Below are 144,179 nucleotides of genomic sequence, written 5' to 3'. Positions count from 1 at the left end.
TTTGCCGCCCTGTTGACTAATGAGTTTGCGGACCACTGTCATATACTACCCTTTACCTCTTTGCACACAATATGCCACAATTGCCTAATCCTCACAGCTTCCAACTACACGGTAACATTTAGTCTAGTCCAGTGGTCGGCAAACTCATTAGTTAACAGAGTGGCAAACCGTGGCTCGCGGACCACTGGGCTAGGCCATATTGACTCAGCTCTAGTATGTCCAGGTTCCCTGCTTCTTCATATATGATGCCTGCTTTTTTATGTCAAGGTGCCAGGACATCAGGGCGTCCTGCAGACGACTTGGGGATGCCTTGAATTGTTTTTTACAAATGTCTGTTTTCTCCCTTATGAAGTGAAAATTACTTGAGAGAAGTAAACATATAAAAAAAAAGTAGAAAAAGAGAACAACAACAACAGAAAGGCAAAAACAGAGAAGTAAACATGATCTTTCTTCTCCCTTTTTATCCCATGAATCTCCAAAGGCAGTATTTGTACCTAGTAGACTAGATAAACTTTAGCAATTATTAATATTATAATGTATAATATCTATTAAAAGTTTGCTTTTCATTCAAATAGTTTATTTGTGAAATATTAGCCATCCTCCCCTCTGTGACAGATACACAGATTTCACCACTGAGCCCATTTCTTTTCAATGGTGTATCCCCCAGCCAGCACATCATGACGAGTCCCACAGCAGTCAGGAAGTTCCTGAGCATGGCTCCTTGCTGACAGGTTGCCCATGCCCATGACCCTTTTTTCTATAAACATGGTACATCTAATCTGCAATTATTCCATTTTTTCTTGCTTGCTTCTCCATTCTTCATAGTATTTCAAAACTAAATGTTCAACTTATTAAAAGGAGGAGAGACAGAAGGGAAGCATAATAGGTTAAAGTAGAATAGGTGAAGAAAAACAAATTAAATAAATGTCAGGATTTAAAACATTACTTGCATTGAAAATTAATTTGTGTGTCTTATCTTTAATGATTAGATTATCAGCTTATTCATAGACTAGAAGCTTAGGTGCGACCAGAATGTGGGAGCGAAATCCATTTTTATTGTTTATAAAGCTGCATCTGGTAACATAGGCTCTGCCTGGCTCTTGTTGTCATGCCAAGCTAGCTCTCTCTCCTGGCCTGATCTTTTTAGAAACCAGGTAGCAAGGGCTTCAAATGGTGTTGAGCTAAAATTGACCATACTGAGTCTGATGACTGCAAAAAGCCTTACTCGGTCGTTCTCAACCAGCAGGCTATAACAGAAACAGCTTGGGAGCTTTTCAAGCTATCCCGGCTCACTAATCCTCTCTTTAATGAGATATCAGAATGTCTAGTGAGGTGGTGTGTAAGATTTGAAAAAAACTCTCTAGTTGGTTTAACTCCTCATATTTAACAATTGCTGGCCTAGTGGTTAAGAACATGGTCTTTGGGTTCAGTCACTTTTGGGTTCAAGTCTTGGTTCAGCCTCTTGCTGTATGACCTTGGGTGAACTATATAATCTTCTTGATCATCTTGTTCTCTCACTTAAAAAATGTAGTTAATACTTTCTGAAATACTTAGACAAAATTTGCTAAAATATGTACAAGACCTGTATAGTGAGAAACAAAAGAACATTAAAGAAAATTAAAGAAAACCTAAATCCAGGCTAGCATATATCATATTCATAGACTGGAAGATTTAATATAGTTAAGAGTAATTCTTTATAAATGGATATATAGAATCAATCTAATGCCAATAAAAAATCTTAGTGTGAATGTGATTTTCAAAAAAATGACAAGTTGATTCTAAAATTATAAGGAGAGGCAAAGAATCTGGAATAGACAAAACAATTTTGAAAAAGAGAAATGAAGATAAAGAATGCATGCCACCTGATTTCATGATTTACTATAAAACTATCTTAATCAGTACAGTGTGAAATAGGCATAATAATTAATGGAACAGAATAGATTGACTATGTTCCTTGAGGTAGGCCTGTAGTGCTATAAACTTCTTCTCAGGAATGCTTTCGCTGGCAGCTCTACAAATGGGGGTACGTTAGATGTTGGCACAACTTATGGGGTTACTGGGCCACACATCTCAGGCTAGCCTGGGTCTGTTCTCACTGCAGAATCAGGTTAAAGAGAAAGAGCTGAATGCACAAGGCCTTCAGAGCCTAGGCTTAGAACTGGCATATCATTTTTTCACCAAACTCTTGACCAAAGCAAATCACAAGCCTAGCTCAGATTCAAGAGCTTTGGAAATAGATCCCACCTCTTCATGGGAAGATCTGCAAGTTTACATTGCAGTGAACACAGATATAAGGAGGCCAATAATAGGGGCCATCAGTGCAATCAATCTTTCATAAGATGCAATCATTAAATAGATGAGAAATGCTAATATAACCCTGTTATAGAGTGAGATCCTCTGCAAGACATTATAAGCGATTAACCACATTCCCTGTACAAAGTTTCTTGGAAGTAATGGAAAGGTGAGGCACACTGAGGCTCTGTCAGTCTGACTTTATTTTTAGTTAGTGTTCCCAACAGATGTCCAATAAGCTGATAAGTATATACAAATTTAAAAGCAGCAGATGATATCAGTTATAAAATTATAGTGTCCAGAGTAATTTAACCAAAGAGATCAGAGTAAATAGCCAGCAATATGAGTGTTCTAGAGGAATGAAGATTAATTACATAGCGTGAGAACCAGGGACTTTTGTTTACAGACAAGGAGTTAAACTCCCACAGCAGCTCCAAAGAAGACTTTTGAATTAATGGCTAATTTCAAACAAAGCATTTAATGTCACCACTTGAAATGTTTCAGCAATAAATTCAAATGGTTTAATTCTAAGCCACTTATGATTAAATTTCAAATATGCTAAGGTATTATTAGACATTTATGGGAAAAGTCATTTTCCCCCTTGCAAATTAAATGTTCTTCTTTGACAATGATTCAAGTTATGATGAGGGGTTCTTGTTTCCTTTTAATTATAGCCCCAACACTTATATGGATAAAGTGGCAATATGATCACTATTTCATTTTGGAGCCATTATTACCGAAATGCAAAATCTCTCAATCTCTAGTCCCTCCCCCTCCCCCTTCCCCAGGTTTTCTTTTTAATCCCATAAAAGCATCTGTCTTTGATTTCAAGTGGAGTACCTGCTGTGCAGGATGCAATGCAAATCCAATTTGTGTGTAACAAAACCAAATGGGCTGAAATGAACTCTGCATTTTAAAGATGTTTTTGTTTAATCATCGCCATCACTCGTCTTTAATGAATGCATAATCAAGTTAAACTTCAGGCAAGAAATGCAATGGCTCTTCTTAAGACAGAGAAAGCAAATTCCTGTGATATCCCTCATTGCTGATCTGCCTCCTATTCCTGTGTAGGCGGGATAAAAATGAGAACGATCTTCAAATGCACTTTATGGCAAACTGTTGAGAACCATGGCACAAGCAGCAGCACTGCTCATTTTTTCCCCATCCCCCCCCCAAAAAAATCATAATAATTACTGTTTAGAACAGGGAGTGAGAATGCAGGATTCCTGGGTTCTCTTTTCATCCTCCCTTCTGCATCTCATAGAATACAGGAGGTATAATAAAGTACTTTGGGAGTTTAGAGGAGGATACAATACAAGGCATTTCTGTGCCATATATCATCTAGCTTAATGTGAGTATATATATAATTGGCTAATACAGAGTGGTTTTGTTTGTTTTTTCTGCTAATGAAACGTCTATGGTTCTTTCTTTTAGAAGGAATCTTCTAAAATACCTCAAGGTGTCAGATGAGTTTAGTACAGTCATAATATTAGACAAATAGATACATGACAAACAAGGAAATGGGATGAGAGAATGTTTTATAATGACAGACCCTTAGAGGTTATCTGATTGACTTATTTTACAGATGAGAAAGCTGAATTTCAACTGTGTGCTGACTAGCGTGGGGTCAGATGGTTAATGAGTGGGAGAGTCAGAGCAGGAACGCTGGTCTCTTGATCCTCAGTCTTTCCAAAGCAATCCTGAAATATAACATTGTGTGCCCACAAAACAGAGATGGCAGACCTCAGAAAGGAAATCTATTCTAGAAGAATCATTAGATGAGCTATCTAAATGAGCTTTATATTCAATGTTGTCTTTCCTCACTGAATGATTTTAATTCCCAAATTACACTAGCTGGTCAATGAGACCTCTTGACCCCTCAGACTTTTTCATTTTCCTCTGTCCTGTCAAAAGGAAGACTCCTTTCAATATTGGTGTATCTTGCACACTCTGAGGCAGAAGTTCATCTGTATAAATGGACCAAGTTGAACAGTTTATTATGTTCAGCTTTTTAACAAAGAAGTTAATCTTATCATGTACTTTGGTTTAATGTGGTAGCTCACTTTGAGCAGTGGATTATGACCCAGTTATTCAAAAACATGATTTTGAGGGGAGATATACTTGCCAATTGAACTTTAAATACAAATAGCTGGCTGCCATAGGATCCCACTTACAATAATTTAAAAATTACCAAAACCAAAAGTGTTTTGAGACCCTTTGCAGCACAAGAATTTGTATCAAATCATCACATATCACTGTAGGGATATTTCAGTTGTTATCAACCTTCACAGCCACTGGATGTCCCCACTCTTCCTCAAATGCAGCCGAGGCATCACCTAACTGGCAGTTATAAAAACAATGCATTTTGCAGGGATCCTTTAGAAAGATTCTGTATGAGTTCTGGTGTGCCTGGCAGTACTGCCTGTACTTGGTGACTGCATGATGGACTAGAAATGGGCGACTTAAGAGATTGAATGCAGTGGAAGGAATTATTTGGGTCATGTCACCCTGTGTCATTGCATATTTAGTTCTATACTCCTCTCCAGTGACTAGTTTTTCTAAAAAGCTCTATAAAGGAAGAAAGTCTGAGGATATGGATATTATAATATCTGCAGGTGAAACAAACATGAATTGGGAAGAATGAGAATACGGGAGCATGCTAACCTTGCAAAATACATGAGAAACTACTACCTGAGAGTGAAGGATATAAAGTCTATGGGATTCTTTGGCATGGTAGAAGCTCTGAATTTTGATCACCTATTTATTCTCAGCAGTTGTACCTACCCAGGTATTAACTATAGGATAATTGACTCAATATCGAGCTTAGAATCAGGAGGCCAGGATTTGAATTTTATTTCTATTACTTGCTCCGTGACATTGGACAAGCCTGCTTGTTTCCCAGAACCTCAGGCCCTTGTTTGTAGAAGAGGGATAATAGTGCTGTCCCCAGATTTGTCAAGAAGCTTAAGTGATATGTTATTTATATGAAAGAGTCTAAGACTTGGTGGTTACAGAATAAATGTCCGATATATTAGGAATTGGGGAGGCAATTAAAAGTTAAGAAGGCATTTTAAATCTTCAAAACCTTTGGCCTAGTTAAAATGGAAAATAGGAAGATTTCATTTTAATCACAATACTGTATATTTTATTATCAATTCAGAGTTAATGAATATTTATTTAACCACATCAGCTCTTCCTTTTATTGGGAAGGAAGAAGGAAGGGAGGGAGGGAGGCTTTTCTGGGTGGGAGAATTATGCACAGCTACTAAATGCTTCACTTCAAAAAGAAAAAAAAGCCTTAGAAAATGGAACCCTCTGAAAAGAAAAGTGCTACACTTAGTTAGTTCTTAGGGTTTTGTAAAGAGGGAAGGAGAGTACAAATGAAACCGGTTTCTTTACTGATGTGAAGCTGGAGCACAGACTGCTGTGCAAGGTTGAGGAGAAGCGACTTGGCACCATCAGTCACAGGGCTGTGCAGAAGTCCAAGTGAGGACAAAGTGAGGCAGCATTCCTGCCGTCTGTTCTGGAACCGTGGTCGGAAACAGAGAATATGGAAAACAGAAAATTCCCTCTCTAAACCATTTCGATCAGGCTCCCGAGTGAAGTCTTGTTTCTCTAATTCCATTCTACCACCAGACTATTCTATTTTCATTTAGGGAAAACAATAAAACTTGCTTGTAACTAAGGAGCAGTCCCAGCATGCAGATCCTGCTGGGAAAACAGCATTGGAACCCATCAAATAGCAAAGTTTTGTGTTCACTTCGAAGCACTGAGGACCAGGCTATTAATTAGTATTTCTCAGAGGAGGAAGCCCATCTCTTTTTTGGGTTACGTATTCTCTACCATAGCACCAATATTTCTATACTAGAGGCCCAGTGCATGAAAATTCATGGACTGCAAGGGGGTCCCTCAGCCCAGCCTGCCCCTCTCACAGTCCAGGAGCCCTCAGGGGTGGGAGGTGACCCAGCGATCAGGGGAAGGCAACGCCCCCATCACACTTCTGCTGCTGCCACTGCCGGCAGCACAAGCCTCGGCCAGCCGAGCATCCACCATCTGAGGCTTGCCTGCGCCTCAGGCATCAGCTGGGCAGCTGCCATCTGTGGCTTGCCTGAGCCTCGGGCTGGCCCTGGGCAGCTGGCAGCTGCCATCCGAGGTTTGCCTGTGCCTTGGGCCAGCCCTGGACTGCTGGCAGGCTGAAGGGACTGGGGGACTCTGGAGGCAGGCGCCTGGGGGCGGGCCCGGCCATGCCACATGCCTGCCGCCCTGACGGGGCTGAGGGGACTGGGCGCCGCCATCTTTGAGGATGTTGCAGTCAATTATCATATTCCCTCCTTATTGGCTGTGGGTGCCGCCATCTTTGTGAGGGCGTGATGGTCAATTAGCATATTCCATCTTTATTAGATAGGATAGGTTAGCAAAAAAATCAGGTAGTCTTTATGGCATTGGCAGCTTAAATAAAAGTTAAATCAGATTCAGAGATATTGTCTGATCTGACTGACAGAGTAAGATTCAAAGGCTTTTATTAGCTTTGATTTGAGAATGAATCTAAACTGCTAAGATGTTAGGAAGTTCAGGAATTGGGTGGATGAAGAAATCACACTAATCAGGGTGCATGGCTGAGGTACAACTCTTATAAACGGGCTTTGGCTAGCCCATCGAGAGCCTTTGTTGACTATATTTTGTAAAAAAGACTCCACCCATAATGTACCCATGCAAGATGCTGCTCTGCTGCCCTTAAGATTTTTGGATCTAAGACACAGAAATAAGTTAACTAAGAATTGGGGTATATTTCACTGTTGGTTTACTTTTTTGGGTAACTAATACTGTATCTTGATTATAAGTTAGGTATGTTTACTCATTCAAGACATGCCAATGGAAAACTTATTGCCCGTTGTGAATAAAAATAATGCACTTGAAATTAGTTTCCCAGTTTGGCTAATAAGCTTGACTTTATTTATGCAGACTGTTTCTCCACATCCCCATGTTGTTTAACTGCCTGTACTTTGAAACCAATCCTATCTAATAAAAGAGTAATATGCAGATTGACCATCACTCCAACACACAAGATGGCTGCCCCCATGTGGTCAAAGATCCTGCCCCCATGTGGACACAAGATGGCCACCACAAGATGGCCAGCAAGGGAGGGCAGTTGGGAGGGACCAGGCCTGCAAAGGAGGGCAGTTGTGGGTGATCAAGCCTGCAGGGGAGGGCAGTTAGGGGTGACCAAGCCAGCAGAGGAGGAAAGTTGGGGGCGACCAGGCCTGCAGGGAAAGGCAGTTGGGAGGGACCCAGGCCTGCAGGGGAGGGCAATTAGAGGGGACCAGGCCTGCAGGGGAGGGCAGTTAGGGGAAAACAGGCTGGCAGTGGAGCAGTTAGGCATCAATCAGGTTGTCAGGGGAGTGGTTGGGGGTGATCAGGCTGGCAAGCAGAAGTGGTTAGGGGCAATCAGGAAGGCAGGCAGGCGAGCAGTTGGGAGCCAGCAGTCCTGGATTGTGAGAGGGATGTCCAACTGCCCGTTTAGGCCGGATCCCGGTGGGGCCTAAACGGGCAGTCGGACATCCCTCGAGGGGTTCCAGATTGGAGAGGGTGCAGGCTGGGCTGAGGGACCCCCACCCCCCCGTGCATGAATTTTGTGCACAGGGCCTCTAGTGAATAAATAAGGAAAGGGCAGGAGTAGAACTGCCAAGTTGACCCTTCTGTCTGAGAATTGAACTATAATTTAATTCGATCTAATTAGCTGAGCTAACCGATCACTAAGTCTAAATTGAGCTCAAAGTTTTTTTGTGAATCATAATTATCTAGGGGGATTGTTTACACAACAGTCTTGGGCATCATCCTCGGAGGGTTTAATTCAGTGAATCAATGGTGGAACCCAAGAATCTACATTTTAGTAAGTATTACTAGTGATATAGTCTCAGGTAGTTCTTGGCCCAAACTCAGAAACAATGATAAAATGATGCCTTAATTATTTGAATTCACTGGAGACTAATCAGGATGCTATGAGGAAACAAAGCTTCACCTTGCTCCTAAGGGAAGAGAAGCCATAGGGCAGGGAAACTGAGGGACAGAAGGGGACAGGGAGGAAATTAAGTTGGCTAAATGTCTGTGGTATTGACTGCTATAATCATGCGTCCTGGGAAATGTAATGAAAACTTTCTCTCTGTTAGAAAATATTATCCATTGTCTGTTTAGGACTGTGGACCTCACATGGTCTGCAGAGCAGAGGGGCCAAGAACATGCACACAGGGACCAGACTGTCTAGGTGTAACTCTTGGTTCTGCCACTTATTAGCTGTATGGTTTTGGGAAAGTTACTTAATCTCTAAGTGCCTCTGTTTCCTCTCTATAAAATAGGAACAATAATAGTACTTATCCCACAGAGTTATTGTGAGGATGACATGAGGGAATATAAGTAAAAGTGCTCAGAGCAGTGCCTGGCCCGGAGTAAGTGCTAGATAAAAGTTAGCTATTAGTACTTTTCCAATTCAGTGCTTTCCTGGGAAGGAAAGGGGATGTGGATAGAGCTGGAAAATGAAGCAATGGAATGAGGTTATTGAGAACAACAACAAAAGTAGAGCGTGTGAGCTCTTAAACTGTGCCAAGCCATTTTGTGATTAGACTTCAGTTATTTTAAGATGCCTCTATCTTGTAAACTTGTCTGTTTCAACTTCTACATTTTCAGTATTTGTCTTTTATTTTGCTTCTGCTTTGCTTCTTGGGAAAGTCCTGTATGAAAAATTACCACATTGACATAGAGGAATGAATGCCCTAGAACATTAATGAATTCTTGAACTTGAAGGGGTCCCTGAAATAAAAATTTGCCTGTATGTACTTAAATGCATTTGTGTGTAACAGGTAAAAAAAATTTCCAAACAAACTCTGTGAGAGTACTGAGCCACCATAAAGGTTAACAGTCATCCTCTGAAAGCCAGCTTACCCGTGGCCTCTTCCTGACCTCACTTTCTATGACCTAGGTAAGTGGTTCTCAACCAAGGGCAATTTTGCCCCCTCCTTCTCTGGGGGCATTTGGTAACATCTTGAAATGATATAGTTGTCACTACTGGAGGATGCTATTGAAATTTGGTAAATAGAGGCCAGGAAAGCTGCAAAAAAAAATCTACAATGCACAGGACAGCCACTTAAATAATTATCCAGTCTAAAATATCAACAGTGTTGAGGTTGAGAAACTTGAGGTTGAGAAACCCAGCCTTAGAGGAAATGTCAGTAGAAGGCCAGCTGGGGACTAGGGGCAGATCTGGTGAAGCCAGCACTCAGTGAGAAGTGGTAGAGTTGAGGACAAGGGAGACACGACTCCTTTCATGCTGAGCTGCTTCTTTAACAGTAGCCTGGACTTCCTGTACTGTAGTGCTATGCCAGATGCCAATGGCAGCTAATCTTTTATGTATAAAGATACTCCTACCAACACTGTCTTTGGCTCTTCATGACTTGGTGCTACTAGTATGGGGTTACACTTCTGTCATGCTGGGTCTTAACATTTACTCTACTCATAGGTCAGATATTAGACTCACTTAAAATTTGGATGTTTGAATCATAAACACAGGCAAATTTAAATTTCTTTTTTTATAGCACAGACTTTATCAGGGGAGACATTTCCTCACTTGGGTAATGGAGTCCCTATAATAATTAGCACTAATTGAGATCCAAGTAGGCTGTTTTAGTAAAAAGGCTGACAACTAAATCACTCAGGTGGTGACCTAGGGGACTAGTCTTGCGGGTCCTAGTTTTGTCAATTGAATGAAGAAGAGGGAGGCAGAATTGAATGAGATTATTGAGTTGGTTTTTAGGACGCATTAGATTTGTTTTAAATAGCAAACTATTTATTCAGGCTAGATGCCATGATCCAAACACATGCATGCACACAGACACACACATAAACCTCTCCAAGAGAATCTGATCTTTATAATTATAAATAGAGAGCAGAGGGTCAGCAAGATTATTCTGTAAATAATATAGGGTGTCCCAAAAATGTATGCACACACTTCGGGTAATTATAAAGGCAGTGTTTATTAAAATACATTTCATTTTCAAAATTGAGCTATCAACTGTTAAAGAGTGTACACATTTTTTGGGACACCCTCTATATAGGCTCTGTTTAGTAGTCTGGAAACAAAATCACACATGTCTCAGTCATGTCTGTAGAGTGTCTTTGTTTGACTCCTACTTAACTTTTCTTCAGTTTCTCCATTATGAAAATGACCTAAGTCTTTATTGTTTTCTGTTCTGTGAAAACTCTTCCATACCTCTGGAGAACTACTTTTGGAGGTGAGGTCAATGTCAGAGAGAGCTGTGAAATTTAAAGAGATGTGAGTTCATCAGTTTTCTAGAGTTATATCTTAGTTTTCAGAAAATAGAGTAAATGTGAGAGGAAGTTATTTAGATGAGAACTTTTCTTTTAGATAGATCACAGATGAGAAAAAAAATCAATGGAAAAACTGGAGGAGCCAGGGTACTTGCTATGGAAAATAAGTTGTAAGACTTTGGCTTTGTTATATTGACCTAAGGAGTAGGTGCCAATCAAAATTTGCAGGATTTTGACAGCTTCTCTCTAATATTTTTCATAGAGTACAGAGTAAGAAGTGATCTAATATTTCTCATGAGACTACAGAGTAAGGAGTGGATTGTATGAGGGCAAGTTTTCCATACTCCAGAACAAATGTGGCTAATGCCAAAGCTACAAGAGCATCAGTAATCTCTGCCCTGTTCTTGTGATTTTTCCATGAGCAGAAAAAACAAAGAATTATCTGAATTCTAGTTCCAAGTTTGCCTCTCACTAACTGCCAAGAGGAAGGCATTATACCAGATGACATCTAAGTTCTCATTCAGAGCTACGTTTCTATAAAACCCAACTTCAACACTTTTATGACAGAAGTTTCTATGAGAAATAGAGCAATATTTCTTAAATTTATATCCTTCTAACTCCCAGTTCTGAACAATATCTCAAGCTCAGACCTTTTTCTGCCCAAATTCATCATTAGAATTAAATTGCTGCTAGTGAATTCCAACCCTGAGTCTAAGCTGCTGTCACTGGAGACAGTTGGACATATCTCCTTTTGGTAAAACTAGGCCAGTGAGATCACTCATCGGGAGCCCATTTGCACAATAGACCCTTCAACTCTATGTATGCTCTGTCCAGAGAAGAAATTCTTGGAGTAGAGTGTTCTAGGCACCCAAACTTGGTCTAATCACTAGCCTTGGTAGTTGAAAGGGTTTTACATACATAAAACCTGTGTTTTTTTTATTTTATTACCATTTTCCCACAGACATTACCAAAAGACCTACAAGTGCCTGACTACTCTGCTTTGGTATTTGTGTGTCAGTGCAGAGTGCAAAATGGGTGAACTCTTTGGCAGGGCACAAAACTGTGGCTTTGGTAAATTAAAAGCTTCAGAATACAGACTCTAAAGGCTCTATAAGGAGCTGTGGAGATACCTAGAGGCTCCAACTAGGGTGTCTGGTAGTGATGGTATTTGCTTGGGGAGGCCTTGGGCACACTGCGAAGCTGGACCCTAACAGTTGGTGGCCTCACTGTGGGTACATACTGCATCTCTGCAGTGACATCCTCTTGAGTGGCTTTTAGGGAGTATGTGTGTGTGTGTGTGTGGGTGGGGGTGGGACACAATAATTGGTACTCCACATGGGTGGAGAAGGCTCTTCCATGAAAACACATTCACTTCTGCCTCCCTCTTCTTCATTTGACGAAACTAGGCCACCCAGGGTAGTGCAGATGCCCCAAGAATCAGAGGTCCAGGGGTGAGTTGGACAAACATGGTGTATAACTAGAAATGTGACTTCATTTCCCCCCTTGTTTTCACTCTCCCTCCACTACCTAACACCTCAACTTCCTCTCTCTGGCCACCCCCTGTCAGAGTGACATCTCATGGGAAGTCTGAACAGAACAGAGCTAAAACAGTTGCAGTGCTGGGTATTGCAATGTTTTTAAGTAATTCTTTCATAAAAGTTAGAAATAGAAATGATATTTTGGGGTCCTGGGTAATTTGATGATAAATTTGTGATGATAATGGTAACAATGCAGGGAAAATGCAAAAAGAAGCATTGGAATGGAATATTCTGGAACACGGAGGTGAGTAGGGACAGATAATGGGGAAAGAGACATTGAGTTCTGATGCTATGATGAGCTTTCCATAACATCACATTATGGGTCTAGGTCCTGTGCAGGTGCACAGGGCCCTGTGCTCAGACAGACCCTGCATTTGGTTTATTGCTCAGCTGCTGCAATCTTGAATATCTTAATACATTTATTTTTGAACTTGTGTTTATAAGTGAAGTTCAGTGGGACAATAGAGCATTCGCGTGAACAGAGGAGTGCACATAATACGTGTCTGCCATTCCTTGGCACCCCATTTGCATATAGCATTCACGATGAACCAGAAGCACAGAATTCTAGTGAGCCCCGGTGTATAGAGGTTCAGTGAGACTCAAAGCAAGTACAAGGCAAGCCTGTCATGTTTATGACCGAGTAAGCAGGGGTGCTGACAGTCCTGAGAGGTCATGCTTTCCCTTTGAATCAGAATCTGCTTTGAATGCGGAAGGAAGACAGTGGCATTCTAAGAAACACAACTGACCAAAGCACCCTGTCAGATCATCTCTTGCTTGTGTGTAACTCCCCTGTGTTAGTCAACCACTTATGCTGTCAATTCTGACACAGAAGAAAAGGGAAAGAAAGGACAACCTTTCAGTCCTTTTCCTTTCAGTCCTTCCATACTCATTGATAAATCTAGGGTAGCAAGTGTCGGTAGAATGCGTGTGTATCAAGAAGTGAAATGAAAACACTTGAGCTAGTTTCTGCAGTGTTTCCATTGTTCTGGTGAGAATGACATACATATGCATGTACCACAGGCTACGAAATATAATTGTGCAATTTTGATGATCCTGCATGTGAGTTAAATGATCTTACATTTGAATTTAAAACTGGCATTGTGCAAGATAGAGGTAATATAGAGGTAATATTCAGGTTCATGATTTAACTTTTTAATTTTCCTTTTCTTGGAATCACTTAACTAACAAAAACTGAAACAAAAACATTCAAAAAAACCCCAAACAACAAAACTACCATGACAAGTTAGAGGAAGGCCAGAGAAGAAGGAAATAAAAGCATAATGTTATAGTGTCTATAGTGGCAATTTTTTCCTGCTTTTTGAAGCAGGGGTGCCACATTATCATTTTTCATTGGGTTCTTCAAATAATATATTCAGCCCTGCAAGGGCCTTGTATTACTTTGCTAGGGCTGCTATAACAACATGCCAGACTGTGTGACTTAGGCAACAGAACATTTATTTTCTTGAGGCTAAAAGTTCAAGATCAAGGTGCTTTCAGGGTTGGTTTCCTCTGAGGCCTCTCTCCTTGGCTTGCAGATGGTTCCCCCTGGCTGCCTCTCCACCTAGTCCTCCCTCTGTGCATGTGCACCCCTGGTATCTCTTTGTGTGTCCCAATTCCCTCTTTTTATCAGGACACCAGTTAGATTGGATTAGGGTCCACCCATAGGACCTGATTTAATCTTAAACACGTCTTTAAAGCCCCCATCTCCACATGCAGTAACATCCTGAGATACTGGGGGTTAAGCCTTGAACATATGAATTTTGAGGTAATGCAATTCAATTTATAACTAGACTTTTCAATGACATGAGCCAATACATTCCTTTTTCTTTATGTCAAGTGTGTTGGAGGGCCTGCAGCTGGTGTATTAAGAGTATGCAGATTATGACCTGCTTGATTGAGGAGTTACAAACTGCCCACATGGAGTAGGTTGGTGTCTCCTTTAGCATCCAAGCTCTCATTTGGGGGAAGTGAAAACCCTTGGGTCATTTTGATTAAAGGTAGAGTTTCAATACACTCACTTAAAGGAAGTAAAGACACATGATTTATTAGCGATCCCAGAAACAGGGTGGGTAGGGTTGGTTGGTGCAATGTGCCAGGGAAGGGTAGTCCTTCATCCTAGGTCATGATTGAGCAGGCGATAGAAAGCAGGGTAGCAAGAACCTATTATAAGGGGATTGGGGTAGAAGTCACTAACTTTTATTGGGCCCAACTGTAAGTAGTTATTTTATTTTTTAAATATATTTTTATTGATTTCAGAGAGGAAGGGAGAGGGAGAGAGAGATAGAAACATCAATGATGAGAGAGAATCATTGATTGGCTGCCTCCTGCATGCCCCGTACTGGGGATCAAACCTGCAACCTGGGCATGTGCCCTTGACTGGAATCAAACCTGAGACCCTTCAGTCTGCAGGTCAACGCTCTATCCACTGAGCCAAACTGGCTAGGGTGTGGTTATTTTAAAAGAGTCAAAAATCTGTGCTACATATACACAATGGAATACTACTTGGCCATAAAGAGGAATGAAATCTTACCTTTTGTGACTGCATGTCTGGACCTAGAGGGTATTATGCTAAATGAAATGTCAGTCAGAGAAAGACAAATACCATATGATTTCACTTATATATGGAATCTAATGAACAAAATAAACTGACAAATAAAATAGAAACAGACTTATAGATATAAAGAGAACAGATTGACTATTGTCACAGTGGAGAGAGGGTTGGGGGGCTGGGTGAAAAAGTGAAGGGATTAAGAGGTACAAATTAGCAGTTACAGAATAGTCACAGAGGTGTGGGTTGCAGCATGGGGAATGTAGTCAGTAGTCATGGTGGCTACGTGTGGGGCCAGGTGGGTGCTTGAGGTATCAGCGGGGAAGCAAGGGGACCACATTGTGAAGTGCATGGTTCTCTGGCCACTCTGCTGTGCATCTGAAGTTGATGCAGAATAGTACTGAATGTGAACTGTAATTGAAAAAAAAAAGAATATGAAAATGGAACAAAAAACAACAGGTGCCTTGGGAAAACCAAAGCAGGAACTTGTGGTAGAATCCTAAACTGAGGTTCTTATCTAAATGTAGACTGTGGTGTGAGCAGTGTTGTTGTATTGTCAAATTCCCAGGCAGCAATTCAAAATAGCTGTTTTCTCATCACCTCAAGTTAGGCTGTTGGTTTATTTGTTGTTGTTGTTGTTTTGGGGGGTTTCATCACTTAGAATTTGGGTCTAATTGAGACTGCTTCCCAAGCGCAGCCTCTCAGCTCTCTCCTCAGTACTCTGCTCTCCATCACCAAATATTTGTCATGCTCTTAACAGACTTCAAAATGAGGGAAGAGGAACAGACAAAGTTGCCACGAAGTGCAACAGGTGCTTATGAAAATATACCTTCACACTTTGTGCTTGAAGCTCCAAAAATATCAGTGGCAGTGGAGATCAGGTGTCAGCCCCTTCATTTTCACAGATGACACAGCAGTATGGTGACTGCCAGAGGGAAGGGGGTCAGAGGAGGTAGAGGAGGGAAAAGGGGTGATAAATTGTGATAGAAGGAGGCTTGACTTGGATGGGAACACATAATGCAGTATACAGATGATGTATTATAGAATTGTACACCTGAAACCTATATAATTTTATTAACCAAGTCACCAAAATAAAGTCAACAAACAAACAAACAAATAAATAAAGCAAACTTGGGAAAGTCAAATTAAATCCAGATAGCTTGGGAAGCAAATATTAGAACACATTTTCCCGATGCTTAGAATTCTTTTCACACTACTCAATGGCATTTACCTCAATTGTCTATAGTACAGAAATGAAGGGTATAATTTTGATCCCTGAATTAACTTAAATGTTTGATAAAAAACACCTCTCCAGTAGTCTTTGATTACAATTTTTTTAAAAAAAACAAGAATCATTTGAATGAACTATGCACTGATATACCAAGATTCCTAGCTAAATTCAAACTAGCAAAATATGTGCTATAGGGGAGTGTTTCCTCATTTTTTTAAACAACTTTTTTAAAAAATATAGAAGTAATGCAAATAAGTGCATTTCTCATTCATGAAAAATCACCAATGCTACAGTCTAAACTGAGATCTTTGTAGATGTGACTTCAATTACAGTATGTGCAGAGTAATCAATAATTATAGATGGCAACTTCTCTAAGGCAATATTGGGCTTCTGAACCAGGACTGAGATTTGAATTTTAGAACACCCTCTACCCATCCCTGGAGTCAATTCCACATGCATGACATAGGCTTTGGTCTCAAGAACGAACAGGGAGCAGAAAAACACAACTTTACTTGCATAATTTTCTAACGAGGAATCACGTACAGGGTGGGTGGATATTTTTTATTTATTGAATGTTCTCAGCATTTCTCATTGGTGTCTCTAAGCAGTCGAACTAAGATCAATAGTAAGGTAGAAAGTTGCAAGATGGGAATGAAAAATGAGATTAAGAGTAATGCTTGTAAAAATGCAAAGATACCTGTACGAGAGAGACAGTGCAGGCTACGTGATCCAGACTCTCTCAAGCTATCCTCTCTTGTTGCACGACAGCACTTATGCTGTAGCTTCCTTGAAAGAGCTCTTTCCAGAGTGTGGAGAAATATAAGACATTCTGGAGATTGAGACAGTGACAGAGAGCATGTGATTTCAAGGGAAATAGCCATTTGGTCAAAGCTGAGATGTTTGTCACTGCCCTGAATACCCATCACTATAAAGAAATGTGGCCATTTTTGGATTGGTTCTTGTTTTTCACAAATATGTTAATTCAACCAAATGAATGTTTTCATTCAAAATAGTCACCTTGACAACACATGTATTACAAAACAGTAGTCATTGCTTAAAACAACTTTGGGATTGCTTTTATTCTTTGGGTATTATACCGAGCTAATAAATGTGACCTACTTGTTGAGTTTTGGAACTGGCCTGTGCCAAGTTTGGTGCATAAATCCATGATTTAAGCAAATAATTTCTCTCTTTTTCTCTCTCTGTCTCTTTTTACTTTCTTTTACAACTTATAATCAAACATAGAGAATCAATATAAACTAATGGGATTGATTTTCCTGTATGGTTTATAAAATGATGCTGAAGGCTTAAGAAAGTGTTTGAACAATGACAACATCATAAATAGAATCTTCCAAGGTGGCTATTCTGAAAGGTCCAATATTCAAGTACATATGGTTATGTTTCTAAACACACACACACACACACACACAGTTTGTATGTATACAGATTGCAGTATTTTCAAGTGCCTTGGGTGTATAAAAAAAGACCTTTATTTCATATAACTCAACTAAGTATATATTCAAAGACACCATTACTCCCTGCTGAAAAACAACACAATCTAAGTCAGTTCTGAGTTTCCTTTATTTCTGGTTTAAACTCCATTAAGCTATAATTTCTCCCTTTTCCTGGGACTGATCTAAGCTGTAATGCTTTCACAGTCTCACAGCAATAGTGAAGAGATAGTATCTACTCCTTGGTCTTTGCTTGTCCTGCACTGGTTTCTCCTGAAATACATATACAATTCACCCATTTGGTCCTTCATGCTGCTTCCTGCTTCTGTGGCCTTTATCATGACTGCAAGGCATACTGGGGCACTTGTTCTCTCTCTCTCTCTCTCTCTCTCTCTCTCTCTCTCTCTCTCTCTCTTTCTCTCTCTCTTTCTCTCTCTCTCTCTCCCCCCCCACCCCCACCCCCATACCCTCACTCCTTTCTCTTTTCAGAGGTAACGTCTGTAACCCCAAAAGATAGGAACGAGGGGAAAGGTCAGTGTCTCCAAGTCTCCAGCATATCATTTGAAGAAATCTTAGGACCTCTGCCCCAGAAATCCCATGAAGCCATTTGGCCCCACTGCTACCTTGCTTTAGTGGCATAAAAGAAAGGCCTATAAAGATATGCCTGGAATACAAGGATTCCTATGAGTCTTGTTGATTGCTGATTGAATGGATGCAAATGCTGTTTTCCAGGGTTCCAGAAGGGAGTCTGCTATCTTTTTTTTTTTTTTTGCATTCCCCAAATTATTCAAGAATTTTATTCTTTTTTCCACTCTCTTTGAAATACTCTCTTTGAAACTAATCCTGGAAATGGGAGTGGAGAGAAGAGGATGAGGCCCCTTCTAAGAGACCTTGCAAGAATAATTCTAGATTTCCAAGGACTTCCTATATCAATGTACTCACTTGAGGAGGCTGCCAAATGTCCCACCTTGTTTGGTTAAATTATACCCATCTTTTAAGGTTTATATGAGACTTATCCCTTGATTCTTTTCTGGACTGTGTGCCCCATGACAGGTCCTCCCTGTCTTCATCACATTTGTATTATTAGGTATCGAACTTGGTATGTCAGCAGTCAGTATATATCTTTGAAATAATGTGAATGTGAATAATTGAACTATTTGAATCTGGCTATTTTGACATTTCAGAGGGTTGCTGGTTTTTCTAGAGTTTCTTAGTTCAGTTATCTCAGAAGTCAGGAAGTATTGTTTTAGGCCTGGCTACATCTTTGCATATCTGAAGATAGCGGCTTAAGAGGGAAAGGCTACTATTCCCAAGTAAATGTCCCTTTTACAGCCAAACAAAGGGAGATGATCTGGTTTGAGGATGTTATTTATTTAACTTTTCTAATAGTTGGTCTCCCCCCAAATATTTTTTGCACACATTTAAGGTCCTAGTAGAGTGGTTTGGGACAATTGGAGATCTTACAAAGCCTGTAATCATATGTAAATTTTTAGTTTTATAACCAACAATCCATTTCTTAGAGTTCAGATTCCTCAGTGACCATAAATGACTTTGAAAGGAAAAATAATCCTCACCAACTAGTGCAGGGAAATCTCCAAAGGACACTTTGCACAGTGAAGATTAGGAATGGCTGGTAAATCTTTAATGGGCAATTGGCTCCACTCTTCATGGGTTTATGAGAACATCTGCACCAAACTTAGTAAATTGAAATGTTCTGCATTCTGCTGAGAAGGGTCAATTTTTTCTTCTTTCTTCTCTTCCTCCTTTCCTGTTATCCTCCTTCTCTCCCTCCATTCTTTATTTTCTTTATTTTTACTTTATTATACTTCTAGCCCCCATGTCTTTAATCTAAAGATTTGTGCATTTAAAGTAATTCTACTTATCATTGGCATGTGGGGGTAAGAAGAGTACTTATTTCCACTTGTTAAACCTCATCCATATCCAATTCAGCTATACATAGAAGTTAAATTTGTTTAGGAATGAAGAATAAAATCCAAGGAAGATACCAGTAGACTGGGATTTCCTCTGGACAGATGGAAAGGCAGAGATACCAAAGGCAGACAGTTACTACACATTCTCAGAGTCAAGACAAAAATTCATCATGTGCATGCAATATTTCCTCTTTATTATGTTGGGCTCAACACAATGTGGCAGTACAGCCAATAGGAAAGATGGGAATTAGAAGATGCTAGTCTTTTATTTTAGATTGGGGCATACTATTTAGCTATAGTTTTGAAATCTGGAGCTTCTTTCACTGGGGCAAACACGTACATTCAATACGGTTTTTATTTCCTATTTCCTTTCCCTTAGTTTTGACAGTGGATCTTCCAAACATTAGATGAAAACAAAATAACAAACAAACTGAATTATCAAGAATCATCTATTAATGGGGCAGAGGGTGGGGGCAGGCTAGAAAGGGTCAGTGGGGAAAAAAAGGGGACATATATAATACTTTTGAAATGCAAAAGTTGAACTGGAACCCGTGGTGTTCCCCTGGGCAGGGTGCAATGATGGCTCCCTGGGTTCTTGTCCAGGTGGATTCGAAGAATGAAGCCACGGACAAAAGGTGGTACAAGAAAAGGTGGAAATTTAATGAGAAACAAGCACAGACTCCCACGTGGGGAGGGAGAGAGTCCCACTAAGTCCTTTTTTTCTAAGGTTTATAAAGTTTGCAGTTCTGTGTGTCTTGATATCCCCTCTGATTGGTCACTATAGCAGATTCAGAGCTCAAACCTAGCGTGAGGTTCCTCTTTTCTTCTCCCTTATTGTTTTTCTATTCCCTCTGGCCTTTCTCTTCCCTCTCTGAATGAGTGGCTTCCTTTCCTTTATGCTGTGAATGTATACCTTCTGCAGCTCTGTTATTCTGTGAATGTATACATCTGGGCAGCTCCCAGCTTTGCAGCCCTGTGGTTCTCCCCCAAGGACTGCCTAATTCCTAAAACTTCCTAAACCAGCCTATTTTACCCCTAAAAATTCCTTCCACTTTCAACAATAAAGATTTTTTTTTTTAAAAAAAGAATCATCTATTAAACATCCAATTGCATATGTCACTGACATACTGATAGCTTTCATAACAAGCACACCTTAAACAAAAGTTTTTGGTATGGAATATTTCAAAGATACACAAAAATAGTGAGGATGGACCTAATCCCAACTTCAGTATTTATCCACTCATGGCCAAATTTGATTGATAAACTCTCACCACTGTCCATTACTCTAAATTATTTTGAAGCAAATAGATATCTCAGCATTGTATCCTCCAGTATTTCTATGTGAATAGCCAAAGGATAAGAATTCTCTTAAAACAACATAACTACTATGCCATTATTACAACTAAAAATTAACAATAATTTCTTAATATTACCAAATATTGTCAGTGTTCAAATTTACTCCAGTGTTTTATAGTTTTAAGTATACAAGTATTTCATCTCCTTAGTAAGTTTATTCTTATTTTATTCTTTTTGTTGCGATTGTAAATGGTATTGATTATCTAATTTTATTTTCAGAAAGTTTGTTTTTAGTATATAGAAATGCAACTAATTTTTACTTGCTAATTTTGTGAGCTAAACATTTACTAAATTTGTTTATTAGTTATAACAGTTTTTTATTGAGTCTTTGGGATTTTCCATGTATAAGATCTTGTCATCTGCAAACAAGGGTAATTTTATTTCTTCCTTTCTCATTTGGATGCCTTTTATTTCTTTATCTTGCCTACTAGCTGTGGGTAGGATTTCTAATACTATGTTGAATAGAAATGGCAAGAGTGACATCCTTGCCTTGTTCTTTTTTTAAAATCTATTTTTATTGATTTCAAAGACGAAGGGAGAGTGAGAGGGAGATAGCAACATCAATGATGAGAGAGAATTATTGTTTAGCTGCCTCCTGCATGCTCCACAATGGGGATCAAGCTCGCAGCCCAGGCATATGGCCTGACTGGGAATCGAATCATGACCTCCTGGTTCATTCGTCCATGCTTAACCACTGAGCCATGCCGGCCAGGCCCCTTGCCTTGTTCTTGGTCTTAGAGGAAAAGCTTTCAGTTTTTCACCACTGAGTTAGTATTAACTGGGGGCTTTCATATATTGCCTTTATTAGGTTGAGAATTTTTTTCACGGACGAGTGTTAAATTTGTCACATGTTTTTTTTGCATCCGTTGAGATAACCATGTGACTTTTATCCTTTATTCTGTTAATGTGCTGTATCAAATTAGTTCATTTTCATATATTGAGCTATCCTTGCACTCCAGGGATAAATCCCACTTGGTTTTAGTGATTCTTTTAATGTACTGCTGGATTAGTTTTGCTAGTATTTTGTTGAGGATTTTTGCATCTATATTCATGTGGCCATACAATCCTACCAGCATTTCCAATGTACAAAAAAGAAGACCAGTGTTGATAAGTGTTCTCTGAGTAAAATATTGTATGGCCACATGAATTTAGAAAACTCTGAGTAACAAATGTACTTTTTAGTGATTCCCAATGTACACAAAAAAGTTTCTGAGAAGTCCTAAACAAACCATACTAAATTGTTAGTTAAATCCAACATTTGACTATGGACACTTTTCTTTTTCCTAATAATTCTTTGGAGAATCCAAACTCTACTAAGCTAGATTTAGAGTCAGAAGTACTGAAAGCTTCACCAGTTAAATAGGCATTTATCTATGGACAAGTTGCCTCACCTCTGTGGGCACAGATTTCCTCATTTATAAAATAAAAATTTGGCTAGATGTTCCTTAAAGTTTGTTTTAAGTATAAATGCTTTATGACTCTGAAGATAGTAGTAATTTCAAGATCATAGAGTTAGTGAAAATTATATGAAATGATGAAATGCACAGTGGAAATTCAGTAAATGGTTTCTTCCTTTTATCTTACCTTTGAATCTCTTTATATTCTTCTGAACCTTTTCCGCATTCACAGTACCGTCATCCTAACTCAGACCACATTATCTCTTAACCAATATTCACTTCCAGATCATCACCAACCTGGGCTAACTCTTATCTAGTCCCTACCAATTTATCCTCTACTGTTTTGAGTGAGTATTGTGTTTGAAACACATCTGTCACATTATTCTGCCCTTGAATTATGTGCACCAAACAACTGCTCCAGTCAGAGGTCCAGATGACTTGCATTTCTCAGAATAAGCTGTGTTCTTGCACACTTTGCCATTTTGCTTATGTTACATTACTTATGCTACCATTAGGTACTTGAAATGCTCTTGCCACTGCCCTTTGTTTGTCTAACAGATATCTGTTCCTCTTTAAACTTAAAATGCCACAGCAACATTTCGGGTCCCAAGTGAATTTCTAGCATCTTGCTCCTTCTCCTGAAGAGATGGAACCTATTTCCTGGCTCTTTAGGTCTAGACAGGACTTTCTGATCGCCTCATCAAATAGAATACAGAAGTGATGCTGTGTAGCCCCTGAGGCTATGTCATAAAAGGCAATAGGGTTTCTGCCTGGATTTCTTTCTTTCTTGGAGGATATTTGCCCTGGGATACCGGCCACCAAGCTCCAAAGAAGCCCAAAATAGCCCATGTAGAAAGTCAACATGAAGAAGTCCATATGGAGAGGCACAGAGGTCCCAGCCAGCATCAATTATTGGTCAGAATTCTCTCTCTTGCTATATATGTATATGTTACATGTATATGTATATGTATAATCCAAATATGTGGAGATATAGAGGTCCACAAAAATCTCTATTTTGTGGACCACAAATCCTCTATAACCTTGTGGGTCATGTGTAGGAAATAAGGATGCTGTAGTAAAAGAGATGTTCTCAATGAGGCAAGTAGAGAGGAAAGTATACTTTAAGATTGACTTACTCATTAGTGTGAAAAACCATTTATAATTTAGCATAAATTAGAAAGGAAAGCTGGAAGGAGAGAAACCCTTAGACTTTTTCCACCTGCTCATCTAGCCAGTGAACTTCATGGACAGTTATGCATTCAAGCTTCTTTGTCATGTAAGCCCTCTCTGTGTGCTGCATATGGCGATCTGAGCTGGCCGTCTGGGATGTGGCTCCTGCTTCAAGAGTAATAATAAAGTTTCTAGCACTCACTGTGGTTGTGGGAAGCAGACTGTTGTTGAAGTGTTATTATTAATGAAAATTACTGCTGGACAGCTTGAACTAGAGGATAATTTATTCTCTGTGAACTTCTAATTGCAGTAAAATGGTTCATTCACAGCCACACTTGTCCATCTTGTTTGTTCCTGACGTTCAGACATGGTTGGCTACAATGAATTAAGGCAGAACTAACTACACAAGCTGCACCAGAAACAGAAGTCTGCGTTTTTGGAGACACTGTGGAAACTGGCCAGAAAGGTTTAAATCATATAAGAGAGGCTTGGGAAATGGTAAAATGCATTCCGGCATGCTCATGGGGTCATAATCAATTCATATAAAACGAGGCACCTACTGTGCGCAATGTAGTATGTCAAAATGGGAAGTCATTGTTTCCAGATGGCCTCTCACTACTCTCACTTATGAAGCTCACATTTTCTTTCCACATTTCTGATAGAGAGCTCTTTCCCTTATTTTTAAAATTTAGCATATTCTTTTCACTCTATCATCTTTCTTCAAGAGATTGCTTTGGGAACATGAAAATTGTCCATGATGATAAAATGTATGTTTTCTTAGTATATCTTTGATGTTACAGTGTCTTCCTCCTGACTTTTGCCACATTTCATCCTCACATTGATTCCATTTTCCTCCATCTTTTATGCCTGGCAGAATTGTTCCTTGTTCTTTGCATAAATGTCATTAAATGTGCTCCTGAATTGCTGCTACCATGGTAATAGGCACTTGTCATAGGCTATTGACTCATTACTGTATTTATATGAGGTTTGGTCACTTGTGGTTTAGCAGGCTTAAGAAACAACCTGATTCCCAGCCAGTAAATGGATTCAAACCTGTCTAAGATGGATGATAGATTAGGGTTTGGGTGCTGTCATTATTTAATACTTAGTACAGTCTCTGAGTGGAGTAGTGACAGTGTTATCACCTTGGAACGTGATCTTGGCTGTCAAATAGCATCCATTCTAGACAACCTTAGTGGGACACACAGTTAGAGAGAGAGAGAGAGAGAGAGAGAGAGAGAGAGAGAGAGAGAGAGGAATAGGCAGAGAGATACAGAAAAACCAAGTCTTGTCATCACAATCCTTGATGATCTTTGACAATTTTGCACTCACTGGAGAACAGGCCTGGAGGAATTCCAGGGGATGCCTGTGTAGATGCTAAGGAAGTGGAGAGCCTAGTTGACATCAGGTTCCCATCTTGATCCATTGATGACTGTTTTATTTGAGGAAAAGATGGTTTACATTGTGATTTAAAGAGCACGAAAAAAGTACCCATACAACAATTCTTCGATAAATGTACTCACTCCCACAGAACCAGAAATTCTGCCTTTAGAGTCATACCTTTGAGTTTAAGCAGAAGACAGTAATTATCCACAAAAGGGGAGGGCACACCATAGAAGTGTTAAGAATCACTATTGTTTCAATCCAGCAGTTACTGGATGGAGGGAGTTGTATTCTTGTTTGTTGGGACAGAAAAAGACTGAAATCCCCCTGAGAATATTATAAGTGTACTAGTGGCCTGGTGCACAAAATTCATGCACATCAAAAGGGGATTAATTAGAGGAAATAATTTAATATTGCTATTTGCCCTTTCTCTATAATAGAAGGGTCAGAGATGAAAGAAAATTAGTAAAATGTATATGAAAACCTTCTTCCTGTCAGAGTCTGGGACACACCATGGGACCCAGAGTCAAGTCCCCGCCCACCCACATGCACCTCAAAATCGCAGGAGACCCAGACCCAGCTGGCAACTCCCCCATTGGGCTAGATCCAGACCTGGCCAGTCCCACCCTTGTCAAACCCCACCGGGCAGTGGACGTAGCCTCAGGTCCCTTGGCCCGGTGCCAGGACAGGGGGCGTGGCCTGAGGTCCCCCAGCCCAGACCAGGGCAGAGGGCGTGCCTTGAGGTCCCCTGTCAAGCCCGGCCAGGTGGGGGACACAGCCTGAGATCCCCTGTCAAGCCCCACTGGGTGGGGGGCATGGCCTGAGGTCCCCTGTCAAGCCCCGCCAGGTGGTGGGGCACAGCCTCAGGTCCCATGGCCCGGCACCAGGAGGGGGGCACAGCCTCAGGTACCCCATTAAGCCCCACTGGCAGGGGGGTGCAGTCTCAGGTCCCCCATCAAGCTCCGCTGGGCAGGGGACGTGGCCTGAGTTCCCCTGACCCAGCACTGGGGTTGCACCTTGAGGTCTCCTGTCAAGCCTCACCAGGCAGGGGGGCGCAGCCTCAGGTCCCCCACCCGGGTGCTGGGGTGGGGGGCGTGGCCTGAAGTCCCCTGTCAAGCCCCACCTGGTGGGGGGCGCGACCTGAAGTCCCCCAGCCTGGCGCTGGGGCGGGGGGAGCAGCCTGAGGTCCCCTAGCCCAGCACCAGGACGGGAAGCGCACATTGAGGTCCCCTGTCAAGCACTGCCGGGTGTGAGGCGCTGCCTGATGTCCCCTGTCAAGCTCTGCTGGGTGGGGGGTGCGGTCTGAGATCCCCTGTCAAGCCCTGCTGGGTGGAAGACACGGCCTGACGTCCCCTGTCAAGCCCCATGGGGGTGGGAGAAGGCGTAGCCTCAGGTCCCTGCTGATTGCTCGTTAAGGCTCCTTATGGGAACTTGGCCTCAGCTGTGGGTGCAGCCATATTTGTGATGGAGTGATGGTCAATTAGCATATTCCCTCTTTATTATATAGGATTGTAGACAATAGCTGTACTTTAAGCAATTATGTAGAAAGGGCTAGCCCCTGGATTTGGTAGCCAGTTTCTTGGTCCAAATATTTACTGTGTCCATAGTGCCCATATAATCTTTGAAAACTGTTCATTGCTGGACTGGTTCAGGTAATAATGCCAAAGTTCTGTTCTCATATAACAAGGATACTTGACTGTTTTCAGAAGGGGTGATTCTCCTTCCTTCAATTTGTGAATCACACAATATTAACAGGGAACTTTTGGGAATCATGAGCTGTTTTTTTGTTTGTTTTTTGTGATACCATTAATCTGATAGTCAATAAAACACTTTCAGAAACCAAGAGAATTAGAAGTTGGTCAGGGAGGAATGAATGCTATAAATCAAGATTACCTGAAGGGGATATGAGAGATAAGGGATTAAGCCAAGTAAAGAGATAGCATGGGGAAATGTTCAAGAGCTTGGACAGATTTACCAATTTCTAGGAGCAAATTTCCGAGTGCTTTTCCAAAATAATAATAATAATAATAATAATAATAATAATAAAAACTGATGAAAACATTTTCATATAATAAGAATATGGTTTCCTTAATTTTGTATACAGGCTCAATGTAGGGACTTTTGGCTGCATTGGATTGCAGTGTTACAAGAAAAAAAGAGGAAAGAGATGTCCCGGTCAGTTGCGGACAGAATCAGATGGGGTCAGACCTGTGCTCTGCAGGTCACAGAAATCGTTCTCAAATCCCCTGTCTTTCAGGTCTTGACCATAGACAGAAATAGAGCTCAGAAGGCGCTTATTAGGGAAGGCTTCATTTTCCCAATCTTTCCCAAGTGAAAAATAGAGCAAATGAGTGGCTGGGTGCAGACCCTTGGCACTGAGTGCCTGGGAGTAAATGGAATGCTACAGGGACACAGAACCTTGCCCGCCACTGATCATATTACCAGGGAAGTACAGTACAGACCCAGCAGGCTTCTGCAAACAACGCATCCCTTTAAGTTAATTGGTGTTATAGAGAAGCTGAAATGCTCTGCTTATTTACAAAGCTACAGATTTATGTAAAGCAAAACCAATTACACTTAATGCCTAAACTATTCCAGGTGCTCAATGATAATGTTGCTAGGCACTAGAGAAGAAACTGCTGTGTGGATGCATCCCGTTCCGAATGGAAGCATGTGTAGTTACTGCAATTTAGCTAATCACGAGTGTCAACCCCAGTGTGAGAATTCTAAGCTCTTTGGGTGTTTGCTTTGGGTCCACTTTATAATTCTGCAGATCTCTTTTTATCTCTAAGGATGAGTGAAAGCAGAATGAGCACTTCTTTTTCTATCATGATGTAGAAATTAAGAGAGGAAGGCACATTTTTTGGGAAAAAAACAACAAAATAAGACCCTTTTTCTAATGATGAGAGAGACCGTTCGAGCATCTCATGTGTACTAAGGTGAGGTGTTTAAAGATGTTTTCATCTTTTGGGTGTTCATTAAACTCAAGTTGCAAACTTGGCATTTAACCCTCTGTAGCAAAGAAAGCGTCTACCGCATATCAGGGGTTGGCCTCACTGTTTTGTCAGAGAACAAATGCTAAAAGACGATTGGAAGAAATTATAGGGCAAGTATTGATGTCTGTAAGAGCTGGTTTTTTCTTTTTTTTCCCCCACTTGTCCTTAAAACAAGCCAATGAACAAAATATTGTTTGAGTAAGAGAAACACCCGGTGCTTTACAGCTGCTCTTTTGCAATAAAAAATGCATATCATACCTAATCAAGATGAATAAATCTTTTATTCTACAGATCTAAAACAATTTAGGTATACACAAGGGAGGGCGCTTAATTGCAGAATCATTTGCAATCGGCTGATAAACCCGCCTATCCTATCCAACATCAACAGTCCTGGAAGGCAGTGGTGCTTGCTCAAACTTTGGGAAGCTTACAAATAATTCAGGTGTGTTTGTTTAGACCACTGATTCTTGGAAAAAGATTGGAAATAAGGCAGTCTGTGGTGGGGGCTAGAAGGTTTGCCCAAAGCAGATGGTCTTCAATCAAACTTGGACATGCACTGCTACAAAGATATGTGGTGGTGGTTTTATTTACTTTTTTAGAAAACGAGTTTTCACATATTTTTGCCTTTAGGAAAAGTCTCTTCTGGAAGACAATTTTCTGAATGTGTTTGAATTGGTAGCAATGGTGACCCAAAGATGTCATTTGGGCTTGCCGCTCTGTTGACTAATGAGTTTGCCGACCACTGGACTAGACTAAATGTTATCGTGTAGTTGGAAGCTGTGAGGATTAGGCAATTGTGGCATATTGTGTGCAAAGAGGTAAAGGGTAGTATATGACAGTGGTCGGAAAACTCATTAGTCAACAGAGTGGCAAACCATGACTCATGAGCCGCATGTGGTTCACGAGCCGCGGTTTGCCGACCACTGGGTTAGGGGATCCCATAAGCATCTCTATCTGATTTGACCTGTTGCCCTCCTCTCAGAACTCATTTACCTTCCTTAATTTTTTTCTTTCCTTTAGTCCCAATATTTGCACCATTTACATTTATTTTACAACTTCTTCAGCATGTGGGTATCTGCTCTTTGTTAAGATCTTTTATTTTAGTAACATTGCTTTTCAATTCTGAGAAAATTTCCTTAGTTCACATATAGATAGTGTAACATTAAGATCCACTATAGTCAAATCATCAGTAGATTTAGTATTTTCTCAGACATAGTATACAATCACAATGCCTCGCATATAATAAATGCTCAATAAATATATTAGAAGAATATAAGGAACATACTGTTATTCTTACTCTAATGGCACATTTAAACTCCAAAAAATACCACATATGTTGCTTTTAATGGCTGAACCATTGTAAAAAGCTGTGAAATATTGTGATGTATAGGAAACTGTCATTTTGTTGTTGTATTCACTTAGACTTTGAAATCACTGTATTAATTCTTTTTTAAAAATATATTTTATTTATTTTTTACAGAGAGGAAGGGAGAGGAATAGAGAGTTAGAAACATTGATGAGAGGGAAACATCGATCAGCTGCCTCCTGCACACCCCCTACTGGGGATGTGCCCACAACCAAGGTATATGCCCTTGACCGGAATCAAACCTGGGACCTTTCAGTCCGCAGGCCGACGCTCTATCCACTGAGCCAAACCGGTTAGGGCAGTGGTCGGCAAACTCATTAGTCAACAGAGCCAAATATCAACAGTACAACGATTGAAATTTCTTTTGAGAGCCAAATTTTTTAAAATTAAACTTCTTCTAACGCCACTTCTTCAAAATAGACTCGCCCAGGCCGTGGTATTTTGTGGAAGAGCCACACTCAAGGGGCCAAAGAGCCACATGTGGCTCGCGAGCCGCAGTTTGCCAACCACTGGGTTAGGGCTACTGTATTTATTCTAATGCATAGCATATTAAAACAAAACCATACTAATTTATTAGAGTCACAGTTAGTCTTTGTAAATATACACAAATAGTATTCATAAAGGCACTCCATATGTCTCAGCTCAAACTAAAATGCATAAAGTGTTCGCTGAGAAAAACAATGAATACTTTGCTCATAAGACAGGTGGAGTCAAATACAGTTTCATAGGGCTGTCTCCCAGAGATCAATACTGGAAGAAAATTCCCGTGTACTGCCATAAAATTTCGGATACTTTTCATGGAGGAGAAGCGTTTCTTCAAGATGACTTCCACTGATGTTCTGGGCATTAAAATGATTTAGATTACAATATCTAAAAAATAAAGAAAGAAGGCTTTTTTTTTTAGGACCAGATGTAGATGACTTGATAAATCATTTGCTTTCCTCCTGTGCTTGTGTACCTTTTATTATGGGGCCATAGATACTGGCACAACAGTGATGATTATTTAAGAGCACTGCTCACCAAAAAGTCTTTTATAACCAACCAAAGGAGGTTTAGTGCATATGAAGGTGTCTCATAAGGACCTTTAGGTGGTGCTCTTTCACAACATGCTGTGAGTCTGACAGTGAGAAAGTGAAGTGTGAAACCCTGTCACCTTCACAGATTTGGAGGCAGCCAGGGTTCATGAGAAAGGTTCATCAGATGCAGTGGGGATTTGTAAAGTTGATGCTGAGACTATGTGGAAAACATCATTGTTGAAGAAGAAATCCATGAATATATTTCTAGAATGTGTGCCTTCTACCTTGACCCAAGAAAGACCTGGCTTTCCCGAGTGTCTTCGAAGTGCCAAGTACCATGCTAGGGTACTAACTATACTCACCCCCAACTTACTGAATTCTCCCGACAGCCCTGGAAAGATGGAATCATCCCATTTCACAGGTATGGAAACTGACGTTCTAAAAGGTGAGATAAACTTGCTTAGGGTTCATATGAATAGTAGTTGGCAGAGTCTGGATTTGGAATCAGAACACATTTCTACTTGGAGTCCAGGCCTTTTCCTTCTATGTCATGCTGCCTCTAAAGACAAACAATTTTCTTAAACACTTTTGAGTAAGCCTCAGGAGGATAGGAATCTAAGACTACTTTATTCACTGCTTTTTCCTAGTGCCTTGATCAGTGCCTGGTACATAGCAAATGTCCAATATATATTTATTGAATGAACAAGTGAATATGGATTATAAGTCCAATTTTATCAAGAGCATATCAACTTATGGGATAAGACATCTATTTTGACTTATGAAGGTTTCCAAAACTGATTTCACCTTCTTTTCCTTCCTAATATGTTGCTGAAAATAACTGTAAGAGAAGAATATTCATGGGCATTTATATCTGACTTATGTCACTTTCAATTGTTATAGGTTATACACAGAAGATTACTGGCATCATTGACAAAATAAGTGCAATGATAGACATAAACTTGATAAGATGTGTTTTACAACATCTTATATAATAAAAGGATAATATGCAAATCAACTGAATGGCAGAATGACCGGTCGCTATAATGCACAATGACCACCAGGGGGCAGATGCTGAAAGCAGGAGCTGCCCCCTGTGGTCAGTGCGCTCCCATAGGGGGAGCGCCACTCAGCCAGAAGCCAAGCCTAAGCCGTCAGTTGGACACCCCCCGAGGGCTCCCGGACTGCGAGAGGGTGCAGGCCAGGCTGAGGGACCCCCTTTTGCCACCTCCCCTGAGAACATCTATAATATCTGTTAATGTTAGCATCCAGTGAGGGATATGTATTGATATTAAGTACTATAGAAATGTTTATCTAATATTTTTCAGCAAGAAGAAGATTTTTTTTTTCTGTCTACTTATGTCACCCACAACCTGGAGAGCCTCAGGTATGACATGTCACTATTTCTCTATTTCAGATTTATTTGAGGAGACTCTATACAAAGTTAGAAAGCTCTTGTTTTTTGTTTGTTTATTGTTGTTTTTTGCTTTTGTTGTTGTTGTTTTGTACAAATTAAAGGTAAGTTTGGCCTGACATTCATGGGTAAATCATAACTGTAGTCAGGTGATATCTCAGTGACCCTGACAAGATTAGGATGGATTGCGGACTTACGCCAGGATGGCATCACACTAATATAAACTTGTTGGTGGGGGTGCCCTCTGGTGCTAACACAGACCTAATGACACCTGTATATTGATGAGGATGATGTTTCATAATTAATCCACTGTCCTAAAAATCTTGGGGGAAAAGAATAGGCCGGGACTGTCCTGTTCTTGATAGATGTGCCATTGCTGTTATCTGGCTCTGAACACCTTTGGGTTTGGTAAAAACTGAATTGTGATTGGATGTGTATTGTGATCAAACACTATCTGACTCATAAATAATGTTTCCACAATACTGTCCCTGAGACACCTGTGTTTACTCCTGTTTCTTTGCATACTTGTTGCTCGTTAGCATTTGACAATAAATATCAGTATAGAAATAAATCAGAGTCACGTACTTCTCCCTGAGGTCACTGATATTCCCACCTTAATTTCCATGCAGTTTCTTGCCTAGATCTTCTGAGTTGGTCCATTTTATCCCAATGGGCAACACATACCCAAGGCAATATGTGCCTTTGCTCTAATAGTTGGTTCTAGCTATTTAATCTATGTAGGCAAATTTTCCAGACTCTCTCTTCTTCTAATATGTGACACTCATTCTTTCCCTTTGGAGTGGCTGATTAACAGATGATGGTGGTTATAGTCACTTTAATGGAAGTGACTGGTTTCCTACCTACCTACGAGAGTGAAGGGGTTGTCAGAAAGAGAGAGAGAAAAAGGGAGAGAGGGAGAAAGGGAGGGAGGGAAAGAGAGAGAGAGAGAGAGAGAGAGAGAGAGTGAGAGAGAGAGAGAGAGAGAGAAATTGTTGTTCCACATAGTTATACAGTCATTGGTTGACTCTTGGATGTGCCCTGATAGGGGATTGAACCTGCAACCTTGGCATGTTGAAATGACGCTCTAACCAACCAAGTTACCTGGCCAGGGATCTTACTTTAGTTTTTTAAGTACAGTGTAACAGGGAAGTGGTAGATATAAAATGAGGTTATCTGTGTGTATCTAGCATGCTAAGACACAGGAATGCTCAACACATGGAAAATTATTTTATCCCCTTCCTGCTTGTTTTATCCTCTCTCTCTTTTTTTTCCTTCCCTTAAAAAGTATGCATTAGAGGAGAAACCAAGATGGCGGCATAGGTAAACACCTAAACTGCTGCCTCACACAACAATATCAAAACTGCAACTAAAAGACAAAACGGACACCATCCAGAACCACAGGAAAGCTGGCTGAGTGGAAATTCTACAACTAGAAGAAAAGAGGAAGCACATTGACACTCAGAGGAGCTTCAAAAGGCTGAGGTATGGAAACTCGCACATGGAGAGGAAGGGCGGCTGTATGCACAGGTGGCTGAGTGCACGGCTGACTTTCTAAAGCGGGAGGGAGAAGGAAGCTCCCAACTGCACTGAACTCCAGTCCCAGGCGAGACGCTGGGAAACCAGACTCATTCGGGGGGGATCTGGACTGTCAGGAAAAGAGAAAGCACACTGAGACTTGGGAGCTGCGGAAGGCAAAGGTCAGGAGGCACACACGTGCAGAGAGGACTGACTGCTGAATGCACGGGAGGCTGAGTGCACAGCTGGCTTTCTAAAGCAGGAGGGAGACGGAAGCTCCCGACTGTGCTGAACTCCAGTTCTGGGCAAGTTTCTGGGAACCCTGACTCATTTGGGGAGAAACTGGACTGTCTGGCAGCGGGCAAAACTCGAGGGCAGCTTTCTCTCAGAGGTGCTTGCAGTGATTACTGAGGGACACTGAGACCCAGTGGCCTCATAAGGCAGGGCTAACGGGAAACCAAGGCTGTCTGCTCCGCCCTGAAACTCCACCCCATCCAAGCTGAGCACAGAGGCTTTTGCAATTTTGCAAGTCTTGTCTCATAAGAGTGTCTCCAGCACAGAAGTTCTCCCAGCATAGACACAGCTGATTCACACAGCCAATTGGCCTGGAGGTCAATTCCTCCCAGTGATACCAACAACAATCAAGACTTAACTACAACAAGGCTGAGCACACAGTCCACAAAGGGGTGCACCAAGAGTGTCCACCTCAGGTAACTGGGGAGGCTGAGCCACTGGGCCATACAGGACACCTAGCACACAAAGTTACTCTACCAACTCAGGGAAGCAGTGAAAATGCAGAGACAAAGAAACATCACAAATTAAAGAAATGGAGGAAAACAAACGACTGGATATAGAGTTCAAAACCACGGTTATAAGGTTTTTTAAGAATTTCCTAGAAAAAGCCGATAAATTTAGCGAGAACCTCGAGGATATGAAAAAGGACCAACTAGAAATTAAACATACATTGACTGAAATAAAAAATATTATACAGAGACCTAACAGCAGACTAGAGGACTGCAAGAAATCAAGTCAAAGATTTGAAATACAAAGAAGCAAAAAACACTCAGCCGGAAAAGCAAAAAGAAAAAAGAATCCAAAAATTTGAAGATAGTGTAAGGAGCCTCTGGGACAACCTCAAGTGTACCAACATCAGAATTATGGGGGTGCCAGAAAAAGAGAGAGAGCAAGATACTGAAAACCTATTTGAAGAAATAATGACCGAAAACTTCCCCCATCTGGTGAAAGAAATAGACTTACAAGTTCAGGAAGCGCACAGAACCCCAAACAAGAGGAATCCAAAGAGGACAACACCAAGACACATCATAATTAAAATGACAAGAGCAAAAGACAAAGAGAGAATATTAAAAGCAGCAAGAGAAAAACAGTTAATTACCTACAAGGGAGCACCCATATGACTGTCAGCTGATTTCTCAACAGAAACTATGCAGGCCAGACGGGAGTGTCAAGAAATATTCAAAGTGATGAATAGCAAGAACCTACAACCAAGATTACTCTACCCAGCAAAGCTATCATTCAGAATTGAAGGGCAGATAAAGAGCTTCACAGATAAGAAAAAGCTAAAGGAGTTCATCAACACCAAACCAGTATTATATTAAATGCTGAAAGGTATTCTTTAAGAAGAGGAAGAAGAAGAAAAAGGTAAAGATAAAAATTATGAACAACAAATACATGTCTATCAACAAATGAATCTAAAAATCAAGTGAATAAAAAATCTGATGAACAGAATAAACCGGTGAATATAATAGAATCAGGGGCATAGAAAGGGAGTGGACTGACAATTCTTGGGGGGAAAGGGGTGTGGGAGGTGCGGGAAGAGACTGGACAAAAAGCGTACACCTATTGGTGAGGACAGTGGGATGGAGATAAGGGCAGAGGGTGGGGTGGGAACCAGGTGGAGGGGAGCTATGGGGGGAAAAAAGAGGAACAATTGTAATAATCTGAACAATAAAGATTTATTAAATTAAAAAAAAGTATGCATTAAAAGAGAAAAGAGATGAAGAAGATTTAGTAAGAATCAGATTCTTTCTAAGTAAACCCTATACTATCATTTAGTTCGTTCTCATCCTCGGTTCCTCTAATCTCTGGTGCTTTGTATATTTTTAGTTTTGCCTCCTCTGCATCCCACTTCTTTATGGTAACTCATTTGCTTGACAACCACAGAGAAAGAATCACACTTACATATTTTAATTTGAGCACTAGATGTTAGCTTCATGTAGACTGGTGCTTTGCTTTTTTCAATTCTATTTTTCTAGTTCCTGGAACAGTGCTTGGTATGTTGGTTGAATGAATGGATGAATGAATAATTGAGTAGCTCCCTGAGCTGATAGTCTCTGGTTCCAGGGCTAGTTCTACCTGAACTCAGCTCATAATCACGGTCATCTTGGCCACACATCAGCATGAGTCTAGAAGAATAAAAAGGAGGAAAAGGGGATCATAGAGCAGAGTATGAGGCCATTATTATTAATATTACTAACTTTCTGAGCACTTACTCATCCTTACAACTTTACAATTGCTATTCTTATTGTTTGCATTTTACAAAAGAAAAAACTGAGGTTTAGCAAGGTTAAACAGCTCGCTGAAGTTAGTACAGCTAAGTTGTGGGACTGAATTCAACTGGGCTGACCTTAGAGATTGCCTATTAAACTACTCCAAAATAGACAAGGGTCAAATCTTACAAGTGGGAGAAAAAGCAAAAATTGAGAAATAATACAGGCTTGTGAGAATTGGCAGATGGGCATCAGTTATGTGTTTGGAGCCAATGGATGGAGGGGAAAGAGACCTTGCTTCAACTTCAGTTTTTGTTGCTGAGTCTATTTTTATTACAAAGCTGAGGACATTCTTGCTGAATCCTTCTGCAAGACTGATTTTCTTATTTTATTTTTAATTTTAGAATGAAATAGGCATTTTAGGGAAATCATACATTGTGGAGGGTCAATTTGATAACATACACCGTGGAAGGAAAGAAATGATGAAACTCATGTAGCCATTCAGATTTTTTTCATTTGATTTTTGCCTCTTTATTTTATTTTTATTAAATATATTGGGGTGACATAGGTTAAGAATATTATATAAGTTTCAAGTGTACAGTTCTATGATACATCCTCTGTGTGATTTGACCACTAATCCCGCCTCTCTCATATACTGGACCAAATGCTCCATGAGAGCAGGATCATAGGTGGCACTCTGTATTATTGACTCACTGACTTTGTATCCTTCTAGTTGACCACAGTACCTATCACTGACTGATGTTCCAAAGGAAACTTACTAGATGGGTAAAAGGATGATTTAGGCAAGGGAGAAGTGATAATGGATGGGATAAACATGATTAAATGGATAAGTGAATGGAGGGAAGTGAGGAAAACAAAGATCTGTTTTATTCCCACTATGTGGCAGGTATTATGCTAGAACCTTTATAAGACTTTATGTCCCTAAAGCCCATAAGAGGTCATTATTATTGTCTTTATTTTTACATGTGTAGAGATGAGAGAGAGAGAGAGAGAGAGAGAGAGAGAGAGAGAGAGAGAGAGAGAGAGAGAGAGAGAGAGAGACACTGGCAATGGATGAATGGTAGATGAAACATATTAAGCCACTGAAGGGTCTCAGGTGACTGGCTAAATGATTTTCCCAGTTTGTTATTGACCTTGAAATGGTCACTGCTGATTCAAAGGCCTGAATGGAATTGGAATCTTAAGCATCATTAGATTTCTAGCTATTTATTTAATGATACTTGCTTTTAATGATAATGATTCATTCTCTTTTATTACCAATATAGTTATTTCTAATTCTAAAGTAGTACTACGTAATGGAGGAAAAAAGTTTTGCTTTAGAACATCTTGTAGAATCAACTAAAGAACGGTTTTTATTATAAGGATCGATGGAAAAAGTGAATTCTAAATGGCACAGTTCTGGCTCTGAATAATCTGTTAGATTTCTCTAATATGCTAATTGGTCCAGTCATGGCATACAGGATTCCCATTGGCTCAGTGATGGTTCCCAGGTCAATATTTCACGAACTCAGAAATCTTACCATACACATAGTTACCTTTGTGAAATACTCCAGAATCCCAGGACGTTCAACAATGTTAATGATGCCAAGAAGAAGAAGAAGCTCTCTAAATTGCCTTTGTTTAATGCGTTTGGAAACCAATTGCCTGTTTGGAATAAGTGTAATTGTTATTCAACAGCAGAGTTGTAAGTTTCTGTGAATATTTTATCATTCCACAATTCATAGAGTTTATTTGCTTCAATAATACCTACAAAGCAAAAAAGCTCATCTGAAACTCATTGTCAAAATTTATTTAATTCTGTAAATAACAGTAAAATGACAAGCAAAGCACCCAAGGTCAGAAAAACTTAATTTACATAACACAGCGTAAGTGCCAGAAGAACTGGGCTGTAAAAGTAACCCTGATTATCCTATTAATTTGCAGGAACCACATTTGTCTTATTCCTGTCTAGTATGTAGAACAGTGGCTGGCATGTAGGGATTGTTTAGTAAATATACATTAAATGAATGAAAAATATTTGCCAAGACCAGGTAGTTTGTTGCATATGCTAATTGTAAGGTTATCGAGATAATATGTATAGATGCCAGATGTTACATTATTTTGACAACTTAGATAAATCTAGTGTTATCTTATAATTACTTGCAATCTGGTTGTCAGGAAGATATTTTCTGAACTGGTGAGTATTCCTTCAATTTAATACTTCTAAATACTTCCTTCTGATCAAACTGGTATATATGAAACTATTAAATAAGTAAATATGAAATTATTTAGGATTCAAGGTAATTGTTTTTATTTTGCTTATAAATTTTGATTTTTGCTTTGGATCTTTGCTATAACTCTCTCTCTCATTCCATATCCAAATCTCTATCTCTATCCTTCTATCTTTATCTTTCTATCTCTGTTATCTCTATCTCTAGCTATACCTATATAATCTATTTACATCTATATCAATATCTCTATCTGTGTATCATCTTTTTCTCTACACAGTTTTTCTTCAGTGAGTTTGAGATATTATTTAATACATTGTATGAAATATACTATATTATATTATATATGCAATAGTTATTCTATGTAATGCCTTTAAAACAGCAATGGGATCCTAGTATTAACAAATACATTGCAGATATATAATATTTTAGAATGTTTAAAAGGGTGTTCAAAAGAGAGAGCTTCAATTCAATTGGGGTTCTGCATGTGCAGAATATTTTCAAATAACGAGAACAGAAATTGATCATCTTTGAAAAGTCAGATGTCAAGGTTTCTGGCATTTTATTATTATTTTTTTAATAGGAGCAGCTCCTACAATGGGTTGTGAAGAGGGTATAGGATCAGAGCAATCAGTCTATATGCCAATAGACTTGATTTTCAGTGCCATCATTGGCACATGGATTGTGGGTTGCTTCCTGAACTAGAAAATGGTTCTTGGCCTCTCCCTTGACAGTGCATACTTTTAAATGGGATTTGAATTAAATGCTCTGTTCAAGGTTGATAGTCAGCAAGTGCATAAGTATGACAGTTGTGATTAATTGTGCCACTTCCCATTTAAAGCTGTTTCTCCTCTGTCATTTAACTTCTCAATGACTATTATTATGGATCAACCATGAAAATTAGCTTTTGTCCATTATAGTCTTGGACCTATAAATGAAATGTGGTATTGAGTTTAAAGCTATTTTGTAAGTTCTACTTTCCCATTTTATTAATTTGTGTTCCATTACAATAGAAATTTATGGTTTTATTGCTATATTGACATGATGCCTTCATCTGATATTTAGGAGCAGTTTCACTGAATATTTTTCTCTATGTCTGGCCATTGAATATTTTGTAGCCCTCTTAGTGTGTGTGTGTGTGTGTGTGTGTGTGTGTGTGTGTGTGTGTATTTGTAGAAACTAAGCATTTGATTGTACTTAAATGAGGGGAGTTGGAGTGGAAGTCCATGTTGAGATAACATCACACATATTTCGAGAAAGAACTAATCCATCCTGCTAAGCCTATTTGAACAGTCTTATTTTCTTATTTCTCTTGAATTAATATCCCAATCATATTTCTGCCCTTTTCATTTCACATCAGCACTTTGCATGTCATTCGATTATATCATTTGATCACTGTGTTTCTCTGGCTAGAGTAAGAGGAGTTTGCACAGAGTATGCGATGCCTCAGAATTAACATGACATTAATTCTTCTTGGAGCATGAATTTTGGTCCATAGTTATAATTGGAAAGACTATCTTTACATTATAACAAAGTCAGATGAAAGAAAAGAGTATAAATTCTATAAGGTCTTTAAAGATAAAACAATACTTCTAAAATTGTGTAATTAGAGCAAATACTGGTTTATTGGGAGACAGCACCAGACCCTGGGACATGCCAGTATGCTTTTGTTTGTCACTGGGGATACTGAGGTGGCCATAGATGAGAAGCACTATGACTTGGTATTATGGGCATTTAGGGTGACAGAAGAATGTCTTACTAGAAAGGCTAGAGAAAGACAGTGGAAATTTTTGAGTAACACAAAATAATCTGTGAGTGGAGTTATTTAAAAATAAAATGAAAGGTTGCCCTATCACCTATCCAAAGTCCTGATAACACTCTTATATTCCTCCTTAAATATCATTTTTCAGAGTTCAGCTTTCTTCCTAATGCTGATCTTCACGCTAGCCCTATATTTTTGCCTTACTTAGCTATAATTTAACATTCTCTGTGTAGCTAATTTACATGCTGAGCTTCAAGGTAAAGGGAACCATCACCTGAATTGATAGCGTGGAACAAACATTAGCATCAAATTGGAAAGAGAGATTCTTTATAAAACCTAAAAGTTGCTTTATTTATATAGAGATTATCTATCTATACAAAGAGGTAGCATTTGGGTATAAAAAAAGCTATAGAAAGAGCATGGGCTTTGGAGTCAGAGGGTCTTTGGGTGTCAATATTGTCTATTATTTAACAGTTTTGTTGTTGGGCATTTTCCCAACTCGACCACTTTAGCCTCGATTTCTTTTTTCTAAAATGACAATAATAGCTCTCTCACTGAGCTGTTATGGGAAGTAAAAGAGATAATAGATGTCAGCAGTTGAACACAGAGGAGGCAGTCTGTAAACATTAGATTATCTCCTCCCCACCCTGACTTTTAAGATAGCTCATCCAAAATCAGGTAGCCTGAGCTTGATCTTGGGCCCATTTCCTGTCAGATATTTCTCCATCTTCTGTGTGCTACACTTTTTTCTTTTTATCATTATCCCAGGACTGGTTGTAAAATGTTCCATTTAACAGTGTCAGTTGACTCAGCTCTTAGGTACTATAATTTTATTTTAGTAGCTTATAAACTTTTATTGTCATAATTCACATTTGTGCCATTTTTCATCTGCCATTTCTAGTAGCTGATGGAAATCAGGAGTATCCTTGTAAAAGGAGATAAAGAGAACACTTTAGGTCTAGAATGGAACTAACCAAACTTCTTCAAATCTTAAGGTTGGTTGGATAGGAAGATTAACAACATGAGAAAAAATGTGCCCTATAAAGGGAACAGTAAGTGACATTTGTTAATGCTCACAGGGAACCCCAGTTAAACATTTTAATGTTATAACCAGCTAGTTAATAATGAGGTTAGATCACTGAAATAATACCACATACAAAATATTTGTTCAGAAGTCCCCCAAATATTTCTTGTTCAGTTATAGTTATTTGTTAATTTTAAAAGAAACCCCAAAAACTAATTTGAAAGAATATATGCACCTCTATGTTCACTGCAGCGTTATTTAATATAGCCAAGATTTGGAAGCAGCCCAAGTGCCCATCAGTTGATGAGTGGATATAAAAGTTGAGGTACATGTATACAATGGAATACTACTCAGCCATAAAAAAAGAGAAGGAAATCTTACCTTTTGCAAGAGCATTGATGGACCGGGAGAATATTATGCTAAGTGAAATAAGCCAGTCAGAGAAAGACAAGTATATGATTTTGCTTATGTGTGGAATCTAGTGAACAAAATAAACTAATTCATGCACTTGTGGTGGGGGAGGGAGTGGGCCTAAGCCAGCCGTGGGCAAACTACGGCCCGCGGGCCGGATCTGGCTGTTCTATCCGGTTCTCTTGCTCTCCCCTCCGCTCCTTTACTTTGAATTTATATTAGTTCACACAAACACTCCATCCATGCTTTTGTTCCGGCCCTCCGGTCCAGTTTAAGAACCCATTGTGGCCCTCAAGTCAAAAAGTTTGCCCACCCCTGGCCTAAGCCATCAGTTGGACATCCCCTGAGGGCTCCCGGACTGTGAGAGGGTTCAGGCTGGGCTGAAGGAACCCCCCCAAGTGCACAAATTTTGTGCACCAGGCCTCTAGTATATATATAAATTGATTTCAGAGAGGAAGAGAGAGGAAGAAAGAGATAGAAACATCAATGATGAGAAAGAATCATCTCCATGCACGTCCTTTATTGTGCCTCCTGCACACCCTTTATTGTGGATTGAGCCCAATTCCCTGACTGGGAATCCCCCTGACCTCTTGATACATAGGTCGATGCTCAACCACTGAGCCATACCAACCAGGCTCAGAGCACCTTTTTATCTACTAGATGGGATGCTGCCTGATTCACAAATCAAGCCAATTAGATCTTCAAATTTACTAGGTTGAGTTTTGTTTGTTAACAGATTGAAAATAAATGAAGTAAATATTAAACATAAGAAAATGACAAAACAAGTCTAAGGGAAGTAAAATGAAAGGAAATAAAGACGAGAGAAGAAAATCAATATATTAAAGTATAGTAGATTTAATGGTTCTAAGTGCTGATTCATTACTCAAAAAAATGTAACAACAAGAGCCCTTGACAAATCTGTTCAGAATATATAACAAAAAAAATCAGAGAAGACAACAATGTTCAGCGATGAGTATTCTAAATTAATGTAAAAAATCTCATAGAAATGGGATAATTACCTAGGAAAATATTAATTGCCAAAATTGAACCAAGAAGAAATGAAAAACATAATAGCAAGAAATAGTAGGGGAAAGTTACAAAGAATTATCTGCAAAACAGACATTAGGTCCTGAATGCACCTTTCAATTTTTATGGAAGAAATGAATCTTTCCTTTAGATCTTTCCAGAGTGTAGCAAAAAGATCATCAAGTATTGATGCTATCAAGTATTATTTATTTCTTGTAAGTAAAGGTGATTTAAAATTTAAAAATCTATTAATTAAATATACTATATCATCGCAGGAGCAGTAAGAAAATCAAAAGGCTATCTCAAGAGCTGTTTAAGAAGCATTCAATAAAATGTAACCTGATTTGTTTAAATATCAGAAAACAAGAAATAGAAATTTTCTTATACTAAAGAATTCCTTTAAAATTATCTTTATAGATCTACAAATATGCTTATTAGAAAAATAAGAGAGATTAATATTAAGATCATAAGCAAGATAAAATGTGATTCTCTTCTGGTATTAACATTGCCCTAGAAGTTCTATGTCCTGATAAAGACACAAAACATAAGAGCTAATGTTGGAAATATGGATAAAAATTATATTTAAGCCCTGGCTGGATAGCTCATTGGTTAGAGCATTGTCCTGATGTGCCAAGGCTATGGGTTCAATCCCGTCAGGGCACATACAAGAATCCACTAGTGAATACATAAATAAGTGGAAGAGCAAGTCAATTTCTCTCTCTCTCTCTCCCTCTCTCAAATAAATAAAATTTTTAAAAATGATATTTAAGATTAGATAATTTTGATTTAAACCTAAAAGTTCAACTAAAATTCTCTCATAAATTTAAAAAGTTCAGTGCAAGGTCTGGCCGGTGTGCTCAGTGGTTGAGCATCAACCTATGAACCAGAGGTCATGGTTCGATTCCCAGTTAGGTCATATGCCCGTTGTGGGCTCGATCCCCAGTGGGGGCATGCAGGAAGCAGCTGATCAATGATTCTCTCTTACCATTGATGTTTTTATCTCTCTCCCTCTCCCCTCCTCTCTGAAATCAATAAAAAATATTTTTAAAAGAAGTTCAGTGCAAGATGAAGACAAACATTAATATCTTATATAGTAGTGATTATCTCAGTGAGTTGTAATGAGGGGAAATGACTCAGTTCATAACAGCAAAAAGAAAATGAGCCTAAAATTCCTATAATAACTCTGACAAGAAATGTTCAGGATATATAAGGAAAGAAGAAAATTTTGCTAAACTGAATTTTTAAACATTGAATAAATAAAAAAGTTATGCTGTAGGTGTTGATGGGATATGAAATATTATAAAGGCTTTATATTTTTTTCTAAAAGTAACTTACCAAGTTTTACTTATTAAAAATAGGATTTGGAGAAAATTGATAAAATGATTCTGAAATTCATCTGGAATTATAAACCATAGGAAATATTATTATTTTTATTACTGAAGAATAAACCATAAGGAGAAGTATGATCAGTAATATCTGATATGTAATTTTAATCACCAAATTGTAATAATTACAAAGAAGATGATACTAAATCAAGAGATAGCTGAAACTGTTGGCAGCATATGGCATGGGTGAAATTCCTGTGATGCTAGTGGGAGTGAGGTTCTTGCAATATCTTGAGATAAAGAATTTTCTAAGACTTGCATTTCTGATTTCTTATAAAACAACAAAAAGGGAGGGTTTTTCATTACAACCAATGCTTCTTCAGCAATTGAAGACCTGGATAACAACCTCGACACTATAACTTGGAAGTCATATGCTATTTATGAAACTGTCCTAAGACATTGTTTTGGAAATCCTCATTCTCTAAGTAACGATAGTAGGCTATTCTGAACCCTAAGATTCACTCACCTCAAGCACACATGGTATTATTTTCAGTGCTACAGCATATTGCTTTCTATTCAAGGCAGATTTCTGCCATCATTTTTTAGAGGAAAAAACACAATATTTCCTCTTTTTTACTAATTACTGTTTAATTTTGAATGTAATGGAAGTTTTCAAATCTGAAAATGTGCCTTTTGGAATCTTTCAAATAATAGTTGAGCACAGTAAGCAATTATTTCCCTCAGACTTCGTTAGTTTTCTTTTTTTTAACGTTAGTTTTTCTAATGCTAGTATCTATCAATAATCCAAAGTTGTTGAGACAAAACTGAAATGGATTTTATACCTCAGTTTATTTTAGACACATCTATGCTTTTTGCTTGGGAGCGAAGAAGTATGCAATTAAAAAGATGTAGCAGTCTTTCTCCAGGAGGGATGTGCCGAGGTGCCGTGGGAAATAAACCCTGTGCAGTGAAAAGAGCTTTGGTATTGGGAAGCCACCATTGCTATGTGATTTAGGCAACTTATATAACCCTCTGAGCTCATTTTCTTCTTATATATGATGGGGCTACACATATCTACCACCAAAGGATTGTTGTAAAGATTTAATGAAATAATATCTTTGTGAAATGCATATAGCAAGGTCTGCATGTAACTGACACTTAATAAATGTTAATTTCTTCCCTTCCTCCTTTCAGTAACCTGATTTAAATGCTTCATTTGAGATTCATAGCTCTCCTACCTGAGTTAATTTTTAAAACACATTAATTTTCATGATACCTGAGGAAATAATACCTAACAACTATATTCTACTTTGACTTTTCTGTCTTTTTTTCATATTTATCTAGTAAGCACTCAAACGATCACCTTTATTTCACAGATGAGAAAACAGAGGCACAGGGAGTCTGAGCTGTATTTCAAAAGTCCTTTAAAGGAGATAGAACAAATGTGTTGGATAAAATGGGTGAGCTGAAATGGGGTCCCAAATCTGCAAGAGCTCAGTAGTTTGCTCTCATAACATTGTCGGCATGGACACTTTAATTTGCATTTCCACTTCTTGGGAATTGTAGATTAAAATGAAGTCAGTTTGCTGTTTTGGGGGATACTCTGCCTTTCAAAATTGTAGAGAATTCACGGTGCATTGTTCACCTGATCTGCACAGAGAACTGCATGGGTGATATTTGGGATAACAAGCTTTCTTATACTGTGAGTTTCTCCTCTTGGAAGAGCACTGGGAGGTAAAAACCCATCTAGATAGTGTGTTCTCATGATGATTTCAATGAATTATCATGGAAATGAGTTTTAGAAGAGAGGTAATGCTTTGTGATAATAGCCCGATAATGTCATTAGGCATGAACTGTAATTGTAATAGCATTAGTCAAATGAATATATCTGATATTAATTTCAGTGTCAACTATTTCTATAAGGCTCTTCTTATTAATTAAATATCGGACTTGGTATTATTAATTGAGTACTTACACATAGTAGGAACCCAGTATGTATTTGTGGACTGAATTAATAAGTCAATCTCTAAGTGGAGCTACTTAAAATAGTAAAATGTTTAATTTAAATCATTTTATGGATATAGCAGGAACTGACTTTGCCCAATATCTGCTTATTTGTAAAGTCTGTTCTCTTATTTGCAACTCCAGTTAGCTAATGGTGTAGACATATTAATTTCAGAATTTGAGAAGAAAGCTTTTCTCAATTTTTTTGCACATTTGAAAAGAAATAGCCTGTAAGATTTACCCCAAATTACTTTAACTCAAGAGTAGAGTTAGTGCCTTTCTTCCTGTATCTTGTAGTCTTTACACCATTTAAAAATCTACTGGGTAGCTTCATACCTGCCTAGAGCACCTGAATGTCACTGTGCAAAGTAATGCTTCAGGTAGTTTGGTTATCATTCTTTATCATCACCAATATTAACTGGGCCTTCAACACTGCCAATGATACCATTGTAATTAACTTAGTTATTAATAACAGGAAAGGAGTAGAGGGAAAGCCAGATATTATAGGCATGTCATTTAGGCAGCTTCACCAGGAAACTACAACTTTACACTCCTCAGGGGTCCAACAAAGGGAAGATGGATGCATGCCCAGTAAAGTTGAGGGGACTAGCAAAGGTGCTTATTGTCAGTCACACTTGGGAACAGAGATGGTTGGCCAGAATGGGTGTGGCCACTGCAAGTGCATGAAAATTTGGGATATTTAATCCCCTGAACAAAGCAATTTGCTCTCTTGTTGCTCTTGTGCTTTTGGGACCATTGGAACTCTTGCTGCTTGGGGTGTGCTCTCCTGCATTTGCTGTGGGCCATGGACCACCCCCTACACACACACACACACACACACACACACACACACACACACACACACACACACTGGACTGATGGACTGCAACTAGCCTGATGCTGTACTGGACCCAGCTCCAATATGGAAAGGAAACTCCTGATGCTGGTTTTGCTTCTAGCTGTACTGAAACCCTAGCTACACTTCTTCTATGACTGGACTAAGAGAAACGGACCCTGGAAACCCAGGGATGGGATTCCATACAAATAAAAATCACTCATTTTCTCATGCAAGTCTCAGAAAATTTACTGAGGAAAAGGACCCCCCCAAACTTCATCCATTATCACCAGCATCTTAACATTTATCTTCTAAATCAGCTTTGCTCACTCTTGCAATGAGTTCATATTCCCTTGTTCTTCATATTCATTCTCATCCTAATCCCCTTTTGCTCTCATGATTGACTTGCTGCTTTATAAAGAAAATTGGGAGCCTTGAAAGGAAGGCTCCAGCATCTTTCCAAAACCAGAGCTACACCCACTTGTACCAGCACCATCCTCTCCTTTCTCTCTGTTTCAGTGCAGGGGAGAAGTACCCACTCTTTGATAAGTCCATCTCTCTTCTTTCACTTGCATTTTTAACTTCTCCAGATATTTTTATCTGTTAAATATGCTCAAGATTTCTCAAATAAGAAAGTATCTTGAACCCACATCCAAGTTTCCCAGATAAAACATAGGGCTCATAGTTAAATTTGAATTTTAGAACAATAAATTATTTTATAGGATAAGCATGCCCTGAATATTGTACAAATAATTTTTTGTTTATAGTATACCTACAATATTTCATCAGACATTTATACTAAAAATTTATTCACTGTGCACCTGAAATTCAATGTAACTGGGTCTCCTATATTTTTATTTGCTAAATCTGGCAAATCCTTTTACATCTTCATCCAGCCACTGTTTTATTTAAATCTTCAGTGCCAACTTCTTCAAAAAAGGTGTTTAAGGCAATACCTTTATTACTTTCCTTACTAGGTATTTCTTTACTCCAACCAGGTTCTCATTCCCCTGTCACCACTGAAGTGACTCTTACTAAAGTTATTAGTGATCATAATTTTGTTAAATCTATGAATACTTTTCAGTCTTCATTCTACTTGATCTCACAGTAGCATTTAGTACAATTTACTAATTCCTGCTTGAAATAACCCTCTCTCTTATCTTCAGTGAAATATACATATGCATACACACATATGTATGTATATGAATATATATACACACACACATATGTGTATAGATCTACATTTTTTTTCTCCCACATCTCTGGCTGCTAATTTTCTTTCTTTGGCAGGCCATTTCTCCTCCATGTAACCTCTAATACTGAGGATTTTCAGGTCTAGGTCTCGGGCTCCTTTTTCTTCTCATTCTTAATACTCACACTAGGTAATTTCATTCACTTCTCTGGGTTCAAATGCTATTTTTGTGCTAAAGATTCTCATATTTATATATCTGACCCAGATCTTTTTTCTGAGCTCCAGATATTTCTATATGGATGTCAAACAAGTATGTCAAACTTAATGTGTTAAAAAAATGAATGGGTGACAAGTTTTTAAATCTATTCATCTTCTAGTGTTCTCCATTTAGAAAATGGAAGCTTTGCCTACCCAGTTTCTCTTGGCAGAATTTGGGATGCCTTCTTGATACCTCTCCTTTTTGTACCCTACTGCCCCCTGACTCTATGAAAACTATCACTAAGGATTATTGATTCTACTTTAAAAATCAAGCTTATATCCATTCATTTTTCTCCATCTTCTTACTTCCTCATTAATCCATCACTATCTAGATTTGCCTGGGTGACTTCAGTTGCACCCTTCTTACTACTTCCCAAACCATTCTTTTTCTCTTCCAAATTATATTGCATCCACAGTGATCTTAAAGCCAAATAGGTCATGCCGCTCACCTGATGCCTTTATGAATTCTTATTACCTTCAAATTAAATAAATCCCTGTAAGCCAAGGACCCTGCATGATTTTGTTTCTAACTTTATGTGATTCTCTCCTCATATTCTCTGAATATTCACTGAAAATATTTACTGAATATTTTTAGGTTACTGGTCTTCTTTGAGTTCCTCTGATGTACCTCTTGATTCTCTACTTCCAAGCCTTGGTATATGTGCTCCCTATCGGAAATACTTCACTCCTACGCTTACCAAGCCAAATACAACCCATCCTTCTAGTGTTAATTTTAATCACATTTCCAGGTACTCTTAGTGTGGACATGGATGTGATTCTAACTATCTAGATTTCTAAGTTTGCCATGCAAAGGGACCTCCACTAATGACATGGGTACAAGAGGCCAAGAAGAATCTCAGAGCACTGCTTTATTTTAGCTCATCCCAATCTAGACTTGGAATTGAAGTTGAATAGGACGACTAAGCTCTGCATTTATGGAATACACTCTTTTTGAATAATTATTAAAATGCCATACCAGAATATCATATCCATGACAATCCTAGCTCACTCTGAAAATGTTGAAATCTCACTCAAATTACAACAGCAACGACAACAAAATCATTTTTTTGTGCTTTGATTTATCTGGTGCTTTATATTTAGTTCCTCTTCTCCTCATAGAATTCTTGGAAGATATTAGTGACACCATGTTAGAGGAGGAGAAACTGAGTCTCAGAAAGTTAAATAATGTGCTCAAGATCTCACAACTCTTTTTTTTGTTTAAATTCAGGTTTATCTGACTCATAGTTGTGCCCTTTCTACCACTTGTGGGCCAATAGCCATGAACAGTTGCTTTCCATAGTCTGGAGGGTAATTTGGGCTCTGCCCTGATACTGTTATGAACCCTAAGGCCTCTGAGCAGCTCCAAGGGTTTCTGTAGAGATGAAGGTTGAGGGTGTAGAATAAATTGTTTCTGAAATGCATAACCCCATTGTGCAAGGAGGGCTCTGCATCTAATTCCGACTGAGGACCATAAGCAGGGTTTGCCCATGGGAACTGTTGGGGTCCTGCCTAGTTAGCCATAGGAACTCAGGCATTAAGCCAGTTGACAGGCAGTAGAGTTTGGCTGACTAAAGATAGATTATGGGGAAGCAGGCCACTTCTTTTCCCCCCTGGCTTTAAAAATCTGTCATCTCAAAACCCATGTGAAGTTGGACTAGAGGCTTTCATCTGAATTTGAAGAAACATATCTCTGGAAAAATAAGCATGGGCCTGTGAAACCCAGATGAACACCTTTCCAGATGCATAATAAATATGTTCTTCTTTCAAGTTTACTGTAACTGCAAACTCCTCTTTCAAGAGTGACTAGGTGATTCATGCTGACATGGCTGTCAGGGGCCTCAATAATCATAGATACTTAAATGAGAATTTTAAAAGATCATATTTTTTTTTTAATTTAAAATGATCTTGATGGGAATTAAACAGCTAAATTCTTTGTTCCTTTCCTGAATTCTGAGGAAGAAGGACTAGCAGGGACAAAAAGATGTATACCTTGACCTCTTGATTCTGTCCAATTATCCCCTTTCTCTTAGACATTTTGCTTTGGATCTTTCAATCACCTGCACGTCCATAACAAAGATGTCATTTTCCACTGACTGCTATTTTGTTATTTTTTGTCAAAAGGTAAGCTCGAACTCATGTGTGAGAAAATTGATCTGGTTGCTAATGGGATGTAGTTGAAATAAGCAGTTTGACTGACTTCTTCACTTCTTTATATTAGCATTGCTACTTTTAGATAAACTATTCCTGAAATGATTAGTGTAGGAGGATGGGTTTAGTCTTGTATCTTCTCCTTTAAAGCACTCAGAGTTAGAGATCCCAGAAGGATCAGTTTTCTCACTTGTACTGAAAATGTCACTCTAACAGCTATCTGTCTGCACAGTCAAGTTTTGAGAAATCTTTTGAATTTACCGCATTCACACCATTCTCCATCATGGTGCTAAAAATGACTAATGTAGCTTGGAGACTGGGAGACTGTGATAGCTGATTATCTTTTCCAATCATGTACTAACACTCACACACTCTCATATGCACACATGCTCAGCTGACATGAATCCGTAAAGGTTTAAAATATCCTATGTGCTAAATGGAATGTGGAGGCATGTGGGGTGCCTAAACATATTGTAATAGTGTTGGTTTTATTATGGTCAGCTCTGTCAAAAAATTGGTCTGGTTGTTTGACTAAACTGATTTTGTTTGTAGCCAAATGGGTCACTATAATATATGACTTAATTTTATATTTAAAATAATCTCTGACATTGAAATTTTCAAATGCCTTATTTAATTTTATCTTCTTATCATCTCTGAGAAAAGTGAAGTACAGCATTTCCTTTTTTAAATAAGAGGAAATAAGAGAGATGATGACTGACCCAAAGTCAGGCTAAGGTCAAAGGACCCCTCTTTTTTAAGGGCTCTAATTAGTCACTATAAGTCAGTATAAGGTCACTAGATCCAAATCATGTAAATGAACTTCATTTTTTTTTTCTTGATAAATGCTAAAGGAACTGTCATAAACAAAGCCATATACTATTCTGAGAAAAACATATGACAATGTGTCTTGTGATGTCATTCAGGGAATAATGGAGAAGTGTGGAGGCTAAATATAGTAATTAAATGAAGTGGGAGCTGATTAAGTCCCAAAGGGAAGGGTTAGTTGATTGTCATTAACTTGCAGTGAGGTCTTTAGGAATTTCCCATAGGCTCTATTTTTGGTTCTGTCCAATTCAACAATTTATCAATTACCTGGAAGAGTCTAGTTACTTGTTTCTAAATTGGCACATGATGCAAAGCTAATAAAGAAGTGAATGTTAGTAATTCAATGGATGACAGAATTAAGTTTTTAAAATGTGTTATTTAGGATGATGAGCTGACATTTATTAAGGATAAATATAAATTCATGTGTTTAATTAGAAAAAAATTGTGATAAGTGAAACTGAATGGGGAGAAGCTGCTAAAAATAGAAAATACTTTAGGTTTTAATTGACCATAAGCATGATGCACTACTGAAAAAGTCAAGACAATCCCTGTTGGAATTCAGAGAGAGAGAAAGGGAGAGAGAGAGAGAGAGAGAGAGAGAGAGAGAGAGAGAGAGAGAGAGAAAGAGAGAGAGAGAGAGAAGGTTAATCAACGTGACATATCTATCATCTTGAGTATTGTGTTTGATTCTGGAAACCATATTTTAAGAAAGATACTGACAAATCGTTGCTTGTTTAATTGATGGAGGGGTTTTTATAGTGAAAAAAAATCAGGTAATCATGCAATGTGAGAAAACTGGGGTAGTTTGTCTATAAAATAGAAGAGGATCATAACAGCTCTTTATTGAGCATTTACCATATGTATTAATTACTTAATCCTCAGAAAAACATGATGAATTATTTATTGTCATTATTGGCATGGAAACTGAGAAGGACACATAGCTAGACTATCTGGATCCAACTCCAGAAGCTACTTTCTTAAACCTGTTCCACACTATTTCTTTGAATGTTTATCAAATGCTTGAAGAGTTGCTATATGGACAGAAAATTAGACTTTTTTTCTGTGGAACATAATTCTCAACAGATAGGCAGACTCAGTTTGTCTGCTTTTCTGATCAAAGTCTCTATGGGGAAAATTTTCCAAGATTATTGGTTAATCAATGCACAATTTCTCTTTGGTTGCATAAACATGATTTCTGGTGAATTACAAGGAATAAAGGATCATCTAGATACCCCTATATACACAGGATTTACCTTTTCTGAAGATTATCTATGCGAGCTATGATGCATTATTAAATTTGGCCTCATTGAAAGATCTAATAAGAATATAATGACCAGTTTGTTTTAAAATACACTAAAGAAAGACAGCAGGCGGGGTCTCATGAGAAATTAAATTCTGTAATTACCTCTTCCTATCAAAAGAAAGACAATTCTCAGAAATTAATGAATACAGCAAGAGTTCTTTCCTATTTTAATTGCAAAAGTGGAGCAATTAAAGAAACGACACTGGCAAAACCCCTCTTCTTAAGGTTTTTGTCTTCCAATTTTCTAGTCATCAAATCAATGTAGATATAAACATATCATAGACCTATTTTTACCTTCTGAGATGAGATATACCAACTCCACCAGCAGTGCCCCCATGAAACAACCAAATCCATTGAACAGGGTCAAAAAATTCATCAAGGTTCTTCTGATGGTACTTGGAACAAATCTGTGTGATATTACAAAGACTAAGAGAAAAAGAGGTCAGAATTAGAACAGTATCTCTAACATACTTTCACAGATACTGTTCAAATTAGTGTTGATTATATCTCAAAGAAAGGTTACTGATAGAATTAAAATTACTACAGTAAGATATATTTTTGTCTTAAAATTTATAGATGTCTACAAGGAATAAAATATGGCTAAATATGTCCTTATACAGCTACAAGAAAAATTTGATCAGTTAGTGGTTGGGTGTGCCAATATACTACGCAGCCATAAAAAAGCATGAAAATTTGCCTGTGTTAACAATCTGCATGGCCTTGAGGGTATTATGCTAAGTCAGTGGTCTGCAAACTCATTAGTCAACAGAGCCAAATATCAACGTACAACGATTGAAATTTCTTTTGAGAACCAAATTTTTTAAACTTAAACTTCTTCTAACGCCACTTCTTCAAAATAGACTCGCCCAGGCCGTGGTATTTGGTGGAAGAGCCACACTCAAAGGGCCAAAGAGCCACATGTGGCTCGCGAGCCGCAGTTTGCCAACCACTGTGCTAAGTGAAATAAGTGAGATGGAGAAAGACTAATATGCTTTGATTTCACTTAATTGTAGAATCTAAACAAAACAAAACAAAACAAAACTCATAGATACAGAGAATAGAATGGTGGTTGCCAGAGGGGAGGGGTGACAGGCGGTAGGTAAAATTGGTGAAGGGTATTAAAAGGTACAAACTTTCAGTTATATAAGTAGCTGATGGGGATGTAATGTACAGCATGATGATTATAGTCAGTAATTTTATAGTGCATGTTTGAAAGTTGCTAAGACAGTAAATCTTATAAGTTCTCATCATACACACATACAAATAAACCCATCAAAATTCATAATTTTTCATGGTGACCTATGTTAACTAGACTTACTGTGTTGATCATTTTGCAGTGTATTCAAATATCTATTCATTAGGTCATACACCTGAAACTAATATAATGTTATATATCAATTATACATCAATAAAAAAAGAAAAAGTTAATTAAAATAATTTTTGATATTATAAATAGATGAAAATAAGTATGTATAATTTTGAACATACCATATTAACATAACTACTAAAATATGTATGAAAATCTAAGGCATATATGCTGAAATATTTATGATGTATATTATATCTGGGATGTAATTCAACATTATACAACAAGAAGGAACTTAGTATGCAAGTGAGGGTAGAGATAAAACAAGTTTGGCTGTGAGTTAAAAATTGTTGAAGCTGGAACATGGGTACAGAGAAATTTATTATACTAATCGCTCTCTTTGTACATGCATGGCAAAAAAATTGTAAGAAAATAGATTGAATAACAGGAACAGTTTTAACTTTGAGTGGTTGAATTATTGGATTTTTACTTTGTCTTCTCCTTGCTTTTTTGTACTTGGCAAATTTTATTACAATGAGAGATCATAAGTGAACGTTAAAGCTCATTTAAAAAAGAAAGATGGTGCCCTAGATTGTTTGGTTCAGTGGATAGAGCATTGACCTGCAAACTGAAGGGTCTCAGGTTTGATTCCGGTCAAGGGCACATGCCCAGGTTTCAGGCTCGATCCCCAGTAGGCAGTGTGCAGGAGGCAGCCAATCAATGATTCTCTCTCATCATTGATGTTGCTCTGTTTCCTTCCTCTCTGAAATCAATACAAAAATATATTTATATTAAAAAAAAGAAAAGTGGTGATAAATCAACATATTGTGAACATTAAACTTTTAGTTTCCTTCTCTATAAAAAGAAAAAGAACTTTCTTCTCTGAAAAATTTCACTCCTGGTTTAGCAGCTGCTCTTTATCCCAGTAAATGTACTTGTCCAGCTCTTTTACTTTTTTCATTATTTTTAAAAAATATATATTTTTATTGATTTCAGAGAGGAAGGGAGAGGGAGAGAGAGAGAAATAAAAACATCAATGATGAGAGACAATCATTGATTGGCTGTCTCCTGCATGCCCTACACTGGGGATTGAGCCCACAACCCAGGCATATGCCTTGACCAGGAATTGAACCGTGATCTCCTGGTTCATAGGTTGGCACTCAACCAATGAGCCATACCAGCTGGGCTGTCCAGCTCTTTTAAACCAACTTACTAATCCTATATAATAAAAGGGTTACATGCAAATTGACCCTAATAGTGGAACGACTGGGCATGACCAGTTGCTATGACACACACTGACCACTAGGGGACAGATGCTCAGTGCAGGAGCTGCCTCCTGGTGGTCAGTGCACTCTCACAGCGGGAGCGCCGCTCAGCCACAAGCCGGGCTGATGGCTGTGAGTGCAGCGGCGGTGGTGGGAGCCTCTCCAGCCTTCTCGGCAGCGCTAAGGATGTCCGACGGACAGCTTAGGCCCGCTCCCTGGGCCTAAGCCGGACATCCCCTGAGGGCACCTGGGCTGCTAGAATAATGTAAGACTTCCAGCTTAGGCATGTTCCCCTGGCAGCAGGCCTAAACTGTCAGGTGGACATCCTTGAGGGGTCCCGGACTGCGAGAGGGCACAGGCCGGGCTGAGGGACCCCTCAAGTGCACGAATTTTTGAGCACCGGGCCTCTAGTACATAATATAAATGTCAAATGTTTCTTTCTGCATTCAGTTAGCATTTCTCTTTTGTTTTCTGCATGTCCTCCACATGTTTTCATTTATCATCCAATAAACATTGAAAGGCATCCCTATCTGTGCCCTAGGAAATGTGCTGAGTACTGTGGCTGAGGGTGGGAAAAGGCATGGGTATTTCTTCCCTGGGTTTAAACTCTGAGAGGGCAGAGAGCAGAGATATGCACAGTACTAAGGGCAGTGCTAAACAGGCACTTAATACCACACATACTTATTGGAGATGAAGATAATGATGGTGATAAATAGAATACTGTGGAGAAGGACGTCAATATTGGTGGCAGGGGACTGTGGGTACCCCAGCTTTCTTGTGCAGTGCAAATCACCAGCAGGAGCCTAAGGACATGCTGCAAGTTTTTTTTTTTTTTTTTTTCAGGAAGATCCAAAGGACAGTATGAGAGAAATGTTGAAGAGGCATTGGGAAGAAAGGACTCACGGTTATAAAAAATATTTGGCTTATGAACTTTCCTCTCTATAAATATGAAGAGACAAACAGTGGGCAGAAAGACTAAGTTGGGTGATTTCTTTCACTGAGAAAAAGCAGAACGTACAAGCCCATTATTACTCTGCTAGTTAATTATTAATCCTATGCTTTTCTCTTGCTAGAACTTCTGGTGCGGTATATAATTCATGAACACACTTTGCCAGCCTCTGCCTGCTGGTTAATCTCTCTTTGGTGTCATTTTAGGCGTTTTGAAAGCCTCCAGTTTGCTTTTATGGGACTTAGCTTTTCAAGTCCTCGGGTGTCTATATTCAGGCATCTTCTTCATGTTCTGATCTTTTTCAACTTTAGTAATCATCAACTTGATTTTTTGGGCTCCATGGTACTCCTTTTTGTACACTATGCTATGGGTATTATCAATAAGTCTGTCACTGCTCTCAAATCCTCATTTACTATGAAGACACAGTAAAAACTATTCAAAGTGTATGTAAAAGCTGGTCTTCTTGCCAATGAGAGCTGAAATGTGCCTCCAGGTGGAGGCTGGTTAGTGTTTGTAAAAATGTCCCATCACAGAGCATGCAGAATCGACAAATTATGGGCCATCACCACTTTCCCGAGGCACCCGGTACTGGGGACTCATTGCTAGAAATTACCTTTACTCTGATGGTTTTTAAACAGTTAAAATGTGTTTATTGTGTTTGGTAAGAAGTTATTTTGACCATGTGGAGAATTGCCAATGTCCAGAAAATTGAACTTTATCTAATTACCACTTTCAGGTCATTATTGCTTTCTCATATCTAAAAAGCTTCCAATTTGAATCTCATATTATCCGATTATATGACCTAAGAGAACTTATGTGCTGTCATCTGCCAATTTTTAGGCCATTTCCCCCTATTATTCAGTTATCAGCTCCTTTCTCATCATCACACCCTCCAGTTCTACTCCTGCCTTAACTCTTGGCAGTTTTGACATACGTATAGATTATCCTTCCAACCTTCCATTTTGCCAAATCTTGGTTTTTCATTCCTTGTACTCCTTCCTTTTCAATATCATTGTCCTTCACTCTACTTTAGCCATTCACTGACTCTTATACCCCAGACTAGGGTTGGTGAACTATGGTCAGGTAAGGTCCAACTTGACACCTATCCTATATAATAAAAGGATAATATGCAAATAGACTGAATGGTGGAATGACCAGTCGCTATGATGTGCACTGACCACCAGGGGCAGATGCTTAACGCAGGAGCTGCCCCCTGGTGGTCAGTGTGCTCTCACAGGGGGAGCGCCGCTCAGCCAGAAGCTGGACTCACAGCTGGTGAGTGCAGCAGTGGTGGCGGGAGCCTCTCCCGCTTCTGCTGCAGGCGGGCAGTAAGGAGCGAGGGGTCCTGGACTGCGAGAGCCCTAGACTGTAAGAGGGATGTCTGACTGCCAGTTTAGGCCCGATCCCAATCCATGGGGCCTAAGCCAGCAGGCGGACATCCCCCAAGGGGTCCCGGACTGCAAGAGGGTGCAGGCCGTGTTGAGGGCCCCTCTTCCCCCGCAAGTGCACGAGTCTTATGCACCAGGCCTCTAGTTTATAAATAAAGTTTTATTGGAACACAGCCACATCCATTCTTATGACTGCTTGTATATGACCGAGTTGAGTAGTTGTACCAGACTGGTGTGCAAAACCTATTTGCTATCTGACACTTTAAAAGTTTATCAACCCATGTCTTAGACCAATAATTGTAACCACTCCATAATTTCAACTTTGTGTATGCTTCTTTGATTACCACCTTCCATCTTCTCAGCTTGATCTCTACTACTCAACCATACAAATATTTGTACACCTTCAAAACTCTACTCCATTGCTCCTGTTATTATTTTCACCTAATGTCTTCACTACTCTTTTTACCCAAGTTAAGTTTCATGGTCAATTGTTATAACCATATTCCTTCTCATAGTCTCCTTCCCTTGCCTACCTCGTGCTTTCTAGAACTTTATTGGCAAAACAATTCACTGTCTGCCATCTCTGCTCTTACATCCATGCAGCCTAATGTGGCTGAAGAAAAACCTGTAACCATGTTGTTCAAGTCACTTTAAATTCCTGCCCAAAAAACTCAAATGGCCTCCTAATACTTCCCAACAAACATTCTATATCTCTCTAGTTTGTTCACTCTCCCATTGTCCTAGAGAGTAATTTTATAATTCTGCACCCTATATCACTGAACAAATGGGATCTAGAATGACTTGTTTGAGAAAGACACAAATCTGCTCACACTAACGGGTTTCCTGGTGTTTGAGTTATGGTGATTGTGGTAGAAAGAGCTATGAGCTGTGCTTCAGCCTTAAATCTGAGTCTGGAACTCTAAATTTACGTAAAAGATGATAAAATGATGATAATAATAACAATGATAATAATAACAGCACATATTATAGTTGATAATTATTGAATGCCATCTACAAATCAGACACACTGCTTTTTCCTTTACATAAAATATTTCATTTAGTCCATACAACAACATTCCCCATTTTACAGATGATGAGAAAGACTCAGCAATACAGAATAATTTTGCCAAGGTCACACAACTACTCAGTGGCAAAACTGGGTTTTAATTCAGATCTGTCTTACTTTAAGACCATAGATATTAACCTTTACGTTGTACTATAAGAGCAATTCTTGATTTTACATTTCAAAACACCTTTCTACACTTTGGAATTTAACTCTCAAGGAGTAGTCTACATTCCCATTGATTGTTACACTGATGCTATGATATAAAGAAGAATTATAATTATTTCCATCTTAAAAATCAGAAAGGTGAAACTTAAAGGTTAAATTAATTCTCAAGGTCACACTTGTAATAAACGACAAAACTGGAAGTCCAAATAAAGTCTTTTAAAAAATATACCTATATATTTACTTAATTCAGAGAGGAAGGGAGAGGGAGAGAGAGATAGAAACATCAATGATAAGAGAGAATCATTGATTGGCTGCCTCCTTCATGTCCCCCACTGAGGATTGAGTATGAAACCTGGTGCCCTGACCCAGAATTGAACCTTGACTTTTTGCTCATAGGTCAATGCTCAACTGCTGCACCACACCGGCAAGGCCAAACAAAGTCTTGTGGTCCCTACCCCGTTACCTCTATAGTGGATAAGTCAATTGAATTAGTTGGACTTTAGTTTCCTGACAGGTAAATCAGGGAGGGTGAGCTAAGTGATTTATATCACATAATCTACCTTCTGTGTTTTGAACTGGTGTTGCTGCATTATCGGGAAATTTCCTGACTGTATTCACTCATCACCTTTATTCATTACCTTTCTTCCTATTTAGACTGCAAAATTTAGGCTCACTAGTTCCAACAGTTTTCTGTAAACAACATCAGGGAAGTCACAAACACTTGTGTGGTGGCCTCTTTATACTTTTTTTTTTTGGTATTCCTCATAGTGTCCAGTGATATCAACATCTTAGAATCTCATAAAATAATTTATTCATGCAAAATATATACAATGAGATAATTTAAAATTATATAGTAAAAGAAGTCTCACACAAAAATATGACTATAATTATACAAACTTGATTTTATTTTTTATTTTGACTTTTTGCAATGAAATGCTTTGGTGTGTATATATATGTGTGAGTGTATATATATATATATATATATATATATATATATATACACACACATATATATATGTGTGTGTGTGTGTGTGTGTGTGTGTGTGTATACACACACACACACACACACACACATATATATACACACTAGAGGCCTGATGCACGAAATTCATGTAAGAGTAGGCCTTCCTTCTTTCTGCTTCCAGCACCGGATTCCCTCTGGCACCCAGGACCCAGGCTTCCCTTGCAGCCCCAGCTTCGTCCGGTAGGTCATCTGGTCTAATTAGCATATTATGCTTTTATTATTATAAATATCTTTATTAAACATATATAGTTAAGAAATCTATACTCATAAAAGGGTAATGTGCTAATTAGACCAGATAGACCGGATGTCTTCCGGATGTCCTTCCGGACAAAGCCACAGTGGTGGTTAGGGACGATCAGGTTGGCAGGGGGGAGCAGTTAGGGGTGATCAGGCAGGCAGGCAGAGGCTGTCAGGGGCGATCAGGCAGGCAGGCAGGCAGAGGCAGTTAGAGGCGATCAGGCAGGCAGGGGAGCAGTTAGGGACATCAGGCAGGCAGGTAGAGTGGTTAGGGGTGATCAGGTGAGCGGTTAGGAGACAGTGGTCCCAGATTGTGAGAAGAATGTCTGGTAGTCCCCCGAGGGGTCCCGGATTGGAGAGGGTGCAGGCCGGGCTGAGGGACCCCCCCTCATGCACGAATTTTGTGCACTGGGCCTCTAGTTTAAAAATAATTCTGAAGATAATAGAGTAATTGAAGTTTTAGATACAATGAAATGATTAGAATTGCCATTTAGGATGATTACTCTAAAGGTTGTGTATTGAGTAGATAGAATGTGAGAGACATTAAAATGAGAAAGATAGGAAGTTATAAAAATAAGCTTGGTGAAGTATAATTGGGCTTGAGTTACAGAGTTCCCACTTCAAGGCAGTATAAGGAAGATAGAACATAAGACAATAGATTACACTGATAAATGTACACATACACACATTACTGTATTTCAAGAAGTCACTGAAATATTTTAATGAATTTTAAAGTGACTAGTTTAGTTAATAACAGCAATCTAGACAATCCAGAAAACCTGGATATTTAATAAGGTTATTTTGAACCTGTCTTATGAAATGCTAGTGATTACAATTTAATTTAAAGACATTGAGTTATCTGGAAAATTGCCTAATTTTAATTTCATTTGCATAGGCTCTCAAACTACATTATAAATGTTATTTTTTGGAGGGAGTATACATGTGAATTTATTTCTGAGTGAGAGGGAGGAAGATGAGAAGAGGCAAGATAGAAGAGTTTTCATCTGAGTGGAGTTTTCTTCTAAGTTTTAGCAAAGTTTTTTTCTACTTCCACGTATCTGACCAAATGGTTACTGTTTTGAATGAGGTTAGTAAAGTCTTTCATTTCATTTACATTCAGATAGAATTAATAATTGTTCTATAGATGAATGAAGAAAAATTAAACATTAAAAAAAGAGGGGGATAAATAGGCTTCTTCTGAAACATGGGGAATTTCCAGGCAGTGACTAGATTGCCAGCTACTTGAGGTGATGTGTTCTGTGTAGAAACTCAGTGTATCCTAACATGAGGTGATAAACTTGTTACTCACAGGCTGGGTTGACCAGTGTTTCAGCCACTCCAAGTAAAACATACTGAAGAACCAGGTGGAAACAGGGCATGGAGGAAACAGCGAGAATTTTGCCTGAACGAAGCTGCTCCACTGGAGGGAAGTGTTTCCTGTGTATTTCAAAGAAGCCAGCTACCGTCACAGACAATGCAGCAGAAAGTTGTCCAGCCACTGAAGGAGAGGAATGCAAAAGAAAACAATATTAAAGAAAGAGTCCAAGTCAGTGTACTAGTAAGTGGCCATACCATTTCTCACACATTAACTCTAGGGAATATTCCCTCAACATTTTTTTTTTTCCTCCTGAAAACATTCAGGTGCCGGTTAATTGTGCTGACTGTCCTTTGCGGAGGCTCCAGTAGGCTGTGGCTGCATTGCCTCCCTATTTCCTGACTTACTGGTCATATGGCCTTAGGAAAGTTATTTAACCTCATTATCACTTTCTTCAGCTCTAAGATAGGGTTGATGATGATTACTTATAGGGAGGCTATGAGATTTATTTATTTATTAAACTAGAGACCCAGTGAACAAAATTTGTGCACGGGTAGGGTCCCTAGGCCTGGCCAGCAATCAGGGTAAATCGGGGCCTTCCAGCTGCCAGCTGGGGCCTTCCTTCATTCTGCATCACCCCCCTGGTGCCCTGGTGGTCAGCACATGTCATACGGGTGATTGAACTACCGGTCTCCCGGTCAAACTCCTGAGGGGACAATTTGCATATTAGGCATATATATATATATATATATATATATATATATATATATATATATATATATATATTCATTCTATTTATTGATTTTTAGAGAGAGAGAGGAAGGGAGAGAGAGAGAGAGAGAGAGAGAGAGAGAGAGAGAGAGAGAGAGATTTGTTTTTCCACTTATTTATGCATCCATTGTTTCTTGTATGTACTCTGACTGGGGATCAAACTGGGAACCTTGGTATATCGGGATGATGCTCTAACCAACTCAGCAAGTGGACTATTTAAATAAGATAATGTACTGGTATTATTATAATAGTTCCTGGTAGCAATTAGTAGCAATTATTATTAAAGCTAAAGCAATAGTTTTGAACTTTTATCCTCAGGTAAGAGATGTCACGTTTGATAGCTATTTTAGCTATGTAGAAATAAAAAATGACTTGGGGTGCATTTAAAATAAAATGATCTCATAACTTTTTAAGAGTTATTTTTAAAATGGTTTTGAAATAATCTGTAAGCATTATCAGTCTTCAGTTGTCTGATATTTCTCTAATCTGCAGAGAAAGTAAAGCAGCTATTAGAGAATTAAAGACTAGAAACTTCTGTTTAGGGAAAAATATTAAAGGTGAATTAACTAGGTAAAGTGTATAAATGGAAACAGCTTTCTCTTTTACTTTTAAGGAATTGTCTAGGAAATTTTGATTGAAAATGAGTAGAGATTTTGTTACAGTTTTGTTACAGTTTATGGCTATTGCAACCATTCCATTTCTCAATTTATCATTCATATGACTGGACTTAATCCCATTGTTAAAGCATAGGCAAAATTTAGCTCAATGGAATTTCATTAAAAATTAGAGATAGTCACATCTTGCTAACTTGCATAAAATTTCAGGTAAGACAAAGTTTTCAATTCAGAAAAATCAACCTAGTGTTTGTTTTGTTTGATAGAGAAACTGGTAGGTAATTTTTAAAATTATATCTCAGCATTTGAATGTATCAATAATAGTCTGTTCTTTACTGAATTCCCAAGAAATAGAAGGCATAAAAAAGGGAGGAAATATGAATAAGTTAGAAAATTTGAGGGATTATTTATTTATTATTATTTTAAATTGTTTCATAAAGGCCCATTCATAATGAAGTAGAGATTTTGGTTTTGTAAATAGCTCATATAAAAAACATGAATTTCAATATGATCTACCTTTAAGCCCAAATTCATTGCATAATTGCATTTTTCTAGATTAATTGGCACATTACAGACTCATCAGAAAGAGAGCTAATAGGTCAATTCAATTTAATATTTGCTCTGTTGCTGTATGCAAGGCATTACATTAGGTACAGTTGGGGGATATAAGATGAGCAATATCTATTTTCAGTCATTGCAGACTTATGTTCTGTTAGGGAATATAAGAGGAAGAAATCATTTCTAGATGGAGAAGTGAGATGAATCATTTTATGCTTTAAAGGAAGAAGAGTTTCAATAGGAAGAGGTGAAGGCAGCACAAATCGCACAAGCAAAAGTTGTGAATCAAATTTTCAAAATGGTGAGAAACTCAAGTTGTTTGGAATCAGAGGAGAACATAAATTAGGGTCAGATCATAAGAGGCATTTAATATACTTTTAAGGAATTTTGAAATTACTCTGACAATGATGGAATCATTGAAGATATTAGACACAAGTGAAAAGATTAAAATTGTCATTTGAAATTATTACTCTAAAGGCCATGTGCTGGTTGATAGACTGGGAAAGATACTGAAGGTTGAAAGATAGTTAGGAGGTTAAAAATAATCTTGGTAAAGTACAATGGGGGCTTGAATTACAATCAGGACATTTACTTCCAGAAAATATAGAGAGTACAAACGCAAGATTCCACTGATAAAACCATAGCATCTGAAGCAAGGAACATGGAAGCAGCAGATGTCAGTGTTGACTGTAAGTCTAGGTGTTTAGGAAGATGGTGGTGACAACAATACAAATAAGACCCACAGTAGACATGGAGAAAATGAGTTTGGTTTAAAGTTGAGTTAGAGCTACAAAAGGGTAACCTAGAGAGCAGTGCTCAGAAAACAATTGAAAATGTGAATCATAGGTCAGAAGATTGGTTGAGTCAAGAGAGAAAGATAAATGAATCATCTACATAAAGTTGGAATTTAGGGTCAGGTGGAATTGAAAAATGATTCAGGAAGGAAAGAAAAGAACACCTAAGCAATGCCTTAAAAAATATTTGCATTTAGCCCGACTGTGCTCAGTGGTTAGTGTTGACCTATAAACCAGGAGGTCACTGTTCAATACCCAGTCAGGACATATTCCTAGATGTGGGCTTGATCCCCACTGGGGGGCCTGCAGGAGGCAGCCAATCAATGATTATCTCTCATCATTGATGTTTCTCTCTCTCTCTCTCTCCCCCTTCCTTTCTGAAAGTAATAAAAATATATTTTAAAAAATATTTGCATGTGGGGGCAAGAAAAAAAAAAGAAGTAAAATTACAGATAGACAATGTCTAAGGGAAGGTTTCAAAGAGGAGTATACACAAATGGATCTTTCCCCCTACTTTTTCTCTTTCACTCTTCTGCATCACCTCCTCCAGTACCTTTAGGTACTCAAGGCAGAAATCTGGGGTCCCTTTTCTTTTGCCCTATCTTCAAATATATTATTAAATTCTCTAGATTTTATTTCCAAAATTTTTTTGTAAATTACCTTGCTTCTCTCCATAGCTACTGCCATCATTCTAATCCAAATCATAATTTTTAAACAATACTATCTGTAACAACATATTAAATTCTGGTCTTCCTGTTTCCACTCTTGCCCATCTACAACCTGTTACATACCCAACAGTCAGGGTGATCTTATGTAAATGCAAATTCAATATTACTCTTCTGCTTAAATTTTTCCTAAGGGTTTCCATACAGTTAGGATGAAATCCAAAATCCTTAACATGACCTGTATGATCTTGCCAGTTCTTTTTACTTTACTCTAATTACTTGCTACTTTCTCTTCTCTGCTACTGTTCCTGGTACCTAATCCTTCACCATGGCACAATAACATGACATTTAGAGCATCGTAGAGAGAAGAGGGCTCCAGTTAGGAAAAGAGGTCATAAACACAGGAATGAGCATCAGAAGGGCACTGGGCTCCTCAAGTTCCTGGATGACATTAGAGCAATAATTTTAAAATTCTGAAGAAAAATGACTTTCAACCTAGAATTCTATGTACCCCAATTAATTAAGTGCAAGGATGAAAAGAAGACATTTCAATCATACAAGTTCTTGGAAAATATACTTCCTGGGTACTCTTTCTTAGGAAGTTGCTAAAATACCCTATCTAATGAGGAGAGACTATGCTAATTGACCCTCACTCCGCCGCAAAGATGGTGGGGCCCACAGCCAATAAGGAGGGAATATGCTAATTGACTGCCCCGCCCTCAAAGATGGCAGCACCCACAGCCACAAGATGGCAGCACCCATTCCCCTCAGCCCTGCCGGGGCAGCAGGTGCGTGGCAAGGCCGGGCCCGCCCCTGCCAAGCGCCTGCCTCCGGAGTCCCCCAGTCCCCTCAGCCCCCCAGCCGCCCAAGGCCGGCCCGAGGTGCAGGCAAGCGTTGGATGGTGGCTGCCCAGCCTCCCAGGGCCGCCTGAGGCTCAGGTAACCAGGGCAGGCCTAGGCTTGCACTGCTGGCAGTGGCAGCAGCAGAGGTGTGATGGGGGCATCGCCTTCCCCTGATCGCTGGGTTGCCTCCCGCCCCTGAGGGCTCCCAGACTGTGAGAGGGGGCAGGCTGGGCTGAGGGAACCCCCACCTCCAGTGCATGAATTTTCATGCACCAGACCTCTAGTAAATGATAATAGAGAAGAAGGGGTAAGTTAGAGATCTAACAGGAGAGCATCATACACCTGATTAGAGGGGCTGTAGTTGAGACAGAGAACACCATGCAGAGAACAAATGCATGGGAGTCTGCAAAGATCTCCAGAGAACAAGGAGCCTTGGGACATTGCCCTATTTGTGTTAGCACTGGGGAAGCTAGTGATGGTATGATAAAACTGGTGAAGCAGTTTGAAAATTTAAGGAAAACCATTTTTAAATAAATAAAAAATGAAAACTCAGATACTTTTTAAGTACAGAAAATAAAATTTTATATGAGAAAAGCGAATCAAATTCTTTGGTTTTGCCATAAGTTGTATGTATATAACTAATTACTGACTTAAATAAAAATATACTTAATAATTATATTATTTCTTAACTTAGACCCGTGGTCAGCAAACTGCAGCTTGCAAGCCACCTGCGGCTCTTTGGCCCCTTGAGTGTGGCTCTTCCACAAAATACCACGGCCTGGGCGAGTCTATTTTGTAGAAGTGGCGTTAGAAGAAGTTTAAGTTTAAAAAATGTGGCTCTCAAAAGAAATTTCAATTGTTGTACTGTTGATATTTGGCTCTGTTGACTAATGAGTTTGCCGACCACTGACTTAGACAAACAACACCTAAATATTTAAAAATGATTTGCCAACAGCAACTATGGGTGGTGGAGAAAGCTGGGGCTGGAGACTGTTACTTCTTGTTAGAAAGCTTTCAGCATTATTTGTTTTCTAAGCTACCATGTTTCCTTCAATCTAAGATGTATCCAACTATCAGAAGAAACATGTTTTTATATATCAGTGAGGGGGGAAAATGCTACCAATCCATTATAATATGTAACCCAATATTACAGGTGACTTTAAACATATGTATACTTCTTTGGACCTAATTGTATTCACTCGAAATTCATATGTTGAAATGCTGATCTGCAAGGTGACTTTGACGATGGGTCCTTTAAAGAGATAATTAAGGTTAAGTGAGGTCATAAGAATGGGGCCCAACTTTAGTATGACTGGTATCCTTAAAAGAATAAGAAAAGACACAAGGTCTGTGCATACACAGAGGAAAGGCCACATGAAGAACACAATAAAAAGTGACCACCTGCAAGTCAAGGAAGAGAGGCCTCCCTCAGGGAAAAGCAAACCTGCCCATACCTTGATCTGGGACTTTTACCATCCAGAATTGTGAGAAATACATTTCTGTTGTTTAAGCCCCTAATTTATGGTATCTTATTATGGCAGCCCTAGAAGACTAATACAGGTATGTTTTGGTATTATATAAAAATTAAGCTGCTCAAATTACAACAAATCATATTGTCCATGATAATCATATGAACTTTGAAGAAAGCATTGAGCTGCTTAGCAATAACTTTTCAAACTTTCTTTGCTTTTTTTATTTTAGAATTTGAATTCTACGAGAATCTGCTATAATACCTCTTATTCTAACTAATTTAAGGTAATCTAGATAAAAAACATCATGTCTAGCCTGGCCGGTGTGGCTCAGTGGTTGAGTGTTGACCTATGAACTAGGAGGTCATGGTTTGATTCCTGGTTAGGGGCACATGCCTGGGTTGAGGGCTTGATTTTAGCCAATCAATGTTTTTTCTCATCATGATGTTTCTGTCTCTCTCTCCCTCTCCCCTCCTCTCTGAAATAAATAAAATATATTTAAAGACAAAAACAAACAACATCATGTGTACTTACCCCCCCTCCCCCACTTTTTGTTTTGTTTTGTTATCACATGTTCTATGTAGCATCAGAGGCAATAGTTTAGACAAGAGATCAGCTATTATTTGCTGTAAAAGGCCAGTAATAAACATTTTAGTGTCTGTGGGACAAAGGCAAATTTTAAAGATATGTAGATACTTACCCAACAGGAAATAGAATACATTTCTACATTTTTTAAAAATGGAATTCAAAATAATTCTTTTAGGGAGTGATGTAATTTTATTTAATTGGTGCTCAAAGTTACTTTTTTTATTGTCAAATCAATTGCAATTGTTCATCTGTTAAAACAATTCTTAGCTTGCAGGCAGTACAAAAGCAAGTGGTGGGCCAGATTTGGCCCACGAGTGCACAGGTTAAGGCATCAGCTTTTGCTGCCTACTCCTGAATTTCAGCTCTGACCTCATGAGAAATTGTGGCATTTTTACCTGGGTCATGGCTGCCTGTACACGGGTATGAAATGTGAGAGAACAGTCTTTTGGCTTCTCTACTGTCCTTGATACAAAGTATAGTCCCTGACCAGTAGCATAAGGATCACCTGGGAGCTTGTTAGCTATGCAGACTTTCAAGCTGCACCGAGGAGGACTGAATCAGATCTGCATTTAAACAAAATCCCTAGGAGATTCACATTACACTCTGAGAAGTACTACTCCAGCATAGAGCACTCTGAGAACGGATCTAGCAAAATCCAGTGAAAGATAGTTCTCCAGACAATTTCAAGTGAAGCACAAATATTTAACTTATTTATCCAGACGTTTTCAGGCAAAGCATATTTTACCTGAAGGATCTAGATAACTACATTTGCTTTTTATTTGCTCCTGCACTCTGGTGCCAGTGAAAAATGACTTTTTTTTGAAATTCAAAACAAAGTTTGATTCCAACCTAAATTTAATCCACTCCATTTTTATTCTTAACTTCTATGAGATCATAACTCGTCCAAAGCAGAGTGCAGTTTATCAGAATGTACACATTTTAAACCTCTAGCGGGCCTGTATTTACAAGATAAAGCACATGGTTCCAAAGGAAATATTATACTCAGATAAATAATGTATATTTTAATATTGGCTACGTGGTTGTAGACAAATCCATAAGAGTATTGAAGCTCTTAAAGTTTATTCTATTATCCCACCATGTAATAATTTGTCAAATTAGACCACAATGAAATAAAAGAAAGTCAGAATTTATTCAAACATTAAGGTTGCACTTACCATTTTGTACTGAAGCAAAATCCCACACTGAGAAATAGAAATGTTAAGATTCTTCAGTTATTGGCTAAATTTACTCACTGAAAAAAAAACTATGGGTTTTTTATGGGTAGTCTGATGCATGAGTCTCTGATATATAACATAACCGTAAGTGTGAAATTCTATTGAGTTCTTGAGAAATTGTCTTTAGATCCATTATTTTGGCAAGTTTCCAAAATGGGAAATTTGCTCCTCTGAAAACATACTGGTAGTCCAAAAACCACTCTCACAGAGACACCTTTGTGGAAGACATTTCTCACCATTAGGTTGGCATGTCTTTTTTACTTTTGTTGTTTCTCCGATTAGTGATGTATTTCTTTGTTTGAATTGAGCTATCTGTGTTCTGTCTTTAGTTTCTCTTTAGATTACTGGAACTCATTTTAGGAGATTCAACTGCAGTTTGTGTTTTAATTTCTGAGAAAGGAACCGGTAACTCATTAGATACATACATGCACCTATAAAGCCATTAATTATTGCCTCAGATAGTATACTAGATTGTCTACTTCACCTCAGATATAATTCCAATATTGCTGTCAACTTTAAAAATAAGAACATTAATATATTTTTATTAAGCAAATGAGTTATTCAGACTAGATATTTACACATTCCTTTTTTTTAGTGTTCACAAATTTCCTCTTATCAGATATTTGCAATGGGTATACACTGTGATATTTCTCAGGAAAAACGATCAGTTCTGAAATTATAGTAGAGGAAAAGTAGTTTTGGCCAAGTAATCCTATTTTTGATGAAGATGATTGGATCCCTGACTCGATTTTTAATTTATCAATCACCTTGGTTCCAACCAAAAAAAAAAAAAACAAAAAAAAACAAAAAACCCCCCCCACAAAACTTTGTATCTCAACCAATTATTAGAACTGGTAGAAGTTACCAGTTATGTAAAAACCGACCAACACCTTGGCTCTACCTACATCAAACGAACTTTGAGTTAGAATTTAAATTTTCAAGTTTTTATTTTAAAGAGGAAGGTCTGGCAGATATTTCAATGTACTTCATCCACATTTCAATCTAAATGTCATTTAAAAGCCAAGATAATTGCTACCCACTGTGCTGTACACTTCTGCTTTGTGTAAGGCTTAATAACAATCTTAATTAGGCTAATTTTAGTCAGATTAATACTTGTGTGTGTCAGCACTAACTACTAAATGCCACATACTGCAGGATTTTAATTAATGCTAAACAAAGGAAATACTCATGATGCAAACATTTTTGAACTAGAAAAGGCTAAATGAAGTATGTCCAATTAACATACAGATAAATCACAATGATATCACTGATTCTAAATTTTTGGCAAATTAAGGTTGACTTTTAAATAGATAAACCCCCTCATATGTAATGTTAGGAAAAATAGTCTTGATGAAACACTCTGAGCATATCAAGCCTTTGTCTTTCACAGTTCTGGAAGTTTTGGAGATATTTTAAATAGATAGTACTGTGATATCCTTCTTGATTTCTTTAAGTGATAAACTCATGAATGTCATATATTGAGTCAGAAGCCCCTCTTTCGTTGCATTGCTTATAAGATAGACTTTACAAAGGTAAGTTTATTTTTTCCTTATTAAATTTTTAGTTTGACCAACTGACTGAGATTTCCCCATTCCTCACTCTTGTCCTGGGTTGTGATTATCCACATCCAACACTAGGCGTTGGCATTGTCTGCACCATCTGCCTTATTACACATGACAGTCCTGGGAAGAGAAGGACTGAATGTGGAAGGGAATGGGGGTCTAACGAGTAACTTTCCATTGTGGTAACAAAATAATTTTTTCATTCACTTAAGAGCCTTATTTGAAAATAACAGTAAGGATGCAAAATTAACACTGATAATTTAACTTATATAACCTAATAGCTATGCATAACTGGGAATTGGAATAATAATAATAATAATAATAATAATAATAATGGTGATGATGATGATGATGATGATGCAATGGTTTGAGAATTAGAATAAGTGAATTCAAATGACACATTAACTTTGAGATCCTTGACCTTTCACATGCTGGTTTATCATGAGTTTAAGTGGGATCCATATATGAAAGTGTCTAGTTTCAAATTAAGAACTAATAAAAATTTGTTTATTCATAATTTATACACATATGTCCCTCACATTTTTAAGGTATTGACTTCAAAGTGACAAGAAATTTTAATATTAGACTAATTCAGTTACATAAATTATGATCATAAAGTGCCATAGGTTTGTGCTTATTTGTCCTGATGAAACATCAGCTTTTATAATCATAAGCAGAATATGGAAAACTTAAACACCTGGTTTAAAGACAAATATTATCGTATTTTTTTATATTCCCATAGCAAAATATTATGCGAAAAAATGAATAAGCATGTAAATGAACAAATGAATGAAGTCCGGTTCAGAAACAACCGAGTTCAGTATTCTGTACTTAGTGGAACTTGGCTCAGGTTTTTCAAATGAGTCGAGTTTTTTCTTTTTACTGCCCAACAACTCTGTTACCAATCTTGTAGGGCAATGTTAACTCATTAACATCAAACAATATATCAGGTAACTGTCAGATATCAGGTTCCCTCTATCTAGAAAAATTTTCTATCTTTCTTTAAGAACAGACATGATTTCCACTATGTAAGATTGGAGAATTGTCCAAGAGAAAGTTGCTTATGTTTAAAGTGAATTTCAGATTTCCTATTCTCAGGAAGGATTTTTAATGTAGTTCTTTCAGCCATGTTGTGAAGCATATTTTTCCTAAAGTAGCCCAATTTAAGATATTCTATTTTTGTTTTTGTTTATTTTTTATATCTTTATTGTTGAAAGTATTACATAGGTCCTTCTTTTCCCCCATTAACCTCTTCCAGCCCGCTCAGTTCTCCCTCTCCCTCCAACCTCCCTCTCCCCCCCCCCCCGCCCCCGGCCCTCACCACCCCATTGTCTGTGTCCACGGGTTGTGCATATATGCATACAAGTTCATTGGTTGATCTCTTCCCAACCACCCTCCCCTCCTTCCCTCTGAGGTTCAACAGTCTGTTCATGCTTCTATGATTCTGGGTCTATGTTTGATCATCAGTTTATTTGGTTCATTAAATTCCACATATGAGTGAGATCATGTGATACTTATTTTTCTCTGACTGGCTTATTTTGCTCAGCATAATACTCTTCTTTTGTAATTAAGCAAAATTAGAAGTTCAAACTGGATTTTCATGGTACTAGATAAGACTGCAAATGCTTTGCCATTTTGCAATATGCATTTACCTCCATTTTGTCCTGCATTCATTCTTTTTTAATAGTGTGCTTGCTGAGGGTATGTACAATATCTTACTTTTCTTTTGTATCTTCAAATAATGCTGGGCATTCACTAAATACAGGTTTGGGGATTTCTACATTGTCATACACACAAAAAAAACCACTTTTTAAGATTTAAGGTTTGCCAAAACCTATTAATATTTATAATTTGCCTAACCCTGTTACAATAGATAATGCCAGGGTTTGGCTTAGGAAATAATTCAGAAAAGGTTATGTACTAAAGGCTTCTATAACTGAAGACAACAAAATAAGATAAACTAAGGTGAGGTTAGTCACTTTGAGTTCTTTCCAAAAATATATCTACTCTGTGATGGGATCTGGAGTAATCTTGTTGGTATTGTTAAGTAACAGGAAGCACACTAAAATGTAACTTCTATAAACAGAGAACCAGCAAAAAATATAAAAATGTGTTACTAGAAGATTGCATAGTCTCCACAGATCTCTGAAAAGGATGAATTAAGAATAAGAACAGATTAACAAAGAGAAAGGAGCCCTTAAAATGCCTGCCCTAACTATTTCAAGGGAATTATTTCTCAAGTAGACAATAAGACATCAGATTACCATTATATGATATTTCTCAAGAGTTTCCAACTCCCTTTGCTTTCTGTTTATGCCTACCAAACAATTGCAAATGATGACTCAATACTAGCTAACATTTGTAGAGTTTTCACAATATGTCAGGACTGTGTTCCAAGTACTGATGTCATCCTGAGTGATTTCAAAAGTCTTACAGAATAGAGGGTTTATCTAGGGTGTGCCCCTCATTGCCAATAATAAGTGAATCAGAAGACAAAAAAGGTTATGTGGCTTTTCAAAGTCACCCAGTAGCAGAGCAAGGGCTGAGATCCAGATCTCTGATTCTTAGATTGATCCTGGTTTTACTGTACCAGGACCTGTCTTCTTGCCCATGTCAGTGCCCAGGGAACACAGCTAGGGAGAAGAGAGTGTTATCAGAATGGGCTTCAGCTTCTTCTCTCCTATTTCAATCAGAAAAATATATCTTATGGTCCACTAATTGTGTTCTAAGTATAACATCCTAAATGTTTTTTTAATCCTTACCTGAGGATACTTTTCCATTGATTTTTAGAGAGAGGAAGAGAGAGGGAAAGACAGAAAGAAATATTGATGTAAGAGAAACACATTGATTGGTTGCCTTCTGCATGAGTCCCGATCAGGGCCCTGGCTGGGGAGAAACCTGCGACCGAGGTAAGTGCCCTTGACCGAAATCAAACCCAGGACCCTTCAGTCTGCAGGCTGACACTCTATCCACTGAGCCAAACCGGCTAGGGTGTCCTAAATGTTTTTTTTTTTACTAAAAAAACAAAAGTAGAGCTTTAATGTTCTTAAGCACCATAACAACAACAAAATGGTAATTATATGAGGCAAAGAATGTGCTAACTAACCCTATTGTGGGTAAACATTTCGAAATATGTGTACCAAATCATCACACCGTACACCTTAGACTTACACAATATTATATGTCAGTTATATCTCAATAAAGCCGGAAAAAAATGTTGATGTTGGAAAATTATTGCTATATACCTTACTATTTGAAAAAGTACTATACTGAAGCTTTGAATTAATGTACTAATTTTTCATAAATTTTGCTACTGGTTCAGAAGTTAACTCTTTAGGTTCATTACTTAAGTTAATTTTTAAAAACATACTCAACATTGACTTAGGAGTGAGGACTACTTTGCTTGAAGAAGGATAGGCCATTTGGTGGTACTGGAAGTTTTACCATGTCTTTCTATCAGGTGTGTCTAGTGAGAAGGCATAAAAGAATGAGAGGAAAATGGGGCAGACACTGATATCTGCATAGAGATTACCTGCTATCAATCTCAAATTCACCTTCTATCCAATTTGTCAAAATCAGACTTGCCTTGTAGAGCATATCTCCAGCTTAGATCTCAGTAGAGTATATTTTTATTTTAAAAAGTTGCAAATAATTTACTTGTAAATTGTACTTACAAATGCACGCCAGCAGAAATGGTCCATCTCTCTTAGAGGGAAATAGGCAGGTGCCGAAATATTCCATACAAGGAGCCAGAATTAATAGTGGCAGGATGCTGGTGACATTCATGACTGCAATTGGCAGAAGAAATCCATCCAAATTCAGGTTGGAATTCATGGTCTGCAGATAATATCCTGAAGGAATCTATAGTAGAGAGGGCAAAGGAGTCAAGCATTAACACAGTGGTTTAACTTTGGAGAAAGAATCCTGCAGCAGATGCCTTGTCTGTGACAGATGATCTGAATGTTCCCTTGGTCTTCAAGGTCCCAATTATGAGCCACCAAAGGGCAGTAAGAGCTCTGTGTAGTCTATTGACAATACTATTGATTCTTTATGAAGGAATCTTTTGTCAGCTAGTCTATCTTCTTAATTTTCCTATGAAAAGTAAAAATGGCCCCACTTTTGTGTTTAGGATGACACAAAAAATCAAATAACTTCAGTTTTACATATAGCTTTTCTTTGAACAGTAAAGCAAAAACGAGTAGAAAGTACTAAGTGTTTTGTTTTCACTCTGATGAAAAAAGCTTGGGGTTAGAATAGATCCTTTAAGAGCAGTTTAGTAGCATGATTTTTTCTCAAGAAGAAGGGCCCATGGAAAAACACATAACCTGTTAGAGGCTGTGTTTGTGGATTGGCCTCATTTCTAACATGAGCCAAGCAACATGAGAAAAAGAAGACATACTTGTGGCTCTACTCTCCTTTAAAAATTTTTTTAAATTTCTTTTTTTATTTTGTGTTCTCAGTTTTATTATATATTATCCTATATAATAAAGAGGTAATATGCAAATTGACTATCACATCCTTGCACAAAGATGGTCGCCTCCATGTGGTCAAAGATGGCCTCCCCCATGTGGTCACAAGATAGCCACCACAAGATGGCCGGCAGGGGAGGGCAGTTAGGGGTGACCAGGCCAGCAGGGGAGGGCAGTTAGGGGTGACCAGGCCAGCAGGGGAGGGCAGTTAGGGGCAAGTAGGCCTGCAGGGAAGGGCAGTTGGGGGCGACCGGGCTGACAGGGAAGGGCCATTGGGGCAATTGGGCCAGCAGGGGAGCAGTTAGACGTTGATCAGGCTGAAAGGGGAGTGGTTAGGGGGTGATCAGGTTGGCAGGCAGAAGCAGTTAGGGTCAATCAGGCAGGCAAGCAGGTGAGTGGTTGGGAGCCAGCAGTCCCAGATTGTGAGAGGGATGTCCGACTGTCAGTTTAGGTCCTGTGGGATCGGGCCTAAACTGGCAGTTGGACATCCCCTGGGGGGGTCCCAGATTGGAGAGGGTGCAGGCGGGGCTGAGGGACACCCCCCTCCAGTGCATGAATTTCCTGCACTGGGCCTCTAATATATATATTTCTCTTGGTGAGTTCCAGAACATTTCTTCCTTCCTTTCTTTCTTTTTTTAATCCTCACCTGAGGATATTTTCCCATTGATTTTTGGAGAGAGTGCAAGAAACGGGGATGGAATAGGGAGAGACAGAGAAATATCAGTATGAGAGAGACACATAGATTGGTTGCCTCCTGCACATGCCCCAACCAGGGCCGGTGATAGAGCTTGCAACAGAGATACGTTCCCTTGACCAGAATCAAACCCAGGACCCTTCAGTCCATAGGCCAACACTCTATCCACTGAGCCAAATGGGCTAGGGCTCTCCTCTCCTTTTAAATCAATATGTGGCACTAGAGAACCAGAAAGGGAACTACCTGAAAAAGTAGCAGATAAGGGGGGAAAAAAAAAAGAAAGAAAGAAAGAAAGAAAAAAGAAACGCTCTGCCTCACTCCAAGTCCTCTAAGTTGAGTTAGAATGTCTTTATTTTTAAAATAACTCAAATACGAACTAAAACTCTAAGCCTAACTTGGAACCTCTCATATTCCAAACCTGTTGTTAGGCTATAACACCAGAACTAAAGCACATTGTCATGGAAAAGGGGGCCCCTCTTCACTTTTCTAGTTTATGAGCTTTGTTGGAATAATCAAATCTTTATCATTATCATTAGGAGCAGAGAATTTCTTTAATTCTCAGTAGCACACAAAGCTACTAAGTGGATTGGAGGAAAAGTCAACCCAAGTCTTGCTCTTGAGGAGTGGATTCTCCAATTTTTCTTAATAGTGTGGGAACTACCTCAAGATTCCTATCTTTCCACCATCCTGGGAGGGCAGCCTTGCTCAAACATCCAGAAGATAACTTCCCATTTGAAACCTTCACTAACTTCTTCTCTATCATTAATTGTGCAATTTGAGAGGGTATATAAACAATGAGCCTATTGCTATGTAGGAATGGACCACATTTTCAAGGAGATTTTTTTTTCTATCTATATAAAATATATCCTGGTGATAATTTATTTATTTATTTTTTAAAAATATTTTTTATTGATTTTTTTTACAGAGAGGAAGGGAGTGGGATAGAGAGTTAGAAACATCAATGAGAGAGAAAATCGATCAGCCGCCTCTTGCACACCCCCTCCTGGGGATGTGCCCGCAACCAAGGTACATGCCCTTGACTGGAATCGAACCTGGGACCCTTCAGTTTGCAGGCCGACGTTCTATCCACTGAGCCAAACTGGTTAGGGCTGTCCTGGTGATAATTTATCTTTAATTTGACCCATGGGGTTGTAAACAAGGATTGTTTTGCTTGGGTACAGATGGCAAAGGTGAAGGGAACATTAGCTAGTTGAATAAACTTATTAGGCACATATCGCCCCATCAGAGGGCAATGAATGATATATATATATTTAAAAAAGTGCTGGCAGCAGAACCACTATAAGACTGAAAGGCTCCCCGCACAACCTGGAAGTTTCTGTTACTGATTTCAAGTGAGAATTATTGTTAATAGGAATAAAGTTATTATCAGCATGAATCACAGACACAGAAACCTGTTAACTTAGTAATGTGGCAAATGTACTATTAATCTTTAGTGAAGCAATATTAATATATTGCCTAATCTAAGAAAAGGCTCCAGTGTCTTAAAAGCTTGAAATCATTTTGCTTCTGCCTCAAGTTCTAAAATCATCCCCTTTTAAAATTTTAAATACTTTTACTTCAGACAAGCCTCCCAGTATTCAGAAATAATTGCTATCAATAGAGATTTATTTTCACCTTTGAATGGCCAAGGAATGTCAAATGGCAACATTATTGGCCTTCATATCAACATATTTTTAATGTATGTCTTGGAACTGAAGGTTAATAATGGCTACTAAATTTAAAATGTGAAATTCTATGATGTTTTATTCTTGGTTCTTTGATGATCTTTATACTGGTGATTATTTCTTCTGGAAGCAAAAATCTAATTCCAGCCTATCCCAATGGAAGTTTCCTTTGTGTCTCTTGAGTACATTCTAACTATTTTCTTTGAAGTTTCTGACAAACTTGACTGTATATAATGTGGAACCTATATAGTCTGTATTTTTAACCCAGCTGCAAGAAAGGCATTGTGGGTAATAGCAGAGTGTGGGAGTTGATATCAGCTCTGTGTTGGAATGGGTGCTATGCCACATACTAGTAAGGTGACCTTGAGCAAGTTACAAGACATTTAATGTCTCTTGAGCCTCAGATTTAGGATGACAGTATGAGCTATGTAGGCTTGCTGTGGGGATTAAATTAGATACTGTGAAATCATCTTTAAGAAGCTATGACACATATAGGTTGTCAATAAGTATCCATTTTGGTTCTTTGCAATAAAATGGGCCCCTAGATTTGGTGAAATGCTTACAAATTAGTTTATCAGAATTGTAATTTGTGTCAAATTAAAAAATATATGACATTTTTCAGAGAAGGCTCAGTCAAAAGAAATATCAGGTGTCACTACATTATGAAGACAAAGAATCAGTAATTTGTGTTACTTGTATAGAAAAGTCAAGGCCAGCTATAAATCACTTAGTGATTTTGTGCTCATTAATTTTTTCATTCTAAATCGTGTTTATGGTATTGATTATCATGTATATGGGTAATATTATTGGGTTTTTGTGCCAACTACTATTGTGGAGTCAAGAGGAAGTTTGAATCTACTCAGTCAGCCTAGCTTTCATGCGTGTTTAGAGTAAAGGTCACCAAAAGTGTCTGTAAAGGATCAGATAGAAATTATATCTACATACGGATTCGATTTCAGTTACTCAATTCTGCTGTTTTTATAAGTAGAACACAGTATGACAAACAAACAAGAATGGCTATGTTCCAAGAATGGCTGTGTCCCTCCAAAATCAATTTTTCTGAGCCTCAGTTTCCTTTTCAGCAAATGAAGTGGTTGAGTAAGTTAGTCTCTAAATTTCTTTTCAGCTCTGTGGGTCTATGATATATCAATACAACTCCCTCAGTAGCCATCTAAATTCCAAGTTGGGAGTTAGCGATAAAGACAGTCCCAAATTTCTTGAAGGATTTTTGTAATGATTTGATATATGAGAATATATTAAGAAATCATAATATTTCTTCACAAATATGTTAACCTTTGAGCATTACTACATCAAAAATTGTTTAAATAGCATACATTTATAAAAGATACTTTGGAATTAGTGTTTTTCCTCTGATTTCTCCACAGCATAGGGACTGACTAATTCATCAGGAACTGCGAGTGGGTAGGGAGAGAATCACTTGCTTATTAGTACTTATACTTAAGAGTACAGTGGGGGTGGTACTCAAATCAGTCAATTTAGCTACTTGTTAGTAGCAGTTTTTAAAGGCTTAATGAGGGAGGAAGGCAAAACCTTTGGCTAAAGGGAGGTTGGGTAATTGCTCATAGATCTCATATTTTTATTTGCTGCTCTTATGCACTCTGAAGTGTTGTCTGCACCTACCACCAGACATTTATAGTTCTGTGGTAGAAACATAACAAGATTCTCCTCAGGTATGCCTCTACCTGCCCCCACTTAGCTCTTGAAATTAGAGCCTGTAATAATTAGAAGCATTTACAGTTTAACTGCCTGATGAAATGTATGGGAAATGTTTGCTGGGATGAAAACAAGTGTTTATTTGTTATATGCAATTATTTTATTGGGTAGTACTAATTACCCTTCCTTACCTGCATAATGCACATTTTGTAAAGAAGCTGAAAAATGATGAGAGGGAGAAGGTTGAGGAAACATTTTGTCTCTTCCACGTGGAGCTCACTGTAACTGCCACCATTTTTTTCCTTAGCATGGTCTAACCAGCTCGTCAAATTTCCACGAAGATGGCAATATCGCAGACAGCATGTTTTCAGTGCATTAACCAACACCCCAAAGGTTGTCAGAAGGGAGCAACCTGCAAATAATTGGAGACAGTATGTATTAGTAAAGGAATTGTTCTTTCATTTCCCAAGATGTCAATCAGAAAGATGACAATTGTATGGATGAAGGACAGTAAAGTGATTGAGAAGGCTTTAGCACCCAAGGGGTTGAATTCAAAGAAACAAGCTCTGACAAGGGTTCTGGCATTTTGGTGACCAGCCCAAGGTGGTGCTTGACAGCTGATGTAAAACATGAAAAAGGTAAGATCAATGGGAACATATTAAAAAGGGGAAGAAAGGAGAACAAAAAACACCAAAGTAAAATTTTTAGAATCTCTCAGAAGTCTCTAACTTTAACTCATTAGTGGATAAGACAACCTGAACTTTCTTTTACAGTCTTAGAACTGGTACAAAGAACTGGTACAATTTTTTAATATAAAGTGTTATATAAATAATCTTCACATTACTTGTCATGTAGAAGGTGGTTTCTTATTTTGACATGGAGATGAAGGGAAATGTGTTCTCTGCTTTGACTTTATCCTTAAATTTCAGACATAAGGTTAAACTTTGAACTCTTTAGATGACTTTATTACATGTTGATAGTGTCACTAAAAGTTCAGATTGGATTAGTGGGTTTTTGACTTTTCCAGTAGTTTCCTCTGAGTTTATATGTCTGTCGCTTTAGTAGCAGAAGCATTGTAATGCTTTAGATGTTTGCAGTCCCTTACTGCTAATGATTTGCAACAGCATTGTTGCTTCTTTTATGATTCAGATTCCACCTTTTCTTTGACTCCCTTAGGATTTCCTGATACAGGACAGATAAAAGACCACTGTTTAGTTAACAATTCAGTTGTGTTATTATGATTGTTACAATTTTTTACAGAACCCCGTTGAGCAGATAAATCCTTCTGCAAATTACATTAGACACCAAACCATAGTTTCAGGGTAAATGGTAAAGTAGGTGTGAAAATTTCTGAGTTTCTCCAAAGAAGGCTGCTATAAAAACTCAAAGTAGAGTTTGGTTGTCATCTTGATAATGTTCAAGTTTCCTAGAATAAAATTCTAGATGAAATGCATTCTAACCAAGTTCATTTAAATACCATAGAGTTTTGAATTTTATATTTGAATAAAGAATATTAATATTTCTTTTTATGGTTAGAATGATTATATTGATTTGACCTGGTCTTTTCTTTGAGAGTTGTAATAGATCTATTATGTCAGTCTTTGATTAATTGTGGAAGCTGGGGCCTGGTAATTGAATATGGAGCCTTTTACCTCTTAGTCACTGAATCAAATCCAGTCCAAATTATTAGTGACCAAGAATTACTACAGCAGTGGCTCTTTGGTGGCCTCTGTGAAGTGTGTTGAGAGGTCAAGTGGAAGTATGTTGGGTAATTGCTGATGCAAGATGGGCTCATATGTGTAGTCACTATTACCTCTTTTTAGTCACTATTTCCAGACACAAATAAAAGGCCCAGGGACTGAGAAGGTCAAAGGGACAGAAGCACCTGTAAGTGGCTAAGGTTTGTATCTCTTAGGAAAAAAGTAATAGGGATATCTCTTTATTACTGCAGGAAGAATTGCTCTCTTATGAGACTTTCCTAGCTACTTCAATTAGTTTACTTAAGGTTTTAGTAGGATGAGAACTGAGAATGTCTTGATGAACAGACTAGAGACCAAATTTGAACAGGTCTGGGCTAGGAGGCTTACATTCCTGACATTTCCTTATGATTTTGTCTCCATTTCTTATCAACCTGTTCTCTGCTCAACTCTTGCAAAACAGTGCTGGGTAGATAGATAGAATTGATGCCAGGGTTATTACTGGCATCAATTCAACTTACTCTATACTTTCAAACAGGCTTTATTATTAAATGATAACCATTTGCAGGATGAAAGACTATTTCTAAAGATATTTTTCTCTATTTTTCTTTCTATATTTCAAATTTAAGTACTATATCAAATATTTGTTTTAAACTCACTCTTTATTTTTTATGTATAAACAAATATATCTGTTGCAAAGTCAATTTGGATCTGCTCTTATGCAAGATAAATTGATACCTATAATTTTATTAAACAGTTAAATATTGCTATATATTATTTATAAAGAGAGATAGCTTAGATTAGTACATCTTAAACTAGCTGTGTTAAAAGCTCAGTTTAAAAAAATTCTGAACTGTTATGGTCAATGCATCTGTGAAATACAATAAAAATGAACTACCAAACGAATAAAATAAGAAGCAAAGACATTCCAAATATAAGTCCTTATATTTTTATTATTAGATTCAGCAGACATAAAATGCAACTTCTCATAAATACTTCTACATCTTTTCTTTCATTGTCTGTATTTATTTTGTTGCAATAAACAGTTTATTGATCAGCACTGTTCCATGGATCAGGCTTTGAGTAACACTGTCTTCAACTGAATACATGCTTTGAAAAATGAATTTATTTAAACAAGTAAAATTATATCTGATGTGGTGATATGAAGCAATAAAAAACAAAATGGTTAAGAACAAGAAATGATTAAGCATGAATGAGGTCTAAAATTTGAGCCAGCACTGTGAGTGCTCATAATTGATGCCAAACAATTGTGAATGCACTTATTTATTCATTTAATATACTTATTAAGTACCTACTGTGTGCCAGGGTACTTTTCTAGGCCTTAAAATATAGCAGTAAGCAAAAGCTAAGTTTTACTGGGGATGACAGTAAGCAAGCAAGAAAATATTAGACAAATCCAATGATAAAAACAAAATAGGTAAGTTAGAGACCCATTGTAGGGTTTGGTGTAGAGGAGACTTTAAAAGTTGAAATTTGAACTGAGGTTGGAATAGATGGGAAGTAAGTGAAGAACTTTGCAGAAAGCATATACCAGGCACGTCATGAGCTGGGAGAAGTTCAGGAACAGTTAAAACCAATGAAGGAGTAGCTCAGTTAGTGAGAAAAAGATTGGGAGGAGATGTGGTCCAAGAGTTGGTCAGGGGTCAGATGTTACATCAAGGCAAGGAGCTTGGATTTATCTTCAGTGTTATGGGAGACCATTAAGATGTTTTATGCAGAGTAAAGATGTATATTTTTAAAAAATTTACTCTGAAACTCTGGTTGGATAATGGATTTTAGGAATCAGGAAGCTAGGAGACAGACAAAAGGTAATGATAACTTGGACATAATAGTTGCAATGAAGAGCAGTGAACAAGATGGGATGTGCTTTTGAACCATCAATAGCATTTTCTGATGTGAAAAGAGGTTGAAGAAATTAGAAAATTGAGGATGGCTACTTTTTCTATCCTGAATCACTGGGTATTGGTGACTTACACTGAGATGGAAAAGATGAAAAAGGAGTAAGTTTGAAGTTAGAAGAATCAAGAGTTGAATTTTGATCAGATTAACTTTGAGATTTAGATAACCAAGTCAAAATGTTGAATAGGGCCCTACCTGGTTTGGCTCAGTGGATAGAACATTGGCCTGTGGACTGAAGGATTCTAGTCAAGGACACATACCTTGGTTGCAGACTCTTGGCCTTGGTCTGGGGGATACCGGAAGCAACCAATGGATGTGTCTCTCCCACATCAGTGTTTCTCTCTGTCTCTCCCTCTCCCTTCCACTCTCTCTAAAAATCAATGGAAAAAATATCCTTGGGTGAGGATTAAAAAAAAGTTGAATAGGAAGTCAGGTACATGAGTTTCAAGGTAAGAAGAGAAGTTTCTATATGAAACTGAGCACTTGGTGTATAGTTGGCATTAAAAACTATGGGACTAGAGGTTACTTAAGGAAAGAGGGTGAGAAGAGAAGAGCCAGGGTCCCTGGAATGAATCCTAGGGCTCTGCATCAATTAGGAGGAGAAAACTTAGTCAAGGAGGTGGAGGAAGAGTAAACAATGTGCATTTTAAGTCAGAGGGCTGGAGAAGTAATAAACCTAAATTGATCAGCTGGACTGAAAGAGAGCCAATAAGCTAGATAGAGAGGGCAAGCAAAGAAACTGTATGGTAATCTGCCTGTCTTATCAAATCACAGAGTTATCACTGAAAATTAGGAGTTGAAAACATCTCCATCTACACATCACACTGCCTCCTTGGATTAATCCATTAGACTTAATAGAAAACTCATGCCTCAGTACAAATAATTTTGGGTGTCATGTAGACTCAGCCTTTAAAAAAAATCCATTGTCATTATAATTCCCAAATTGATTTTCTGTATCAGGAGCAGAAATGGGAAGTTGAAAAAAAAAAAAAAAACTGGAATGAAAATGCAACTGAGACTTCAAGCTCCAGTTTAAATGTGCAAGCACACCAGCCGTGCACATTTTAAAATAAAACAGATGAGCTATTTAAAGTGTTTTATTGCAAAACTTAAAGATTGTCACCATTACTATTTAAAAAAAAAACTTTAGAAAGCAATTTTTCTATTCTTTGTACCTTCAAGTCCTTGGCTCTGATGTTCTGCTCCTCTGACCTTCATCTAATCATGAATATCTATGCTAGTTAATTATAATAAAAAAGCCTACATTGCACTCTAGATGGTAGATGCACATTTTTTCTTCTTTGGTCACCTGCCAGTTCTCAAAATTATAGCAGTGGGAAGAAATGCAAATGAAGGCCGTGCTTGACAGCTAAACATAATGGAATGCACGGTCCACATTTGAAAAGTTACCTTAAAATAAAAGGTAGCATATAAAAAATCATTTCTTTAAGGTCACCTATGGCTTTGAATTACAGCTTTGAGGAATTTCCAATTTAGTCATCAGAGAGGAAGAAGCCAAAATAAAGATTATATACTTTGCAAGAGGGAAGAGTTTTACTTCATCAGAGTTGGGTGATCTTATAACTTGGCAACACAAAACAAAATGAAAAAAACTCCAAAATATTCACTTTATAGAGTATTGTGTATAGTAAACCAGTGACAAACATTTCCTGTTAAACTTTTACTAGCAGCTAATAAATTTTTTGGTCAATGTCCAAAGCAAGCTTACTTTATTGCATGTTAAAAAATTTAACATGTGAATCACAATAGGCTGGCAGTTAATGACATATATCTGTATAACTTGAATAATTTTATTTCTTTATTTAGATGAATATTTTTTCAAATATGAGATTGAAAAGCAAATGGATGGATACTAAATAGTTATTTAGAAATTTTGAATCTACACATTATATACATATATAGCATGCACACACACACAAACACAAAGATAATTATTTGATAACTAGTGGCCCGGTACATGAAATTCATGCACGTGAGGGGGATGTCCCTCAGCCCGGCCTGTACTCTCTCCAATCTGGGACCCCTCGGGGGATGTCTGTCACAATCCGGGACCACTGGCTCCTAACGGCTCACCTGCCTGCCTGCCTGATCACCCCTAACCACTTTGCCTGCTGGCCTGCTCGCCTCCAACTGCCCCCTCCCCCCCCCACGCCGGGCTGCTTGCCCCCAACTCCCCCCCCCACTGGCCCGATCACCCCCAACTGCCCTCCCCTCCTGGCCTGATCGCTCCTAACCGCCTCTGCCTCGGCCCCGCCACCATGGCTTTGTCTGGAAGGACATCCAGAAGGTCTCCTGGTCTAATTAGCATATTACCCTTTTATTAGTATAGTTTATATACTCCAGCAAATGTCAGAGTGGTTTTTCGATAAAAGCTCACACTTTAATTTTCCTCTTTTTTGTTATTTGGGGCTGACAGAGAAGATCTCTCAGACGCTTTTTGGCTTGTTGAACCCATTTCACAGACTAACAGGAGGGCGTGTACTGCTTAGCTGTGATCCACAGACCACGGACCTCTGAGAGACAGGGTCAGAGACTTCTGTGGATGCTGTTTTCTATGCTTCATGCTTCAGTATGTGCTGTAATAAAATGAGTACAATATATAGCAAAAGTAAGGCCTGGGTTTTGGTTCCCTTTTAGCCATTTTGGGAGGCCTTGGGTAAGTCATTTAATAAATTATGTATCTGTCCCTACACTCAGTTTAACAATAACAAGCACTGATTGAGCATTTACCATATTCTAAGCATGTAAGACATAGGAATTTCTAATTGTATTCATAAATAGGTCATTTCAGTATAATGTGATATGATAAAGATATGTAGGTGCTACAGTAGCAGAGGCAAATTATATAAAGTTTCCCCTGTAAAAGGATAGACAGTGCTCTTCCTACCTACCTCACAGGTATATAGTGAAAATGAAGTGACACTGGTGAAGGCACTTAATTTTTAAAAATACAACTGATTGCCTTATTATTAGTGGTATTGTGTAGATTAGTAGTAGAGACAGTGGTAGTAGTAAAAGTATTACCAAAAGTAAAATATGTTTAATTAAGGTCATTGTTAAACAAGATAGATAAATAGATCAAGGAAGGGAAAAGAATAGAAACTCCAGAAATGTAAATGGCAGTATACAGTGAAGGTGATATCTCAAATGAGTGGGGAAAATATAGACTTTTTAGTAAATCAGGTTGATAACTTTACAGTCATATGGAAAAAAGATAAATTCACTTAAAACCTATCCTATCTAATAAAGATGGAATATGCAAATTGACCATGACTCCATGACAAAGATGGCGGCACCCACAGCCAATATGGAGGGAATATGCAAATTGACACGACAAGGCAAGAGGTGGAAGGCAGCTCTGGGCCGGAGCGAAAGCAGAAAGGTGGCTCCGGGCTGGAGCAAAGGCAGTGCCGGCAGCCAGGGGAAGGAAGACCTATTCTTGCATGAATCTTTGTGCATTGGGCCTCAAGTTCTAATATAATTTCCAAATGCATCAGAGTTGTAGAGGTTAAAAAAATAATATGAGCACCACAAGAAAATATGAATGAATTCCTTTATAATATGGGAGTGAGGAAAACTTTTCACCATGGTTCAAACTCAGGAAACAATGAAGGAGAAGATTGATAAGTCTATATATATATAAAAACCTAAGCGAACCTTACAACCAAACAAGCAGAACGACTGGTTGACCAGTTGCTATGATGTGCACTGACCACTAGGGGGCAGATGCTCAACGCAGGAGCTGGCACCTGGTGGTCAGTGTGCTCCCACAGCCAACCTCCCACGGCCAGCCAACCTCCCGCGGCACCTCCCCCAGACTGGCCGGCCAACCTCCCATGGTCCCTCCCCCCTGCCTGTTGGCCCCCCAATAAGCCCTGATCAGGGGGATAGCTGGCCAACCTCTTGGGGTCCCTCCCCGACACTGGCCAGCCCCCTGATAGACCTTGATCGCTGGCCAGGCCGAGGGACCCCACAAGTGCACAAATTTGTGCACCGGGCCTCTAGTTTAATTATAAACCTTAATGCCCCTCAAAAGCAAAGCAAATAAACAAACTTAATAAGTCTTTCCTATGGATGATAACAGAAGAAGCAAAGTTAAAAGATTTATGACAAATGGAATATAATATTTGCAACTATTGTATGCAGGGGGTTAACATCTTTAATATATAAAATTTTTCTAAAAATTAAATGAAAAATTCCACAACCCCATAGGAGAACAGCACTAGATATATGAAGTAAAAATGGCACTAGATATATAGTTCAGTAAAAAAAAATTCAAATTACAGTAATGAAAAGATGTTCAACTTTTCTCATAATAAGAGAGATGTCAACTATTTAACAAGGGAAAACTAAAAGAAGATAGAGATGATACTTCAGTGAAATACCATTTCCCACCCTCAAATTGGCAAAAATTAAAAGTGACAGTATACTGTGTGTTGGAAAGACCATGGGGAAACAGTCATTCTCATACATTTTTGGTGAAAACATACAGAATGGTATAACCACTTTAGAAGGGAATTTGGCAATATACAGCAAAGTCACCTATGGGTTTACTTTTAGATTTAGTAATCCTACTTGTAGGAATCTATCCTAAAGACATCTGGGAAACATGCAAAGGGAGATATACTTCAAGTTATTCATTAGAACCTACTTAGCAGGAAAAGTAGAGAAACAATCCAAATGTGTATCAATATAAGACTGGTAAAATAGGCAATGGTTTACCACACAATGGAATACTATGCAGCGATACAAAGGAATGGGGAATATTTTTATGTATAGTTATAAAGCAACCCCTAGGTTATATTAAATGAAAAATGCAGGCGAGAAAAGGTGAATAATGTGCTACTGCTTATATAAGAAGGAGGAAATACATATACATAGAGACACATACACACACATATAACATTTTAGTGTTTTCTTTCATTAAAAAAGGAATGATAATTCTTTAAAAATATGTAAATTGACACCCTAAAGCAATAGGATAGAATATAGGAATATATAGACCTTGTTTTGGACATAAATTTTACATAATTAGAAACAAAATTAAAAAAAAACAACACCTAAAAGTATAAAGAAAAATGGAACAAATGCACTTAATTGTATATAAAGTTAGTGGTTTAACAAGATAGAAAGGAACTATACCAAATGACTTTAAAACATAATCATTTTAGTGAACATTCTTAGGGGTTATACCATAAAGAAATAAAACCTGCAAGAAAAACCTTGAAACGCTTTTCAAACAATCATGTTGCTGGTGGTAGTGTTAGTCTAAGACTATTGAATGTGTCTTTTGAGATAAAGCAAAAGTGCAAATATATTGCTGTTATTGAGAACTGGGATTTGGGGCATGAGAAGAAGTAGAAAAAGATCTAAGTTTGATAAGGTTAGGTAAAAATCCCATAGCACTGCTTTTGACTAGGGCATTAGTATAATCCAAATGGTTATTCTCTTAGAAAGGAAGGAAAAAAAAAAGAACATTTTCTAGCTTTGTGCACTGAAAGACCTAGAAACTGTGATAGACTAAGTAGCAATGAGCATCCCTATTGCCAAGACTGTAGTCTCTAAATAGCATTATATAGGAAAAGAAAACACAGGTGTTTATTTATTTATTTATTTTTTTTTAGAAAGAGTAGATTTAAAGTTCAGGGAAGGAAATGATGATCCTATTCTATCTTACACAAGGAAGCATGGGAGCAGTCAAAGACAACAGAGGCTTGCCTTGGCCAGTGTGGATCAGTTCATGCACCAAGAGGTTGCAAGTTAAATCCCTAGTCAGTGCACATGCCCGGGTTGTGGGCTTGATCCCAGTAGGGGACTTGAAGGAGGCAGCTGATTGATGTTTCTCTCTCTCCCCCTCTCCCTTCCTTTCTCAAATCAATAAAAACATTAAAAAAAAAAACCACCTGAGGTTTGTCTGAAGGACTCAGGCACTAACATGAAGGGGACCTCACTGCCTAACTATGGAACAATTTGACCATCAGTAATTGTAGTAGATTGGAACACATTAAAATTTTTATGCCATGAATGAACAATAATATATTTTTTAAAAGGCAACTAATAGGTTACCTTTGGAAAATATTGAAGCTCAACTCATGAACTTGAAAATCTAAAAACAGAGGGAAAGAAATAGATGTCTTTTTCTTATATAAACTGTATATCCATATAAGTAAGTAGTTGTTAAAACATTATCCTATCTAATAAAAGAGTAATATGCAAATTGACTGTCACTCCAACACGCAAGATGGCTGCCACCATGTGGTCAAAGATGGGAGGGACCCAGGCCTGCAGGGGAGGGCAGTTTGGGGGGGCCCAGGCCTGCAGGGGAGGGCAGTTGGTGGGGACCAGGCTGGCAGGGGAGAGCAGTTAGGGGTGACCAGGCTGGCAGGGGAGGGCAGTTAGGGGTGACCAGGCTGGCAGGGGAGGGCAGTTAGGGGCAATCGGGCTGGCAGGGGAGCAGTTAGGCATTAATCAGGCTGGCAAGGGAGTGGTTAGGGGGTGATCAGGCTGGAAGGCAGAAGCAGTTAGGGGCAATCAGGAAGGCAGGCAGGTGAGCAGTTGGGAGCCAGCAGTCCTGGATTGTGAGAGGGATGTCTGACTGCCCTACCTGGATCGGGCCTAAACGGGCAGTCAGACATCCCTCAAGGGGTCCCAGATTGGAGAGGGTGCAGGCTGGGCTGAGGGACAACCCCTCCCCCTCCCCCCCGGTGCATGAATTTCATGCACTGGGCCTCTAGTTTCAGGTAATAAAAGCAAAGAAATATAAAATATCACCACCTTGTAATTCCCAGTGCAGTGGTTGATTTGGGTAAAAATCACCAATAGGTGCTGGTCCTGAGAAAACAGAGATAATCAGACATTCTGCCTCTTGATTGGAGTTCATAACACCATCTATGAAGGCATTTTGCCAAAAGAAATATCTGAATCTGATTAAGTGTCTAGGTCTATCAGATAACTTATGGGAAATGATGAGGAGAAAAACCTGTTGAATGTAATCAGCAAAATCTACTGTATTAAATGTTCAGATTTTTTAAGCAATTTTTTTTGAAAAGACAGGGGCGAAGGTGTGATACAGTTGGTTGTACTAGTAAGTAGTCCCATGCATTGGGAGAATATATGTGGTTCAAGAGACATGTCTACCATTTAGGCTATCTGAGCCTTGTTTGCATTTGATTTGAATGAAGTATAAAACAAAACAAATTTGAAAAATGGGAACAATTAAAGACATTTTACAGTGACCAGGCATTTCATCCTAATATATAAAAACCCTGGGTCTGTCATGACCGGAGGCTTGACCAACTGGAAGTCAGTCATGCAGTCAGCACTGGGTTGCCATGGCGACCCGGAACTGACTGCTGAGGGGGTTGCAAATCAGGCCTGGAGAGAGGCCTGAAGAGAGAAACAGGGTCTGATCCATAGCCTGTGTGGCAGCTGTTGATCAGCACTTGCCTCTCTCTTTCTTTCCAAGCCGGGCCAGCAGCCATGCCTCCATTTTTCTCCAGGCATCCACCAGGGCTGCTGATCAGCCCTGCCTTTCTGATCAGACCTTGTTGATAGGCCCAGAGACGCTGACTGGCATAGAAACTGACCAATCAGAATCAAATCTGGGTGAAGTGTGAGGAGCCAATGGCTATCTAGGAGGCGGAGCTTTTGATGCTGACTGGCATAGAAACCGACTAATCAGAACCAAATTGGCTGGCAGAGGAGGGCAATTGGGGGCAAGATCAGGCAGGCAGAGGCAGTTAGGCACGATCAGGATGGCAGGGAAGGGCAGTTGGGGGCGATCAGTCCGGCTGGGGAGAGCAGTTGGGGGCAAGACCAGGCTGGCAGGGGAGGGTAGTTAGGGGCGATCAGGCAGGCAGGCAGAGAGGTTAGCGGCGATCAGGCAGGCAGGCAGAGGCAGTTAGGGGTGATCAGGCAGGCAGGCAGGTGAGTGGTTAGGAGCCAGAGGTCCCAGGTTGTGAGAGGGATGTCCAATTCTAGAGGGTGCAGGCTGGGCTGAGGGAACCCCCCCTCTGTGCATGAATTTTGTGCACCAGGCCACTAGTGTTATTAATAAATGCTCAATTTAATAAATAAATATTAGAATTTTTTTATTGTGTGTGTAATGACATTTTGATTATTTTTTTAAAATAACATATATAATATGTATGTTATATACACACATACGTAAGTTAAATTCTATAATATTTATTTTTTGCTTGAAAATTGCCAGGAGGGATGAGAAAAAAGTGAGTAAAGATAAGTTGGTAATTGCTGAAGCTCAAAACTAGATAGATGGGACTCATATATTATTTTTTCTACTTTTGTTTATGTTTAAAACATTCCATTATTAAAACTATTTAACAAGGGAAAACTAAATGAAGATAGAGATTATTGATATTGTAGCAGACTCTGTTGCTCCCAAGTGTAATATCTAGTGGAATCTACAAATTCTATTGAAAGAGAAGTTACAGGGAATCAAGGAGGAAGGAGATATGTCAAGGAAACCATAAAAACCAGAAAGTTAATATAAAATGTGATTTACTTACATTTTTCTGGCTGATAAATCAGGTTACAATGCATCATATGAAGAGTTATCAGAGCCATAAGTATAGACATAAAGGGAATAAGTAAAACCAGGACCCAAGCCCCTGAGTGCTGAATGTAAGATATTCCCAGAAAGACAACAGTCACATTTAGGTTCATGATCCAATAAAACCTGAGGTACACAGACAGACAAAAATAAAAATACCATTGAGTTACTTCAGATAGCAAATTCTTATTTTAATGCTTTTATATAAATGTAAGCTATAAAATTGTGGCATGTTAGCTCAAGTACATTTTGCAAATATTATTGGATTTCTAAATAAGTTTATAGTTATCAGCTGTCTTATAGTTTCATTATCTTTGTTTCTATTTAGAAGATGTGTAGAAAGTGTATTCTCTTTTATCTAATTAGAAGTTGACAGGTATTTTCTATACAGGGCTGGGCATAAATAGATTAGTCTTTGCGGGTCATATGGTCTCTGCAGCACCTGCACAACAGGGTTGTGGAGCTAAAGAAGCCATAGACACCTGAATACACCCAATGAACCTGGAAAGCTACATGGTTAAAGAGTTGAATCTTCTTATTTATTCCTAGGAAAACACAGGAATCTTCAGGTTATGCGTATACTATGCATTAAATCAAAGGAATGCGTGTTATTTGAATAAACTTTTAGTGTCTCCTCCTTGTGAACAGGATTTGCAAGTTTGGGGAAATCATCTATCTCTCAACCTTTCATTGGGTCTAAATCCTGCCCTTAGAATCTCATTGCAGAGGGGTCCTTAATATTAACTTAAAAAGATTATTAAGGTAAAATTAAATATAATAAAATTTACCTATTTATATATATATGGTTTTATGAGCTATTATAAATGTTTTAGTTGTCCAAACCCTAATATACATCAGTTTTAGAGCTCTTACATTATCACTAAAATTTAAAGGGCTTACCTGATTAGACCAGGCCCACTGAGGTACCAAGACTATCTCCCCTTCGATGATCTCAAAAGTAACTGAGTAGACCTTAATTTCATTGCAAAATCCCTTCACTTTGCCATACAATAAAAGCCTAAAATGCTAAGTGTCTGGTCATCTGGTCATTCGTTCAACCGATCAAAGAATAATATGCTAATGATATGCTAAGGCCGCTAAACCACTCACTATGACGTGCACTGACCACCAAGGGGCAGACGCTCCGACTGGTAGGTTAGCTTGCTGCTGGGGTCTGGCTGATTCAGAGTAAGCAAGATGGGCCGGACATGCCCTGGAGCCCTCCCGTGACCCCTCCCCACCAGGGGACAGACACAGAGAGCCGAGCAGTAAGGAGCAGCGAGCAGGCGGGCAGTAAGGAGCAAGGGATCCCGGACTGCGAGAGTGATGTCCGACTGCTGGCTTAGGCCCGATCCCCGGCAGGTGGACATCCCCTGAGGGGTCCCGGACTGCGAGGGTGCACAGGCCAGGCTGAGGGACCCCTCCAGTGCACAAATTTCATGTACTGGGCCTCTAGTATAACATAACATAATCATAGGGTGTTATCTGGTCAATGTCATATTCTATTGGGTGGAGTCAGATTACAGGTTATTCCCCCATTCAGAGGGGTGGGTCTATCAAGAGTGTGACCCATTGGGAGTCATCCTATGGCATTTCCTGTACATCTAATTGAAGGAGAGAGGAAATGAGGATGCCGAACTAGGTTGTTAATTAATTAAATACCAGCCTCCTTATCCTACCTCATTTCTCTAGCTGGCTGAGGATGGAGGCTTGGCTCCCTGCTGTGCCCAGCTGGCACTACCCAGGAGGATGAATTGGAGCACTGCCAGTTTCTGCTGGGCAGGGGATAGAAGATCATTTCCTCTCAAAGCCTCACTAACACCCCCAGGCTGGGAATCAGTGTGCCCCTGCCTGCTTCTGCTCGTGTGTGTATGTGTATGTGTGTGTGTGTGTGTGTGTGTGTGTGTGTGTGTGAGAGAGAGAGAGAGAGAGAGAGAGAGAGAGAGAGAGAGAGAGAGAGAGAGAGAGAGAGAGAGAGATCAGATTCCTGTTTTCTGCTGATACTATGGGGCCAGCGGAGGTGAGGGGACAGTTTTTCCATAGTGCTCAGCTGAAGTAGGGCAGGTATTGTCAACAAGATTTTCTTTTCTTTCTTTATTTAGTAGTTTCGTGGTTTTAGATCTTATGTAAGATCGATAAAACACTTTGAATTAATTTTTCAGTAGAGTGTTATGGGGTTTTTTGTATATGATATATAATTATTCTAATAAATTTATTGAAAAGATGACCTTTTCCCACTGAATTTTTTGGCACCTTTGTTGAAAATCAATTGACCACATAAATGTGATGCTTTGTCCTGATTCTCAATTCTGTTCCACTAATCTATCCTTATGCCAATACCATATTGTCTTTATTACCATTGTTTTCTACTTATTTGTTTTTTAAAAATGACTATTGATATAACTGACATACAATAGACTGCATGTGTTTAAAGTGTACAATTTGATAAGTTTTGAAAATGTATGTACCCATGAAATGATTACCACATTCAACAGAATGAACATATCCATCACTCCCCAAAGTTTCCGTATGTTTCTTTGTAATCCTAACCTACTGCCACTCCCCCCACTATGTCTAGGAACTACTGATCTTTTTTTCTGTTGCTACAGATTTGTTTTCAATTGATAGATTTTTTTTTTTGGTAAGTAGAATAATCAAAGAGCTGTTCTGTATCTGGATCCTTTTACTTGGCATAATTATTTGGAGATTCTTCTATGTTGTTATGTTTCTCAGTAGTTGGTTCCTTTTTATTCCCAAGGAGTATTCCTTAATATAAATACTAGAGGCCCAGTGCACGAAATTCGTGCATGAGTGTGTGTGTCCCTCAGCCCAGCCTGCACCCTCTCCAATCTGGGACCCCTCAAGGGATGTCCGACTGCACGTTTAGGCCTGATCCTACTGGGATTGGGCCTAAACGGGCAGTCGGACATCCCTCTCACAATCCAGGACTGCTGGCTCCCAACTGCTCGCCTGCCTGTATTCCTGATTGCCCCTAACCACTTCTGCCTGCCAGCCTGATCACCCCCATCCACTCCTCTGCCAGCCTGATTGATGCCTAACTGCTCCCCTGCCAGCCTGTTTGCCCCTAACTGCCCTCCCCTGCAGGCCTGGTCACCCCTAACTGCCCTCCCCTGCAGGCCTTGTCACCCTTAACTGCCCTCCCCTGCAGGCCTGGGTCCCCTGCAACTGCTCTTCCCTAGAGGCCTGGTTCCCCCCCAACTGCCTTCCCCTGCAGGCTTGATCACCCCCAACTGCCCTCCCTTGTAGGCCTGGTCCCTCCCAACTGCCCTCCCCTGCTGGCCATCTTGTGGTGGCCATCTTGTGTCCACATGGGGGCAGCCACCTTGTGTGTTGGAGTGATGGTCAATTTGCATATTACTCTTTTATTAGATAGGATACCACATTTTATTTATCCATTTATCTGTTGATAGACACTTTCCCTGGCTTATAGCTAATTACAAATAATGATGTTTTGAATATTCATGTACAAGTGTCTGTATAGACATTGACTGTCATTTCTCTTGGATAAAATGTAAGAGTAGAATAGCAGGGTGATAATGCTAGATGTATATTTAGCATTTAAAAAATTTCCAAATGATTTTCAAGTAGCTGTAACATATTTATATCACCACCACCAATATATCAGAGTTCTAATACCTCCATATCTTGGGCAACACTTGGTATGGTCTATCTTTATTTTAGTTATTTTAATAGATGTGTGGTTTTATTTTGCATTTCCCTAATAACTGGTGATATTGAGCATCTTTTTATGTGTTAATTGGCCATCTGTATATCTTGTTTGGTAAAGTTTTTGTTCAAATAATTTGTCCATTTTAAAAAACAGGTTATCTTCTTATTATTGAGGTTTTTTTTTCATGTAATAAATATATTTAATGTTTTGGTTAACAAGCACTATCTCAAGAGCAGAAAAGTGGTTTTTTATAACCAATAAATAAATTACATTCAGGAAAACAAGGTGTTTATATCTGAAGTATCAGATCGCCTTAAATGTTTTTCTTAATATAGCACCCAAACTTCCAAACTGTCTAGAAAGTATCTCCCAAAATATAACTCATACCTTAAGTCATAAAAATAAAGGCCAAGAAAAAAATAAATTTAAGACAAAATTTACAATTTATATTAATTCCCCATTTAATAAAATACCAACTGCCAATTGTTAAAAGTAAATGAACTGTATATATGCAATCCATTAGTGCTGAAAATTTGAAATATATATTTTTAAAAGTCATTCTTTCTCAAAGTATTTAAAATATTGCATCTCTGGTGGCAAACCTGAAAATTATCAAGCATTTTATTTTTCTAGTTTTCATACTTTTGCCCCTGTCCCTACCCCTTTAACCTTTAACAGTCATCCCGCTTTTTTCTTTCTTTCTTTCTTTCTTTCTTTCTTTCTTTCTTTCTTTCTTTCTTTCTTTCCTTTTTTTTTTTTTTTGTAAATACACTTACTTTTACCCCAAACACAAAACACTGACAATACTCCTTGAGAACCAAGGAAACCCCAGAACAACCCCAGCCTACAGCTTTGCTCCCAAGCATGGCACAGGGGCAGTGACAGAGGAAGCCATCATCGGCCCTTCCTGATGCCTCAGAATGCTCCCGAGAGTCCATAGCTATTTGAGACCTTGCTGATGCAATCCTGAAGAAAGAGTCTACACATTCTCTTTCTTCCTTGTGTTTTCTGGCAGATGCACTTTTAGGTCTTCCTCTTCCTTGCCTGCTATGATCTGAATGTGAAGCATAGTAAATCCTCCTTTGGAAAACTGCTGTCTGAAACACTCTGTTATTTTTAGATAGTCTCTTATTCTGTAAAACTAGAGGCCTGGTGAACGAAATCCATGCACTGGAGGGGGTTGTCCCTCAGCCCAGCCTGCACCCTCTCCAATCTGGGACCCCTAGAAGGATGTCTGACTGCTCCTTTAAAAGTTTTCTGCTAATAAATATGTAACCACAGGGACATGATTTACATGCAACAGGAACCTGTTGGTCGCCCTCGGGGCATGATTTGGTGGCCATCCCACCGGGATCGGGCCTAAACGGGCAGTTGGACATCCCTCTCACAATCCAGGACTGCTGGCTCCCAACCGCTCACCTGCCTGCCTGCCTGATAGCCCCTAACCACTTCTGCCTGCAAGCCTGATCACCGCCTAACCACTCCCCTGCCAGCCTGATTAATGCCTAACTGCTCCCCTGCCAGCCCAATTGCCCCTAACTGCCCTCCCCTGCTGGCCTGGTCACCCCCAACTGCCCTCCCCTGCTGGCCTGGTTGCCCCCAACTGCCCTCCCCTGCAGGCCTGGTCGCCCCCAACTGCCCTCCCCTGCAGGCCTGGTCCCTCCCAACTGCCCTCCCCTGCAGGCCTGGTCCCCCACAACTGCCTTCCCCTGAAGGCCTGGTCCCTCCTAACTGCCCTTCCCTGCTGGCCTGATCACCCACAACTGCTCTCCCCTGCTGGCCATCTTGTGGCAGCCATCATGTGTCCACATGGGGCAGCCATCTTTGACCACATGGAGGTGGCCATCTTGTGTGTTGGAGTGATGGTCAATTTGCATATTACCTCTTTATTATATAGGATAACTGTTTTAGTTTGAATAATAGAAAACGATAAAAACTTAGCTGTCTGACCTTGCAAGCTAGCCATCTGACGTAACAGGCTAATACTGATACTGATAATAATTCCTATATTCTTATGCCAAGTGTTGGTTCATTATGCATTCAAGGTTACAAACTGTCAGTAACAATAACCTCCACAGAGCTCTTTGTGAAATCTGCAGACAAAGAAGCTCGGTAGGTATAAATACGGGAAACTTCCTGTATGTGTTTGCTCAGAGATTTGGGAAACACCTCCTTCTGTGCCCACGAGAATAAAGACTCCTAATTAATTGGCTCATTAAGGCATCTCGTATCTATCTCATTGATTCACAATACAACAAATGGCTGTTACTCCGAGACCTCTTTCTGTTTTCTGATTCCTTATTTCCTGTTGGATGCATCTTCTCTCTCTGAGCTCTCTCTGTGTGCCTCCTCTTGACCTCAAGCTTGTTTTCTGTGGAAGGTGGTGATTTCTCTGGGTGCTTTGCATTTAAAAGTTTTCTGCTAATAAATATGTAACCACAGGGACATGATTTACATGCAACAGGAACCTGTTGGTCGCCCTCGGGGCATGATTTGGTGGCCATCTTCACTTTCTTGGCTGGACTCATGGACATGCTCCCCTCCTGCAGCGGCAGCGGTGGCAACTTATTATTGAGTTTTGAGAGTTCTTTATATAACCTGGATATGTTCTTTATCAAACATGTGGTTTACAAATATTTCTTCCAGCCTGTATTTTGTCTTTTTATTTTCTTAACACTGTCTTTGAAGAGGAAGAATTCTTAATTTTAATGAAGTCAAATTCTCCTACAGATCATGATTTTGGTGTTATATCTAGGAAATCCTTGCTTAACTCAAGGCCCCTCTTCTTCAGAGAAGAAATCTGAGCATTGGAGACTGATTCATCCCAATTCTCACAGCTGCATTGTTGCAGAGCCATGAGTAGAAGCCACCTCCTCTGTGCAGCCTCTAAGGAGAGGCTACCTGGGCTCGGTCTTTCTTATACTTCTTTTCAGGTCTTTCAAGTTACAGATTTTGTGACACCACCATTTCCTTATTAACCCAGGGTTTAACATTCAAATTACCTTTCACTCATGACTCTTAACATGTTTTATATAGCATTAATTATAAATATTGTCCTTTCTCTTTGGAATGGTTGTCAGTAGACTTGAGTTTGAATTACAACTCTCTGACAATCACATTATCTGTGATCTGAGTCTCTCTAGAATTCTGCATTCTCTAGAATCTTTCTCTTTAAAATATAGGGGTTATACCTTATGCACAGAATTTTTGTAAAGATTCATTGAAGAACACAGACAGTAGCTGTATAAGTACCAAGCAAATGTAGTTGCTGTTCATTTTCTCCAATCTTGATTTCAGGAACAAAAAGAGCAGTGAAATTAGAGCATAGTGACAGGAACAGAGTTAGAAAAGAAGACGAAGCAGTTAACTGTGGTCCACACCTTTTAGGTCCTTGAAGTTTGTGGTAAGGTGTTTGGATTTTAGGTCTAGTGCAAAAGGGAGCCTTTTGAAGGGAATTTAGCAGGGAGCTGAAATGATCTGATTTCAGATGGAAAAAAAAAGGATTATTGTGTCAGCTCTCTGAATTGTAAATAGGGCTTGGTAAGGAGACCAGTTGTAGCTATTATAATCATCTGGATGAGAGCTAAGTGTGAACTGGACCAGAGTGGTAGCAAAGGAAAGGGAGAGTAGATAGATAGGTGATATCTATTTGGAAGGATGGTCCAATTAGGCTAGTCTCCTCCCTATCCTATAAACATGCCTGCTCATTCCATCCCTGTGACTTTTCATGTTCTTTGGCTTGCCCTGTCTCACTTTCAAAGTCCCATATCAAATGTCTTTTTCTTCATTCATTTTTCTCATGAATATTCTACTTCTTTTTTTCTGAAGTTCTAAAGCAAACATGCACTGTCCATTTTTCACTTTTGTCAGTTTTGTGTTCTCACTTCTAGATCAGTGAGCATCCTGACAGCAACACCGTATTCTTTATATCCATGTCTTCATGGGACCTAGCACGGTTCTAGTTCCACAATAAATGGATAATAAATAACCAATTGGTGAATAACATGGCACCTCTGATAAAAATTCAAACAAATGACAACATTAACAAATCCAAATCTTTAATAATTGATCTAGGAAAGTAATTACATATCAAACATGGCCATGCTGAGGAAACTGACTTGCTGTAATTCACTAATAGAAACATTGCAATGTAAGTGAGGTACAAAGTGAGAATTTTCTAGGACAACGGGATAGAGTCCCTAGGCTCAGCCTCGGGTCATCCTTTCATGCTGTTGCAAGCTGCACATTTGAGTTGTGACTGTAGCAACGGAGAGAAGCTGGAGCTGAAAGCAATGCTATATTTCTTTCAATCTTTACGAAATTCTTTTTTTTTTAAATGTTAAGTATTGCTGAGAAAATCCAAGAGGACACCGTGTGTCTCTTCAGTACACTACATGGTGATGTAAGCTGAATTCTCTAAAGAGGATCAAGGAAAATTACAATTATTGCAAGACTTAAATCTTGTGAAAGGTAGTCAGAAACCAAAGAATTATAGGCTGAATATCTATGTATAGAAAGAGATTTCACATAAAGTACTAAATGTGTTTGAACAAATGCCACCCAACCTATTTGATTGTGTAATTTTCTGAAAGAATTACCTAGTACAGGCATGTTTTATATATGTCTTTGTTGATCCATGAACAGGACAAGCCATAGATAATTAAGGCTGAAATTGTATATATATCAATTGTAAAAAAATAAAAGAAATAAAAATCCACAGTCTTCAAACTCACCATTAAGACTCCTTTCATCTCATAGTTCACTAGCAAATTGAATATATAAAGCACCTTTCACACAGAAAGCCAGAGAGCAAAGCACTAAAGCAAAACAAATACTAGTGATTAAGGAAAATTGAAAGCAGCAGTAAAAATATGTTTCTTTAGTCTACTTTTAAATACAGACTGTGAACTGCAAATAACTCAGAGTATATATAAGTGGTAATTTTTTTTTGTCTTCATGATTTTATGGTGTTGAATACAAATAAGGGGAAAAACATTGTTAATGTAAAAGTAGCAAAAATATTTTGAGATTATTTATTTTAAATATTTACCTGAATTTGTTTAGTAATAATTTTAAAACTCACTCAATTGTTCTTAGGCTGAACAATTTTGATGTGCTTTAGACTGACTTTAAGTGATTTTAGGAGAAATGGTTTAAAATGTTCTTTCCTAGCCCGAGAAGTACCAAACATTCAGATCGTTATAGCATTAGTGGACAATGTAAAGAGTTCAGAGTGAATATTTTATTCTGCAGTGAACAGTATTTAGATAATTCATCAGGGGATTTACAGCTCTTCAAAGGGATAAAGTTGAACTGTTTTGAAGAGTCAGTGAAACACTTGGGTGCTGATTTCATGGTGAATGGCTGTTGTCAATCATTGCTTCTTTTAGCATAACCATTGGCCCATTGAAATGTTTCAAAGAATACTCTGGCAGCCATGAATTTGGAGAAAGAAGGATAAAATGGAAATTGTAGAGTTCTTACTTTTTATATATAAATTGTTTCAACAATCTGTTAAAGAAATGGCAGTTTAATACAGGAAGATCATTGGTTTTGGTGAATACACAGCAAGATTAAAGTAAAATATATATTTCTAATTAAGAAATTTGAGGGAATGCTACATTCTCTTCCCCCTGCTCTCACTAATTCTCTTACTCTTTTAATGCTCTCATTCTCTCTCTCTCTTTTTAAATTCTTGCATTATTATTTATTAATTATTATATTATTTTCTTTTGAATTTTTTAAAATTAAATTTATTGGGGTGACATTGGTTCACAAAACCATACGGGTTTCAAGTGTACAACTCAACAGAACATCATCTGCACACTGCATTGTGCCCTCGTAGCCCCAAGGAAAGTCTCTTTCTGTCTCCATTTGCCCCCTTTGCTCACCTCCACTTTATCCTCTCACCCGCTTCCCCTCTGGCCAAAGCCACACTATTGTCTGTATCCATGGGCTATGCATATATGATTTTTTGCTTAATCCCTTTACCTTCTTTCATCCAGCCCCAACACCCTCCTCTTCTCTGATAGCTGCCAGTCTGTTTCATGTATCCATGCCTCTGGTTCTATTTTTTCCATTAGATTCCACATTTAAGTAAGATCATATGGTATTTGTCTTTCTCTGTCTGGCTTATTTCACTTAGCATAATAATCTCCAGGTCCATCCATGCTGTTGCAACAGCTGATTTCCTTTTTTTTTTTTTTTTTTTTTTTAACAGCTGAGCAAGTAGTCCACAGTGTAAATGTACCACAGCTTTTTTTATACACTCATCTTCCAATGGGCACTTGCGCTATTTCCAGATCTTGGCTATTGTAAATAATGCTACAATGAACATAGGATAGGATGCCAACATACTCATGTTAACAGTTGTTTACGTATATCATTTTCTCATTTCTGAATTCAAGACCTTTGAGCCACCTCATGTTTACTGATGAACATAAGTCCCTACTCATGCATCTACCAAACTTAAAAGCTACCAAGCAGAGCTTAAGAAAAGCAGGAGGCAGCAGGAGCAGTAAGAAATATAAGGAATTGTCCTCCTCCCCCCGCGCACCCCCCCACCCCGCCCAATATTCTTTGGTTTCCACAGTTAAATGTTGGAGAGAAATTCTGGGTGTTTTTCCTGAGAGCTTACAATGTTGGTAGAGGTAAAGAAGGAGGTGCCTTTTGTTATTAGGGTGAGTGAGAAGCATTTGTTAAACTTGGATAGAGCCCATGCAAATAGACTTTTGGAAGGTCTAGTAATTTTTTAAAAGCTATTTATAGGTTACTCCTCATTATGCAACTCAGGATATTTTGAGTATTAATGAGTCTGCAGGATTATTCCATGAACTGCTTTGATTTTGTTGGCTGAAGTGTACTTTATAAATAATAACTTACTATTGTGGAATGTATGCAGATTCATATTTTGTGGTTTTTTTCCTCAAGGATTATGTAGAATTTCTCAATCAGGTAGATTTTGAAATGTGAAAAATAACTATGAATTGTCAAAATTTACAAAGAAGTCTGGCACACATTAGATATGTTAAATCACTATTTAGTTCCATTTCTTTTTAAAGATATTGCTACTTTTGGAGTCCCCATTCCTTATGTCTCTGGAACTATTTTCAAAATCCTAAAGCATTTGCTGAAAATGTACATTCCTTAGTGATGCTCCCCAAAAATTCTGATTTATGAGGTTGGGGGTGAAGCTGTCAAACAACACTCAAGTGAATATTAACACAGCTTCTGGAAAAATGCTGTAGGATAATAAAATTTTGCCTCTAGTGTTTCCCTAAGATAAAATATATTACATTTGAGTAAGTAAGTATTTAAAATCAGAACATTTTAATAGGAGACAGATATCATGTAGGGTCAATTTGAGCACTAGATATTCAAACTTTCTGGACTTTTTCAAGAACTTTATCAATATTCTATTTGGCCCTTTAAATCATGTATAATTCACTCTGGTAACTAGACTATGTTACCAATAGACAATGTTAAGCAGACGTAATGTAAGTTACCAGGTAAAGTAAGTAGAGAAATGTGGAGGTAACGTTTGAGGTTAACTGTAGTAGAATTAAAAAATAATGGTCATGCCCAGAGACATAGAAGCATGAAACAGACTGTGGACTCTCGGAAGGTGGAGGTGGGTGAGAAGAGATCAACTAAAGAACTTGTATGCATATATGCATAACCCATGGACACAGACAAAAAAGCCTGGGGCATGGGATGGGGGCCAGCTAGAAGGGGTCAATGGGGGGAAAAAGGTGACATATATAATACTTTCAACAGTAAAGATTTAATTAAAAAATGATGGTCATGAATAGACTTAATTATCCACCTTCTTTTGTTTCTAGAAAAGATTCTGGCAAACAAAATAAAAACAGACTCGTAGACACAGAGAACAAACTGACAGCTGCCAGAGGGGAGGGAGTTGGGGGCTGGGTGGGGTGACGGGATTAAGCAACAAACAAACAAAAAACCCTCGTAGACAGATAACAGTACAGTATAGTGATTACCAGAGGGAAAGGGTGTGGGAGGAGGTAGGAGAAGGTAAAAGAGGAATAAATGGTGATGGAAGGAGACTTGGCTTGGGGCAGTGAACACACAATACAACATACAGATGATGTATCATAGAATTGTACACCTGAAACCTATATAATTTTATCAACCAATGTCACCCTAATAGGTTCAATTAAAAAAAAAAGATTTTGCGCAAGTGTATTTACCTAGATGATCTCCGTGTGGTGACTCTTAATTGTACACCTCAGATTTTGGAAAATGCTGAAAGAGCCAAGTTCTGCTCTGGATAATGGTGCAAGAATGTTGGCAGATCATTATGCTTCTTGATTTTATGGAGGTTCATTTCATTCTTTCAATGAGGTACACAGTTGAGGAAGATCTAGTACCAGATGGTAATGTTGGCTGGGAGTGGTTTTACTCACCTACATTTGGCAGCTCTACTTGGAAGTGGTACTTTCAACACCTGAAACTTCCAGTCTGCACCACTTAACATGATCATTGGGAAGCTTTAGGTGGTGCATATACAATAACTCATCTCATTAAAGGTCTTGTAACTATGAACATCTGATATCTGTGCTGAAGACAGAACTGGATGCAGCCTTCAAGTAGTTACAGATTCCAGCGGTATGTTGTTTTTTAAAGACACTACTGACATTCGTTATATTAACCAGACTTGTAATTTCTGGAGGCATTTTTCACTTGGAGAAATAGATTATAAGTGAATGGGCTGCCCATTTGAAAGATAGCCTCCTCTTAAATGGGTTCCCTCTTTTCCAGATTTTAGGCAATGTTTTAGCCGATAACTTATTTGTCATTTAGTAATAATAGTAATAGCTGTCCTGATTTGAATACCTATAATGTGCTAGGATACTTTATATATAAGCTGTAAATATATAAATGGCCCTCCGAGGTATTCCCATTTTGTGGATGAGAGACCTGGGTCTCTGAGAGGCTAAGGAACTTGCTGAAAACCAAGAAAACTCCAAAGTGACGGAGCCAGGATCATGCCAGCTGTGTGGCTGCTCAATAGGGGTCTCTGCAGTCACCAGTCCCTGCAGTATGTACAGGAATAGTTAACATTCATTTCTATAAACTGCAACAAGCAGCTGCTCCTAAAAATTTCTTTAGTTAGTGTTTAAACTGAAAAAAAAATTTTTTTAAAGCAACCAGATTTAGCATTTAAGGAGTTTATTATTCAAATAATTCTTTTACACATTAATGAATTACACCCTGATTCTTTATACACATTTTTAGGTGCTTTAACTTAGGTTTTAAAAATACCTAATGACTCTTCTTGGTAGAGATTTTAATGAAATTAGGAAATAATAGGTAACCAAATCAGAGTTCCTTCTTCCTAAATTTGGCCTGCTCCTCACAGCTGCAAAAATTCATTTTTACCCAATTCCCCATCCCCCTTTGCAAAGTCCTAAAGCACAAACCCACTGGGAGTCCCCTCCAGCTCCCAGAGGAAATATTTCATTCATATAATGTCTCCTTTGTAATCAGCACGGAGAAATGTCACTTTGATTAAACACAACTCAATGACTAAGACCACAGCACAATATATTCTCCAGAGCTATCTTCCAGAACAACCGATTGCTCGCCAGTTTTCATCCTCCAGAGTCTTATTTAATCAAAATGATGTTGCTAATTAAGGATTAAAACTTCTGAATAGAATTAAAAAAAAGATTTTTCTTTCTCTTTGGGCAGGTCAAGGAGGCAGAATTTGCTATAAAGAAGTGAGGAGTTCCTTCCACCTTGGGTGAAACTTCATCATTCTCTGACATTTGGACTTAATCCAAAATAGGCCTGAGTGCTCTATAATATTAATATAATTGGGGGGGGAGAGAGAGGGAGAGAGGGAGAGAGGGAGAGACGGAGAGAGAGAGAGAGAGAGAGAGAGAGAGAGAGAGAGAGAGAGAGAGAGAGAGAGAGAGACTGCCTTGGATAACTACATGTACCTAGCTAACATTTTTTCATTTAATGATTTTAATGTAAATTTCCTGAAAACATTTTGTCTGATGCTCTCTGGGCATTGCTTTATCTATTGCTAACATTATTCATTGTTAACCTTGGAAAGACAGACCATTTTAGAAAAATGTTGGCAACCCATTTCACAGAAAAGTGTGAACAAAAGACTTAATGTATCTCAGATCTGTTTGGCATCCACTGACGAATAATAAAAAATACAACAAAATTCTCTATGAAATGCTGAAATGCTCTACCTTAAAATAAAAATTTCCATTGTTTTTGAATTCATATCTATAATAATAAAAGCATAATATGCTAATTAGACTGGACAACCTTCCGGACGAACCCGGGCTGTGAGGGCTGAGGGGGCAGGCCGGGCTGAGGGACCCCCACTCCAGTGCATGAATTTTCATGCACCAGGCCTCTAGTAAGTCATAATAATAGCTACTGCTTATTGATCACCTACTATGTGCCAGGTTCTCTGCCGGTAGTATATACATTATTACCTCTAATAAAAGCCAAGAAGAGGCATTATTATATCTCTTTAGGAATGATTACACTGAAGCTTATAAAGAATACATGACTTGACCAAGGTCAGGCAGTTGTGTCAAATGGAGGTGAGACTTCCCTCTAGGCCTGCTTGGCTCCAAAGCCACATTCTCTGCACTGTGCCTAGCCACTTCACACTTGCTTAATTGAGGGTAAAAGTATCAGTGTGTTTCCAGAAGGTGCTGGGAAGTTGTGTTGCTCCGTACCCGACTCATATGTTCCTGTTATTACAACCTGAATCATTGTCAGGGGTATCATCACATTGTGATTCCCCTAGCCCAGTGGTCGGCAAACTGCGGCTCACGAGCCACATGCGGTTCTTTGGCCCCTTGAGTGTTCTAACACCACTTCTTCAAAATAGACTCGCCCAGGCCGAAAACCGACTTCTGTGCATGGGCCACGAAGTTTCAATCGCACTGTACGTGCGCGCCCGCACGTGGTATTTTGTGGAAGAGCCACACTCAAGGGGCCAAAGAGCCGCATGTGGCTCGCGAGCCGCGGTTTGCTGACCACGGCCCTAGCCCAATCAGTGATGAAGACTGGGCTACTATCCTCAAAAGGGCACCACAGAACAAACAACGAGAAATCCCAAAAGAGAGAGGAATGCCATACACTTGGTTTCTCTCCCAACCAGTGCTACCTACCAGTTACAGAAAGACACTCGTTCCTGTGATCCAGGCTCCTGGAGGCTGTAAGCGCCCAGTGGGCAAACGACGGCTCTTACTCCTCCCGAGCCGAGGCAGAGGGCCAGCAGAGCGACGTGAAACAGCCTGTTCTGCTCCTGTTTTGGTATGCGGTTGGTCATATGGTGACCACCTACATAGAAATCTTCCAAAGGAAAGGCAACCACAGACAACAAAGCAGTGCCTGTGGACAGGGGGAAAGGAGAATAAATAAACGAACTGAATCACCAAATCACATCATAAATAAGGTTTTTCCTCTGAAAGTATTAAGATAATATGTTAACCATGGCCATTTTGGAGACAGCAGGATTTTTCTAAATGTGAAAATGTCCTTCAATATGTATTTTAACTAGTCTTAGAGTCCTCGTTTTTCCCCCTTAAACTTGAACTATTGTTTTTCTCAGAATGTATAAGCAAATCATGCCCATTTTAACAAAATCAAAGTAATTCAGAAATATATCCTGTAAGAAATTAAAGATGCCTGTAATCTCACCCCCAGGAAAAAAAAAAACACTGTTAACAAGGTTTATTTGTTCTTAATCAATAGAGTGATAAAAAAAGTGGTGATCTCAGACATCTCAGAAGCCTGCTAAGTAAAGCATTTTAAGAATAACATTGTAGTTAGAGGAGAGCATAGCCTCTTTTCCTTTTCTGCTTCTCTTTCTCCTTTTAATGCCCTTCTTTCTCTCATTCCTCACCCAGTGCGGGGCCGGGGGCGGGGGGGGGGGGCGGGGAGGGGAGTGGATGACTCACTGCTACACAGAGAGGTGAGAAGTGATGGTGAAGTAAGAGAAAGCTGCCTTTCTGAGCTCAGGTTTTAGAAATTCAGACCGAAGACACATTTTTAATAGAACCTCTTCTGATACTCAGTGACGGGTTGGAAATTGATGGCAGCCGTGAGTGGGGGACACAAACCAAGAACTTAAATGCATATCTGTATGCCACATGGACACAGGCAATAGGGTGGTGAAGGCCTGGGGCTAGGCTAGAAGGGGTCAATGGGGGAAAAAAAGAGGGCGTATGTAGTACTTTCAACAAAAGATTTAATTTTTAAATAAGGAAATACTTTTTAGTAAAATCAATTAAAATGAAAGGACATGGAGTTTGATTTAAGTGTTTTGTTTGCCAAATTACAAAGCTTGAAGTTCAGTCCTAGTCTGATGATTTGCACAGGAATTTAGACTAATAGAAATTACCATGTTAAGTAGTTACCAATTGCTACTGCTACGGCCTGTTACCAGGTTAAGAGCAAATCATTCAGGCCTTTGCTTAAATGTCTCCTTATCAGAAAACATTCCCTGATACAGAACAGCGAACCTTGTGACTGTAGTCCATCCTGTCCCCCTACCTGGCATATTTTTCATCATGACACTCATTAACACCTGTCATAGTATAAGTTTACTTGCTTTCTCACTCCCTGCACCAGAAAGTCAACTTGGGCTTTCTTCTCTGTTGCATTTGCAGATTCTAGAACAGTGCCTGGGACAGAGTATTGATGTCAGTGAGAAATATTTGTTGAATGTTGAATGAATATTTGCCATGCAGTGGCTTAGTTTTGATTTCACAGACGGAAGCAGTAAAGAAGCTTATATGGCCCTAGCCAGTTTGGCTCAGTGGATAGAGTGTCGGCCTACGGACTGAAGGGTCCCAGGTTTGATTCTGGTCAAGGGCACATGCCCGGGTTGCAGACTCGATCCCCAGTGGGGAGCATGCAGAAGGCAGTCGATCAATGATTCTCTCTCATCATTGATGTTTCTATCTCTCTCTTCCTCTCCCTTCCTCTCTGAAATCAATTAAAAAATACTTTTAAGAAGCTTATATGTTTGTATCACACTCTAATTGATTCAGCAAGTGATCATTTACCACCTGCCTGAAATTGTGTGATATGTTGCTTGTCTTATAACCATCCCTTCCTCATTCATCTCACCCACTGTGCCCCAAATCTACATTTCTGCTGCACTTCTTCATATTGGTGAACAGCATACACGTTCTAAGTTCCTCAGCTCAGAAACTTGGAGCTGATTTGTATTCCTACATCATATTTATGTCATAATTTAGTTGACTAGTTTTTATGTGTTTTTTTTTTTTCTTTCACGTTCTCTCCTAAATTAACACGTCTCTATTTCTTAGACCATCATCCTGAGATTTTCTGGTCTCCCTCTATCTCTCTATTTTAACCTCTCACTGTGGTTGCGCCTAACTTTTATTGAAGAAAAGCATTTTCCAAATGTTTTCGTCATATCATCAGTGAGTCTTTGTTGGACAACTTGAACTTTTCAGGCCAAAATTCTAGACTGTTTATCAACTTGCTCTCTAGACCTCAAACAATTTTGATATTTCCCAAACATTTCTCACAATCACCTTACTCCCAAACTTCAGACATATTTATTTCTCTCTATGTAAAGAGGCACAGGGAAGTGTTTGAATTCATTCATTTTTTTTTAGCATACAGCCATATTTCACGATACAGAAAAAACATCTTCATATGCAATCTTAATTACTGTGTGACTAATTAAAAGACCACCACTTGATGAAAACATTTCTCAATTACTCTACATGAACTTCAGAAACCTTTATAGCACATTTTATTTCAGTTGTGGAGTAAATGAACTACATGTTTCACATAGTATTTGTCATAAATTTGGATTTGGGATAGGACAGGGGAAAGGAGACATTCTAAGGAGCACAAAAGACAGAAATGTAAAGAGGTAATTGTTATAAGACATAATCAGTGCAATGATTTAGGTACCAAAACATCCTCCAACACACACACTTACTAGCATCCCTCAAATAATACGGAAAATGAAATAAATCGAAAAAAACATTCTTCTTCACTGATCACATTTTACCCTAAGAGCAAGGCAGAAATAATATAAACTGTAAATTCTAACGACAATCCATGCAATTAAGTTGCAAAACAATCCAGTCAGAAGCGGACACTCACCTAGAAAATGTAGAAATAAGCAAACATATACCAGTTTGTTTCTTCCTAGACAGACATCAGCAAACCATCCCGCAAACACAGGGCTAAGGATTGAAGCTCCGAAAAAACTCAAGTTCAGAATGGCTGCCTGGTGACTGCGGTAGCCAAGCCTGACAGTGCAGAAAGGGATCATGTTGCAGACGACTTCGAAGAACGTGAACCTCTCGCACAGCTCCACCAGGAGCCAACAGATTCCAACCCGAGTTTTCCCCACACAGTGTGATGAAGAGAAGTAACCACTCTGTCTTATATTTTTCTCCTCAATGCTATGATTTAAGAGTACTTTCTCCTCAGTTATTTTAAAGTCTACAACAGACATGACTACCCTCCTTGAATACGACTAATGTTAGTGGCTTGAACTTGGATATTTTTTTACCCCTACCTCGCTAATGAAAAAATAAGTAAGGTCTTGGCTTTGAATTTCACAACTCCATGCTAAGGTTTCATAGGATTTTTTGCACGCGAATGTTGTTCATTTTTGATGACCCAGGCACGTAGGAGAGGAGACGTGAGTATCTGATGTTCATGGTGGCCCATGGTACCCAAATCAAATGTGTTTGTTAATTACTCAGAGGCTAAATTAGGCTCTTCCTCCCAAATTATATCGAACTGCCTGAATCTGGTTGCATATGTGTGGGAAACTCATCTGCCTCACACTGATAAAGGTTTAAATACTGAAGCAGAAGAAGCTGATTTTTTTTTTTCCAGGAGAATTTGAGCACTAGATCAAGAAATAATTTGAGTCTAATAATTTCTGATACTTTAATTAAACAAGCCAGAACAGTACCAAGAGATAAAGTGCGCAAGGAAATCTGTTTTGAGGGGGCAGGATACCTTATCGTTATTACATTTCTTGTTATTTTTGGTTGGGATTCTGATAAGAAAGCTAATTAGGTAACAAAAGTGCTAGTACATTTAGGTAACAAGCAGAGTTTGCAAGAAAGTAATTTAAGTGCACGAATGAAAGGAGAAAATATTACACAAAATCCCTCTTCCTTTAAGTTGACCCCATGCTTGTAGAGCAGCTTCTCGGAGGAAATCAGAATCAAAAGGCGCTATTTGACTCTTTATTACTAGTCAGCAGCAGGGGGGCAGCCACCATCCTGTACATGCTTTGGGGAATATTGGATCTGGGATCACCCTGACCCTCCAGCTGGGTGAATGGATGTTAGCATTCTATTTTGGAAAGCAGGAGGGCACCAATTAAGCTAAAAAAGCAGCGGTAAAAGAGAACACTTTTAACATTCAGGGGTTTAGCTGCAAGGACATACAAAGACAAGGCAATGCAACTATTGGGTCAAAGTCATAATAATTCAACACATAGGGAGTGAGGCTGCAAATGTTATTTTCACGTGGGAGTCAAAAGCAAAAGACTGGTAAGGGCTTTTGACTCTGATTCTTATCTTTTGACCTGAGAGATTGGGAGCAAAACACTTTGTTTTGACCCCTGCTAATAGTCTCATTGTAATGGTAGCTATTTTCATCTGCTCAGCATCACTTTCCCGTCTTTGGTAACAATGCCCTCTTTTTCCTTTGTGTAGAGTGATAATGCAATTTATTATCCAAACTTGGACACTTTTGTGAGTAAAAGTGAGACTATTTATAGTTATTCCTGAAAAACAGTTATAAATTGGGACTGTCTAGGGCAAATCCCAACATGTGGTCATCCTACCTTTGGGACTGATTTCCATCTATTACATGAGATCCCGAATTACTGTTAATTGGGGCATCTCTTTTCTTCTAGCCAAGGAGATTAGCACATGGTTAAAGCAATCCTTTCACTTTTTCTCCCCAGGAATTTTAATCATGAGTGGAGCACTTAATACGGGCCCTGGTGGAATCTGAGTCATCTGATGGCAGCACTCAAAAAGGAATTGCCCATGAGGCTCTGGGGGAGAATGCAGTGCCACCTCGGTTCTTACACTCCAAGGGGCAGGATTCATTTTTCCTTCTGTAAAGGACTCAATTTCCAGTCAACTTGGATTTGATTAAGTTAGCCACATTTGGTTTCTGTGGCTTACAAGGAACCCTAAGTGAGAGTTTATGTTGTTGCCCCAGATGCAAGAGACAGTTTTCCTGCAGCCACTGGCTATGTTTAGGCAGCAGCTGACAAGGGATTCCTGGAATGTTGTTTTACAATCTGGACTGTGCTGCCCCTCCCAGGGCCCAGTGGTGGTCGTGTGTGAATTCTTTGGCTCCTCTGTGTAGTCTTGCCCAAGAACAGGCCACAGGTGGTGGGAAGCTGTGGTTTTGGGGTGGTCAAGTTAGGGAGAGTAACAGCATTTGCGGAGTAGAGTTGAAGCGATAGGGAAACACCAGTTTCTTATTGTTTTTTCTCAATACCAAGCTTAGAGTGAGCTTAAAGGACAAATACCAACTCCACTGAGAACACTTGGCTGAGAATCTTGAATGTCATCATCTTTATCTGCAAGCTTGAGACCTTGAGTGGGGACTTAGCATCCTTCAGTTTTATGCAACTCTCCCCACCCTCAGGCTTATTTTCTGTTCCTCTCCTTCCCCCGCCTGACCTCCCTGAATAAAGTGATGTTTTTCTTCCATTTTAGAAGCAATGTATGTACATAAGATGCAATTTGGAAAATACCTAAAGATAAATATAAAGCAAAAAAACAAATAGTGAACGTTTTGAAGCGTGTGTGTGTGTGTGTGTGTGTGTGTGTGTGTGTTAATCCTCACCCAAGGATATTTTCCAATTGATTTTAGAAAGAGTGGAAAGGAGGGATGGTGGGGGGGAAGAGAGAGAGAGAGAGAGGAAGGGAGAGAAATATGTCAATGTGAGAGAGAGATACATCGATCGGTTGCCTCCTTCATGTGCCATGACATGGGCCGGGAATCGAGCCTGCAACTCAGAGACATACCCTTGACTGGGAATCAAACCAGAGACCCTTGGTGGGCTGGCCAATGCTGTAACCACTGTAAACAACACTGGCCAGGGCTTGGAGCATTTGTTTTCATATTTTTCCCTTTTTTTCATAGTAGGTTTTAAATTATATAATTTTATACAATTGGTGTATAATACATTTTCCACTGCTGTTGCAGGTTATTTTGTAAGCACTTTAACATGCCATTATGAACTCTTTGTAAACATGAATTTTTATGGTTGCATTAATAGACACATTATTCACTTAACTATTCTTCCACTTTTGGTAGCATTTGTCTCAGATCAGTTATAAGCAGTCTTTCTTTAACTTTTGACCATGAACCCACATTTCAAAGAAAAAGCACCTTTATCAACAATACTGGGATGAATATATGTACGTAAAGCTACTCCCATGCACACACTATATTTTTAGGCTAGTTTATCAGAAACAATTTTACTGGGTTAAAGTGTGGGAAGGGTTTTAGGTGTCTTAAAACATAATGTCAAATTACAATATAAATTTCAGACTTTTTTTAAAATTGAAAAGTCCATATTGTTTTTGAACACAGAGACTCCACTTGAAAGCATGCTCTCTAAAATACAGAACATATTACTGTTGGAGGACATAAAGAAGTTGTTTTTACTGGTTCAAGGTAGGAGCAGATTCAGAAGGCCTGCACCAGGGGGTGAGAAGAAATGAGTGATGAAGCTGAAAAGCAAAGAAAAAGCCAGATCACAAATGGCTCCATAAGACAGAATTTTGATTGGTTGTTGAAGTCATTCCTCTGTTATAACCTGACCTGTCTAACTAAATTGAATTCTAAAAAAAGGCAGGGTATAAAGGATTAAAGTCTTTCATAACAAATCGTTTTTTTCTACTCAAGATCAGAAGTATGAGCAACAGCGAAGAGGTATTGACAAGACAATAATCCTTAGCTAGTTGTTTTACTACAACCATCACCTAGAGTACTAGTGTAGCAGTCTACACAAAAAGGAATTAAAAAAAGGAAGTACCAAGATTTGGAAGAAAATTGGAGGCAGGAATTTTAGGACTAATAGGATGTGTGGCATGAGGAAGAGGACATCAAGGATGATGTTCCTAGCATAGACATCACAGTGGACAGTGGTGATATTATGTACAAAGGGACAGATTTGGGGTAAAGTAAGATGACTCTACTGTTTGACAGATTGAGTTTGAGACACCTGTGACATATCCCATAGGTTATAAAAGAGAGGACTCAAATTCCCTTTCTTGTGTGTGTGGGAAGAGTTACTTCTTGCTCTGAGTGGAGGTGAAGCATAACCTCCAGTGACACTTTGTGTGACAATGTTAAACATTTTCAAGGCAAAAGCATCTTTAGAACATTACTATTTAATCACTTCTACTGAATACCATTAGAATTTCATGAGAAATTATGGGGACACTGTGCCATTCCTATGCAAAGCACCCAGAAAAGGCTATAGGAGACTACAGCCAATGCTAAAAATACATGATAGGACAACAGTAGACATTTTGGAGAAAAAGTTAGTTTTCATTAAAACAAGAAAATAACTGTTTTAGTTGTTTTGAAATTAAATACTAACCTGATTCCATTTTGAACTTCAAGTCACTTCCTTTTTTATTTGTTAGAGTAAACTAAACAATTTGGCTGTGACTTTAACACTAGATTATATTTCCAGAAAAGAAAAATGTAAGCATTTGGATCATATGTTATGTTAATGTGAAGGTAAAATTATTTCCTTGTCATTCATTTAATATTTGGGGTTTGCCTGCACCAATTTTAGAGAAGATGTGTAGGAGTAAGTAATTAACCTCTATAGTACTGGTCTTAAAACTTAAAGCATTGATGAATATTGAAGCCCCCATTTTTAAGCCAATCATTTCCTTAGACTATGATCTTGACCAGTTCAGGGACAAGGAATAGTGGCTTCCTTAAGAAAGGCATCTTACTATAGGGGAAGAGAGGGCTAGAGATGGTGGATACAGAGGTAGAAGGCACCTGTCCATTAATTTCAAAATGATACAATCTTACAAACCCCATTTACAATGGAAGATCTGAGAGTTGAGGTGATTGGTCTAAGCTAACTTAGCTAATAGCTTCTCTTACAATAAAATTTATGCCCCTTTGCTGCCATCCAATTTTATTTCTATAGCACTGTAGTTGAGGAAAAATCTGCCTTAGAGCTTTTAAGTTTGAGTATCTTGAAAATTAGAAATTGACCAGGACCAATAGAATTTATGCTTAATCAAATCCAAATATTGCAGAAAATGCTTTTAGACTCAGGTCTTCTACTATTGCCACAAATTTGTATAATGAACTTAACTCATTAGGACCTCAGCCATCTTATACAGTGAATAAGGACTTTAGATTAGGCAATATTTAAGGCCCTTTCAAGTTTTCTGATTCTAATTTTCTTTTCTAAAGGCCTGGAAATTTACAAGAAATATAACATTTTCACAGTAGTAATAGAATTGTCTTCCTATATATTTTGCTTTTTGTATATATAAACTATGCAGAGGGCACAAGTAAGATGTAAGTATTTTAAAAGTTGCAATTACCATGTTTATGGCTAGATTTCTATCTGTGTAGTACTGTCCCTGTGGATCCAATATGAGAGGTGGAAAAGGTAGAAAGCAGAGGAAGAGCTAATGTATTATTCTCCCTGCCTGGACCCCTGAGTTAAAAAATTATCCCTGGCCTTTAAAAATTTATGCAGGAGGCAAAATAAAAAATTTTAAAAATATGGTTATAAATAGCACATTGGTTCTTGATTTCATTGTTTCTTCAAACTCTGCAAATTTTATTCTGGGGACGTTATTCAAACACATGTAATTACCTAAGCTAAGCAGTTTTTCATACTTTCAAGGTTCTTGCATTATTGCACCTGCACGACGGCTTTGTAATTCAGTAGTAATTGAACAGCAATTATTTTTCATGATGCATGTACATTTTTATATCAGATTGTTGGCAGATATTCTTTATGATGATGTCGTTTTCACTAATGAGGAAATTAGAGTGAGTTATCTCAGGATAAGATGTCTCTTTCTGACTCATTTCCTAGCTCTTGACTTGGATTTTAGAAAAGTTTTTGTATTGTAAAACAGCATAATCTAATGGGAACAATGTTATCTCTGAATTCATGGCAGGTAGGGCAAGTGGTAAACTATTTTATAAGCCTAATAAGACCCCGCCTGTCTCATCCATATGATGGACTCTGATATTAAACGTACGTATGTATCTAAGTATTTATTTAGATTATAAAATTTCAGGAGAACAAAGACCAGACTCTTTAAGCTTTTCATAGTACTCTGCCCAATGTATGTTCTTAAATAACAGAGACTAATTTACTTAAAGGTTTGGCATAGGACAAGAGAACAGAGGATTGGCATGGTTTTCCAACGAATCATGCTCCAAATAAACTCCATCCAACTTAGGAACAATAAAAATTCAACATTTATTGAACACCTTTTGTATGCCAGGCACTCTGCTTGATGCTCAGGATTCAGTGGTGAATAAGATCTGATCTTTAACTTCCTTTTTTCTCCAATAAGTATATTATGTATTTTAGATATGCCATATTTATACATATAACTATGATGAGATTACCTCTTTCAATCAAGAAATATTTATTTGTTCTGTGCTAGAAAATTGTAATAAGTAAGAAGGACCTAAGATTTCAAGGAACTTATAGTCTGACAGTAGAGACCAAAATAAAAATATAATTAGAGAACAGTGACAGTTCTCATAGAAGTACCCACAGGCCACTCTGGGCTAACAGATGAAGTGCACCTTAATGAGACAGTACAGAAAAGACTTGCTAGAGGAGGTAGTGCCTGAGTGAAATCTTGATGAGGAGCAAAGGGTTTTCCAGGCCAAGAAGGAATGGAGGTGCATTCTGGGAAGAGGGAGAAGTGGGCCACAGGCAATGATGTGTGAAAGCGAAGAGAGCTTGAGAACTGCAGATATTTTGTTAGTACTAGAACAAATACGAAGAGAAGGAGTGGTGAGAGGAGTTAAATGGTGCAAAATTGTGGAGAGTCTTGTGTTAAGATAAAAAGTTTAGATTTTATTCTGAACTCAGTAGAAAGTCAGCTAATGTATTCCATGGATTGATGGAGGAAGAATTATATTCAAAATAAAGAAAATAAAAAAAGAATTATATTCGAAGAGCAGTGAGAATCCTTTTTCTAGAAGCAATGGGAAGAATGGACAGGGGCCCATAGAAAATGGCTAGGATGAGAGTCTGTTTACAGGTGTTTTAATGGGAATAGTAAACAGGGTACAGATTAGTGAGGCATTAAAGAAGGAACATTTACAAAAGTTTCTGACTGATCTAAATATTTGTGATGGGGTAGAAGAAATCAAGGTTTTCTGGCTGGAGAAATTTCACAGTTCCTTGAGACACAGGTTGGTGGAGGGGGTTTGCCGTTGGAGACTAGATAGGGGTGAAGGAAATAATGAACTAAGTTTTGATTTTGAGAAGCCTGTGGGACATACACAAAGAAACGTTCAGAATATTCATATCTGAAAATGAGGAGACCAACCCGGACCAGAGCTATAGATTAACTCCTTTGTTTACTGATGTGAGATGAAACCATAAGAGTGGTTGAAGCCATTCAAGGATGCAGAGAGAATAAAACAAAGGAAAAACAAGGCATCTGGGAGGATTTCAATATTTAAGACAAAAAATAAAAAAGATTGTGTATGTGGAAATGTGGAAAGAAAATGGGAGTGACAGCGAGGGTAGGATTTCCTGGGAGATATAGGAAGAACTGAATAATCAAATGTCAAGTTATGTAAGAAATAAAATGTACCTTTGTGATTTAATAATAAACAAACAAGATATTAATAAACATTTTGAACAAAACCTGGCAGCTTGAAAAACACGGAGTTTTGGGGTCCCTGTGTGACTGGGAATAGCCTGACCTTCCCTCTTCTTGGCCTCCAGTTTCACACATGTCCTCCCATTCTCCCCCATCTCTCATTGATCAAATTTAAGTAAAAACCAATTGGCAAGGGAGTTTTAGAAACAATTTTTCAGAGGTCGGCTTTCAGTAATGTAGAGCAAAGTAGGTGGAAGGCTGGGAATGGACTTGAAAGAAGTGATACTTGAAATGGACAGAAAAATATAAACTCCATAGACATGTCATAGGTATTGATACCTATATATGCTGATTGGAATAGTGCAGGGATACTGGCCATAGGCGGATGTATAAAAGGTGACCTAATCCCTCCTCCCCCAGGTCCTTACACACATTTGAGTGGCCTTTAATTAAGATGGAGTCAGGTATTTAGCTTGAATTTAGGCATATAGTTAAAGTTACCAGGACACATACAAACATTGATAGAATTTGGGCAGGGGCACAAGAATATGAGCCATAATAATATTGATTTGGGAATCATCAGTGTATAATCATTAGAGCCAATAGAATAGATGAGGTCATCTAGGAAAAGTGTGTATGGTAAGAAAAGATCACCAAGGACACAAATCTGTGGGGATTCAGCAATTCTGAATTGGATATTGATCATGTCTGTTTTCATCAATCACCCTTCCAGATTCTGAAATTGTCACTAAATTGTCCCTGATAATTAGGTAAATGAAATAGAAAATTGAGATTATTCTAATATTGCTAAGACTTCTATTATTTCTTTTGAAAAAGAATTACTATTGAGAGAAAGTAATGTTTGAATTGTTTAATTATTATTGTCTTATATTTTTATTCTTTTTAACAAAATAATCACACTAATGATTTGGGTTTGTTATTGGTGGAAGCAGAGTTCTTGTGGTGCCTTGAGAAAAATTTTCTGAGGCGCCCACAGGAAGATGGGGTTTTGTGGAAAGCTTTATTAATGATATAAAATTAAGGGGGTTCCCCTCCAAGGTCCCATCTCTGTCCTTCCTGCCATGGAAAAAGTCCAACCATGTCTTCAGCAGGACCAGAATTAAGGCTAATGCCCAGAATTTCTGTTCCATATTAAAGTGCAGTCCAGTCCAGCATCTGGCTAGCTTAGCTTGTGTTCCTAGCTGCAGTCCATTGTACTTGGGGTCCTCACAGCCTTAGGCCATGTGGCTGCTTAAAGCCACGTAGCTATGAAGAGAGAACATGTGAATACATGGGTGACGGCAGGTCACAGAGCAAGAGAAAGCAAATGAACAAGGGCAAGCAAGAGAGAGGAGGCTCTTGGGCATTTTAACTCTCCAAGATTTCATGGGCTTGCATTGGGGTTCATTCCCTGGCCAATCTGTTGTTCCCCAGGCTAGACTGACAGGTAAACACCTTCCCTATGCCACCCCCTCCCCAACTTCACTGCATATATGCTTCTCTCCTCCTTGGTTTGATCCCTTTCCCAAGTGATCTGCAGGTAGTGGACTGGTGGTTCCCTGGGGAATGTGAAGCTGCCAGATGACCATGCTTATAATTTCTAGCCTCCCCTTTGCTCTCTTTCTATTACTGATATTAATAAACTAGCTAATTACAATGATTACAGGTTGACTCACTTCATTTCATCATCTAATTTCCAAACACCTCCTTTTATTTTGGCTTTTGTCCTTATAATAAGACCCAGTTAATCTGCTTAAAAAAAAGTCTACTTTGTGCCTTATGTCGGCCACCTCTACTGAGAGAAATCGATGACGATTTCCTTCATCTTTTTTGTGCTGTGCTGACAGTCTCCATTTAACACCCAGAGAGCACAGAGCATTTAGTTGTTGCATTCCCTTACATTTGCAATTCATTTTCTGTGTCAATTCATGTGGTTGATATTATAAAAATCATTTTAAACCTAGTTTAACTTTTCTTTTTTAACGTTTGGCTTATTCATAATTTTATGAGCTATAAATTTTATTGCATTGTGAATTGCCTTTCCCATCTGCAGATAACTCTGAGGAAGTCCTTGGAGGAATTGCTTAGGATGTAGTGAAAATGAAAGAAAGGGACTTCTGTTGTGATTTGGTGCATGTTAGGCCAAAATATATCCTTGAGCAGAAAATGACCAGGGAGGAAAGATTTGGAGCTCTGTAAGTCTGTTTTTATTTGAAGTATTCACTCTAGCTGAACAGGTAAAAACTTTTCGTGATGTGCAGAATGAACATGAAATTTAATTGCATGGTTTGCTGAAACAATAGTTGTAATTAATTTATATAAAAACCTTCTCTGCTAGAATCTTTTCACTGAATTATCCAGATAAGCTGTCAACAATAAGTAAAATAATAAGAAAATGGAAGTTTCTGGTTTTGTTTTCTCTCTCTCTCTCTCTCTCTCTCTCTCTCTCTCTCTCTCTCTCTCTCTGTGTGTGTGTGTGTGTGTGTGTGTGTGAGAGAGAGAGAGAGAGAGAGAGAGAGAGAGAGAGAGAGAGAGAGAGGGAGGGAGAGAGAGAGAGAGAGAAATGTTTACTTAGTCTTGGTAAGGATAAAGATTGGGGTTATTATGGTCATACCAAATATTTATTGAATGTATTAGGATTTGCACACCCATATTTTATTGTTAGGGCAAAAGGCAGAAATATGCAGAAGAAAAATTACATTGATTGGTTTCATGATGGGTTTATTTATATTGGCAAAGTCTAAATCACTCAAAGGATATTAAAGAACAGCTACAATGAATTTTGAGTCCAAGTTCTTTGGGTTTGTTGATTCAGCACAAATATAATTTTATCCATTCACTATTTAAAACTACTGTTTTTATATTTCTAATAATGTATAATTATTCCCCTAGAGAGTTTAGAGAGGTCCAACATCAGAGTATTAAGAAGTAGGAGATCCTGGATTTAAATGCAGCTCTTCTGATTTAAACCTTACTCTTTTAATTTTGCTGCCTTGTAGGCAGTCTGTCATTTTCACTATGTCCATATACACCAAACATGCCCCTCTTATAGAGCCATTTCCTATGCTCTTTCCTCTGCCTTGAATGCTTCCCCCCTGATAAACTCAAGTCCAACTTCTTCACCTCCTTTAAGATTCTACTTAGACACCATCTTCTCAATTAGGTTACTGAGCTTCCTCTTTAAAATTGTTTACTGTGTCCCTGCATCACACTCTACCAGGGGTGGGCAAACTTTTTGACTCGAGGGCCACAATGGGTTCTTAAACTGGACCGGAGGGCCGGAACAAAAGCATGGATGGAGTGTTTGTGTGAACTAATATAAATTCAAAGTAAAGGAGCAGAGGGGAGAGCAAGAGAACCCTCTGCTCTTTCGGCTCTGCAGGCCAGATAGAACAGCTGAATGGGCCGGATCCGGCCCGTGGGCCGTAGTTTGCCCACGGCTGCGTCTAGACTGACCAACTTGTCCTGGTTTTCATAAGACTTTCCTGGTTTTAATCCTGTAAGTGCCACATGCCAGGAAACTTCTCGGTCCAATATCCCTAACTCTGACCAAGTTCATTGTCTATCATCAATCTATAATCTATCTATCTATCTATCTATCTATCTATCTATCTATCTATCATCTATCCATTTATACATATATACCCCTTTCCATACACACATTTAATTGAACATTGCTCTGTAGTTGAATTAAATTCCATAATAGCAGAAATTTTTACTGTTTTTTTCTTCCCACAGAAACATTTAAGGGCTTCAAAATAGTGCCCAATGAATACTTGCTAAATGAATAAAAAAATGTACATGTCCTGGCAGAGTAGTAAAAATCAGAATAGAAAGGCCATGTTGATGTTCCATCTGTCCAAATAGCTACCAAAATTATGTTTTGATTTTTATCATTTCCTAACCCATACTTACAGGTCAACTCTGAATGAGTCAGAGATTTGAAATGGCAGGAAATATAATGCCTTATATACTCATAGCTTGAGCTGAAAATTGAGATTTATGTAATGAAAATGCTGATTCATATCAGAATTGTGCTGCAGGAATATCAGATTGAATGGAAACTTTCAGTTGTGCCTCAGTCCATTGGAGACACTGATAGAAAAATGAAGAGAAGAGAAGGAAATGATGTGCCTAGAAGAGCATTATAAAACCAGCTTGGCATGTGACATAAAGAAGGCAGAGCACAGTAAATACAAGCAGATTTAGATTCAAATTCAATCAATCAAAAGTGCTCAGGCACTTTTATATGTAGCATACAGATATATATGAAACAGTAAACAAAACAAAACAAAACAAAAACCCAACACCCCCCAGAAAACAAATATAATAGACATGGGTATGATATTAGATGGCCTCATACCAAGTACTCCAAGTAAAAATGAGGACATTTGTTCAGGAAATGGTGTGATTTACCAGAATTACTCAGATAGTCTCTCTCTCTACATGTCTTTAACGTGGTTTCTTTTAGCTTATTTCCTGGACCCATGGGTCAGTGTTGTTATCTTTCATTATCCCCTTCCCCATTCTCATTTAAAATTGGGAGGTTTTGGATATTCCTTCTCTTTCACTATCCTCCACATCCAATCATTTATCAGGCTGTACCATTTTTATCTTAAGATATTTTTTCAGATTGTCTTCTCCTTTCTATCCTTTGTGTTCCTTATTCAGTCCCTCATTATCCCTTGCCATATTATTGTAAGAGATTTCCTACTGATTACCCAGTCTCCACTTGGGTGACATTCCAATCGCTTCTCTATTCATCTGCCATAGTCCTCTGTTTACCATGTCACTCTCCAGAATGAAGCCCTTGCTCCTTGAGGAGACTCCCATTGCTCTCCTAATCTGGCCTCTGTTTTTCATTCTTCAGTACTCTCTCTTCTTTAGCACTGAACTACTTTTAGTTCTCAACACACCTCTGGCCTTAGGTTTTCTCCTTTGGCCTGTGCTGCCTCTTATTTCATGAATACCATCATTTCTAGCTGGCTAAGTTTTACTCATGTTTCAAAAATTATTTCGGGTTTCCTGTCTTGTAGGCAGATGTCTCCAGGCTTTAGTCCATGGCAGGTGATGTGTTCTTTGTCCATGCTTCTCTAACACCGTGCTTCAAGGAATTAAATGTAATTGTCTACTTACATCTCTTTCCCCCAGTTTGTCCTTCAATCCTGCACATGTGGGTGGAGTCTTATTCTTCTTCACATTGACAACATCTGGCAAAGTGCTGTTTGTTAAATGACCGAGTAAATGAATGAATGGTTATATGACTTTTCTGTTATCAGCATTACATTGATGGGCACATTCAAGTCACTCATTGGTCAGCAAAGGACTTCAATTCTCTTTTAAAAAGTTTCTCTTTTGTTTCTCTTATGGAGAATCATCTTTTACTCCATAGCTGACAAATGAGTCACACCTCAGTTGTAATGAAATTTTCCTCCTATAGCCATTTCTCTGTTCTTGATGGAAGGATCCATGTTAAAAATGTTTATTTTACTACCTTCAGGCTATTGTAATGGTCTTTTGGTGATGTCCCAGCACACATAATCAACAGACCTCAGTTGGTCTGAAATGTTGCTGCTAGAATCCAATCCAACACTAGATCAAATAAGCATATAAACACTGGTTTTCATGTCATCAAAATTAGAGATGGGAACTTATTATTACTTCCACATATACCCTGTTCCTCTGGGGAGTTAAGGCAAAATTGTTCCCCTCTGGTGTTGTGTCCATTGAGTTTAAGTGAATCAAGCAAAATTTCCCTTGGGAGAGTTTTCACTGTCAAATAGAAGTGATTAAAACAAAAGAAGAAAAAAAAAACCCTTCAATTCATATCAAGTTTTCTTTGTTTGCTCCACCTCCTTCCATCAATAAGTTCATCATCGGTGCATATTCTAGCCTCTGCTCAGTTGAATTTTGAAGCATCTACACTTGACATAGTCTATCCTTTGGCCTTTTGGTTTATTTTCCTTTGTGATACTCCTCGAAGGCACTGCCTTTATAGTGACCTATTTAATCCCAGTCACTTGGAAATGAGTTAAATACTACCTCCTTCACACAATCTAAGTTGGTCTAACATCTTTCCATGCAATTTATTTGTGTTAATTCCCTGCACATGCTAAAGTATATATCTCAATCTGACTACATAGACATCAGGTCCAAACAAATGATTTCAGCCCCCCCCACCCCACGAGTGAATTGTTGTATTGATCTATTAAATAGACCTAAAATGCTTGTTTGGATTCGGAAGTCACTTGCAATCAGCAGCATTTTACTCAAAGGCTTAGGCTGTGCATGACCTAGTAGTAGGAGGCAAAGCCATGTTGCCTAACTAACTAAAGGGATTGGTATTCCAAGGAAGGCTTTCACTAATAGGCTTTGCTATGAGGCTTGATGTCCATTTTCTCCATTAAGATAATCCTGGAAATTAGATTATGGACAAACAGGAAATCCCCCTCCCCACCCCCCACCCCCGCCCCGCTGCTAACGCTTCACAGTTACAAACTACATTTATTAGGGAGGAATTTAACACAAGGGAAAGAAAGCTTGCTGGGATTTGAAGCCAAATGGACTTATATTCAAATACTGATTCTTTCACCTTCTACCTGTGAAACATTAAAAAAGTTATTTGCTTTTCTAAATACCTAATTTTGATTTATAAGTTAGGATTAATAGTATAATACTTATATGATTGTTGTGGGGATTAAATGAAATAATGAATGTAATATGCCTTGGAGCATGGCAGGCACTCAATAAAATTTTTTATTTCTTTCTCTTGTCCCTTTTGCTAAGGAGACTATTCTACCACACAAATCAGTGAGGGTGTGTTGGAAAACGTAGATGAACATCTGGGATGAATTTAACATGCATTTTATAGAGATAGGAAATCAAGGTATACTTTATATTTAATTATTAATAAATCGTTACAACTGACATTAAATAGAAAGTTTCATATAAACTCAAGATTTTACTGCCATTGCTAATATTATTATCTACTTAGTGATCAGTCACATCTCCTTAATAATTCCCTCTTGATCTATAAAGCCCTTTGAACTTTTTTTTCAATGTATTTTTCTATCCTGGAATATTATTTGGTGCATCTCAGTCTTGCTTGTTTGTGTCAACAGCATGTAAATGCTACATAAAAAGTTATTTCATACATTCTGAAAGATGTTTTCCTCTGTCATTTACAATGAATTGTTCAATAATATTCATTAAGTTCTTAGAGCAAGCAAAGTGTGTGTGTGTGTGTGTGTGTGTGTGTGTGTGTGTGTGTGTGTGTTGGGGGTGAGAAAGAAAATTGAGCAAAAAGTGAAAGAAGCATTATGCCTTTGACTTGATCCTATCTCCCAAGCTTTCATGATCCTCCAGCCTGATTTTTTATGTCCTCAAAGTTTTTGTATTTGTTTTGTTTTACTCTATATCCTCCTTTATTGCCTAATTAATAAGAGCAGTGGAATCTTTGGATTTAGGGTGTGGGTGTGGTATGGGGATCAAGCAAGAGGATTCCAGCCTCACACCACAGGATGGATTTCTTGCTAGTCTTCCCTAAGCCCACAGGAAACCAACTTGATCAAATCCTATAGGAAAGCCAGGAGAGGACGAACTTCTACGTGGATTATAGTATTGAGTAGATTAGTTGTAAAAAAGCTAGTGGTAACAAAATTTCTAGGTTGTTTCCAGCTAAGTTATAATTTAGTGAAAATAACCCAAACTTTTTTTACTCTCTAATTTGTTTTTCCAGAAGCTTTTTGGTTGTCCTAGCATTTAAGTTGCATATATCTTATTTTATTTTATTTTTTCATCACCATTTATCCCCTCTATGCCCTCTTCTACCTCCCCTCTTCCACAATCAGCATACTGCTGTCCATGTCCATGGACAACATAATGATTCGACATTTTTATACCTTATGATGTGATCACCATAATGTCTAGTAACCATCTGTCACCATACAAAGCTATTACAATATTGACTATATTTCTTGTGCTGTACATGACATTCCCATGGCTTATTTATTTCATAACTTGAAGTTTGTACCTCTTTATTTCTCTTTGCCTTTTTCACCTGTCCCTCCAACCCCCTTCTGTCTGGCAACCATTCATTTGTGCTTTGTATCTATGAGTGTTTTGTTTTGTTCAGTTTTTTTGTGTTTTTTTTTTTTTTAGATTCCATTTTTAAATAAAGATGTTTTTAAGATTCTGCTTTTCGAGAAAGGGCACTAATCACTCTACCCTCCTGATCTAATTACCTCATAAAGGCCCCATTTCCTAATACCATGGGGTTTAGGTTTCAACGTATAAATTTGGGGGGATACAACATTTAGATTATAGCACATGTGGTTAGGAATGGAACTGCTGAATCATAGGATGTGTTTATGCTTAGTTTTCCTCAGCATTCTCAGGATAAACAACTTTTTTTGCAAATGGCTGTAACAATTTAAATCATTACCAGCAGTGTGTTAGAGACTCTTACCTTGCTTTCCATTGAATTTTTTTATCATTTTAATTTTCAAAAATTATTTATTTATTTCTCACTGTGGTTTTAATTTACATCTTTCTGATTACCAGTGAGGGTAGGCATCTTTTCACATGCTTAGGGCTAGTGTTGCTTTTGCTGTGAAATGCCCATTCACATTTTTCTAATTTTTCTATTGTATTGTCTTTTTCATATTGATTCTGCGTATAAAAACATGTATAACAAAAACCTCCCACTCTGTGATTTGTCTTTTTAAATCCTTATGTCTTTTGATGGATGCAAGATTTTAGTTTTAATATAGTGATATACCTATCTTTTACTTTATGGAGTGCAGGTTTTAATTATCATTTAAGAAATTCTCTGCTCTCTGAGGTTGCAAAGATACTCTATATTTTATTCTATAATTTCTATATTTTTACCTTTCCCAATTGTCTTAAATCTACAGTAGTAACTGATTTTTGAATATTATGTGGGTTAAGAAACTAACTTAATTGATTACCTTATAGATAACCAATTCTCCCAGTACCACTGATTGAATAACTATTATCTCCCCCCTTCTCACCTAACTGATCTCTAATTCCTAGTCCATACTATTAGTGTGAGATTATTTTAGGATCCTATCTTTTCCATTACTCTGTTTATCTAATCCCATGTGAATGCCACATTGTCCTATTATCGCATTAACAAAAATGTCAGTGTCAGATAGGACTACTGTCCCACCCTCCTTGTTCTTATGGAAGATTACCTTGGGTAGTCTTTCTTTGTTATTCCATCTCACCTTCAGAATGAGATCACCATGTTGTTCTATTGTATTTGTAGATTTCATTGTGGTTCTTTTTATAGATTAATCTAGGGGAAATTTTGGGATCTAGTTCATTTGTTTTATTTATTCTTTTACATTCACTTAAACACATTTTTTGTGTGTGTGTGTGTGTGTATAAGTTTGTCATAAGCCTGACTTTGATACTTTTGTGCTTTATATGGGTTGTAATTTCAGGTCAAAATTAAAGAGGCAGTAAAGAGGTAACTGGTAAATAATTATTTTTAGAAAGAAGAAAAAAAGAGAGTTTTGTTGTTGATTAAAGAATAAAGATCACATTCAGAAAAAGACAAAAACACCCTTACGTGGAAACAATGAAAGTACAAGTCATAAAATAAACATGAGGAGCCAGGCATGTGCCTGATCTTGAAGAGCAAAGCAAGGCAGTGAAGGCCCCATTGGCTACCAGCGGGCCTCCGTTGGCTCAGGATGGCTAACTGAATTCTGGAGCACTCCCCGAGGGAGAGAGCAGAGGGTTCTGAGGTAAATACTGAGGGTGGAAAAGAATGAGTTCATTATGTAAATAGTAGTTGCAAGCCAGATGTTCATAGCTTGGGTATACCTTACTTGCCTAAGGCAGTTGTACAATGCATTTTGAGTGAGTTTTCATATCCTCAGGGGCCTTGCTATCAAATTCCAAAATTACTCCTTCTCCTCCGACAGCTTTTCCTCACAACTGCTGAAAAAAGAAACAGTTAGGAAGGTCTCACATTGGGGAAGTTTTGGTAAAGTGTCTTATACGCAGGCAGGAAGATAGCAGGAAGTAAGCAATTCAGATAATTACTGTCATGAATGCTGGACCATGTGAGAAAGAGAAAAGATTTTTCTTTTTAATGTTTACACTGAAGTACATAAAATGAAAAAGAGAATGCCATGGAGCTAATTTTTAAAAAACTAAGCAGGCTTTTACCTGTTCAGATCTCATAAAAATCAAAAAGACTAATGTGACTTAAACTTGCTTTACTGAAGCAAATTTTCACAACCTGGCATTTAAATTAAGCTTTGGGGCACTCAAGTAATCCCACAGGCATGTAAAAGCTGATACTATATCTGCATCTAAGTATTCTGTTCTGGGATTTGGAATCCCAATTGGCAACCTGGGAAAACCATATTACTTACACTTGCTCAAATAGTCTCTAATTAGTTCTTCTGACCCTCTTGTATACTAATAAATGGCCCATTACAAAACATTAAAACTGAATTCCTTCTATTAAAAATGATTTCCTTACTAATGGACATGAGCTAGGTTTAATATACAATGTTGATTAACATTAGATTGTTTTAAAAGTACAGTGAATGCTTTCCAGTATGAAGTGATTGTAGCACTAATTAGACTTTCTGGTTCAGTCAGTTAGCTGAGAGGGGGATGAGTCTTCCAACAGTGGTCTAAATATTGCTTATATTCTTAGTTTGTTTTTGGTCTATTAATTTTTGATGTAAAGAGCTGAAAACTCTAATGTGAAATTGTATAATGAGCCTTGTAAAATTATGAGCCTAAAGAGACTTCTAGATCACCTCATCAGGTCAATTTTCAAGTTTTATTTGGCTAGTGGTGTGAGTAGGCTGCAGCAATTAGAACTTCTTTTGGGATTCTGACAGCTTCGCAGACCATCCAAGGCTCTCACACATAGTAGATGTCCAATGATGACATGTTACATTAATATTGTGAAGTGGTTCTGAGTGACTGGTAATTAATATTTCTGAAATGCTTATCTAAAAATCAATAAACACATGTTTATTGAGCACCTACATGTGACCAGAATTGTTCATGGCAAGCCGCAGAGAAAATTTTTGAAATGCATTAAATATGGCTCTATGAAATAGTATCATAGGGACTGGATTTTTAAATTTATTTGAGATAAGTATAAACTATCTTAGATTGGGAGTTTTCCACAAAACATGGGCCATAGGCTAGGTAACTGCATGCTATTCCAACTGTGGAATAGGAGGCCAGGGAAAGTTTTACACAACAACTAAGTTTTCGTTCTGTTGCTTTTCCCCCGAGTGGATATGGTGAGAATTTTACTCACTGAACTAATATTTATGAAACACTAGGGAGTGCCAGGTGTCCTGCGATGCCCGAGGCACATGGACAAAGCATTCTGACTGCCTTTCAGAAGGCGCGGTCAGATGGGAAAGAGGGAGACATGCTAACAAATATTACAGTAAAATGGAGGAAGCGTCCCTAAAGCTGTTCTTACAAGTTTAGCCTGACTGACCTCATTGCCCTGCTGAGCTGGGCTTTGCCTATTCAGATGGAGAAGCAAGAATCCTATGACCAGACAGGGTTATCAGGTGAGATCAAAGGAACTGGTCAAGGATGTTGAATAAATAGAAACGTACAGGAGGTAGGAAGCAGGACAGAGGATATATTTATTGAATGGCCTGAAGTCTGGTGGAGCTTTGGGGACTTGGTTGGGATCAAATTTTGCAAGAGCTTCCCAATGGCTCTTTCTATTTCCAGCCTGGACTCATAATTATTAAGTAAATCTTCTTCAAAATATAGCACATTTGTGTGCTCCTCTTAAAGGTGTCTCAGACTCCTTATTTTATTTTTGCATTATTCCTTTTCTAATTTTATTTTTCAATTGCAGTTGACATTCAATATAATTTGTATTAGTGTCAGGTGTTCAGCATAGTGGTTAGACAGTCATATAGTTTACAAACTGATCCCTTGATTTTTCCAGTACCCACCTGGTACCATACATAGCAATGACAATATCATTGATTACATTCCCTATGATGTACTTTACTTCCCCATGACTATTTTGTTCCTATGAATCTGTACTGTTCAGTTCCTTCACCTCTTTCACCCAGTCCCCAGCCCCCTCCCATCTGGCAATAATCAGTCTATTCTCTGCATCTACACAGATGACATTTGAGATCTACTACAGGTTGGCCCCAACATATAATTTCAACCTACAAAAATAGCATTTTGGTATGTTTTAACCATGTAACTTTGTTTCCCTGCTCCACAAATCAAGTTTAGTCAAGCTTGATTCCTTTATTGTTACTGTGTCTTTTGAAAAAATGCTGCTTGTTGTTAAAAGCCCTTTTCTAATATTGCTCCTCTAGGAGGCACTTCCTGGTCCTCTTTCACCCCCATCCACAGTAGGATTTCTTTCTCACCTCAGTACACACTGTAACTTATTTCTCTCTATAGTGTCTTATAATTATTTATGTACATATATGTCTTATAATTATTTATGTACATACTAGAGACCCAAGTGCATGAAATTTGTGCATGGGGGGAGGTGTGTCCCTCAGACCAGCCTGCACCCTCTTCAATTTGGGACATCCCTCTCACAATCCAGGACTGCTGGCTCCCAACCGCTCACCTGCCTGGCTGCCTGATTGCCCTTAACTGCTTCTGCCTGCCAGCCTGATCACCCCCTAACCACTCCCCTGCCAGCCTGATCGATGCCTAACTGCTCCCCTGCCAGCCCAATTGCCCCTAACTGCCCTCCCCTGCAGGCCTGGTCCCCCCCAACTGCCCTCCCCTGCAAGCCTGGTCCCCCCAATTGCCCTCCCCTGCAGGCCTGGTCCCCCCCAAACTGCCCTCCCCTGCAGGTCTGGGTCCCCCCTAACTCTCTTCCCCTGAAGGCCTGGTCTCCCTCAACTGCCCTTCCCTGCTGGCCTGGTCCCCCCCCCAACTGACCTCCCCTGCAGGCCTGGTCCCCCCCAACTAGTCCCCTCTGCTGACCTGATCGCCCACAACTGCCCTCCTCTGCTGGCCATCTTGTGGTGGTGGCCATCTTGTGTCCACATGGGGGCAGCCATCTTTGACCACATGGGGGTGGCCATCTTGTGTTGGAGTGATGGTCAATTTGCGTATTACTCTTTTATTAGATAGGATATGTTTTTAACCTCCTTAGTTATAAGAGATTCTTATTGTATTCAACAGCCAGGCAGGTTAGCGGTTGGGAGCCAGCAGTCCCCCACAGCAACTAGCGTAATGTAAGACCATAAATAACAGTGATCAAAAACAAAATTAAATGCTTGATGGAGTTGATAGTGAGAAACTTGAAAATCCAAGCAGAAGTGAAGTGTAGGAGAGATGTTGAGTTTCTCTGCTGCAGGACTGATTAAAGAATCTTCCTCTCTCTTACTTTCTCTGTTGCGTGTGTGTATGTGTTCTGTATGTGTGTGTGTGTGGTGCGTTGTCTTTGAAGGTATTAAGATTAGGAAGTCTCTGCTAAAAGCATTTATAGCTGTGCCTATGCAAAACCATTATACCCTCCTTAGTTATAGTATAATTAGAGTCCCAGTGCATGGATTTGTGCACGGTAGGGGGGCATGGCCTGCAGGGATTGGCCCACTGTGGGAGCGCCACTCATCCTGGTCCACCGAGCAGCTGTGGACCAGCCCTCTGAGCAGCTGCTCCCGCTCTGGAAGCGCACTGTGGGAGCACACTGACCACCAGGGGGCAGCTCCTGCATTGAGTGTCTGCCCCCTGGTGGTCAGTATGCGTCATAGTGACTGGTCGACTGGTTGTTCTGGTCGTTCCACCATTTGGTCACTGCTGGGCTTTAATTATATAGGACAACCTAATTTAAAACCTTGTGAATACTGCCCTCCCCTGCAGGCCTGGGTCCCCCCTAACTGTCTTCCCCTGAAGGCCTGGTCTCCCCCAACTGCCCTTCCCTGCTGGCCTGGTCCCCCCCACCCAAATGCTTTGTTGGGGATTCCAATGTACAACTTTCCAACAGTTTCGATGGATGAATACAAGAAATGTATTTAGGAATGGAGCAAAGTATCTATGGATATAGGTAGAAAATTTGAATTCAGGAAGGAAAGATAAGTATGAAAAAAGTGAAAGGCAACACGAGTTTGAGACACACAGCCCATACATTCTAAGTGGTGCTAATCTAGATTTGCTAACATGTTTCTGCTAAGGGTGCTTTTCTCATACCTATAAGTAGGAGACTAAGCATCTTTTCCAATGTGGAAACAGAGTCCTAGAAAGATCATGTAATATGCTCTAGCTTTTTCTATCCTTTGTGCTCTAGCTTTTGCTCTTTCTCCCTTCACCATTTAAAGAGAAACTCCTTGGGAATTAGGAACTCATTACTCTATACTCTTCATATATTTCATACTCTTGCTCTATTCTATTTGCTGGCCAACCTTATAATTCCAAATCCTACTCTAAAATAGTGAGTTGTTCAGATGCAGATTATTTTATGTAATAGACAAAATTCCTCTTGTTTTGATCCCTTGTCTTTCTCTGCTATTTCATCTAGAAACTTTATAATATTACTATTGATCTCCAGTTAAACTAGGCCTATATCTGTATCATTATTACTGTTTTTCTGAGAAGAAGAATGGGGCCCAGAAAATTTATGAGACATTCCCAAAGTCACTGGGATTTTGGGATTATGGGTTGAAATGTGCCCCCACTCCCACACTCAAATTCATGGCCATTAGTCCTAACTTTCAGCACTTCAGAAGGGAATGAACAATAGATGCAATGACCTTATTTGGAATTATAAGGTCATTGCAGATGTCATGAGTTGAGATGAGCTAAGTTGATGGGCTCATAATCCAATATGACTGGCCTTCTTATTAAAATAGGAAATTGGGAGACAGACTCACATACATGGAAAATGCCATGTGAAGATAAAGGCAGAGTTCAGAGTGATATTTCTATAAACTATAAAATTCCAAAGATTATCAGCAAACACCCCAGAAGCAAGGGGAGAGGTATGGCATTTATTCTACATCACAGTATTCAGAAGGAACCAACATCTTGATTTTGGACTTCTAGCTTCCAGAATTGTGAGACAATAAATTTCTGTCTTTCAAGCCACCCAGTTGATGGCACTACATTATAGCATCCCTGGCAAACTAATACAGATTCCAACTGAAGCACTCAGATACTGTGTTCTTTCCACTATATCACAGCTGCATTTTCTGAATAGATGTCACTTTGACTTGGGTCTTTCAAGGTCTAGGTTTTTTATGCAAGGTTATTGGGAAACAGAAGAGGAACTGACTTCTGCCTGCATATTTCTTCTTGTCTGCCTCACTTGTCCTTTCCCCTCACTCTTGCTTTGCTTTAACTCTGATTTTTAGAGAACCTGGGCTAAGATATTGCACTTGGGATATGTTGAAGACTTGAACTACACGAGCCACATTGCAGATGGTAAAGAGTGGTGGAGCCCTAGCTGGTTTGGCTCAGTGGATAGAGCGTTGGCCTACGGACCAAAGGTCCCAGGTTCAATTCTGGTCAAGGGCACGAAACTTGGTTGCAGGATCCTCTTTGGCCCAGGCCCTGGTCAGGGCTCGTGCAGGAGGCAACCAATGGATGTGCTTCTCTCACATTGATGTTTTTCTCTGTCTTTCTCTCTCTCTTCCACCCTCCTTAAAAATCAATGGAAAAATATCCTCTGGTGAGGATTAAAAAGAAAGAGAGTGGGAGATGTGTGATATAATTAAGGGAAGAAATGTATGTATTTGCTATTGCCTTGGATTAGAATTGGAGAGCTGAGGGTAAGGGAAGCTATTATGGAAAATTGGAAGTTTATAGCATTGGCAACTGCTGAAATGATGCATTCACTGAGATTTAAAATATTAAAAGTTTAGAGAGAAGGTAATGAGCTGAATTTTGAATACATTTTACTTAAGGTAGCTGAGGGACATCCAGGTGTTGAAGTCTCGGAGGAAGTTGGAAATGTATTCTTGGTGCTAAGATGGTGGCTTTAGTAAATAAAAGGTTGAGGTCAGCTTGCTACAGTGTAAATTTTTTATACACATAGATTTTTTTTTTACGGCCACATTTCTAGCAGACATGTAGGTGTGTTTCAGAAGTGAATATAACACCTTTTGGAAAATAAATCATCCAATAGCATTTATTTGAATGTCCTTTGCCCTAAAACATTTTTACACTCCTGTCATTTACTTCATCCAAATCATCTATCATTTATCCTTTCTTGGCTAAGGTCTCATTATCCACAGGGCTGGATCTGATGTGCGATCAGAGGTGCCACTAAAGCAGCTCTGTCTCAGGAAGTATCTCTTCTACTGCCTTGCTCAAGCTTGATTTTCACAATTAGTGGTTCTACTATTGAAATGAAAGGTGTAATTTATCAAAATTGCGTTAAGTCATTAGTGGGTTTGGAGAGACAGGGCAATAGATTCTCCCTGAGAGAAGGTTTTCATTTTTATTGAGAGAGAAAGAGAGAGAGAGAGAGAGAGAAAGAGAGAGAGAGAGAGAGAGAGAGAGAGAGAGAGAGAGAGAGAGAGAGAGAGGAAGAAAGGATTTGGGAGGTGCCATCAATGGTGGAACACGGTGGTTCTATTTAGTAAAGAACTCATGCTCTCGTGTCAGGCACCTGTGTTTGATCCTAGCTGCCTGTTCTCTGGTTCTATCACCTTGGGAAAGTTACCTCACGGAGATTCGATTTCACTGCATCTGTAAAAATAAGCACAATCATAGTAAATGCTGATAGAGCTGTTATTTGAATTAAATGAGAAAATAAAGAACACTTGGTTTATGTAAGCACTCAAAAATTTTTAATATTTTTAAAGTGTGGATTGTGATACCAAACACAAACATTACCTCCCTTATAATTCTGCCTGGAAAAGGCATTCTCGATAATGTATAGTCATTTGCAAGTAAATTTAGATGTGGGATCTAATTTTTTTCTCTTAGTTTATTTACTTCATAATTGAAATAAACAGGTTGGTACCAATTGTCCTCCTCTTCACTTCTGTGGAAATCTCATCTACTTGCCTCACTTCTTGGCTCACTGAGAAAGCAGCTTCTCAGTGTTATGGTGCTCACTCTTGGAAGGTGTACTGCCTGCCATATCTCTAAAACACCTTAAATTGCCCACCTCTTGACAGTGACATGATCTTGACAATGGGACTCCAAGTTTCATTTTTTCCCCCTAAAATGTTCTCTTTTTAACACAGACACCATATTTAGAACCGTTCTTTTGATTCCTGTTTTGGTTATAGTGAAATTAAAACTTCTAATCATGGCATCCAAAGCCTCCCATTAGTAGATTCTTGGCAATCTTCAACCTCACTTTTTAACAGCCAAAAGACTTCATCCTCTTTCTCAAAACATCAAGACTTTTGTTTCTTTTTTGGTTGTTTCCTTTAAGGGACCTTTTTATTACTCTCATTGGCCTGAAATGCTCTCTCCCAGCTCATGATGTGTCAGAAATTTGTGTTCATAAGTGATCTCCCTACTGTAATTTGCCATCACAACATGCCTTTCGTTTTCTTCATGGCTCTTATATCACAATTTTTTTGGTAATTATCTTGTTTCTTTATTATTTCATCTGCATAAACCTCTCTATTCTATAAGAACTTCATGAGGCCAGATACCTTATTCTTATGTTATTTATCTTTGTATCTTCAATGTTAAAAGAGCCTGGCTTGGAGTAGGCACTCAATAAATATTTGTTTAGTGAATGCACATAAGGAGGTATTATTGCCCATCCATGTCTCTATGACATCAGAAAATGAGGTAATAAAAAAGGCCACCCACATGACAATGATATACAAGGTGTCTGTGTGCCTATAGGTAGTTAAAGTAAATACGGAGAATTTAGCAGTTGAGAAAGCAGTGCATGATGTTGTTACCATTATAATAATCTGGTTGTTATTTAACAGGAAAGGTGTAAAGGGAAGACTAAATAATGTAGGCATGCCATTTATACAGCTTTGCCAAGAAGCTGCAGTTAACATTCTCCAGGTCTATTCCCTGCAGATAGCTGGGGGAAGGGAATGGACGATAGATGCATGCCCAGTAAGGTCTGGGTGACCTGGGAAGGTGCTTATCTGTCAGTCACACCTGAGAACAAGTCAATGGCCAGAATAGGCATGGCCACGGCAAAGGTGTAAAACCTGAATGTTTAAACTCCTAGACAAAGGAGAGCTCGCCTTGACTTTCTCTCTTGGGTGCCAGGCTCCTGGCTCTCCTGTTACAGGGCATATGCTCCCCTGCATTCACTCATGTGGCTCACAGCCATGTGGGACCACACACTGGACTGATGGGCTAAATCTAGCCAGATGCTCTGCCAGACTCAGCTCCATCATGGAATGGACACTTTGGACACTGACCCTAGTTTTGGCTCCACAGGAAACCCAGATGCATCTTTTTCAGGACTGGGTTAAGGGGCATAGGACTTTGCAACCCAAGAAATATTAATCCATGCCAATAAAAAGCATTCATTCTCACGTAGGGGCCTCCAGAAGGGCTCATTCCAGTGGTGCCCCAAGAACCCCACTTCCACTAATGTTGGGGAAATTGCACCCACTTATTTCTCTGGCAACAGATCAGCAAGCCAGGCAGAAGTATAAGAACTGGGAGAATGGACCTGTGGAATGTCTGGGAAAAATCCCCTTGCAGCCTCCAGACCAGCACTCAGAGAAGGAAGCAACAAGAGAGATGAAAGCACATTGTTTTTATTAGTTTACTTGCCAGAGAGTGTTCCAAGAAATTTAGCCGTATTAACTCATTTAACTCTCACTATAGCCCCACAAAGTAGCAGCTCTTATTTACATTCTTATTCCATAGTGAGGAAATGTGATGCTCAAGATCACACAGTTAGGAAATGTCAGGGCAGGGTATGAATCCAAGCAGTCTAGTGCCTGAGCCAACAAACATGACCACCCTACTCTGTGGCTCTAATGCAGCCTACCAGGCTCCTCCATGTGACATTGATACTAATGAAATCAAGAACCATATATTACCCATGCTTATATTCACTCAGCACTTACTTAGCCCATTGCCTTACCTGTGGTGATCATGTATCAAATTGAATCAGATATTGAAGTTCCTGGAAATGTCACCAGATAGGTGAGGGAAGAAAGATATTAAAGTTGATGTTCAAAATCAACAAGTTAGTTGGGAGAAAGTCCCAGAGATTATCAGAAAGCAATGATGATTAAATAAAAATGGTGAGCTTGGTGATAATAAATACAAACAATTGGGTTCTTATGGAACCCAGGAAAAAAAGTAGAGTAAGAATGAATGTTTTTCCAGGGGAAAATGCACTCAAAAGAAAGAGGGTAAGTTGAGTAGGGAACACATATATATGAGTAAATTGTCAAACACAGTCCTTCAGTGGAGAGGAATGACTCATTGGTTTTATAGCTTGATGAAAATATCATCTCTTAAGGCCATGCAATTTTCATTTCTCTGATTCCATATTTACCAAGCATCGTTCAAATTTAAATTCAATTTCTCAGTGTTTCCTGACCTGGATAGGAAAGCACTCAGAAACAAAAAACCACAACCACAAACAACCTGTCTGCTTTACAGCAGAATTTTCATGGAAAACGATTAAATTTTCTCTCTGCTCTCAATTCAAGCAATGCTGCTTGAACATTTAACCTATACAAGGAACTCGTCCAGGCCACGGGGTGGTAGAAAGCTGACTGGAACATCATCCCTGTTCTCAACTTAGAACGTTGGGAGGGCCAAATTGTGTTTCTTTTGGTATAAATGTCAGCCTTACTATCATCTGGAGGAGCTGACCATTACATTCCTTGACCTGTAACAGTGGAGAATCAAATACTGGACCCATATTGCTTCGATTAATATGTCTCCACCTTAAATGCTCCTTGTTGCGGGACATAAACATTCCTTTTTAGAGAATTTGCTCACTTAGCTCTGTTTGACCTTCATTCATGCTCCTCCTCTATCCTGTGAACTGTACTGACCTGGTGAACCAGCAATGAACATTTCCCCAACTAAAAACTAAAATAATACATGGCCTTCCATGATAGTGGCACCATGATATTGGTGCCATCATCCCCCTTTTAGTTGTGCCCTTGGGAAAACTTAAGAGACAAAGGCTTGCAATAACTTAAACAATTTTTTTTTATCATTTACTTGCATCAGAAAATCACAGAAGAATAAAACATTTAAGCCTGTTTTGAGAGTGTTCGTTTTCAATCAAGAATCATGTAGTTTGAAAACTCTCTTATTCTCATACATGTGTGTGTCACACACACACAACCATCTCTCAGCATACCATTATATAATTTTCCAATTTGATTATACCCCTAACACAGACTAGAACCAAATGAATCATATGGAGTGATGATTTGGTAAAAGAGCATATAGATAACATTATCTTGAAAGATGTGAATGAATTTGTTTACCACTGTGACCTTCACCTTTTGCCCTATTTGTGGCTGCTAACAGCTTACAATTTTCAGCATTACCCCCTGAGCTTTCTGCATGGATCCCTCCCAAGGCTAATGTTAATAAGTTGACACAAAATATTCACCATTGCATAGATCTTAAGTATCAACTAGGATAACAATGAAACACCTTCTAAGACAAAGGGAGTGGAGTTTATCACAGAATGGCTCAGTTTCATAGATAAGGAATACAAGCTTGCTGCTTATTACACTGCTTTACACTCCTGCATCTGTGACCTGGCCTCCCAGGCTTATGTGGCAAGGCCTTAAATCCTCCTTTAGCCTTGATTGAAATCAGTCTAAACTAAATGTAAGGTTTTTTCCTTCCCACCCCCGCTTCTGCTCCATTCCGTGCCTTTTTCATAGTTAATGTCTATGTGGAACTAACTCACTGCACTGTTTTTCAATTCGTGCTTCCCAGAGCCTCCTCTGGAGTCATAAAGCCATGAATAAGAGGAATTAGCAAACAGAAAGCCTATGATTTTAGAGTATCTGGGGTAAATGGGAATATAATTAGGCTAGTGCTGGTTTACAATTAGGAGAGGGATTATGTCTGCCTTTACTCTCTATCTACCACGGTAACCTGGAGAAATATGACTAATTTGGGGGAGAATTGTCATGTTAGCCCATCGCTCTAGGTCAGCTGGTCTCTCCCCCAGCTGTGGTAACCCTACAGGCCCTTCTTACAGAGAAAACACCAGCTACCACCCCTGCTCCTTTATAAATGCTCTCTTCAACCTGAAGGGATTGTGCTCACAGCACAGTGCAATTTTCATTTAGAAATGGGCTTCCAATTGTGTTGACACACCTCATTAGCTGAGCCCTACCTCTTAAGTCAGGGACTTTCTTACAGGTGTTAAGTACTGGAGGAAAAAAAACCCCAAGTAAATGAAGAAAAGCTCCATTCTTCCCCTCAATAAATAAGGCGGTGGGGCGGCGGGGGGGGGGGGGGGGGGGGGGGGGAGGGGACAGCGTTCCTTATTTTAAGTCCCTTGGACCATCTAATTCTAAGGTTTACTTTTTGTGTGGTTGCTATTATTTATTTTATTTCATTTTTCTTTACTGTGGGGTAGGAAGTCCCATTCTACGCTGATGATGAGGGTGAGGTTAGATATGGCCTTGGCTTTTTGAATTATAGAAAAGTGGCTCCATATTGTTTTTTCTTGAGGTGGCTTCCACTACTGTGCATTTTTTTCATTGTCAGGTGTGCCATTTGGAAGCATCCGGTTAAATTTATTTAAATGTTTTATTTTATCAGCTTCTGCAGAGGGCATATTTGGCACTTGATTTTACTTATTGGTTTATCCGAGGGCTTGTTTCTCAGTTGTCTCTGGGAATATGTGCGCTGATAACTGAAGCAGGTGTTTAAGCGTTTGGCATGGGTTGACACTTGGAAGAGTACCAACCCAGCTTGGGCCATGTCCTGTGGCAGTAAATTTCAGCTCCACTCTCGGTTTCTCTCGTGCAGGGATGATTTACATGTCAGGAAGAGCATCTAGGACGTTCTATTGACTTAGGTGACACTGCCATCCTCAGAAATGTTTAATGAATCAATTCCCATTAGAAGACCAGGCTGGAGACAACTGCTCATCTATTTTGCCCCTTGCTTCCTGCTTCTTTCGAAGCACTTTCCTGAGAAAGAGAATTGCATCATAAACCTGCTGTGTGCAATTAATATGTGATAGTTGCCTTTTTCTAGAATCCTTTTTATGTTTCACGATTCGCTTTTGCTAACGGCAGAAATGGGAGAGAGGAAGTCGCGATAGAGAAGCTATTGAAAAGGCTTTATGTGACAAACCATACTGAACATTTCCTGAAAAAACACGGCTGCAGAAAGATGGCAAGGTGCAGGCGAAGCACCAATGACCACCACAGATAACAACATACAGTTAATTTCCTTTAAGTTCTTTATTCGTAGATTATGGTTCTGAAAAAGCATATGCTGGAATGCTATTTGGGTAAATTGATAGGTTTTAGAACCCTAACATTTTTCTTACTCAGCTCAATGCTATTTTTCATGAAGTTTTTGTTAAAGTCTTCTTTCCATGTCCTTTCCATTTGACCTATTCTTAAACTATAATTTTGCTTCAACCTAATATTGCCTGTCTCTAATGATGTTTCTAGAAATATCAAAGAATGACTCTACTTTTGAATTGTATCACCTCACCTAGGACAACCAGCAAGTGGTCCCTGCCTGAAACACATATCCTATTCTGTTCAAAAAACGTTCTCTATGATTCAGGAATTGTGTTAAAGTCTTTACTTACTCATTTAAGACGTGGCTATATCACAATAATTCGAATCACAATGATTTTGGAAAAAAAAAAGAAAGCCTTAGTCTAGTGTTTCCAAAGCTTGAGCAATCATAAGAATCACCTTCTTGAAAATATAGATTCTAGCCTGAAACTAGACAGGTTTGGATTAGACTCACCAAAAGGGAGGGGCCCAGGAATCTGTAATTTTGACAAAAGCTTACTCTTACTATCAGAAAAGTTTGGGAAACACCTCTCTGTGTCTATAACCTGCTGATACAGGGGAAAGAGAATGGTGTATGGAGATAGACAGACATGGGCTTGAGTCTCTGTTTTATCATCTACTAATTACGAGGTCTTTGACAAGTAAATCTCTCCAAGCCTCACTTGTCTAATCTCTGTAGAGCGATGTGGGTGAGCTACTAATAATCAAGGGTTGATCTTTAGAATGTTTGACAGTCAGATGACGTGGCCGATCAGGAGCACCACTGGCCAGAGCGCTGTACTGGACATCAACCATTTCACTGCTGGGTCCTGGGGAGGGGAAGGCAGGTGGTAGAGGCTGGGGCATCAGGTGAGGGCACTTGGAAGACTTAGGCAGTGCTTATGTACTACTAACCCATGAGAAAGTAACACAGTATTTGGGAAGGCTAGATCTATATGCTTACCAGCAGACTAACTGCCCTGAAAAAAAATTAAAAGGTGGTTGTGACTATTAAAATAATACTTGAAAACACAGGGTCCCGTACTTTGTAAGTATTCAACAAATAGAAATTCCTATTTTCACGAATGCTTTTTTATGACTTATATGGCATCTGTTATACTTGGGGTATGGAGCTGAATCAGATCAAAGAAAGTAAGAGTCAGGAATCCATAGACACCTGAGGGCTTCTAAAATCGAATTGTAATGAGATTATTGATCTAGCCTTGGGAGGACAGGATGGGACTATAGAAAGAGAATATAAAATTGGGAGATGACGCCAAGAGGAAAGAACAGCCTGCACATGAATCAAGGTTAGAGTGAATCTCACAGGTCACTTTAAGCAGAGGTGGAGCAGGTAGTGATTATAGTGTCTACAGAGACCCCATCTCTGTAGAGAGATCTGGCAGAGATCCACAAAGCGAGGTATTCAGATATTCAATAGGAGATGTCCAAAACCTAGATGCAGGGATGGGGCTCAAAGTGGGTGAAGGACCAGGTAAGAAAGACGGCTCAGGGACAGGAACTCAGCCTTGCAGAAACGTGGTTGCACTAGTCAGTGTCATAATAGCAAACAAATTGATTTAACGTGGAGCTAAAACTTCTTAAACATGAACCCTTAAATTCCTCTGCCTAAGGACTGGGTCGATTGCACTGTATGGACAAGTTTTAGCCCATAGAGAAATGCTAAGTGAGCATTTTTCCAAGCAATAATTTGATCTACATGGCAAGAGCCAAGCACATCATTGCAAACTCCAGGGAGTTACTGAGAAAGGTGTGGGAGAGAGACTGTGGTGAAGATTTGCAGAGGGGCAGTCCTGGGCAACAGGAGAAGGCAGCAGGCATGGGAGATGTCCTTTGGTGATATGTCCCTGTTTTTCTTCCCACACTCACCAGTTTTCTCTGCCTCTAGCCCATATTTCTCTCATCTATTGGTATTTGCTCCCCAAACAATGCAATTGTGTGGAAGCATTATCTCCATTGCTCTAGGAAAGTGCTATATACAAATGTATATATTAAGTGGAAATAGAACTATTTGTAGAAAGCTTAACTGTTTTTTAGGAATTCTATTGTTTAATTAATAGGATATTTTTAGAGCAGTTTTAGGTTTACAGAAATATTAACCAGAATGGACAGAGTTCCCATATACCCCTCCTCCCTCTCTTGCACATTTCCCTATTGTTAACATCTTGCCTTGGTGTACTAAGATTTTTACAATTGATGGACAATATTGATACATATTATTAACTCTAGTCCATAGTTTGCATTAGGGTGCACTCTTTGTGTTTTAATTTTTTTAATTATTTTTTTATTTTTAAATTGAAGCTGACGTGCAATATTACATCAATTTCTGGTATACAGCCCAGCAATTAGACATTATATAACTTACTAAGTGATCATCCCTGATATATCTCATATTCATCTGGCACCATACATAGTTATTAGAATATTATGGATTATATTTCCTATGCTGTACTTTATAGCCCTATGACTAGTCTGTTATTATCAATTTGTACTTCATAATCCCTTCATCTCTTTCAGCCATCCTCCAACCCTCTCCTATCTGGCGACTGTCAAACTGTTCTCTGTATCTATGCATCTGTTCAGCTCTGCTTGTTTGTTTATTTTGTTTAATTGAAAATTCTGCTCTTAAGGTGGTGATAGCAGTGTGGCCTGCAACCCTGACATTGAACTTGGCTGGAAGGAAGAACCCAGCTGCTGGCCCCCCTGTGGAGCTGGGAGAGCCACCAGAGCCAAAATTAAGAAGACTGCGTTTTGTAACCCACAGCAGTATTGATTATTCTCTCCTGTATTTGGTGGGAACCAGAAATCCAAAGTGGTAGAAGGCTGGCCAGAGGCAAGTAGAAAAAGGGGTTTTCAGGTAGTTCAGGAAGCACCAGGGAGGGGAGCATCTGTCGACTGGCTACCTTTTGTAACCTGCCTCTACCTCTATCTTCCTCTTGCCAGTGTTGATGTGGAGTGATGGGGGCATTGTCTCACTCCATTATGAGCAAACGCCAAAGAGAAGTTTTACCGAACTGCCTGCTGGTTGCTCTCATTTCTAAATGTTGAGCTGGTGATTAGAGTTATTACAAGGTGGGTACCTTATACTTGATGACTTAATAATACATATTTATTTATAACTTTAAATATGTTTCTTTAGGCACCTACTGTTCTGAGACGTGTCACAGTTAAACTGAAGGGAGTGAGTTCGAGCTGGAAAGACAGTGTCTGTTTCTTGAGTTTAAATTACATCCTTGACATCACAAAACATTACACATACATTACCATTGTCGATTGTGTACTGGTCGTATGTTTTTGCTATTGCATTATTCAGAATTAAGTTAAAAATTCTTTTTATTGTGTCTTAATGTTTGTAGGATGTGGACAGATCAATATTTCTAGCCTGTGCACACACTCTACCTAAGGGCTATGAGTCATATTTGCTTTGAAAGAAATAGCTCTTAAGGCCTGTCAGTCAAGTCGGTTGTAAAAAAACATAGAACTCTTTAACAATTACTCTGCCTCCTCCTCACATCTAAATATAGCTAACCGGTTGGCTGGTGTGTCTAAGAAAGATAGCTCTACAGTATTTTTAAAATGGTGCAATTGCAATTAATCAATGCAAATAAAAAGCATATACATTTAACAAATATATAATCTTTGTTAAATTAACATTATACAACAATATGAGTAAGGAATATGAGTAAGGAAATGACCCAGTTTCCTAAGGTCATTTGTATGATGATATTACACTATTTTGCTTTAATAGGTCTAGATGCCCAGGTTGGGAAAGCACTGGGCAGTATGTGTGAAAATGGAATTTCTAGTCTCCATTTGGCCACTGTTTAACTGTAAGACCTTTAAAAACTACTGCCTTCATCTCTTCCTTCCCAAGGTCTCGGTCTCCTTTCGGACTACAGGTTAAAGACTACATATTAAAATTAACTGTATATTTTCAGTTTTGCTTGCTGTGTCACTGTGAGAGGCTGGCTTAATAACAATACATTTTAATATAGAAGAAGTCCTCAATTAACACTAAAACTGGCTTGCCTAATTAAGACCTGTTTACTGTTCCTGAAAGTAAATAAAAGCAAAATTGTTTCTCTGGTATCTAATATGCTGATAACATGGCAAGTATTCATCCATTGACTACTTACTTTACGCTCATCACAGTGCTAGGTGTATATATATTTAACCTCCCTGTATAAGGTTTCATTTACCTATCCCAAAATTTATATTTGCAAAGTTATATTTGGATTTTTCTGGCACATTACTGTCAAGGGTGCCAATAAAGGAACCATACCATCCCCTAATACCCCTGATTATATTTGTATCAGTGTCTGTAGAGGTTGTATCAGCAGACAGAAGAATGGACTGTACCATTAAATTAGCACAATTTTGTAGCATCATCTGGCAGAAGCTCACACTTAATCCAAGAGGTTATTCAACCCTATCCAATATGATTACTCTATAAATATTTGCCCAAGCTCAGCACCAGCCGTTAGATCACTAATCACATACAGGTTTGTTATAGCGAAGACCCCCAGTGTCAGCAATTTGAAAAACAAAGCTAATTAGTTTTGATTTAGGGATGGGAAGACTTATTAAGTTGAACAGTTCACATAGTGTAGCAGCTATTTACAGCACATATGAATATGAAAAAGATTTACTATTGTGTGCGAAGGATTTTGAGAAGGAATGGAAATATTGCTGGCTAAGAATACAGACAGATGTGACAACCAGTGGCAGCAGCCAGTGATGGCTGGAGTGGGGGTGGCACAATAGAACAACCTGCTTAAAAATACTTCTCCAAATAAATATATATTAAGTAAACACTGTTCTTTTTATGCAACCAGTTTTAGGACGTATCCCTGGCTTCCCCTTCCAAAGTGATCACTGCTTCCAAACTCCTCCAGCACAGAATTCTGGTACAAATAGTGGTGTTGACCTGTATGATTTGACTTGGGGGAGGGTAGCAAAGGAGACTCTTATCCCTACATCCCTCAGCTAGCAGTCTACTGTGTTACTTGAATAATAATAATAATAATTATTATTATTATTATTATTGCATTTGTATCCTTTAAAAATGTTTTGAAAGCCATTCTCTTCTTTCAGGTCACTTGCCTCCTCCCTGTGAAGTAAGAGGAGCAGGTAAGATCGCTGGTCTCTCAACTTTTCAAAAAATTATATTATTCTATTAGTGAAACAAATCTTTAAGCTTTTACATTCTAACATATATTATGTCACATGCACACATATATGTATATATGATTTATACTATTGTGAATTCAATCATTGAATAATAAGCTCATTTCATTCTTAAGTTTTACACTAAAAATATGTAAACATATAAAACAATGTATTTTCTCCTCAACTGCATGAATCAAGATTTCTGTACACCCTACTGCAGAAACTACTGGATTAGATGATCTCCACAAGTTCTAAAAATCTATTATTCTAGGTCGCCTGTTCAGCTTTATAAATTATAGAAAGAATGTACTGTTGAAAATCTTATTGGCATGGGCAAATTATGATAGAAGGGACAGAGGAACCTAGAAAAACTAGTTCAGGAAAGTTTAGTTGAGAGTCCAGAGCCATGAATGTGGGGAAATTGGGAACTCAATACATTGGGAAGAAGTATAGATGAAAGCAGATGACCATAGTAATAATAATAAAAATAACAATAACAGCAATACTGTAGAATACTCTGGAGGTTTACCTACTCAGCAGTTGTATTAATCAGGATTCTCTAGAGCAGCAGAACGAGTAGGATAGATATAGATGACAGATAGATAGAAAAAATGATAGATCATGTGATTATGGGAGCTAGAAAGTCCCAAATCTTCAGTGTGGACTGGCAGCTGGGAGAC

General features: G+C 38.7%; 1 protein-coding gene across 1 annotated transcript; it reads right to left on the bottom strand.

Annotated features, from left to right (window-relative positions):
- Positions 1-29,700: 29,700 nt before the first annotated feature.
- Positions 29,701-108,516, bottom strand: SLC15A5 (solute carrier family 15 member 5; the record flags this gene model as incomplete). Its single annotated transcript, XM_080663120.1, has 9 exons — positions 29,701-29,848; positions 36,984-37,092; positions 52,063-52,194; positions 60,478-60,666; positions 73,256-73,442; positions 78,295-78,515; positions 90,270-90,439; positions 105,176-105,398; positions 108,159-108,516. The coding sequence occupies 9 exons, from the start codon at positions 108,514-108,516 to the stop codon at positions 29,701-29,703; spliced, it is 1,737 nt and encodes a 578-aa protein (XP_080519246.1).
- Between the last annotated feature and the right edge of the window lie 35,663 nt (positions 108,517-144,179).

Source organism: Plecotus auritus (genome assembly GCF_963455305.1).
Source record: "Plecotus auritus genome assembly, chromosome: 3".
NCBI classification, from domain to species: domain Eukaryota; kingdom Metazoa; phylum Chordata; class Mammalia; order Chiroptera; family Vespertilionidae; genus Plecotus; species Plecotus auritus.
This window is presented reverse-complemented; position numbering and strand designations above follow the sequence as displayed.